At 46.6% G+C, this 116,674-nt stretch overlaps 2 protein-coding genes across 2 annotated transcripts; one reads left to right on the top strand and one right to left on the bottom strand.

Annotated features, from left to right (window-relative positions):
• Positions 1 to 272: 272 nt before the first annotated feature.
• Positions 273 to 97,698, bottom strand: acsf2 (acyl-CoA synthetase family member 2). The gene is made up of 16 exons (XM_055654051.1): positions 97,386 to 97,698; positions 74,223 to 74,421; positions 69,572 to 69,700; positions 69,036 to 69,089; positions 66,962 to 67,080; positions 65,105 to 65,267; positions 62,954 to 63,049; positions 58,592 to 58,740; positions 57,264 to 57,355; positions 56,744 to 56,820; positions 22,970 to 23,077; positions 16,963 to 17,114; positions 13,214 to 13,355; positions 10,044 to 10,154; positions 8,719 to 8,787; positions 273 to 665 (listed from the first exon to the last, which is right to left on the bottom strand). Exons 1-16 carry the CDS (start codon positions 97,487 to 97,489, stop codon positions 606 to 608), a joined length of 1,824 nt encoding a protein of 607 aa, XP_055510026.1. The 5' UTR covers positions 97,490 to 97,698; the 3' UTR covers positions 273 to 605.
• On the top strand, positions 37,031 to 52,923 carry LOC129708362 (chondroadherin-like). The gene is given in 5 exon segments (XM_055654052.1): positions 37,031 to 37,622; positions 37,624 to 37,839; positions 45,092 to 45,255; positions 48,353 to 48,495; positions 49,964 to 52,923. Coding segments are annotated over 4 exon segments (1,074 nt in total). The 5' UTR covers positions 37,031 to 37,067; the 3' UTR covers positions 48,492 to 48,495; positions 49,964 to 52,923.
• Positions 97,699 to 116,674: the final 18,976 nt, after the last annotated feature.

Here is a 116,674-nt window from a genome sequence, read left to right on the forward strand (position 1 = left end):
GACACTTGGTCTAGAAATGGGCCTGGAATCCAGGTGAGTTGAGGCGAGATTCGTGCGGAATGCAGGCGAGGGTCAGTGGTGATGGCAACAGGTCCGTCTGGAAGCAGCTAGGAGGCAGTGTGGACTGGTATCGCCAGCCTGGCCTGGAGGTGATAGTCAGTAAGTCCAGCCAGGAAGTGGCCGGGGAGGGGGTGCGGGTCAGGGTGGCGCTGCGGCCCGCCCTCACGGTAAAGGTTGGTATGTCTGTCCATATTAACCAAAATCTGTTATAATGAGGTCCATAATAACAAGGGTTTATTGTATAATCCAATTGAATGACAACATAGGCATGAGAGAATAAATATCCTCTTACTGTTCCTGAGTTCATGGTTAGGGAATTTTGAGCTCCCCATTCCTCGGTTACAAACCGAATGAGGAGAGTGGAGTTCCCTTGGACATAGATGGAGACCAGGAGCTGTGGGTGTCAGCTCGATCCTGCAGCAAAAGGTCAGGTAAAGCCAGATAAGCCTTTATACGTTCTCTGACAGTTCAGACAGTTCTGTGTTTGGCTCGGTGCCGGGTTAGGAATGAAAGTGGATAATCAATGGCACTTGCCGCGTGGTTTCTTACTGAGGCCGCAGTTTCAGTTCACATTCAACAGTCTCCCTCAGTTGATATTTTGGAACCTGTGGGGGAACATATTAAAAGTATCATCCATGTTATAATGAAGAAAAGCAAATACAAATACAGATTTTCCAACAATTAAGGTCATAAGGAAATAAAGTAGAATTAGGCCATTCGGCCCATCAAGTCTACTCCGCCATTCAATCATGGCTGATCTATCTCTCCCTTCTAACCCCATTCTCCTGCCTTCTCCCAACAACCTCTGACACCTGTACTAATCAAGAATCTATCTATGCCTGCCTTAAAAATATCCACTGACTTTGCCTCTACAGCCTTCTGTGGCAAAGAATTCCACAGATTCTCAACCCTCTGACTAAAGAAATTTCTCCTCATCACCTTCCTAAAAGAACATCCTTTAATTCTGAGGCTATGACCTCTAGTTTTAGATTCTCCTACTAATGGAAACATCCTCTCCACATCCACTCTATCCAAGCCTTTCACTATTCTGTATGTTTCAATGATTCTTCTAAACTCCAGCGAGTACAGGCCCAGTGCTGACAAACGCTCATCATAGGTTAACCTACTCATTCCTGGGATCATTCTTGTAAACTTCCTCCAGACCTTCTCCAGAGCCAGTACGTCCTTCCTCAGATATGATGCCCAAAATTGCTCACAATATTCCAAATGCGGCCTTACCAGCATCTTATTCTGACCAGAATGATAATCTATCTATCTATCTATCTATCTATCTATCTATCTATCTATCTATCTATCTATCTATCTATCTATCTATCTATCTATTCTATCTTTAAAACTGTGTGGCTGCCGCCATCCAGCGTCTGTCCGTCCGGCTTCCGGCCGCCTTTCTTCCTTTGATTCCTTGCAACTCCGAAACCAGATGCAGAATCGCCGAGATCTTTTCCATTTCGGTAGAGATTTCACTTTCCTTTCATAGTATCCACTCCTGATTACATTTCGTCGTGTTTATGTACACATTTTTAATCAAATCCTTCTTCGCCCCCCCAATATTTCAAAAAAAACTGGCTTCTCACCCATAGAAGCAGCCCCAGCCCCAGCCCCAGTCCCAGCCCCAGCCCCAGCCCCAGCCCCAGCCCCAGCCCCAGCCCCTGGTGAACGTTCCATCGTGTGATGTCACAATGCCCAATGCTCATCGACATTGTTGCCATAGAGGGAGTACAGAGAAGGTTCACCAGACTGATTCCTGGGATGTCAGCACTTTCATATGAAGAAAGACTGGATAGACTCGGCTTGTACACGCTAGAATTTAGAAGATTGAGGGTGGATCTTATAGAAACGTGCAAAATTCTTAAGGGGTTGGACAGGCTAGATGCAGGAAGATTGTTCCAGATGTTGGGGAAGTCCAGAACAAGGGGTCACAGTTTAAGGATAAGGGGTAAATCTTTTAGGACCGAGATGAGAAAAACATTTTTCACACAGAGAGTGGTGAATCTCGGGAATTCACTGGCACAGAAGGTAGTTGAGGCCAGTTCATTGGCTATATTTAAGAGGGAGTTAGATGTGGGCCTTGTGACTAAAGCGAAGGCAGGTACAGGATACTGAGTCGGATGATCAGCCATAATCATATTGAATGGTGGTGCAGGCTCGAAGGGCCAAATGGCCTACTCCTGCACTTAATTTCCATGTTTCTATGTTTCCCTCTCCTCACCCCTCTCCCACCCCCCCCTCTCCCCCCCCCCCCCCCTTTCACTCTCTACCCCACCCCCTTCCCCCTACCCCTCTGTCCCTCTTCAATCACTCCCTCTGCCCCTCTCCTCCTCACTCTTCCACCTCTCCCCCCCCTCCCCCTCCACTCTCCCCTCCCCACTCTTTTCCCCTCTCCCCTCCCCATCCCCCCCCCCTCTCAACCCCCTACCCGCTCTCCTTTCCCTCCCAAATCTGTGACCCCACAACCCAACCCACACCCCCCGCTGCCGCCTGCCGTCCGTCCGTCCGGGACCTGCCTTTCTGCCTTTTGATTCGTTTCTTCGTGTGATGTCACAATGCCCAATGCTCACAGATGTCCAATCGGAATGGATTAATTTACAGCAGCCCCAGCCCCAGCCAGATTCCCACCCCGCAACCGTGCTTTGGTGGAACAGACCCAATTGGCCCAGGTGGTTAGTGTGACACCAACCCCCCCCCCCCCCCCTTCCCCCCGCAGCCTGTGTCGAAGCGCGTCATCACGTGTGTGGGAATAGAGAAAGAGGATTGGGGGTGAAAGGGAATGGGGAACAGATGGACTGTCCCCCACCTCCCCACTCCTCCCCCTTCCCTCCCCCTCCCCCTCCCACCCACTATTTCCCCTCCCTCCACTCCCACCCCTCTCTCCCCCCACCCCTCTCTCCACTCTCCCACACTCTCCCTACTCTCTCTCCTACCACATCCCTCCCCCCCCTCCCCCCACACCCTCTCCCCCCTCCCCTCCTCCCCCCCCCTCTCTCCCCAACCGCTTCCCTCTCTCCCCCACCCCCCCCCTTCCCTCCCCCACCCCTTTCCCCCTCCCCACTCTTCCCCCTCTATCCACACTCTTCCCCTCCCCCCTAACCCCCTACCCCCCCAGTCTCCCTCCTTCTCCCCTCCCCCCCCTCCCCCCACCTCTCTCCCCCCCCTCTCCCTCTCGCCTCCTCCTCCCCCACCCCTCTCTCCTCCCCCTCTCCATCTCCCTCTCTCACTCCCCCTCTCCCTCCCATCCCTATCTCCCCCCCACCCCTTTTCTCTACCCCACCCCCCTTCCCTCTCTTCCCCCCCCCCCACTTCCCCCTACCCCTCTGTCCCTCTACCACCATGCACCCTACCACTCCCTCCCCACCTCCACTTCTTCCCCTTACCCCACCGTTCTACCTCTCCGGCCCTCACCCCTCTCTCTCCCCCTTCCTCCCATCTCCGTCCCACCCCTACACTTTCCCCTCTGTCCCTCTTCCACCACCCCTCTCCCACCCCTCTCCCCCCTCTCCCCCTCCCCTCCCTCCCCTCTTCCCTTCCCTCCCCCCTCACTTCCACTCTCTCCTCTCCCTCCCCTCCCTCTCCCTGTCCCTCTCCCTCCCTCTCTATTTCCCCTCTCCCCCCCCCACCCCTCCCTTCCCCACCCTCATCTCCCTCCCCTCCACACACTCCCGTCCTCTCCTCCCTCCCCCACTTCCCTCTCCTCCCCTGATCTCCCTCCTCCAACCCTCTCTCCTCCCTATACCCCTCTCCAACGCCCTCTCCTCACTCCCTCTCCCCCCCCCCCCCTTCCCTCTCCCCATTCTTCCCCCCTCCTTCCACACTCTTCCCCCCCTCTACCCTGTACCCCATCTCCCTCCCTCACTCCTTCCTCCCCCCCCAACACCTCTCTCCCACTACCCTCTCTCCTCCCCTCCCCCACCCCTCTCTCTCCCTCCCCCTCCCCCAACCCTCCCTCCCTCCCCCCTCCCCCACCCCTCTCTCCCCCCTCTCCATCTCCCTCTACATTCCCTCTACTCCCCCTCCTCCTCCTCACCACTACCCCATCCCTTTCTCCCCACCACCCCCTTCCCTCTCTCTCCCCTTTCTCTCTCCATCTCTCCCTCACCCCCCTCTCTCACTTTTTCTCTCCCCCTCCCCCTCCACTTCTCTCCCCTTACCCCCACTTCCTCGCTCCCCCCCTTTCCCCCCCTCCTCTCTCTCTCCCCCCCTTCCCTCTCTCCCCCCCTCCCCTTCCCCTCTGTCCCCTCTTCACCACTCCCCCTGTCCCCTCTTCCACCACTCCCTCGCCCTACCCCTCTTCCCCCTCCCTCCCCTCCCTCCCCCTCCCCACTCTTCCACTTCTCTCCCTCCCTCCCACTCTTTCCCCTCCTCTTCCCCCCCACCAATCTCCCCCTCCCATCCCATTTCTACCCCCGCAACCCTACCACTCTCCCTCTCCCTCCGCCTTCCCCTTCCCTCCCTACTCCCCCCTCCTCCTCCCTCTCTCCCCCTTCCCCCACCCCTCTCCCCTTCCCTCACCCCCTGCCCCTCCCCCCCACCCCTCTCTCCCCCTCCTGCCCCAACCCCCACCCCAATCCCTCTCTCCCCCATCCCCCTTCACTCTCCCCTCCATCTCTCCCCCCTCCCTCCACACTCTTCCCCCTCTCTCCCCTTCCCTTCCCCTTCTCACCCTTCCCCTTCCCACCCTCCCCCTCCCTCCTCCCTCTCTCCCCTTTATATTTAAAAGTCTGTGGCTACCGTCCGCCGTCCGTCCGGCTGCCTTTCTGCCTTTTGATTTGTTCCATCGTGTGATGTCACAATGCCCAATGCTCGCAGATGTCCAATCGGAATGGATCCATTTACATATGCCTTTGCACCAGCGCCAGCCCCAGCCCCTGGTGAACGTTCCATCGTGTGATGTCACAATGCCCATTGCTCAAAGACATTCTTGCCATAGAGGGAGTACAGAGAAGGTTCACCAGACTGATTCCTGGGATGTCAGGACTTTCATATGACTTTCAAGACTGGATAGACTCGGTTTGTACTCGCTAGAATTTAGAAGATTGAGGGGGGATCTTATAGAATCTTATGTTTCTATGTTTCCCTCTCCTAACCCCTCTCCCTCTCCCACCGATCCCTCTTTCCCCCACCCCCCTTCACTCTCTATCCCACCCCCTTCCCTCTCCCCCCCGCCCACTTCCCCCCCCTACCCTCTGTCCCTCTTGCACCACTCCCTCTACCCCTCCCTCCCCACTCCTCCACTTCTCTCCCCCTTCCCCCTCCACTCTCCCCCTCCCCACTCTTTCCCCCTCTCTCCGCCCACCTCTCTCCCTCCTCCCCTCCCTCCACATCTCTCTCCCCCTCTCTCACCCCCTACCCTGCTCTCCTTTCCCTCCCAAATCTGTCCCGTCCCCTCCCTTCTTCTCACCCCCCCTCCCCCCACCTGTGTGTTTGGGGGGTGGTTAATGTGAGTGTGATGCCGCAGCCCCCCCCCCCCACCGCAAATGCCGTTGGGGTAGCAGACCCAACGGGTCTGCACTTGGTCTAATTTCCTATATATTTCAAGGAGGTCACTCATCCCATGGAGTCTCTACTGGCTCTCGTAACAATTCCATTCTCACATACTTCCCAATAACTAATATTCTCACAAGCCCGTTGACCCTCCCCAACTCCCCTTCAACCACCCACACAAGGGGACATTCATAGTAAACACCACACAGACAGCACCCGAGGTCAGCATTGAACCAGGGTTGCCTAAGGTGTGAGACAGCAGCACTACCTACTGCGCCACATGCCAACACTTGACCCACAACCCACATTCTGATGAAGTACCGTGATCTCGCACCTGAGTTACCATGTCCTAACCTCAGCATCTGTCTCACCATATCCCACCATCCTCACCTCCACGATGCACCACGTCCCCATCCCTTCACTCACCATATCTCTAACTGCATTTACCCTTATCCCCATATCCCAATCCCCATTGTATCTTTCACACTCGTACATGAGGTAACAAGGAAAGGGGTTTCCCGCAATCCCCTAGCACCGGGGAATGGAAATCGTATAGGCCCCAGAAGATGGTGGATTGACAGGATGATGGCATGTGGGAGACGAAGCAGATTGGGAGCTGCTGTTGAGAACATTGAGAAGGTTGTGAGGGCTTCTATTGGTGTGGCAGAGAGGGGGAGGTAGACCAGGGATAGGATAGAGGTGGTTGCTGGTGAAGGACAGATGGAGACTGAGAAGGGACCAGGTAGTAGCAGCGATCCACTTGAACTAATCTAGTGCACTGCGTTCAATTTACACCATACACTGGAGAGGCTAAATCTGGATCCAGTGACTATGTGTGGAGCACCTTCATTTGCAGAGTGAACCAGAGTTTCCTGTCAGATCTCACTTTATTTCTCCTTTCCATTCCCAGTCTTGCCACCCTGTTCTAGGCCTCCTACACTGCTTCAACAAAGTGTAATCATGCTGGAAGAACATCATCTCATCTTCCATCCAGGCATGTTGCAGACCTCAAAACTAGACATTAATTTCCACAATTTTGGAAAGTGGCCTCTCCAACTTCCACCAGACACAGGCAGTTTAGGTGAAAGACTATCGACTTGGAATTTTAATAATGTCTCCCACTCTTCGGATGCTACTTGATCTGGGGTGCTGCATATTGGGAAGTCTAACATGGGCAGGATCTACATAGTGAATTGTAGGGCTCTGGGGAGTGTTGTAGAGCAGAGGGATCTAGGACTGCAGGTGCATGGTTCCTCGAAGGCCCCATAGCAGAAGCCTCCACGTCGCGGGGCTGGAAAAGAAGTATCCCGAGATAATTCTGCTACTACCATCATCGATTGCAACAAATTATGGCTCCCACTGATTGTCGTCGGAATATGCGTCCTTTGGAGGACGGACGATGACAGTGATGTCAACATTTGAAACATGGAAGATGGACACGAAAGAAGAAGTTCCTTGAAGGTCGAGTTGTAGATAGATCAGGAGGTCAAAAAGGCTTTTGGCACATTGGCCTTCATCAGTCAGAGTATTGAGTATAGAAGTTGGAAGGTCATGTTGCAGTTGCATAAGACATTGGTGAGGCCGCATTTAGAGTATTGTGTTCAGTTCTGGGCACTATGCTATCGGAAATATATTGTCAAGCTGGAAAGGGTACAGGGAAGATTTACGAGGGTGGTGTCAGGACTAGAGGGTCTGAGCTATAGGGAGAGGTCGAGTAGGCTGGGACTCTATTCCTTGGAGCGCAGGAGGATGAGAGGTGATCTTATAGAGGTGTATAAAATCATGAGAGGAATAGATCGGGTAGACGCACAGTCTCTTGCCCAGAGCAGGTGAATCAAGGACCAGAAGACACAGGTTTAAGGTGAAGGGGAAAATATTTATTAGGAATCTGAGGGGTAACTTTTTCACACAAAAGGTGGTGGGTGTATGGAATAAGCTGCCAGAGGAAGTAGTTGAGGCAGGGACTATCCCAATATTTAAAAAAAACAGTTAGACAGGTACATAGATAGGACAGGTTTGGAGGGATAAAGGAGATTTAAACCTGAGATGAGAAAAACAATTTTCACCCAGAGAGTTGTGAATTTGTGGAATTCTCTGCCACAGAAGGCAGTGGAGGCCAATTCACTGGATGAATTTAAAAGAGAGTTAGATAGAGTTCTTGGGGCTAGCGGAATCAAGGGGAGAAGGCAAACATGGGTTACTGATTGTGGATGATCAGTCATGATCACAATGAATGGCGGTACTGACTCAAAGGGCCAAATGGCCTCCCCCTGCACCTATTTTCTATGTTTCTATGATATGGACCAAACGCGGGCAGGTGGGACCAGTGTAGCTGGGACATGTTTGCCGGCATGGGCATGTTGGGCCGAAGGGCCTGCTTCCACACTGTATCACTCTATGACTCGATGACTCTATGGTGGATATCACAGAATTCACTCTATGGTTCAATGGTGCTTTATTTGTTATGTCAAGCCAGCACTGCCATTCAATATGATCATGGCTGATCTAAATTCAGTACTCGTTCATGCTTTCTCCCCATATGCCTTGATTCCTTTAGCCATGAGTTAAATCTACCCTAACTCTCTTTAAAACATCCAGTGAATTCGCCTCCACTGCCTTCTGCGGCAGAGAATGCCACAAATTCACAACTCTCTGGGTGAAAAAGTTTTTCCTCATCTCAGTCCTAAATGGCCTACCAGTTAATCTTAAATTATGACCCCTGGTTCTGGACTCCGCAACATTGAGAACATTTTTCCTGCAATCTCACACCTTTTGTCTTTTCATCTGTGGCCTATGTCCAAATAACTGAAAAAAAAGATCTAGACCTAGCCTATCTAAAAAGCCCCCTATCTTCCCATCACTCGCTTGGATTTGTCCTGCCACATCTCTCTTCCCACAACCCCGCCCGCCCACCCACCACAATCAGTCTGAGGAAGTGTCCAGAACTGAAACGTCACCTATCCATGTTCTCTGGAGATGCTGCCAGACCCATTGAGTTACTCTGCCACTTTGTATCTTTCTTTGGAAACCAGCGTCTGCAGTTTCTTGTTTCTCAAAATGGATCTCCAACTTGATTACCCTAAGTACATATTATTCCTTAACATTTTCAGCTGTCGGAAACTATTGGTTCTTTTTCAGGATTATTCCTGTTGTGCATACCTTCCCAGAGGCGGTCATGGGGAAATCCTTCATAAACACAATGTATCGTGGGATCTTGAAGTGGGAGATCTGTGAGAGATAAAGAGATTAGACAATTCAAAGACACTGGTTTGAAGTGGGAACCTTGGTGAAATTTCCCTGCAGTGAATGTCAGCCTTTGCCATCTACACACCAGACAAATTCCTCTTGTTCGCTGCTGTCCAGCTGCTCCACAGAATAGGTGTCACAATTTGAAAGTCATGACCTTTATTCAGATACAAACCAATGTCAACCTTTTAGCATCCTAACCACAAGGTTCCTAGATCCTCAAATCCTCTGAAATTGGTGAGACTTTTTAAAGAGATAGCTTCTCCCTTTATAAGGAACAAGGAAGTTCCTTCTGAACTTGAAAGGGTGAATTTCCTGGGTCTCCACAGCCAATGGAATCCCCACTGGGTAGAAAATGTTAGTTGGAAATACTGGAACTTGGGGTTCTCCTGATTCAACTTATATGGCTGGAAAGTCCTGAACAATTGTTTACCAATGCCTTGGCCTCCATGTCTGCAATCAACCACTGGGTGGAGCCACAACGGCTGCCTCGCCAACAGTCAGTCTCATCCTTTTCTTCCTTTGTTGTTGTTTAGTGTTAAATGTATGTTTTAGTGTTATTTAGCTTTGTTTTATGTGGGGGGTTGAGTTGGGGGAAACTTTTTTTAATCTCTCACCTCGATGGAGATTGGCGGGACTGGACTTTTGATGCCTTCCCTCACAGTGGGAAACCATTGTGGGGGGATGTTTTTATGTTTACTGTTAAATTCTTGATGTTGTGTCTTATCTTTATTTGTGTGCTGCAATGGCAAGTCAAAATTCACTACACCAATTGGTGTATGTGATAATAAATGTCCTTTGTATCGTTTGTATCCTTTTGTATCCTTTGTATTGTTTGTATCCTTTGAGATTCAATTTTTTTCCGTATCGTATCTCCGTCCACAGTTGCGGCCTAACATCGAGGAGCTGGCAGCCTCTTGCTGGGGATCGACTTAGGGAGCTCTAACTGTGGGAGCCTATAGGACTTAACATCGTGGAACTGGCGACCTTGGTGCTCCATTGGTATGACTGTATGGTAAATCGAATTCCACTGTACCTTAATTGGTACACGTGACAATAAAATACCTTTGAACCTTTGCATCCTCTCGAGGCTGACAGAAGCATCACTATCTCTGACAATGCACCCTAATAGTCCTCTATATCTATCAGGAATGCACAGTGGTGAAAGATGTAGCAGGGATTTCATCATTAAGATTTTCAACTGCTGTATGAGTATGGGAGTCTGCAAACGTACGTACCTTTCCTTTGCAGAAGGTCTTAAGCTCCTCAGCTGTGCACTCGATTCCATCGTGCACTTTCACACAGGCACAGACCTCCTCACCCATCTTGTCATCATGAACTCCAATCACCTGCCAACAGAAAGCAGAGATAAACTCCATCAATCAGTCGCGGTCTCTGTGGATCTCCAACCAATTTACCAAACTGTCAGATCAAGTGGTTTGCAAAGTGCACGACCCTGTCACACCTTCATAGCTTTCTCCTCAGTGGTCGATCGGCTCAAGAGAATGGCTGTCTTCCATTGTTAGCTTCCAGTAAAGCTTCTATTTACTGCTTTGTCACACCCTTACTGGGCAGGACAAGTAAGGTGCACAGTGATGTTCCCTCTATATAGTGATAACACCACATCTTGGCTGTAGTGTTAGAATGTCACCCCCGATACCAATCCAGTTTATTCCCAGATCAGAGTGAAATTAGTTGGAGATTGTTGGCCTACCTTGTTCATGCTGACTGTAATGCCTATCTATACAAATCCTATTTGCCTGTGGGAGTGTCACATTGCAGCTCAACAAAACATTGGTTAGGCTGAACTTGGAGGTCTTCTCCTGTGCTAATTCTTTGATAAAGCTGCTGAATCATCCCACTGCTCTATTCTTTCCCTATAGGTCTACATTTATAGTACAACACAGGCCTTTGGCCCACAATGTCCGTGTTGAACATGATGCCAAATTAAACTAACTCCATCTATCGCACATGATCCATATCACCCCATTTGCAGCACACCAATGCAAATATAAAGAAAGCACATCAGCGCCTCTACTTCCTGAGAAGATTACAGAGAGTCGGTATGTCAAAGAGGACTCTCTCGAACCTCGACAGGTGCACAGTAGAGAGCATGCTGACTGGTTGCATCGTGGCTTGGTTCGGCAACTTCAGCGTCCAGGAGTGGAAAAGAATGCAGAAAGTTGTGACCACTGCCCAGTCCATCATCGGCTCTGACCTCACCACCATTGAAGGGATCTATCGCAGTCGCTGCCTCAAAAAGGCAACCAATATCATCAAGGACCCACACCATCCTGGCCACGCACTCATCTCTCCGCTACCATCGGGTGAAAGTACAGGAGCCTGAAAACTGGTACATCCAGGTTCAGGAACAGCTTCTTCCCCACAGCCAACCAGGCTATTAAACTCGCCAACAAACAGACTCTGAACTGTAACAGCCTTTTGCACTTTATCTGTTTATTTATGTGCATATTGAATTGAACTGAACTGTTCTGTATTTATGCTTACAATATTCTGTTGTGCTGCAGCAAGCAAGAATTCCATTGTCCTATCTGGGACACATGACAATAAACTCTCTTGACTTGACTCTTCATGTGCCTGTCTAAATGCTACTATTGTGTCTGCTTCCACTATCGCACGTTTCAGGTACCAACCACACTCTGCACATCATCTTTAAACTTCCCTTCTCTCACCGTGGGGCTGCACTCTCTAGTATTTGACATTTCTACCCTTGGAAAAAGTCACTAACTACCTACCCTAATTATGCCCTATAATTTTTATAAATTTCTATCAGGTCTCCCCTCAGCATCCAACACTCCAGAGAAAACAATCTAAGTTTGTCCAACCTCTGCTAATACTCTCTAATCCAGGCAGCATCCTGGTGAACCCCTTCTGCACCCTCTCCAAAGCCTCCACATTCCTCCTGTAATAGGGCTACCAGAACTACACACAATGCTCCAAATACGCTGAATCAAAGTTTTATAAAGTTGCAACATGAGTTCCTGACTCATATACTCAAAGCCCAACCAATGAAGGAAAGCATGCTGTACGCCTTCTTTACTGCACTATTTATTTATGTTGGTGCTTTCAGAGAGCTATTGACGGACCACAAGATCTCTCTCTACATCAATGTTCTTAAGCGTACGCTTACCCCTTTTATTTGACCTCCCAAAGTGTTACACCTCACACTTTTTTGGATTAAACTAAATTTGCCATTTCTCATTGCCACATCTGTAACTGATCTCTGTCTTCCTGTATCCTTTGACAGCCTTCTCTACAATCCTCACCTCCACCAATTCTGCAAACTTACCAATCAGCCCATCTAAATCTACACCTGATTTATATAAAAATCAACAGGGTTCCCAGTACTGATTCCTGTGGAACATCACTGATCACAGATCTCCAGTCAAAATAATACCCCTCCATCACTATCCTCTCTCTTCAAGCTAATTTTAAAGCTAATCTACCAAGTCACCATGGATCCATGTATCTTAATCTTCTGGATCAGCCTTCCATGATGGTTAATAATTTTAATCATCAAGAGTTAATCTAATTTCCTTGGAATGTTACGACTGGTTCTTCAAACCACCAAATCGTAACATGCTGTGTAAAAAGGCTTTGTTTCCTCTCTGGCTCTTTTGCCTTCGATCTGTTTTCTCCAGCTGTTGATATCCTGTGATAGAAAGTAGTTATTCTGTACTAACTATTCTGTACTAACTATAAGAAAATCTATAATTTCTTTGATCTTTTATCAAATGAGAACACTTAAGTTTCACAAATCTCGTCACGTGTTGCCATTCCAGGTACCATTCTTCTAGATCCCCTTTACACCATCTCCGAGATTCAAAACAATTAAATCTTAAATTACTCGAGAACTGGACACAAACGCCAGATGAGACCCTACTCCTGGTAGAAATTTTATAATTGCTTTCCTGCCATTGTATTCCTTACCTCTATAGAGCCCACGTGAACAGAGAAAGCAGCCATCCATGAATTCACCATCGCCTCCAGTGGTTGCTTTCTTTGGCTGTCCTTGATAAGGTTGTTTGATGATCAGGAGCTCAAACGTTCTGTTCCTGAACCTCCATTATGCAAAGTCTGCATTACTTTTCTTTAGTCTGACTGTCATTATAAAGTCTGTATTGACATCAGCATCTGCACTGTTCTCATTCACTTTACCTTTCTCATCAAAGAATTCAATCAAGATAGTTAAACATTAAATGTTTATTAAGTGTATTAAATCCCTGCAGAATGTTATTCATTAATCCATAACTATGTACCTGTACTAGCAGTTGCTTTTCTGATGCCTGTGCAACATCTGGGGGGATACAGAGACCAGCTGTGGAGCAGCTGATGCTGTGCATGCTCCACACAAACACACTTATCAATTGACCTTCCTGAGACTTACATGCACCTCCTGAACTTTGGGATTAGTGTGCAAAAACGTTTCCACCTCCACAGGGTAAATGTTCTCTCCTCCACGGATGACCATGTCTTTAATTCGGCCTACGATCCTACAGTATCCGTACGAGTCAAGTGAGGCAATATCGCTGAAAATGCAGAACCATTGAATTAACATTATATTCATCCAATTCTGACCTGAGGGGCATCAGTAAGTAGAAATGATAGTTAGTTAAAACATAGAACAGTATGTCACGAAAACAGGCCCTTCAGACCACAATGTCTGTGCCATAGTCCTCCATTCCCTATCAACGTTCTGTAGGTTACAAGGGTCAAGATTAGAGTCATAGAATCATGCACTTGGTGACTGTAGGTTGTCCATGCCCTAAGCATACAGGAGGGCAGGGTTCGGTTGGCCATGCATTTTGTGTTGAGTTTGAGATCCTGATCTTCAAACGCCAATTTCAAGACCAGCCAAAGACTACCAGCCACCGGAAGCAATGGTGAATTCATCGTTGACGTCTGCCTTCTCTGTGCAGGTGATCCATATTTTCCAGTGTCTTGTCATGGACCTTTATTATTGCATGTTGATGTGGTACTTTGGGGACTGGTTGGCAGAGGACTTACGCTCTGTCGATGTTAAATATAAGGATAGTCCCCTTTAAAGCTGCAGTTAATGAGTGAACAATGGCCACAAGGAAATCACAAAAAAAGACACAAAGTGCTGGAGTAAATCAGCGGGTCAGGAAGCATCTCCCGAGACCATGAATAGGTCACATTTCAGGTCAGGACCTGACTGACAATCACAGAAGAAGGATTTTGACAAGAGGTGTCACCTATCCATGGTCACCAACGATGCTACCTGACCCACTGTGTTACTCTAGCACTTAGTGGCCTTTTTTGTAAACCAGCATTTGCCATTCCTGGTTTCTGAGGAAATCACTGCCTATTGGTAACTTCAGTCCAATGACAATTCCTCAGACAAGCCTGCATTGTGAATCTTGGACTGATGGACGGTAACTTGGAGCTAATACCATCCATGTGCAATGGCTAAACACCTACCAAAATGGAGAAGGAGGATCGTGGACAGAACCTACCTGGGATTTCCCTGGGTTTAACCCAAAGAGTCTGGGAATATTTGGATATTACTAAGCCTCAGGGAACTTTCTTGTAGTAAGCCCTGGGTTCTTGTCACCTGGGTTCTTGTTAAGAAGGACATTTGACCATCTAATCAGGATCAGCTTTGTGCAAGAACAATACAACTGCACCCTCCCCTCTGCTCACGACCCTCCAAATTCTTTCTCTTCTCAAATCAATTTCTAGCTCTTTTCTGAATCAGGGTTCATTGCAGCTCCTGATGGAGAATTCCCTCTGCCAACCGCTCACTGTAGGAAAACATCAATTTATTTGGCTCTTTTGCTAATCACCATCATTCGGTGTTCCACGGTTCTGACCCCTCCGTAAATATAACATTTTTTGACAATCTGCAATTTATTCTCTTAATGACTCCAAATCTTTTGATCAGTTCCCCATACAGCCTCCCTCTTTTCCAAGGCAAACAGTCCCAACTTCCACTAGTCTGTCCACAGAACTTACATCATGCGCCTTTATTGCTGGATATTGGTGTTGTACAGTGGGGGCAGGTTGGCAGAGAACTGTAACTTTGTGGATGTTAAGTAAAAGGCCCATTCTCTTGAGTGCTTCAGTAAATCACAGGAAATAAATCACTTTCTGTTGGCAATTTCAGTCCAATTAATTAATGTTGGTAAATTTCTTCTGCAGCCTCTCCGATGCCTTTGTAACTCTCCCAAAGGTGACACCTACAACCTAGCACAATACTCCGTGGAAATGCACCATGAAAAGTGGCGTGTTTGGTAGCAGACCAGGGAGTCACTGAAGAAATGGTCCATTTGAAGCGTTGAACATGGAGTGGAAGAAGTGTTTGGTCGTGGAATATTATTGAAACTTCTCTTCCCTTCTTGGTGAATAGGCAAGTGACAAAGAGGCAAATTAAAACCTAAAGTCTCCCACCCTTTCTCCTGGCCTCCTGTTAAGATTCCATTTCACTCTCCCAGTTTTTCCGTCACCATCATATTTCCTCTGATGACAAGACTTTCTATGGACCTATGAGGAGCCTTTCTTCTTATACTGTGTGATTTCCACTCTGCCTGCGCCTGGAGCAAGTGGGTGGAGCAAGAATTCCCCTGGTTTTACTTTCCTTCCCATGACCTCTGTATTCAACAGATTATCCTTTGCAATTTCTGCCAGCTACAACATGTTTCTGACATCCTCCTCTCTTCTCGCAAGATTTCAAAGGGATTGTTTCATCCATGCCCATCTAATCAGCTCTTCCGCCCCTACCAATCGCTCCCTTCTCGTGACACTTTTCCATGCAACTGCAGAAGACACTGCATCTGTACTTTCACACCTTTCTTCCCATCAGGGACCCAAGTAATCGTTCAGAGTAAAGCAGGGATTCACTTGCTCTTTTTACAATTTAAAAAAAAGGATCCATGGGGTCTGAGAAGTGGGTAAAGAGGCGGTGAAGTTTAGAGGGGATCAGCCATGATGTCAAGCAATGGCAGGGCAGGTTCAATAGGCCACTAGGCCAATCCTGCACCCCTTCCTCCACCCCACATACTGTAACTGGGACTGGCTGTAGAGTCATAGAGGCATAGTGATACAGTGTCGAAACAGGGCCTTTGACCCAACTCGCCCACACCAGCCAACAATGTCCCAGCTACACTAGTCCCATTTGCCTGCGCTTGGTCCATATCCTTTCAAACGTGTCCTATCCATGTACCTGTCTAACTGTTTCTTAAACAATGGGATAGTCCCAGCATCAACTACCTCCTCTGGCACCCTGTTCCAGACACCCACCACCCTTTGTGTGAAATGGTTACCCCTCGGATTCCTATTAAATCTTTTCCCCTTCACCTTGAACCTATGTCCTCTGGTCCTCGATTCCCCTACTCTGAGCAAAGGACTCTGGGCATCTACCCGATCTATTTGTCTCATGTTTTTGTATACCTCTATAAGATCTCCCCTCGTCCTCCTTCACTCCATGGATTAGAGACCCAGCCTACTCAACATCTCCCGAAAGCTCACACCCTCTTATCCTGGAAACAGTGATGGAAATAGGGGGGGGGGGGGTACGCAGGGGTACGGAGTTCCCCTACTCTTCAGTTTCCAGTTTCCATCCTCTGCGTGAATTCTCAGCTTTATCCTGCGCTACTTAATCCAAGGGTGAGCGAACGAGCGGACAGACGGACGAAAGCACGATCATAGAGCGGAATAGGTGACATTTCGGGTTGAGACTGATTGGGGATGATCAGCCAAGATCACATTGAATAGCGGTGCTGGCTCGAAGGGCCAAATAGCCTACTCCTGCATCTAATGTCTATTGTCTATTGTCTCTCTGTCCCTATCCATAACTGTAAGTGAGCTATAATTCATAGAACAAAACTCTTTCAAAATGAAGTTCTCCCAATACAAATTCTCCTGCTTATCAAATTCCCGTTGTTTACACTTGGCTGAAATGACATTCATTGGGACAAGATAGCCTATGCCAAGCACTTGGTTCTTGAATACAAGGCAGGACAGAACTGAGGCTGTTTTAGTTCTCAGTGCATGGACAAAGTGTAGCCCAAGACTTAATGCCCAACACTTGTCTGATATCACTATCATTGTAGGTGGATAGTTATATAGTTATCCAGGGAATTTAAACCTATTTTGTGCCAGGCAGAGTACACTCACCCTGTTTTATACCAGCCCTGCGGAGTGATACATTCCTTTGTCTTCTCTGGGTCATTCCAGTATCCCAACATTACATTGTACCCACGGATCCACAGCTCCCCAGCCGTGTTCAAGGGGAGGATTTCCTCAGTTTGAGGATGCACAACTTTAGCCTATAACACAGATTGCAAAGCCTTAATGACAGGACACATGACTCGGTGAGCTGACTCCCTTTAATAAACTAGTGGTCATTAAATGTTTCTTGGAGCAGTTTTTTCTGCATTACTCAAAGCCAGTGCTGCCAATCCTCTGGCAGTGATCCCAGCAAGTGAAGGTTAATAGTAAGATTAAACGAGAACTTACCAGTTCGAAGTTTGATCTGTATTTTATGAGGAGTTACGATGAGGGATTACGTGAAGGACCCGCTCAGTGCGCAGGTGCGGCATACTTCCAAGCAGCGGTGTGGAATCACAGATAGACACAGTTATTTGAAGTAAACATAGTAAAGATAAGGAGACATTAGTTTACTAGTTTGATCTATATAATGAGGGTGGGAGCGGAGGGCACGTAATCCCTCATCGTAACTCCTCATAAAATACAGATCAAACTTCGAACTGGTAAGTTCTCGTTTAATCTTACTATTTTACTTCGGAGTCACGTGAGTGACTACGTGAAGACTTCAAAGGTCTGTGATTTCAAACCGTGTAACAGTTTTTATTTCACTCACTGCCGAAGTTCTTGAGGGAGGAAGTGTTATCATAATTAACCAAAGAATCTGTTTTTTCAAGAAACAGAAAGGTGTTTATTAACAATAACAAAAAAATAAATGCTCCCCCGGGCTTAAATTAAATATTTGCAGTTTGTATTATTCTATCTGCAAACAGGTCAGGCTTCATCAACGGTTTGTTATAAAATGTTCTGAACGTCGATTCCCTCGACCATCCTGCCGTATTGAGGATGTGGCCAATCGGGACGTCCATTCGCTCTGCCGCTGATGTCGATGCTGCCCTAGTGGAATGGGATTTAAAAGTGTTAGTGTCTATTCCGGCAGCTTTCAGCACCTGTTTGAGCCACCGTGAAATGGTTTGGCTCGTTACCCATCCATGAGGTTTTTTGTGGCTGACCCATAAGGCTTTTTCACTCCCTCTGAGATTGTGGGTTGTGTCTAGGTATTGCTGTAGATGGGTCACGACACACAACCTTGGCTCTGGTGGGTAGGCCCGGAATACCACCGGTGGATTGGGCGTTCCTGGCCTGCTTTGTTTTACCAGACCTAGAATGATGAACGTGATCCGGTCTGGGGTGATCACCATGTTATCCAGTCTTAGTTTGTGCAGTGACTGGACCCTTTGAGCGGATACGAGAGCCATAAGCATGAGCGTTTTTAACGTAGATTGCTCAAGGCTGAGGGATCTAGCTGGTGGCCATCCCCTGAGGTATGTTAATACCACACTGATATCCCAAACATGGGTATACCTGGGTTTTGGGGGCTTAATATTATAAATGCCCTTCATGAGTTTTACCACCAGTGGATGGGATCCCATGCTCTGCTGTCCTGCTGGTTTTAGGTAAGCAGACAGGGCGCTTCGTGCTGTATTGACGGCACTGTAACTCATCCTTTCGTCATGGTGTAGATGGGCCAGGAACTCCAGCACGTCGGTGGTTGTAGTAGTTTCATATGTTGTCCCTGTTTCCTGGCAGTATTTTTCCCATTTTTTGATGTAGGTTAAATACTGCTTCCTGGTGGATGTTCGCAGGGATGCCGACATGGTGGTGATGGTTCGTTCGGATAATCCCAGTCCCTGGTAAGGTCTATTTAAAACCTACAACCCAGGAGTTTGATATGTTCATGGCATGGGTGGCTTATGCCGGATACTGGGTGAGTCAACAACCGTGGGTCGCTAAGGAAAACCATAGGTGACTCGACCACCATGTCGTGAAGGACTGGGAACCATGGCTGTGTAGGCCAGTCGGGCACGATCAAAATCCCAGAAGCAGAGTCAATCTGAATTTTTCGAAGTACCCGACTGATGAGGCAGAAGGGAGGGAAAGCATAGAAGAAGAAATTTCCCCAATCCAGCGTGAAGGCATCTACCGCTGCTGCCTCTGGGTCTGGTTCCCAAGCCACATACATAGGTAACTGGTGATTCAGTCTTGATGCAAACAAATCGATATCTGGCGTTCCATATTGCTTAATAATTTTAGCAAAGATTTTAGGGTTTAACATCCATTCGATGTTATCATTAAATTTTCGTGACCTGGTGTCTGCCACTGTATTTAGCTTACCTGGTAGATAGGCAGCTGATAACCAAATATGTCTTTCGACACACCATTGCCAGATTATATTGACCAATTTGTCGCATGATAATGATTTTATGCCCCCCATATGGTTAACATAAGCCACCACCGTAGTATTGTCAATCTGTAACCGCACATGCACGTGCTGCATTTTAGATGCATATGCTTTTAACCCATAATAGGAGGCCAACATTTCTAAATAGTTGATGCCCAGTGTGTGTAGTAAAGATGATTCTGGTTTAGTCCATCTGCCACCTGTGCTGGATATGGAGTTAGTTGCTCCCCAGCCTAGAGCACTGGCATCTGTTTTAATAACTAAAGTAGGGTTGGTGATGATGATAGGGCTGAAACTGTGCCAAACATTCTCTGCCCACCACTGTAGCTCTGATATAGCTTCAGTGGGTAATTTCATGATTCGGTCATAGTGACCCGAATATCGTTGTAGTGCATGTACCTTTGCTCTTTGTAGATTTTGATAGTGCAAAGGTCCGAATTGTGTAGCTGGAATTGCTGCTACAATTATCCCAATTACTCTAGCCACTTGTCGAATTGTTGGTCGTTTGTTGTCATTAAGTTGTTGCATGATTGTGCTAATGCAACCATTTTTTCCCTTGGCAAAGTAACAGTCATATGAATTGAGTTGATAGTGAAGCCCAGGTAATCCATGGTAGTAGATGGCTTCAACTTGGATTTATCTGGATGTAGGACGAACCCCAGTGTTTCAAGGAGCTGTTTTGTAGCTAGTACTGCTGCCACAGCCAATTCCTTCGTTTTTCCTAATATGAGGATATCATCCAGATATGCCATGACTATATGCTTTTGTTTCCTTAATATTCTCATGGCTACTTTTAGTATTTTTGTAAATAGTCTAGGGGCTGAGGTTAGACCATTGGGCAATGCTCTATACTGCCACAGTTGCCCCAACCAGATACATTTTAGGTATCTGCAATGATCCTTGTGTATGGGTATTAGATAGTAAGCATCTTTAATATCAATGCTTGCCATAAAGTATCCTTTGGAGATCAGTTGTCTGGCAGTAACAAACGTCTCCATTTTGAAATGTATATACTCAACAAATTTATTTAGTGATGTTAAGTCAATGATGATGCGACATCCACCATCTTTTTTAGTTTTAGTGAATATATTCGATACAAATTCCAATGGTTCATGTTTGGTCTTTTCGATGATCCCCTTTGCAATAAGCCTCTCCAGTTCAGCTTGTCCCTCCCGCTTTTCTTTCTCGGAGGGAGAAAATACCCTTTGGGGCGCATGCTGAACTGGCGGCAATATCCCCGATTTAAATTCAATTTTGTATCCACTAATACTGTTGAGTATATACTTGTTATTTGTGACAGTACCCCATGCTTTTTTAAACAAGTGTAATCGCCCCCCAGTTAGTAGAGCACCCTTGTTCTGTATATGCTGGCAGGAACCAGACCCACCTACCTCCATGGTTATTGTCGTTTTTTCTGTTTTTTCCTGTAGGCTCTGTTTGCCTGATGTGCTTGCGATGTCGGGGGGCGGCGCATTTTCCATGGGGTCCGCTCTGGGCCCTGATCTAAAAAAGACCTTTGGGGGTAATAATAAGCGGTCCCCGAGCTTTCACCAGTCCTTGGTTGTGGGCGTCGACTGGTGGATGCCGAGGGGTGCTGCCAGCTGGGTGTCGGATGCGATGTCCTGCTCGTTCCCGGGCCTGCCCTCATGAGGCCAAAAGGTTTAGCTGCCTCTTCCATATCCTTCAACCTCTTGTTGAGGTCTTTCCTGAACAGCAGTGCATCTGTTTCTGCTGTAGGGGTTTTGCATAGCCCCGCAAATTTGGGGTTGAGGGCAGGTCTTATATTGTCCCGCCGGAGATTATTAATCTCGTATTGTGTGTTGCACATCAGTGCTAACACATCCTGTTGGCAGGTGTCCATGTCTATGTGTTCCGTGGAACGAGCAAAGGCGGTGATTGCCGATGTCAGGAGCCTCAGGATCCGCTGCAGTTTTAGTTCTTGGTTGCGAATCTGCTGCCCCAGCTGTCTCCAAATTTGATTGTTCACACTTTTCACTTTGAGTGCCTCACAATTGTCTGGTGCTGTATATTCTTCTAAGGCTTCCAGAAGGACTTTCTCTTGTAGGGCTTTGTTGGAGAGGTGGTTTATGCTGGCTGCCATCTTAGGTTCCAGTGATCTTCCTGCGCGTGGGGTTGCTGCGTAACGGCCCACGACACCCAGCAGCTCTTCATGTTCCTGCTCCCCTGGCATACTCCTGCACTCGTCCGCCTGCCCTTGTTGTAGACCAGCCCAGCCCTGGTCACCCGTGCTAGCCTCGAAAATAGAGGGAGCAGAGGGCAGTGCACTAGACACTGTAGAGGAGGCAACTGACCTACCTCCGTGAAAACGCTCTTGCTGCGTTTCTTGGTGGAGCATTTGCTCCAGGAGCTGTTTAATACAGCTCAGGCGGCTGTCTCTCCTCTTTTTAGGTGGAGACATTTCCTCCTCCGACGAGTCGGAGATAACCGGCCGATTTGTCTTTTTGGTTGCTTTCCTCCCTGTCCGTGGTTCTGAAAATAGCGGCACAGGGGTTGGCTCGGCTTCGGGAATTGGGGAGCGCTCAAAGAGCGGTCCTGCCGCCTGTGGCTGCCGCCCTGATATTGAACCCTCCTCTGGTGGAGTCGGGCAGGGGGCAGTTTTCTTCGAGAGTCGCTTTTGTCTTGAACTCATTTTGTTCGCAGTCAACTCTCTTTCTATGTAATTCTGTTCTCCTGTTCAAAATACTCACCTGAAACGGTCCGTGTTTTATACTGCAGCTGGAGAGCCTGACTCCAGCTGCCGCCGCTGTTGCACTGCTGGCGTTAATGCCGCGCCTGCGCACTGAGCGGGTTCTTCACGTAGTCACTCACGTGACTCCGAAATAAAATCATTGTAGCTACATCAGCAAATATGGCCGGGAAAAAAACACAGGGACACTGAACAATGTTTTTCTTTCAGCTTCTTGGAATATTTTCATATATTTATGCGAGTCAGCAATAATCCACTCAGAGCTGTCATGTTTCCATTATCAAGGGAGGCTGGTGTTATATCTGTAACGATTGACGTGTGGGACAACAATGAAATGAGTGTGGTGAAGAGGAGGTCTATGGTAGGACATCATAGAATGAACACCCAGACTGGCAACCAGAGATAATTAAACGAAGATTATATTAGTATTTGGCCCTTTAATGAGAAACAAAACGAAACAGCATTATTGCTAACTGGCTGATATCAACGAAACACAAAAAGGAGGGAACTAATGCAATGATTGCCATAATACATAATCTTAAACACAGCATAGTTAGCAGGGACGACACTAACTGCAGCAACACATCAAAGCTGAGCTCAATACCTGTTCACTGCGGAAGTCAGGCAGGGCCAAGGCAATTAGATTAATGACATGGTCATAGACAGGAACCAGAATGAACAGACTTCTCAAATCAGAGAGAAGCGGAGAGAGAAAATGAATAAGGACACGGAGAGAAAAAGAAAACAGAAGAGAGAATGAGACTGTGATGGAATGAAAAGTAAGAAATGGGTGGATGAGAATTGGAAGGGGAGAGAAAGGGGAAGAAGGACACATGGTGAAAGCAGGTAAGGAGAGAAAAAACCGGCAGGAGATGAAGGAGTGGAGAGGAGGGTTATGTAGCCTGGGAAGCTGAATCAATTCTGCAAATTAATTTTGCCAGCAATTAATTGCACTGCTTCATTCTTACCTCGGTGTGCGGTGATATGTAGCCAACTGTCTCTAATTTCCGTGTTATTTCATCCATTGGGAATCCCTGAAATGCGACAGGACTGTTCTCTGTTGACCCATACGCTCCCTGTTAAAAAGAGAGGACATCTGTCAATCATTACTGTCATACCACAGTAAGCCCAGCACTCCGTGATGAAAGTGTTGGTTGAGGCAGATGATCAGTCCACTGTTACACGTGGTGGTTTCTGAACAAATCCAGCATGTATCCTGTTTAAAAAATCAGGATTAATGTAATAAGGCTAATTACCAACTCGTCATCTCAGAAAAGAGTCAAACAGACATACAGCATGGAAACAGCCCCTTAGAGCTAACTAAGCCATGTTGACCGAGCTGTCTTCCTGGTTGCTGTTTCCTCCCTTTATCCTCCTCCGACATTACACCTTTGCACATATTAATCTCTAACTTTTTTCCCAATTCTGCTCAATCTGATCATTGACTACATTTTTTCTTCAGAGATGCTGCCAGACCTGCTGTGAATTTCCAGCATATCAGTTTTAATATGGGCATTTTACTGTGGGCAAAATGCAGTCCTGTGAGCCAATTCAGATCAGTGAGCATGGGGGTGAAGGGACAGGACCCAGTGTGTGTGAGAACAAGGGCAGAAAGTATCACATTTGCCACGCAGTCTGTGTCATCGGGTGCACAGAGTAAAGCCAGGAATTCCCATCCCTGTGTCTACAGAATGGTTGGACAGGAAACAAATATTAAAAGAGATGACAACTTCAATCCGCTCCGTTGCTGATACCCGACACCACAACTGTCAGCCCAGTGTCTGCAGAAATCCTGGTTGGATCCAAGAAAAACATTCCACTAAACGACTCCCATTTAGTTGGATTGTGTAGAAACCTCGTCCAAACATAAGATTCTAATATACCATTGAATTTTCTTACATAACAGAAAAATATAGATCAAAGGCCAAGTCTCAAATAAACCAACTCATGACACTTTTATTGCAAAGATCCTGGCCCAGTATCACAGTTTGGATAATCCTTGGCCATCTTTTAACTCTGGGTCAGCCATCTCGAATATTCTTTCTCTATCCCCCCTGGTTCAATAGGAAAATAGATCCAGATGCAAAGAATCTGGACTATTCTGTGAAACTGGAGAGCATTGGCAAAACTCAGGTGCATCCATGCCTACCATTTTACAGATTGCTCTTCAGAATGCTCAATGTGTTGAAGAAATTATTCATCCTTCAATAATCAATAGTCATTAGTCAGATTTATTCGTCACATACACAATAAAGTGCAGTGAAATGAATTTGCCAGCAGCGGTACAATACAAAAAGAACACACAATACACAATAAAAATTTAACACAAACATCCACCCCAGGATTCATCACTATGGTGGAAGCACAAAATTCAGTCAGTCCTCCTCCATTTTCCCCCGTGGTTGGGACCACAAACCTCCGCAGTCGCCGCTGCGGGCTGCCAGATGTACAGGCAAGGTAAGTCCCGAATCAGTGCTTCCCTACCGGAGACCACGGCTTCAAGATTATGTAGGCCGCAAACCGGCAGTCGAAGATCTAAGTCCCCGCTGCGCGGTGGTTAGAAGCACCGCAGACCGAGGCTTCACGGTGATGTAGGCCGCGGGCCGGCGGTCAGAGCTCTTCTCCTCCGGGGTCCCCAACGAAGGATCCCAGGCTTTGGAAGCTCCACCACGGCTTCAGGCTGCCGCGGGCCAGCGATCGGAGCACTCCCTTCTGGCGATCCCCGGCAAGGGCTCGCCTGCTCCTCGATGAAAAGTCCATGCTGCGCTCGCTGCTGAAGCTCCGGGCCCGACTCCAGGAAAGGCCGCACCAATCCTTGGTGTTAGGCCGTGAGGGAGGCGACATGGAAAAAGTTGCCTCTCCGTGGAGGAGACGACCGAAAGCGGTTTCCCCCTTACCCCCCCATCTTCTGTTGCTTACTCAGCACCATTCTCCACAGGGCTTTGGAGGTTGGTTTCTCCAATGCTTGGTTGGAGGAACATGTGATAATGGCAGGAGGCAAGTGCACAGTACTGGCAATCAGGGATATTGGCAAAGCTGTAGGGTTCACAAGAAGAAAATTGCCTCTCGCTCCTGATGTAAGAGGTTCAAATCAGACCTGGACTTTATCTCCCATTCTTGAAAGAAAGACTCTCATTTATATATCACCATTTGTGACATAGCCAATGGGGTTATGCTATCAATGGTGGCTTCAGCAGGTAAAGTGCAACCCCACAACTCCACGGACATGGGTTTGATCCTGTCATGTGCTGTCTATTTGAAGTTTGCACATTTTCCATAGACTATGTGGTGCTTCAGCTTCTTCCCACATATCAAAGACACTTCTTCTTCTTGCGTCTGGTGTGCACAGCCTAAAGTTGTAAGACAACTTGTGTTTGATCTTCTGTTTGTGCACGCCAGGTTGATTGCATTTGTTGAAACAGGGTGGACCACGTGAAGGTTGCAATCTCCCACCCCATATCAAAGACACGTGGGTTGGTTAACTGGTCACTGTGAATAACTCTTTTGCCAAGATAACTGAAAAAAAAAATCAAAGAGGAGATGATGGGCATATAAAAGAGAGTAAGCTGCAGGAATACAGGGAAATATGGAGAGGGTAGGTGTATTATTGTCATGTGTAACAGGGTACAGTTACAAGTTTTGTTTTGCATGTAATTCAATCAAATTAGATAATACTACACATAAATACAATGGGACTAGTGGCATTGCTCTAAGGGGAGCTGGATAGAGGGCTGAATGGCCTACTCCTGTGTCATTATAGGGTTAGTATGATGTACTTTTGAAGTATATTACAGGTGAAATGTACTCATTGACTTGTGGGCCTCAAAATCTTATAAACAGGAGGGTGTTTCATTCTTATCATGTAAAAGGTGGATCCAACAATACTGCACCCCCACAGTGGAGCACTGAAAGATCAGGCTGGGTTATGCTCTCAAGCCTCTGGAATAAAGATCAAACACATGACCTTTCCACTACCTTCCACTAAGAGGAAATGGACAAACTCCAAAACATATGGAGGATATACTGCTGCTGCAGTTGCCGGGGATGAATGTAGAGGAAGAACTCAAAGAGGCGAAGAGCAGGTAACCCTCACTCCTTGCCTTGGAGTTTTCCAAAATCATCTTCTGACCCAACGTCTGCTCCTTTAGAAGAAGGGTTATATGCTCACACTTGTTCCAAAGGGAGTGAGCTCTGTGATCAGCAGCCTGAAGGATGGGGACAGCTCAGTGGGGTTCTTGCAGCTGGACATGTTAAGTTTCTGCAAAGCTTTCAATGCCGGTCTGGGTGATCCAAAGACCTCAGACAGCACACGCTTCCGCAATTTCCTGGCCTGTATCTCAGAGGCCTTAGATGTTAACAAGTGGGAGAGTCAGGATCGCTCACAAACCCTGGTACAGGTGATATGGGCTATCTGTTCCATTAGGACAAAGTTCATCAATAATATTCCTCACACAATGGGTTACCAATTCACAATGAGTTGTAGGTGGCTCTATGGGACTGGATGGGCTCAGACCTGCTGGAAAAGTGCCGCGTTATGGTTCCAATGCACAGTTGAAATGTTTTAAGTAACTCATAAAAAGATAGTTTACTAGTGGTGCCCCAATGGTTCTGGGCCTTCCTAAGGTTACTGTCCTTGTAAATGGCTTGGACAATAATGCTAGAAACATGGTAGATATGTTCATAAAGATGACACCAAAATTAGTGAGGTGTTTAGATGCTGGTTGAGTACAATCTATTGCAACAACAGTTGGATCCTGATCAATACTAAAGCTGATGGGGTACAGGCTGGGATTAATAAGGCTACTTTATGGAAACCAAAGGGCACCATTTCATCATTAGATAACAACTAGAGGACCATGGTTAGTGTAAGTTGCATCAGGTGGCCAATGATATTGTGGTCCTGGGGGATAGGGGGTCAAAAAGGTTGACAGACGTCTGTACATTAAAACATGTTCAGCACATCGTACCAGATGCAGAATTTATTATTATAACTCCTACTTCCCCTCATCCCTTATCCTGTCCTTTCTAAAGACTCTGCAGGGTTAAAAGCTATTTCCCAATCTTGGTTGGTTTGCTGTCAAGAATGTTTAATTGTCAATTGCACCAGTATGAGAACTATGAACGTGCAGAGTGGTTCAAGATGGAAAGAAACTGTTCTTGTACCTGGAGATCATCATTCTCAGGCTCCTGTACCTTATTCCCAGTGGTGGCAGTAAGACGAGAGCATGGTCAGGGTGGTGTGGGTCTTTGATGATGTTAGCTGCCTTTTTGATGACTGTTCAATGGCGGGGACTCTTTAATCAAGAGGTAAGTGTAAAAGGGGAATAGTTTGCCAAAAACAAATTATTTTGAAAAAGAATCAAGGAATCTCAATATATAAACTTTTCTGGTTGAAGGAATACGGTCTTGCAGGTGGGAATGAGAGAGATGGTGATACACAATGTTAGTGACTGTGGCAAACTCCAATGAAAGGCCACTTTGTGCGAATCGGAAGGCTGCGCTGAGTCTCTGCTGTGTGCACTGAATAGTGACTGGGTGTAGAAGGGGCTGGAAATTCACTTCCATCTTGCTTTTATTTACTTCCTCTTCCATTCCCACATTCAGCAATGTGGAAAATTTCTGAGAAAATGGTTTGGACAAACAGCAGAATCGGCTTCACTGATGAGGAACATTTGGAATTGAAACAACTCTGTCCCTGAAAGAATTCTCCTGCTCTGCCTGTTCCCATCTCCACACATTAATGAGGCAGAGGAGGTGAATGTTAGGAGCGCTGCTTTAATTAACCTTTGTTGTAATTGTTTGAGGGGACTGTGTGGGGAAAGCCTCACTCTGTAATCTTACTGTGCCTGTCATAAGAGGCCATGGAGTCATAAAGCCATACAGCACAGGTCAGACGGGCCCATCAGCCCAACTCATCCACGTCTACCAAGTTGTCTAACCAAGCTAGTTCCACTTATGAACGCCTGGCCTTTATACCTTTGCCATTCATGTACCTGTCCAAATCTCTTTCAAATGTCATAATTATATGCTTGTTCCATATACCAACCACCCTCTGTGAAAAAAGTCACTCTTCGGGTCCTTTATAAATCTTTCTCTCCCTAAAATCTATGCCCTTTATTTTTACACGCCATTGCTTTGGGGAAATGACAGTGCCTTTTCAACTTATCTACACCTCCTTTTGATTTGATAAACCTATATAATGTCACTCCTCAGCCTTCTACAGTCCAGGGAAAAAAGACCCAGTCTATCCTGCCTCTCCTTGAAACTCAAATCTGGTAAAGTCATTGAGTATAAGGTCTCCAGTGGGAGATTTATTAAGGTTCCAGATGGTAATTACATAGATTTACCTAAAAAATTAAAATGTAATAAACAATGTGAAAGTCAGTACATAGAACACTACGAATTAAACAGATTACACAGGACAGCACTTCCAAAAGACCATTATAAAATGAAAACACCTTCCTCAGAATGTGGATGGATGTCAAGAAGTAAAACATATATGTTGACAGGGTGAAGCCCACAGCTTCATATATCAGCTGCTAGCCCTTGCTTATGTCTCTCTGTGCCTGATGCCCTGATGCCCCCCCCCCCTGTGTTACAGCAGTCCATCATGCTGTTAATGCAGCTCTCTCAGACCAGGACAATGTTTCTCCTTTCATACCTGATTTTCTGCAGGTTTCTTGCCTGTTTATTCAAAGGACTTGTACACATAGAGGAGGAATTATACACCTCAATGGATGTGCTGTCAATATTTACAACGATGGAGTTTCATTGGATGAGTTTCATCCTCGACCTGTATTTTGCAAACTGTGCATCAAGGACTGGGAACATTTTATTCCTGGAATAAGTTTTTTTCTCGTTTAAATGTTGTGATTGGCCATGGATCTTTAGACTGGGATGTGGTTTGAGATATTGAAATTCTATATTTGGATTGGGGGTATTTTTGGATTAATGACATGTTTACACGGGCTCGACCATGATGCTGTATTCAGAGAATGCAGGGGTGTTGATGCCTGACATGAGGAGCTGAGGTCTGGGCTAAACGCAAACAGTCCACTGCATTCAATGAAAGTGAGTGTTTAAATGTATCAGAAGCAACTGCTTTTCCAAGAATCAAGAGCAGGAAGCAGCAGGTATGGTCTCCCTCAGTGCGGCCCACCTTCACTGACTGCAGCTGGCTTCTGTGGATTCCCAGCCTAAGCCTTGGTTCAATGGACAATCCATTCATTTCCTTATAGGACTCCCAATAGAGAATTATTCTGAAAGTAGCGTTGTTACAAAACCTACCATCAGCAGCGCTCCAGATCTGCCACTGCCACTGCCTGTGCGTCTGATTCCGGAGGCTGTGGGGGGGGGGGGTGTTGGGATTAAAATTCAGGTTCGTATTGGTTGTCGGAGAGGTATTTGCTCGGACTTTCAAGTTGATAAAGAAAATTCAATCTGCGTTTCCCATATTTCTTTTTAAAGTTGCCGGTCGATTGCATCACTAGATTGAAGTTAAACGCGACTTCTAATGCCTTCAACATTACGGATCAAAATCAACATCAAGGACTTCCACATCAGGACAAAACAAAAGTTATATCATTTATTTAACATCTTAACCTTGCTTTTTGGTGTGGTTTCATTTTAATCTGATGATTCGATATATGTTATTTAGGCCCCGATATTGGCCGTGTCTTGCCTGCCGATATCGCGGGGCTTATCATGGCAGCGGCCACATTCCGATCTATCACAATCCACTCTCAAGATAACCAAATTCATTATTTTTTTGCACAATCATGTCATAAGAACATCTAACTCATCCATATTTTGTGTTATTGTCTATTTAAAAAATGTGGCTAAAATTATTTTTAGCCTTTTCTTAAGAATGGGATGGATGTTTAGATCTAGTAATTGAATTTAGATTAATTTAATTGATTTCTTGACACCGATGAATATGAATTTTTTGTTGGGTATTTACTATTTGTTTTAACATTACAATAATATTAAATTTCTGATTTTGAGAATATCACATTTTTTAATTTTCAAGGCAGTCTGGGTGTTTATTACTATTTCCGTCACAACGGTCAATTTTGTAATTATCTACAATTAGGTAACTAACTAATTATATGCTTTAATTTCAGGTCATCCAAGCAAGATGTATCATATTTGTTTCAGAATGCTTCAATCTATAATAACTGGAAATTTTATTCAGTTCTCTTATTTTTTAAGAAAGTTATGGGCTTTTATGTCAATTGACTGTCCGCAATCACAGCTTTTGTGTTAAGTTAATGGAAAAGCAATAGGGAACAAGATGCTAATTTACGAGTATGAAAATGACCACAACTTTTTTTAATACGGACGATATGAAAGTGAATTAGGAATCAAATTAAAGTTATTTTTATGCTTTATCTGATGGGATAAATTACAGGCTTGATTTTTAAAATCTCAAAATTTTGTAACATTCCTACTGAATAGTTGGAAATGGCACACGAGTTACTCTCCCAGAGGCTAGAAAGATAGAGCAATATCATGAGCAGAATAAGACTGCAGCCAAACCTGGAATCTTCTTGCAGTGAGTCGAACCTGGCATCGTGTCCAGTCTTCACAAGGGTGCAATGCCACCCACTGCCTCTATGCTGATTTATGTTCATCAACAGAATGGTTGATATGAACTTTCTCTACTGTCACATAAAGACTTTCTGTGACTGCTCTGGGAAACTCAAATTTGTTTTTCACTTTCTTAGACAAGCTGCCGTCCAATGTACACCCTGGTACCACTAAATCATCTGTGCTGTCTGTGGACAGTTGAACTCAAGCCTGACCTCTCATGATAAGACTATGTCTGCAGACTCATCTCTGTTACACCGTCTGACTTAGAGATAGAGAACACATTCATTGTTTGCTGGCTTTAAATCCTGGATCTCTCTAACGACACCACTATGGGACGCAGCTGCACCACACAGACGCACTAAGCTGCCCCTCCACGCAGGGCTGAGGTCAGAGGTGCTGTCTTCTGGAAGAAAACATAGAAAAGTACAGTGCAGGAACAGGCCCTGCGACCCACAATGTTCACACAGAACAAGGTTCCATGTCAACTAAACTACTCTGGTTGCATGTGATCCCTATCCCTCCATATCCATGTGCCTAGTCAAAAGCCACTTCAATATCAGTATTGTATCTGCCCCCACCATCACCCCAAATGCTGGGATCCAGGCACTCACCAAGGAGCTCATTGTAGCCTTCAGGAAGTCCAGAGGCGGCACGCACACCCCCATCCACATTAACAGGACGGAGGTGGAACGTGTTTCTAGCTTCAGGTTCCTGGGAGTCAACATCTCCGATGACCTCTCTTGGACCCACAATACCTCAACTCTGATCAAGAAGGCTCACCAGCGTCTCTTCTTCCTGAGGAAACTGAAGAAGGTCCATCTGTCTCCTCAGATCCTGGTGAACTTCTACCGCTGCACCATCGAGAGCATCCTTACCAACTGCATCACAGTATGGTATGGCAACTGCTCTGTCTCCGACCGGAAGGCATTGCAGAGGGTGGTGAAAATTGCCCAACACATCACCGGTTCCTCGCTCCCCTCCATTGAGTCTGTCCAAAGCAAGTGTTGTCTGCGGAGGGCGCTCAGCATCGCCAAGGACTGCTCTCACCCCAACCATGGACTGTTTACCCTCCTACCATCCGGGAGGCGCTACAGGTCTCTCCGTTGCCGAACCAGCAGGTCGAGGAACAGCTTCTTCCCGGCGGCTGTCACTCTACTAAACAACGTACCTCGGTGACTGCCAATCACCACCACCCCCCGGCCACATTATTATTTATTCAAATCATTTGCTATGTCGCTCTTCCAGGGAGATGCTAAATGCATTTCGTTGTCTCTGTACCGTACACTGACAATGACAATTAAAATTGAATCTGAATCTGAATCTGAATCACCATTCTCTGTGTAAAAAAAGCGTGCCTGTAAGTATCCTTTACATTCTGTCCCTCTTATTTTAAAACCATGCCCTCTAGTCTTTGACATATCCGCCCCAGGTAAACGGTTCTGACTATCTAACCTATGCATGGAGAGTAATTTTATATACTTCTACCAGATCTCCTGTCAGCCTCTGACGCTCCAGTGAAAACAATCCAAGTTTGTCCCACCTCAATTTATAGCTAATAGCCTCTAATCCAGGCAGCAATCTGGTAGATCTTTTCTGCACCCTGCCCAAAGCCTCCACATCCTTCCCCAGGTGGGGTAACCAGAAAGCCATGCATACTCCAAATGACTTCCTGACTCTCATATGCAATGCCCTAACCTGTGAACATAAGCAAACTATCTACTTTCTTTGTCACTCTATTTACCTCTATCAATTTTTGTTGCCACTTTTAGGGAGCTATGGAGTTGGACCGTAAGATTCCCAGAAGCTAAACTGAGTCACCTCTGCTCTTTCCTGTGTAGTGTAGTGTCTTTCCGGTGTAGTGTAGTGTAGTTCCCAGTCAGGAAGCGGCCGTTCCAGGTGGCCCAGCCGCTGAATGGACTCTCCCGACGCCGGGTCAACACCACCCGGTGAGAACGGCCAGGAACATCGGCCTCCGTAGAGGCAATTGCGGTGGCCTCAATAGGCCTGACTTTGGGTGAACTGGGGGTGGGGACTGGACTTTGTGCCTTCCCCCACAGTGGTAACCATTGTGGGCGGATGATTTTTTGTCTCTAAGTGAATCTGTTGGTCTGTGTCCAAGATGGCTGTTGGAAGGGAGAGTGGACACTGGCGCGCTTTAGCTGCCGCTGCTCTCTCTTCACATTGTGTTTTTGATTTTTCTGTTTTTGGACTGAATTTTGTTTTTAATTTGTGTTTCTGTGATGTCTTTTATTTATTTTATTCCGATTATATGTTTTATTATTCTTGTTAATCTCTGTAAGGTGTCCTTGAGATTTCTGAAAGGCGCCCAAAAATAAAATTTATTATTATTATTATTAGTGTTAAATTAAATGGATTGGATTTATGGAAGTGCACAACAATTATTTCCTGTGCAGCTGTTGTGTACAAAGGGCTGCATTGCTTCCCATGCTGCAACATGACACTGCAGACATACAATAATGGTTGTAAATCCCTGAGGGACGCCCTGATGGCAGCAGATATACAACTCTTTCTTAACTCCAGATGCCCAAGAAGGCAGCCCAATAAATCTTGATTCTGAGAATAGGCAATATACAGCAGCTTTGCCAGCCAGGCACATATCCCAAAGAATGAAAAAAAAATATTGCCTTAGGATTGGGAGTGTTAGTGTCATTAGTAGGTCACTCAGGCACCTAGACTTCAATAATCACTTGTTTGTATCTTAACACCAGATTCTCACCTTTGCTCCAAATCCTTTAATACAGTACCTTCTCCAACAATGATCGATCAGTCCCTGTTTAAACCTCCATAAAGCCATTGGTAATGTTTTCCATTATCCATTGTGTGAAACTGGAATTCTAAATGTCTCTCGTCTGGCAGATTGCCCTGATTTTATGATAAAAGGGCCACTAGGGTGCCTGAGGGGCCTCCTTCTGACCCAAACCTTAGGCAATGTTTTTATTCATTCTTGGGATATGTGCCTTGCTGGCAAAGCTGCTGTACAGTATATTGCCCATTCTGGCAATTGAATGAATTACTGTGGTAAATCATCTCAAAGCACTGCACTGCAGTGTGATTTGACACCTGCCTTGGTTCTGTATTCTTTTGGGAGAGGGAAACGTTCCTTACCCCATCAAATCTCTATCTCTTTGAATATTGTGTTCAGTACAACTCAACCAAACACACAGGGAAATATAAACCAAAGTTTGCAATGTTATGTTTTACTCTACTGGACCCAGTATTTTTATAGTAGGTCTGGTTTTCTGTGTCCCTATGGCAATGTTGAGAACTGAATGCAGAGCTCTCAGCAGAGTGTAGCATGCAGGGACAAGGAAGTAACTGGCAGGTTAGCTGGGCACGTGGTAGAAAATGCAGAGGTAGAAATAAATGATTTTGATTAAGAGGAAGGTGAACCGATGGAAGACCAGCTAATGTAGTCTTGGAGAAATGACCTGTTGAAGGAAATTCCAATATAACTATAGGTTGAATCTTACTTGCAAGGAACACTTTGCAGCACAATGCTTTGAGTACCATCCACTGCATGTGCCTAAATCCATGATGTATGCCACTCCCACTAACATAGCCTTTCCATCCACATGCAGCAGCTCAAACAAGGGGGTCACTTCAATCCACACATAATGGAATTTTTTAGATCTCCATCATAAACTCCAGTGGGGATAAATAATCTGCAATATCCATCCACAGAATTGCATTTAAAGGTGAGCTAGGCCACAGGCACATTGATACCTCCCAGCTTGCACTGGACAGTGCACACAGTGCCACACTGATTGGAAGACTTGTTTATATCATGCTACAGCTTTGCCAGGTTCATCCGCAACAGCAACACAAAGGAGATATTCAGGTCAGAAATGGACCTCCCACTGGGGAAACAGACCACAGGGAACGTTTGAGCCTTGCTGCCACTTTTATTCCGCAACTCCTTTTGCTCCAACGTGTTTGCAGACTGAGGTGTTCAGTGTGTGCAGTGTGCGTTCACCATCAGTTGGAGCAACAGCTGAGACTTCAGTGCAAGCATTTTTTGGTGTGAGTGTTGCTGGGGGTGTGAGCTCATGTCAGTGTAATGTGGGCACCAGGGACCTCGTCATCACCTTGATCAGCAACAGAGCAGATTAGAAGGGCAGGTGCCTAGTCCTGATCCCATTCCTTGTCTTCTTATGTTGTGATGCAAACTGATCTCGGCTCCAGACAACAATATCCATTTCCTAACCTGACCAGAGGACAGTATCCTTCTCCATGATTATTCAATCCTCTACAACCACCAATTGGTGAAATTGTATTTAAAATATTGTTGCTCAGACCCCCTCCCCTCAGACTCCCTCGAACTCCCTTCTCAGTCTTCCTTTCTTCCCTAATTTGCATGCTAAAACCTTCACCCTCCTAACCTCATCTTCATTCCATTCCTTTCTTCACGGTTCCTTACTGGCAACATTCGTTCTCCAAAGGTTTCAGGTAACGACGACTCCAAGGAAGCACAGACAGATCTTCTTCCCTTGATATTCCACTGTATTACCATTGTCAAGTCCTCAACTATTAACATAACAGGGATTATTATTGTGCAGAAACTCAGCTGTTCCAACCATATAAATCACTCATAGAATACACTGGATACCTATCCAGGCTACTCCAACGGCAAAACCGACCTGCCATCAAGCGTTCGAGAGTCATAGAGCTTTGCAGCATGGAAGCAGGCCACTCAGTATACCTTGCCCACACCATGCTGGACAAGGTTGGCAACATCCAGGGAAATGGCCCATACTGGGCTTGTTTTTGGCCCATAGCCCTCTAAACCCTTACTATCCATCGATCTGTACAAGCATAATTTCAAAGCCATAATGTAACCACTACTATAGCTTCCTCTGGCAGCCCATTCCAGTCTAGCCACCCCCTAGTCTACCAGAACTTCACCTGTGTGTAAACATCATACAGGTATCTCTGCAATCATTAGCCTCCATGGTCTTCTCACTTTCAACGGATGAGATGTATTATTTTAATATCCCCCCCCCCCCCCCCCCAATTTCTTGTGGCTCCACACAAAGTGGCCATCTTTAAGGGTGGCCATCTTTCCCTGGCCACCCTTTTATTCTTATAACTTGTAGAATCACTTTGTTTCTTTTACCTTGCCCACCCGCTCCTTTTCATATCCTTTTACCCTCCCGATTGCCTTCTTAGGTGTACAACTACACTTGTTATGCTCGTAGAGGGATTTGCTTGATCATAACTGCTTCAATCTGATAGACGCCTCCTCCTGTTTGCTGACGTGAGACCTCGCCCTACTTTAGGACCGTAACGCGTGCACCAGTCCCATCCTCCTCCATAACAGCTTTAAACCATTAGAATTGTGGCAACTGGTGGCAAAGTGGTTCCCACAGTAAAACACTTTACTTCAGTCACTTGCTACGAGGAAGTCCAGTGTGGCGACGGACAAGGGCCGCGGGTGGATGGGGGTGTGATGGGAGCACCGCCACCAATAGGTTCCCCTCACACGCCATCCTGACCTGGAAATGTATGACCCATCTTTCACTGCTTTTGGGTGAACATGTTGGAACTCTCTGCACCACCACCTCCTCCTGGCCATTGAGGAATGGGCATCAAATTGTAACAATGCCCACTTGACAATAATTAACCTCCCGCCATCTGAGAGAGCGAAACAGAAGCGCGCACAAAACGTGGTGAAAGAAATTACGCGCAAATGACGCCCAAGTGGGACAGGTCCTGAATGTGTGATGGACACGACACACGAAGGAACCTTTGAAGAGGATGTTCAGAGTCCGCGCCGTTATGTAATGCGTGAGCTAACGATCCAAAAATGTGTTTTCTTCTGCCCGTGAACGGTGCTCTTTCTTTGGCGTCGCCAACTATTTTCTGGAGTCTGGAGCAGTCCCTCCTCGGCAGACGGATCTGCGCGTTAATCACACTTTCCACAGATGAAATGAATGCGAGAGAGGGGCTCGGCTCCAAGTCGAGCAGCCTCCACCCGCTAGGTCCCACCCGCACGCAGGGTCGGGAAGAATTTCACACATTATTAGAAAAAACAAAGAAACACGCTTCCAGACAAATGCACCTGACAACGGAGGGGGGGGGGGGTGAGAGAGAGAGAGACAGTGAAGGGGTAGAGGGAGGGGAAAGTGGGGGAGGGGAGGGGAAGGGGGGAGGAGGGGGGGGGGGGGAGGAGAGAGAGAGACACAGTGAAGGGGTAGGAGGAGGGGAAGGGGGAGGGAGGGTGGGGGGATAGGAAGGGAATGAGGGGAGGGTGGAGAAGAGGGAGTGGGGGAAGAGGAGGGGTGTGGGGGGCTGTTCGCCGTGTATTGTCTAGGGACACCAAGCGCCCACTCGTCTCCGGTCTCCCAAGTGTTAAAAGGAGGCGTCGTGCGATGTTCCCGCCCCGGCGGCTGCAGGTTATAAGTAAGGCCGGCGTGCGGGCTGCGTGGTCAGCTTACTCTCCACCCTGCCCGCACCATGCAGCCCTTAAGCTGGCTCTGGCTTGTGCCGCTAGTGGCCGCGGCCACGGCCGCCCCTCGCTGCCCGCCCGGCTGCCACTGCCTTGGGGACCTGCTGCACGTCGTGTGCGAGAACAAGGGGCTGCGCAAGGTGCCGCGGGTGAGTAACAAGGTGCGGCTACTGAGCCTGCAGCAGAACAACTTCCCGGTGCTGCCGGCCGGCGGCTTCAGCACCTTGAAGAGCCTGGTGTCCCTTCACATGCAAGGCTGCAGCATCCGAGAGATCCGGGCCGGGGCTTTCCGCCGCCTCAAGAAGCTCGTCTACCTCTACCTGTCCAACAACGAAATCAGCTCCATCCGGCCCGGCGCCTTCCAGGACCTGTCGCAGCTCACCTACCTCTACCTGGACCACAACCGCATCAGCGACCTGTCCAAGGGACTGCTCAGCCCGCTCAACAGCCTCTTCTTGCTGCAACTCAGCCACAACAGGATGGGCCAGATCGGGCCGGGCAGCTTCGCCGGGGCGCGGGAGCTGCGCTGGCTGCATCTCAGCAACAACGGCCTGACCTCCATCGCGCCCGCGGGCGCTGGACGACGTGGAGAACCTGGCCACGCTGCACCTGGACGACAACAAGTTGAGCAGCTACCCGGCGGCGGCGCTCAGCAAGCTGCGGGTTGTGGAGGAGCTCCGGCTCGACTCCAACCCCATCCGCACCGTGCCCGACAACGCTTTCCACTCCTTCGGCAGATACGTCGAGCGCATCTGGCTGACGCACATGCAACTGGAGAAGGTAAGGTGCAGGGCGGCGCGGCGGCGCAAGGCGACGGGCCGGGCCGGGGATAAGGTGGCCTGGGCGACGTGGATGGGACATCCAGGGCACGGGCGAGGAGGGCGGTGGGGGGGCAGACCGGCTCTAGGGTGTCCTGGGGAGGGACGGACCTCCCGGTACACGGTATCGCGGTCGAGAGAATGGGCGCGGGCGCGGGCGACAGGCAGCCTAGTGGCTCGGTGTCGCGGGCGAGCGAGGACTGGCCGCCCGGGGAATGGGCGAGGACTGGCCGCCCCGGGAGTGCGGCGTCCCGGGCTCCGAGCCTGGATGGAGAGAGTGAGATGCGCGCGTTACTGACCGGGCAAGGCGGGCCGGAGAGGCTGGAATCCGGGATGGAGATTCCAGCAGCCGGTTAGAGCAACAGACCTTTGTCTCGGGCGGTGACGGCGGTCTCCCACTATCTCTGTCACCAGCGAGGTGGGACTGTGCTCCTGCCGGCCGGTTGCCGAGCCCGGCTTTCGGTGATGTCAAACTAACTCTGTGGAACTTCAACATGTTAAACCCCCTGAGCACAAGGGATGGGAATCTGGTCAAAGGTGTGGGTTTCACTAAGCCGTCCGGGGCCACACACGGTGCCGGGTTTAGGCTGAGTGAGCAGTGTGTGAGGCTTTGTGTCAAGGCGCTAGTACTGACCACAGAACCCAAACATGGGGAAGGGGGGCGAGGAGAGGAGAGTAATCCCCGGCTCCTCCAGCCACCCTCGCTCCATGCGTGCGAACAGCGAGGCACCTGAGCTGGGACAGCGGGCTGGGAGCTGGTTACCCCGATGACAGGGGAGTTTGTCGCGGGCCGTCTGTCGGCACTGCGAACTGGACCTGGTCCCATAGGGAACCGGATGAACCCCATTGAAATGGGAATACTATATTGAAGATGTATTTTACACAGAACATGACGAGACATTTGACAATCAATGATACGGCAGCAGCGGTGTGACTGTCACTCCAGGGTAGGAACTCGACCTTTCTGCAATGACATCCAGCAGGATGGTCCTTCAAGCCAACCCGAACGGTGAACTGTGTGTGTGTGTGTGTGTGTGTTTCTCCTCATCTCTCACCATGGTTTAAAAATAAACTAAACAGCCAAACATTTCTATGAACCAAGAGAAGGGCCTTTCAGAAGACTGCAGGGATTAAACTCTTTAAACACAAGATACAAGTACACGTCTATGCAGCTTTGGTAGTGTCTACTGGGTTCTTCAACAAATGGGCCATTGACTGCTACGTGCTCCCGAAAGAAAGGCGATATTCAGAGCACGTTTCCATGCAGCGGAGTGTGCGCTACCAGGCACAGTCGTGGGGTTTATTGGAAGTGTTTAGGGGTTTAATACAGTGTGGAAGCTGGACTTGTGTAAATTCTATTTCAGTACTCATTTTCTGGGAACTGGGCGTCACAGGCAGGGCCAGCATTTATTGCCCACCCCTGACTGCCATTAAAAGGCGGCGGCGGGCGCCTTCCTGAACAACTACAGTCCTTTTGATGAAGGAACTTCCAGCCACTCATGATTTCGACCAATGAAGGTCTGATAATGTATTTCCTACAGGATGGTGTGTGACTTGGTGTGGAACCCTACAGGTGGCGGTGTTCCCGTGTGCCCACTCCTCTGCTTCTTGGTTGGGGTAGTGGATCTGAGAGGTGCTGTTGTTGCAACTGGACATAAGTATCGGCAGCCACTGTGCCCAGATGGCGAGGGAATGAACATTTATAGCGGTGGATGGGCTCCTAATCAATTTCGAAGATAGGCACAAAAAGCTGGAGTAACTCAGCGCGACAGGCAGCATCTCTGGAGGGAAGGGATATGTGACGCTTCGGGTCTTGACCATCTTCAGACCGACCGACTCGACCCGAAACATCACCTCTCTCCAGACATGCTGCCTGTCCTGATGAGTTACTCCAGCATTTTGTGTCTATCTTCGGTTTGAAACGGCATCTGCAGTTCTTTCCTACACATTTCGTCTGCTAATCAATTGATCAGTTGATCAAATGAATCAAGTCAAAACCTATTGGGCATTGCTGGAGCTGTACTCATCCAGACAAATAGCGCACATTCCACGACACTCTGGACATGTGCCTTGAAGATGTTATAGTTTAGAGATACAACGCGGAAACGGCCCTTCTGCCCACCGAGTCCGCACCGACTTGCGATCCCCGCACATTAACACTATCCTACACAATTTACAATTATACCAAACCAATTAACCGACGTCTTTGGCGTGTGGGAGGAAACCGAAGATCTCGGAGAAAACCCACGAAGTCACGGGGAGAACGTGCAAACTCCGTACAGACAGCACCCGTGGTCCGGGTCGAACCGATCTGAAAGCGCTGTTAGACAGCAACACTACCGCTGCACCACAAGATGGTGAAAGGTCACGGGATGTCAAAAGGAGAGTCACACACCATGTCCAGCCACCAGCCTGCCCCCGTGGCCTCATTGCTGCAACTGAATGACTGAAGTTGCAGTGAATTTGGTCCCGAGCTGGAAATAAAGTAGGTTGGAGAATTTCCCGTGTGTCTTGTAGATTGTCTAACTGGAAGCGAGAATTGGAAACTCATTGGAAAATTGGAAACTCCTCCCATGATGTCCTGGGACTGGGATGATTGGCCTCCAACAACCACTAGAGTAATTTCTCTTTGATGCCCATTGACTTCAGTTTCACCATGGCTCCCCAATCCCGCACTCAGTCACACACTGTCTTGGTGTTGCATGCAGTCACTCTCACCTCCTCTGGAGTTCGGCTCTTTGGTCGTGTTTGATCTAAGCTGTGATAGGATCTTTGGTGATGAGGTCCCGAGCTGAGCGGTTCAGGTGAAATCCAAACTGGGTGTTGGTGTTGGTGAGCAAGTAATGCTTGATAGCCCTGTTGATGACATTTTGCTAATAATTGAGATGAGATTGATTGGGTGGAAATGAGTAGGATTAGATTGTTTTGTTTTTTTTTGTAACCAGGACATTCTGGGCAGTTTTCCACACTGTCAGGCAGTTTATGTGCTCAATCTGTATTAAAGTGTTTGGCTTGAGGCACTATTCATTACAGAGCACAGATGTTCTGTAGTATATTCACTTTAGCTCAGGACTGGCTTCTGTGAAGGTGGTGATCTCAGGCTGTGATCTCATAATAAATACTGACTTTGCTAGAAACACCGCCTTCTAAACTACTTGGTCATTGCATGACACAATGAAGTTGAGGTTGATGAATAATTCCAATATCCATTTATCTGGACTAACACAATGAATTACCTTATCTTGTGACTGGAAGGCAGGTCCTAGTGGGATTCCACGGCTTCAATCACGGCTCAGTCCTCAGTTACATTCATTATAATTGAATGATTTAGATTTGTGGAAGGGCAAGATAAGGATATTTTACAAAATGGTGTCATTTGCCTGTCAGTGAAAAGGAGTACTTTAGGCTGCAGGAAGATAAAGACAATCTAGTCAGTCAGGTAGAAAAGTAAGAAACAATTTCTCACAGACAGAGTGGGCAGGATAGCTCCACCAACCCCAGCAAGTAGCAGGTTGATGTTTTGTGCTACCTGGTCTCAGCCTGGCTGCTGACTTAGCAATCCTGCCGTGCTATGTGTGACATCTGGTACAGCCTGGGTCGGTGTCAGTAATCTGTGATTCTAATATGACAGAAAAGCCCAAGTGGGAGACGGCATTAGTAGCTCTAAACCTAATCCTGTTGACACATTTGACGAGGGCACCTGTCCAAGCTGCAGCTGCATTTGCCATGGAACCCTTCCCTAAGTGTGAGCCTTGACAGGAATGTGCAGCAGACACCAGGTACAAGTCACTCACACAGTTGATGCACCAGACATACAAGCATCAGCAATCTCACACATACACAGACATACGTCCATCAACAATCTCCCACACACACACACACAATCCCAGTCACCATCACCCCTCACACGCGCATGCGTACACACACATGCACGAATGCACACACACTTATCCGTCAACACACTCGGACACTTATCCACACACACCCACTACCAATACGCACAAACGCCCACACACTCATCCCTCAAATACACACATTCATCAGTATCCACTCACCCACACAGCAGAGCATCAAACATTCACATTGACACCCCTTCACTCAGACACACACACCACAGATACACACAACACCCATTACTTCTGTACTTCTGTACAGATTTTGGGGAGCTGGGAAAGGGCAGCTTAATTCATGGGCTATGTCCCTACAATATGAGAATGAATCTTTGTACTCAATCTATCCCTTGCACTGTCCCTGTTAAAGGGATGAGCTATTGATGCTGGAGGTTTCATTTGAGCAAGGACGCATGCTCACATCTCCTTCAAACGAGCACCAGTGCCTTTAGGAAATTTCCATGTGTGCAGTCATGGAAAAAAACAGGTTAGTGCCCAGATGAGGATCTAGGTCTAGGATAAACAAGTAGCATCTGACTGCTGCCACAGTGCAGTGAAGAGAGAGCTTTCCAGTCTGGGTCCACAATGTCATCAGTGAGGCAGGCGCCAGTCACAGCCAAGACTGAAAACAGTCGGGAAAATTGTTTGCAGATTTCCAGTGCAAGGTTTGCCAACTGAGGGTGAAGACAGAAAACTACTGAGGTCTTTAGATTAACCCTGTGTGTGCTGAACCTTATTCCATCTGTAAGCAGGCCAGATCCACATGGAACATTCTATTCCCACTTGGGGAATAGTTGGTGCAGGTTGTTTGTCCCTGCACAAGGGAACACAGTGAACTTCTCACTTCCCCGGATTATGGTGATGCTCCCTCTGGCTCAGACATCCAGACTTGCTGGGGCGGGTCACCTTCTGTCTTGGTTCGGATCAGCACAGGCCAGATGGGAAATGGCTTTCTGCTCCACACCAGCTCAGCCCTGCAATTCTTCCCTCAGCCTCTCCATGAATGACATCCATCAGTGAAGAAATGTTGGAATCATGGACAATTTAGGTGGTGCAGCACATTATCAGTGCTTGCCAGCTTTTGGGTGGTGATCAGTATTGGTAATCCAGTGGTCACAGCCCACCATGACAGGCAGTGTAACAGAATCATTCAAGTCTAGCCAGCTGGGACAGGGAAGAATGCAAACTACCAGGTTGCTGTTAATATGTAGCTGATTCCTCCAGGGTCACAATATCAAGAACTCACATTGTCTGATCCCACATAACTCTTAGCTTCTCAGCACCCGGAGTACAAGGAAGATCAATTAAAAAGGCCCTACTGGGACCCCACTGGGCCTCTTCCACCTCATGGGTCAGCGTAGCAGCTTAACCTTTTGTGCTCAACTTCCACCCGGTCTGCTGACGAACCTCCAGCCTCTCTCGGGGGATTCCAAACCAAACCACTGCACAATGAGTTTTGTTGCAATAATTTATATGTACACAGTGACCATTTGAAGGCGCTCCATCAGTCTTGCTGGTGTTTCTGTGCCACCTGGTTGTGTGAACAGATAGCAGCTAGCAGTGTTTGTTCATTGGGAGTGCAGAGGTGAGGCAGAGATGATAGGGTTAGAGTTCACTGTGTGGAGGTTCTGCTGATGCCCGATTGATTGGACTGAGGCGAATAAGAGCAAATTGTTCTGTGTTACATGGAATGAAGGATCAGGCTAATTTTAGCTAGGCTGTAGCTGCTGGTAAACACGGCCGGTGGACCAGGAAAGGGGCAGCAGGTTGGGATTTGCTGTTTGTTCCACATTCATCTTGCCAGCAGGGCGCAGGGAGCCTGAGGTTGCCTGTAATCCAGAGAGGATGTTGAATAGTCCAATTCAAATTGAATATCTGAATGAGCTTGTTTGTCCATTTTGCCTGCCTTCCTCTCGCGACAGGCCGGACTTTGTTTGGTAGTTGACCACAGTTTGTTGGCAGAAATCTGCAGCGCCCAGTTTGGAGAATCTGGCGTTGACCCATATCTGATAAAGCTTGTGTGTATGTGCACTGTGACAATCAGACTACAGCTCAGGCAGCCCTGAAAAGGCCTTTGTCAGACCATCATTCACCCTGTCGTTGATTACCAGCCTTCTCCCACCTCTGTAGATATCAGAGATAGACATCTGGAGTGACTCAAAGCAGCATCTCTGGAGAAAAAGGATAGGTGATGTTTTGTGTCGTGATCCTTATTCAGACTGAAACTAGGGGGTGGGGTGAAGAGCTGGAGGCAAGAACAGACCAGGATGAATAAGGGCTGGCAATAATTGTGCTCAGGCAGGGTAGGCCCATTGTTGGTTGGGGAAAGTGAGATCTCAAGAGGGATACAATGTGGTGAACTATGGAACTGGTTAAATGACTTTGCACTTTGTGTCTATCTTTGGTGTAAAGCAACATCTGCAGTTCTTTGTTTCTACACTCTGTACACTGCCTGCCTCCTTTATATTTCTCACTCAGCGACTGTATCTGATAACGTAACACTGTGTTGGACAGGGGGTGAGTGTTGACCACCCCACCACCTCTCTCCACACATTCACTGTTTCTAAATCATTCGTTTCTTGGGGGATCTACATACGTTTTCTCCATTCAAATACTGGGACAACCAAAGCCCATGATTCAGGTTCAGCACTGGCCCTGATCCCAAGCCTCAACTCCACGGCATCTGTCCGTACTGTATCAGGTCGGTTATAATCATAGTAATTACTCTGCTGCCTGTAACCCCGGCCACTCCCACTGCCTGCAACCCTCGTCACTCCGGGTGCCGGTAACTATAGAATCATACAGCACGGATCTGATTCCCATCTACACTAAACCCATTTTTTCTTTACACATTTCCTTTCCAATTACCTGACGGATTTGTATATGTACCTGCGTTACGTGCGACGTGGACCCTCGTGATTCCTGTCACATGGAACCCTCGAATTCCTAATCTCTGGAATCACCTTCACACCCTCCGTTCTCCTCCAGGTGCAGGTTTCTAATGATCACTAGCATTTGATGACTATCTTCAGATGCCCAAACTCTTTTCACCTCTTTCTTTCAACTCCCTTTCTTCATTTCAAACTCTCTTGAAAGGCCTTTGCACCTGTTTCCCCTGAGACAGACAAACATAGAGTTTCTAGGACAATACTTCTGTGATTTTTAATTCTCCCAAAGACACAACCAGAGGATGCTGTCATCAAATGGAGGTCAAAATTAATCTGTGGGCTTTTTTGATTGTAAAGCTATTTGATTCAATGAAGACATTGATTTAAGATTATAGGTAAAGTTGTAGAATTAAAACAGGTCTCATGTTTTGTTTAGTTTTCAGATGGAGCTTTCAATGGCGTCACTGCCCTCTCCGCTCTCCACTTGGATGAAAACAAGTTGCGGTCTCTGCCTCAAAGCCTCACCTTTACCAAAATGAAAAACTTGACCATGTCCAACAACCCGTGGGACTGCACTTGTTCACTGGCTGCTGCCCGAAGGTACATTACTCCTCCCTTAATTCCAACCCTGGTAGTTTACACAATCTAGCCCGGTCCTGTTCTATAGGTTCAGATAAGCAGGCTATCACTGCAGAGCAGGTTAACAACAAGTGTATTCTTAGTCTGATCAATAGCATCACACCCACCGTGCTGTCTTATTGCTCAAGTCTTTGGACTCCCCATTGTCCAAGATTCTCCATGCCATCTGATCCAAGGCTCCTTCCAAATGTTCCTTTGTTTAACTCGTAATTTTCAGAAGCAAGCCAGTCTCAAACTTTATAAATGCCAATGCTATGACAGTAGATGCCACATTACCGCCTATTTACACCGGCATAATTATAGCAAGACATCCCTGCTCTCTGACATGAATCCATAGGCCAACGGGTGACATTAATTCTGAGCCATCAGGTGGTGCACAAGGACACCCAGGTCTCCTTTCCCAGTCTGTCTCCATTCAGATAATGACCTGTCTGTTATTACCCCAAAGGTGGGCGACCTCTCGGTTACTCATATCATATTGCACCTGCCATGCATTTGCCTACTCATTTGACCAGTCTGAATAAACCTGGAGCCTCTGTGACTTAGCGTAGAAACAGGACCTTCAGCCCACCAAGTCCACGCCCACCAGCGATTACCCCATACACTAGCGCTATCCTACACATTAGGGCCTGTGTACAATTTATAGAAGCCAATCAACCTACAAACCTGGAGATAGACACAAAAAGCTGAAGTAACTCAGTGGGACAGGCAGCATCTCTGGATAGGAATGGGTGACATTTCGGGTCGAGACCATACAATAGACAATAGGTGCAGGAGTAGGCCATTCGGCCCTTCGAGCCAGCACCGCCATTCAATGTGATCATGGCTGATCATCCCCAATCAGTACCCCGTTCCTGCCTTCTCCCCATATCCCCTGACTCCGATATTTTTAAGAGCCCTATCTTGCTCTCTCTTGAAAGAATCCAGAGAACCTGCCTCCACCGCCCTCTAAGGCAGAGAATTCCACAGACTCACCACTCTCTGTGAGAAAAAGTGTTTCCTCGTCTCTATTCTAAATGGCTTACTCCTTATTCTTAAACTGTGGCCCCTGGTTCTGGACTCCCCCAATATCGGCAACATGTTTCCAGCCTTTAGCATGTCCAAGCCCTAAACAATCTTATATGTTTCAATGAGATTCCCTCTCATCCTTCTAAACTCCAGAGTGTACAAGCCCAGCTGCTTCATTCTCAGCATATGACGGTCCCGCCATCCCGGGAATTAACCTTGTAAACCTACGCTGCACTCCCTCAATAGCAACAATGTCTTTCCTCAAATTCAGACCCATTCCTTCTCTCCAGAGATGCTGCCTGTCCCGTTGAGTTACTCCAGCTTTTTGTGTCTATCTTCGGTTTAAACCAGTATCTGCAGTTCCTTCCTATAGAAACCTGTACATCTTTGGAGTGTGGGAGGAAACTGGAGCACCTGGAGAAAACCCACGCCATCACAGGGAGAACGTACAAACTCTGTACAGATAGCACCCATAGTCAGGATCGAACTCGGGTCTCTGCCGCTGTAAGGTAGCGACTATACCACTGTGCCGTCCTTCCTCCTCACAGCTACTACTCCCACCCGGTATTGTGACATCCGCCCAGTAATCAATGCCTGCCCCTTGGAAACAAACATCTATTTATTCCAAATATGCATTGTCCACATTGAGAGTGACAGTCAATACTGCACGGAGCACAAGGGCACGGAAATCATGATGAACTTCAATGAAACAAATGTAAATGCAATTGGGACATAGTGCAGTTCTGAGCATCACAGAATGGTTGTGGGAACTCTGGGGAGGGTATGAGAATTATTCCAAGCAGAGGTAATTGACTGGAGCAATTTGAGTTATTTGCCCTGGAACAGAGGAGGAGGCAAAGGGATCAGATAGAGGTATTTAGAACCAGAAACTGTTCCCATTGGGGAAAAAACTTGGCACAAAAAATGAGGATAAAATTGGCAAAAGGTCTGACATTGACCATGGGTGATGTCTGTGTGAAGTTTACATGTTCTCCCTGTAACCATGTGGGTTTTCCCTGGTGCTCCAGTTCCTTCTCACATCCCAAGACATGGGGTCGGTGGGTTAACCAGCTGTTGTAAATTGCCCCTGGTGCAGGTGGGAGATCAGGGAGGGGCATGTGGGGCGGTTGCTGCTACTGTGAAAGGGAAGGCAGGGTAAGTAGATGGGGATTTGATGTCTGATGCGGACACAGGGGGCAGTAAGGCCTGTTACCATGTGGTACTGTGCCACAGGGAATATGGCCTGGAAGGTACTGCTCTGGAGAGGCTTGGGCGTGGGGGCAGATTCAGTTATAGTGGGCAGATGGGCGCAGGGGAAGGATTTGAAAATAAATAATTTATCGGCACATGGGGAGAGGGAAAGTAGTGGATTTAGATGGATTGAACAGATGGGCCAAATGGCCTCCTTCTGTGCTGTGATCTTTCTGTGGTTTGAAATAGTGTACGTTCTCTCTGCAATCATATGGGTTTTCCCCCCAGTGTTTCCAGTGAGTTAATTTGTAATTAGAGGCTAGAGCATTAGGGAGAAAATGGTTGTGTAGCGGTAGAGCTGCTGCCTCACAGCGTCAGGGACATGGGTTCGATCCTGACCTCAGGTGCTTTCTGTGTGGAGTTTGCACGTACTCCCAGAGACTGCGTGGGTTTTCTCCGGGTGCTTCCAGTGAATTAATCTGGTTGTCATTAGGGGTCAGAGCACTGGGGCGAGCTCCCCTTCCCTGCTTTGAAATGGTGCCTTGGGATGTTTCCTATCCATCCAAGGGCGTCAGTGAATGGGCTCTTGTGTAAGTGCAGTCCCTAAGTGCAGTCCCCCTCAGGACTGCGTGGAGCTTGTCACCTGAGCTGATGCTGGGCTTCAACCCTGCTCTTACCAAGTGCTGGACAATGATTTAGGTGCAGACTGTACATCTAGGGCAAAGCCCCTATGAAATGGTGACTTGGGATGTGCCCTCTCCATCCGAGGAGCTCTGAGTGAAGAGGCAGCCCTGCCGCCCTCACCCGTGGAGCTGCGAGGAGTGATCACTCTGTAACTGCTGTTGCCTCCCGTCACCAGATGGATGGACACCAGCAGGAACCACCCTGATGGAACCTGCGCTTCTCCCAGCCAATACCGGGGTCAGGAAATCCAGGAAACCAACGCCTTCCAGGCCTGCAAAGAACGTGCAAAACGCAACCGGATGAAGCCGCTCTGAGCAGGTACGTGGTGGGCGGGCACGGCAGCCCCTCCTGCAGCCACTGGTCTTACAGTGATGCAGGGGTGCTGTAATTTCACCGGGGAAGACAGTTGGAGCTCCTCCATTGGGCAGCACTGGTCTGGGGTCAGAAGGTGATCGATCCTCCTCGTTCCCCCCCACCTACACCCACGGTCATGCGTGTCCCCCCCACCTACACCCACGTGTCATGCGTGTCCCCCCCACCTACACCCACAGTCATGCGTGTGTCCCCCACCTACACCCACAGTCATGCTTGCCCTCCCCACCTACACCCACGTGTCATGCGTGTCCCCCCCACCTACACCCACGGTCATGCTTGCCCTCCCCACCTACACCCACGTGTCATGCTTGTCCCCCCCCCCACCTACACCCACGGTCATGCGTGTCCCCCCCACCTACACCCACGTGTCATGCTTGTCCTCCCCACCTACATGCGTGTCCTCCCCACCTACACCCACGTGTCATGCTTGTCCCCCCCACCTACACCCACAGTCACGTGTGTCCCCCACCTACACCCACGTGTCATGCATGTCCTCCCCACCTACACCCACGTGTCATGCCTGGCCTCCCCACCTACACCCACAGTCATGCTTGTCCCCCCCACCTACACCCACGTGTCATGCTTGGCCTCCCCATCCTCATCCCCATTGACCACCCAGTGCTCGTTCTACTTTTCATTCTTCATCTTCCTTTCTAACCAGATTCCACCATTTGACCCCATTTGTCTTCTCCACTTATATCCTTCAGCCTTGGGTACTATCTCCACCCTTCCTTCCCCCATCTGACAATCAATCCCTCCTCACCTGGATCCAACTATCAGTTGCGAGATCTTGCTCGACCTCTTCCCCTCACCTCTTCCTACCAGCTTGCTCCCCTCTATGCCATTTATGTCAAAAAGAGACTGATGGCATTCCACCATCACAGAAATAGAACCATTGTCTTTGTCGTTTTGTTCCTGCACAGCCCAAAATGGTATTGCTACTGTACCTGCCTCAACTGCTTCATCTGGCAGCTTGTTCCATACACCCACCAACCTTGGTGCGAAAAAATTAAATATTTCCCTTTACTGCAACCTGCCTTGTCACGTTAAACCTATGGCCTCGAGTTCTTGATTCCCCTTCCATTGGAAAATCCTATGCACTCACCCTCTCTATTCCCCTCAAGAATGTATACACCTGTGTGAGATCACCCCTCAGTCTCCTGCGGTCACTCTCTGGTACACACTTATGTCGTCTGACACTTCCTCCGATCCATCAGAAGAGAGGAGCATTTCTAATATAGCCAAATATCAAAGTTAGATTTGAATTGGGGAATTTTAACGATAAACCTGAAATGAATGGATGAGGTGCAGGCTGAGAGTTAAACTAGATCAGAAGAGGGTGGGAGTGGTGAGAATATTGAGTAACCGGTGCCTACATACCCTGGTGTTGTGACTTCTCTCATTTCTCCAGTAGGTAATAGGAATGTCCGTCCTGGAGACTGGCTCCTCCACCAACCACGCCAACTGCTGACTCCTCACAGCCAATTCCCACGCACACAGAAGGAATTTCTCAGTCACCCTCCACGGTAATCGTGAATCAGCTACAAATTCCTCAGACCTTTGAAGAGCATGTAACGATTGCAGCTTCAGCACAGTGAGATCTTCTCACTGTCCATGTGTGTGTCCCTCGATAGTCCCATCGCTTACAAACAGCTATGGAAATCAAGCTGTTCATGGCAATGGGGCAAACGGGCTTCTAGCTAGAAGCATCTTTTTAACGATACACACAGGCTTTTGTCAAAATTATAAATATATATACGTGTATATTTATGTATACATATAGGATATTCCTCAGTCAGTAGCTTCCTCCCCCCACACTCTGTGCCATGCCAGATAATGTTACACCAAACTCCTCCACAGACGTAGTACTTCAGGTAACTAACACTCCCGATTACAGACCTCGCCTGACCAACAGGGCAGTCCCGTCACCTCATAAACTCGTCCACTTACTGCAACCTGCCCATTTCCAATCTCCATCACCAAAGATTCATACTGTCACTCAGTCACAGATTTGTGGAAGAAAATTTTGCCCCAACTACCCTTCTCATTCACCACTTTGTGACTTAAACTTGTGAGCTCTGATAACTTTCCTCCACACTAACGGCTCTCCCTGTTAGAGGAACCAAAGTATTGGTTTTGAAAAGTGTTTATGATATTTGTAAAGGAACAAAATATAATGTGTACGAAATGAAGGTGTTGACTACCCTGCATGAATGCACCATCTAGGTTGCGATATCATATTTACCTTTAAATGGGAGTTATACAGTGAAAGAGCAGAGGGGAGGGAAGAGTTCCAGGGGGCAGAATGTGTGCTACTGGACACATTTTAGGCAGCTCTATTCTCTGTAGAGGTCCTGGATAAATTTAATTTGAATACTTCCGAGACAGCATAAGACAGCGGAATAGTCTCTCATTGAGGAGAGAAAAGATCCAGGGGCTGGAAGGCCAAACACTCCAGTCCTTTGATGATGTGACCCTGAACACTGACCATACAATCCCAACAACACAGCAGGGTCCAACCTAATGAACTAATTTACGGACAAGCTCGCAGGCAGATCACAGGCAGCTAAAGAGATTGGTTTAGGCTCAAATTTCTTTAGAAACACCTGAATGCAGGAAAGGAGTGGCCATGAGCATTGTATAGAACACAACAGATCCATGGCTATAATCCATGGTTTATAACACTGCCATCAAAGCACAGCCTCCAACTTATGCAACATCTTTTTATGAGATAGTTCTAATTTCTCCTCAATGGAATTATTGGCTATGAGGTTTTGGAAGCCTACAGTAAAAAAGCAATTGCCATTGGATTAAACACAGAGGCATTGCATTAAACTTAGCCCAAAATCCAAAGCCAAGGCTCTGCCTCTCTGCTGAGGCATCCCAAGAGGGCATGACTGAGGGAACATTATTGTACTCAAGTTTGCTGCACCTGATATGGGAATACATTGGAGCTTTGCACAGCACAAACCATGGCCTTAAAATATATGCTATAAAAATCAACAGTTTAATCAGGTCTCATTCAATTGTTTAATGGGTCTTCAGACTGAGTTACAATCAATTTTCATTTTGCGTTTTTTTTTTAATGCCCTCTTTCTTTCCAACTTTTTGAGAACCCTCACTTGTCGGGGATCAGGAATTGCCAGGAGCAGTGATGGGAAGCCCAACAAACCGGAGAGCAGTCTAGACATGTCCACACTCTGCTTGACTCCTGTGCATCAGTGAAACACATTATAACAACACAAGATCGGTCCTGGTGTGTGTTGCCCATCGTAACCCTCACCACCCAGTCGCTCACAATGAACAGTGTCAAGTCTTACTTCTCATTTATGCAGATGTTGCTGGCAGCTTCTCTTCTGAATCATTAGGGCCAGTAATGGGTTATAATATAGTGGAGAAAATCACGATGCTGGATGTGATGGAACTGAATGTACCATCTGTAAAGTGTTTGGTGTATCGGTATTTTCTTGGGCTCAAGAGGCACAGACAAGGAAGTGTCTTCATAATGAAATGTTGCACCTGAGGTAGCGGGTGCATTAGAACATCCATCGAACCAGGTCCATTTAGATCACAAATATTACCCTAGCTCAGACAGACAGCTTGTTCCCTGACTGTTTCTCGGTCGTAATGGTGAAATCCCTGCTATAACAGCTGCGTGGGGGTGCATTCACCACAAGGACTGCAGTGATTCAAGATGCCAACCCCACCACCTCCTGATAGATAATGAAATCCATCTTGGCAGTGAGAGACACCCACATCCCAAGATCAACAAATTAGGACAACCCAGCAGCCAAATGAGCATCTGTGAATGCCAAACACGGCCTCCAATATTATTCCAGATAACACTACAAAGTCTACCCTGCAACATATAAACGCATCATATCTGCCCCAGTTCTTTCATGCACAACCTGCCCCCTACCATCTTACCAGGTAGAGTCATCATGGAGGAAGGGCACCCAGGTTCCTGCTAGCCTGATCATCAGCAGCACACAGGAGTCTTTAGCTGTCTCACTACCAGACACCTGGCAACCTGTCCTCTACAATAACACAGCAAGTTGTCAGGTTCCAAATGTAATGTTGTCAAACACAGTTGTTGGCGGAGAGATTATTGCTCCCTGCCGTGTCGGGAGCTGCGAGGGGTTGCTGTAATATTTTATCTTCATGCTGAAGTCACTGTATATAAAATGTTAGTAGAACCTGGTGCAGGCCACTCTTAAAAGGGCGCAAGTGACATTATGGGCTTTAAAATGTCTTGGGAATGACGTCTGCCACCAAGCTGACATTCTCATTTCCAGTAAGTATGAATTGCTGAGCAACTCTTCTGCACTTTACTTGCTATAAGTCTATCAATAAAAACTATTTTTCATATCATTCAAAGAGAACCTTCTGTTATTTATTTGCCAGTTGTTTTCTCACTCCTTTCGGGCCTGAAGATTTGAGTTCTATCAGTACATGTCCCAGTACAGCACTGGGCCTTATCCTTACAGCTTATTGAATTGAGACGCAAGTCTCAGGAGCTCAGTTGACCAGTTTAGAGTTTAGTTCCCTAGAATTTAGCGATACAGCGTGGAAACAGGCCCTTTGGCCCACCAAGTCAGCGCTAACCAGTAATCCCCTTACACTAGCACTATTCTACACACTAGGAACAATTTACAATTTTTCCTAGTCACGTAAATTTAATATATTAAATTTAGGCTCGCTGGTCTCATCATAAAACTGCAATGAAAAAGCAGCAGGGGAGGCAGCGATCACATCTGCCTCACTGAGGGGCGTGTCTTGAGCCCAGTGGAGGAAGAGCGAGCGTCAATTACGTGGGTGGGGGTTGTGGGGGGGGGGGGGAGTGGGGTGGTGGTTGATAGGGGTTGTGGGGGCAGTGGGGTTGTGGGGAGAGTGGGGTGTGGGCAGGGGGGGGGAGGTGTGTGGGCGGGGGGGGGGGGGGGATGGTGTGTGGGGGGTCAGGGATGTGGGGGCGGGGAGAGAGCTCGGAGAAAAGACAGGGGTTGTAGGGGAGTGGAGGGTGTCACTGGGAAGAGGGGCAGGAGCCAGTGAGGGGGATCAGAGGGGAAGGGGCTGGAGCTCACGGTGCGATGGGGACTTACAGCGGGTTCTGGTGACTGGACGTTCTCCTCCGCCGGGATCAGATCCTCTGCATTCTGTTTGGTGACATCGACCGGGCCGGCCCGCTTCTGGTCCCTCCGAAAATTGTTTCTGGCTGGAAACCTTCGCCGGCCATCCTCAGCTCCATAAAGATGCGATGGCACAGGAAGGGGCGGACCGTCCCGGGGAGTGACAGGAGAAAAGACCAATCCACGTGGCGCTGACCGGTAGGGGAGGTGATCGATCTGTGCACGCGTGGTTTTTACGATATTTAAACCTCGCTGACTTTTACAACAGACCATCGATCGGTACGAAACTTGGAGCACTCACAGCACAGGAGAACGATGAGTGAGCTGGAGAAAAATCGTAGCGCTGTCGCGTACCGTTTTTGCGCAAATAGAAAGACCGCACAAACCGGAAGAGCACAAGATCAGAGTTTTAGTTATGTATAGGTAGATAGAGGAAGGACAGGCGGAGACAGACAGGCAGACAGACAAATGAAAGGCACATGGCTAGTGGAACACAAAATGCTGGAGTACATGGATAAGTAACGTTTTGGGTCTGAATCTGACCTGAATAAGTTCCTTGTTTCTACTAAGATGGGTCTATGGGCAGCACAGTAGTGCAACTGGTAGAGTTGTCTCACAGATCCACCGATTGCATTCAACACTGCCCTCTGGTGGTGTCTATGTGGAATTTACACATTCCTTCTTTGACCACATACTATAGAATACAGTAGGTCCGCCATGATGTAGACCTCTTCTTCCGTCACCTCTGGGCCTTTTTCAATGGGAAGGAGTCCTCACCACCCAGTGATGATCCCTTGTCCCATCTCTAATGGACCCCCTCCACTTGGACCCCCCCTAGATGGCCCTCTGCCTTCTTTAGACCTTTTTATTTCCAACTGCCGGGGGGGGGGGACATCAATCGCCTCAAAATTTCCACTCCCCTTATCAACTCTAACCTCTCACCCCCTGAACGTACCCCGACTGGATAATCAAACCCGCTGACAAGGGAGGTGCCATGGTAGTCTGGCGAGCTGACCTCTACGGGACTGAGGCCAGGCGACAACTCTGACACCTCCTCCTACTTATCCTTGGACAATGACCCCACAGACGAGAAACAGGCCTTAATCTCAAGCACCATCACTAACTTCATCACTTCCGGCTCACTGCCCTCTAAAGCCTCGCACGGCCCGATTTTATCTTCTCCCCAAAATCCACAAACAGAACTGTCCTAGCAGACCCGTTATTTCTGCCTGTCCACTAAATTAATTTCAATATACCTTGATTCCATCCTATCCCCCATGGTCCAATTCCTCCCTACTTATGTCCAAGACACCTCATGCTCTTTGGTTCCACAATAACTTCCGTTTTCCAGGCCCCTTCTCCCTCATCTTTATTATGGATGTCCAGTCACTCTACATCTCCATCCCCCACCAGGAGGGTCTTAACGCCCTCCGTTTCTTCCTCGACCGCAGAACCAGCCAATTTCCATCTACCAATACTCTCCTCCGCCCAGCAGAGCTGGCCCTCACCCTCAACAACTTCTCCTTTCACTCCTCCCATTTCCTCCAGATCCAAGGTATAGCTATGGGCACTCGCATGAGCCCTAGCTATGCCTGCCTCTTTGGAGGGTACGTCGAACAATCCCTGTTCCAGGCCCTATCACCAAACTCTACCTCTGCTACATTGATGACTGCATTGGTGCTACCTCCTGCACCCATGCAGAACTCACTGACTTCATCAACTTCACCACCAATTTCCTCCCTGCACTCAAATTCACTTGGATCATCTCTGTCATCTCCCTACCGTTTCTAGACCTCACTGTCTCCATCACAGGAAACAGACCGTTGACCATCTACTACAAACCCACTGACTCCCATAGCTATCTTGACTACACTTCTTCCCATTCTGCTTCCTGTAAAGAATCTATCCCCTATTCCCAATTCCTCCGTCTATGCTGCATTGAGCCCAGGATGAGGTGTTCCATACCAGGATATCAGAGATGTCTTTATTCTTTAGGGAATGGGGTTCCCCTCTTCCATTATAAATGAGGCTCTCACTTGGGTTTCCTCGTTATCCCGCAGCTTTGCTCTTACTCTCCCTCCCGTCATTCATAACATGACAGAGTGCCCCTTGTCCTCACCTACCACTCCATCAGCCGTCGCGTACAGCATATAATCCTCAAACATTTTTGCAATGCGATCCCACTACTGGCCACATCTTCCCATCTCCACCCCTTTCTGCTTTCCGCAGAGACCGTTCTCTCCGAAACGTCCCTTCCCACCCAAACCACCCCCTCCCCAGGTACTTTCCCCATGCAACCGCAGGAAATACAACATCTGTCCCTTTACCTCCCCCCTCGACTACATCCAAGGACGCAAACAGTCTTTCCAGGTGAGGCAAAGATTCATTTGCAACTCCTCCAACCTTATCTACTGTATCCGCTGTTCCAGGTGTGAACTTCTCTACATCGGCGAGACCAAGCACAGGCTCGGTGATCGTTTCGCTCAGTCCGTCGTAAACTACCTGATCTCCCAGTGGCCCAGCACTTCAACTCCCCCTCCCATTCACAATCTGATCTTTCTGTCCTTGGTCTCCTCCATTGTCAGAGTGAGGCCCAGCGCAAATTGGAAGAACAGCACCTCCTATTTCGCTTGGGTAGTTTACATTGACTTCTCTAACTTCAGATAGCCCTTGCTTTCTCTCTCCATCCCATTCCCAGCTCTTCCCTTAGTCTTACTGTCTCCGCCTTCATTCTATCTTTGTCCCGCCCCCTCCCCTGACATCAGACTGGAGAAGGGTCTTGACCCGAAACGTCACCCATACCTTCTCTCTAGGGAGGCTGCCTCACCCGCTGAGTTACTCCAGCATTTTGTGTCTACCTACAATAGATTTCCTTCAGGTGTTGAAGTTTCCTCCCACATGCTAAAATCACGAGGGTTAGTAGGTTAGTCGAACACAAAGTGCTGGAGTAACTCAGTGGGTGAGGTAGCATCTCGGGAAGACATTGTTACATTCACCAGGAAACAATCTTTATAAAACGCCGCAATCGCCTCCAAATCATTAAAGCAATTCAAGCTGGTACTCACTATAGTTTCAGTGATTTTCATCTTCTCCATGATTTGCTGGATCAGTTCGGGGGGGCAGGGAGCACCGCCTACAATTGCTGCAGAGAACATAAAAAGCCAGTGGGAAAATTAACATTGGTCACATCCAGCACAATTAATCAATCCCTCCTCATAGTCCTGTAGGGGTTCGCAGAGAATTGATGGAATGAGTTTGTAACAAAATACTGTCTTTTTGAAAAGGAACAGTTTGTGAACTTACAAGATACAAGATACAAGATACAATTTAATTGTCATTTGGACCCCTTGAGGTCCAAACAAAATGCCGTTTCTTGCACCCAGAGGCACCATTTGGCACCAGATCAGGTAACGTGATGTTTTTTGAGTGGTTTCACAGCTGAAACTTCAGGTTATGACTGAGTTCCTCACCCCTCGAAAGGGCTCAGATCTGCAGGTGGGTTCTTCAGTGAGAATCTCTGAAGGGCATGCAGAACTCCCGGAAGGAGAGGGCTCCAAATATTTTCCTGCACAGGCAAGGCCTTACCTGCTTCCAGTGTCGAGAGATCAAATGTAGAGAAGTCCTTCTGGTTCAGAATGTCAAAGTGCATGGTTGGAGTCCCATACAGTATTGTACATCTGGAAGAGCAGACACAGTATGAGAAATGTCAAAGCCAGATACAACTGGAGGTTTGATAGCCAGCACTGTCATGTTAGGCTGAAGGGCCTGTTTCTGCACTGTATGACAATCATCATTCAATTTCAAGTTCTTCCACAAGCATACTATTGCCCCAACTCTCTCTCCACTTTGTCTCATTATTTTGTTGTTGGATCTCTGATCCAAGCCTCTCGGCTAATTGGTCTCACACACAATCAGATGCTGCCATCATATCAAGGGCAGTAACTCCCATTTCACCTCTGGAGTTCAGTCTTTTGTCCATGTATGGATCAAGGCTGTAAGGAGGTGACTGACGTTGACCAAGCCCCTGTGAGCAGGTTGTTGCTACCAAATGCTGTTGGATTTGTCCTGCTTCTTGTGTACAATTTTCTACCTTGTCGGGCAGATGCCAGTGTTGTAGCTGCATTTAATGAGCTTGGGAAAGGTTATGGTAAGTTCTGGAGCACAAGACTTTGGTACAATTGTCAGAATGCTGTCAGGGTCTATAGCCTTTGCTTATCCAATGCCTTTAGCTATTTTGAGGTATCAAAAGGAATGAAGTTAATGGCTGGTCTGGCATCTATCACGTTGGGGAACCACTAGGGGGAGGAAGAGATGGATCGCCCACTTATGGCTGAAGATTCTTGCAAATATTTCAGCTTTCTCTTCTGCACAAATGTGCTAGGATCACCCATCATTGAGAATGTTCGTGGGGCCTCCTCCTCCAGTGAGTTGTTCAATTGTCCACCATTCGGTGTGGCCGGACTGCAGAGATATCTCAAATGGGAGTTTTTTATTTGGTTGAATTTTACAATGTCTTGTTGAATGGTATGGGAATGTAATGAAAAAAAATGTAATGAAAAATAAGGGGTTTGTTCCACAATAAGTACCATCAAGATCAAATATTTTGACTGTTGACTTCCTTGCTGAATGCGTTGGCAATATGTTCTCCTCCTTTATTCAGGGGTTGGCCTTTACCTCGGATTTGGGTTGTATTTTCACTGAACACCCAAGTATACAGTGAGTGTGCACACACTCACGGAAAGTGAACTCCACGTCAATCATATCCAGATCAATGGATGCTCACAAATTAAATAGCTTCACCAATGGTAACACTCTGTTGTAACCCAGCAATGCTGGCCTCTCAGTACTCCTTACACCAAGCCTCTGTGTACTTTTGCTCACCTCTACATCTCCAGCCGTTGTTGCGTACATACCTTTCATTCTGAATTGCCTCTAAGGCCGCTCTTCCCTCAAAACCTGGAGACGTGAAGCAGGCATGAATTCCATAGACGCACGTCACCAGAGAGGCTCCCACAGATCCAAAGCAATGATGGAGGGGGACTGGGACACAGAGCCGTGCATCCTAAAAGACCAGGAGAGGAACAAACAAGGGAACTTTTTAGTACAGGATTTCCTGCTGAATACCTTCATTTTTAAAGGAGTGACTTGAGTTCTGGGAATTTAGTTCTTTTTTCACAGAACATTTAATTGATGACCAGACTGATCACGCACTGTGTGCGAGGCTGGACAGTGAGTGTACAAGCCCTCATTGACTGTGCTTCCATGAAAGTGATTGGCTACTCACTAGGTCGTGAGTATTCAGACCAATGGATGCTCACATTATATTCTTAGATTCAGAGAGTGAGTCAGTAGGGAAACAGCCCTTTGTCTGTCTGCACCAAGTAAGTATTCTGGGCTAGTCCCACATATCCTCATTTGACCCATAGAACTTCAAATCCTTAGTATCCATGTTTCTGACCAACTGTCTTCTAAAAGCTGTAATTGTGTCTGCTTTGTGTAGGAAGGAACTGCAGATGCTGGTTTAAACTGAAGATACACACACAAAGTTGGAGTAACTCAGCAGGACAGGCAGCATCTCTGGAGAGAAGGAATGGGTGACGTTTCGGGTCCAGACACTTCAGTCTGAAGAAGGGTCATGACCCAAAATGCCACCCATTCCTCTCCAGAGATACTGCCTGTCCTGCTGAGTTACTCCAGCTTTTTGTGTCTATCTTATTAATGTATCTGTTTCTATAGATTCCTCTGGCAGCTTGTTCCAGATATGGATCACCCTCTCAGTGAAAAATGTGTTCCTGAGGTCCCTCTTAAATCTCTCCCCCTCACCTTAAGCCTTAGCCTTAGTTTTAATCATCATCTACTCTGGGAAAAAGGTGATGACCCTCATGATCTTGTATATTTCAATGGGGTCACCACTCAGCCTGCTAGGTTCCAAAGAAAGAAGTCTCAACCGATCCAGCTCCTCCCCCAAGGTCACAAATCCAAGTAAACATCTTGGTGAATCTCTTCTGTAATCTGTGTAATTTATTGACATCCTTTCTGTAGCTGGATTGTGGATGATCAACCATGATCACAATGAATGACGGCGCAGGCTCGAAGGGCCAAATGGCTTCCTCCTGCACCTATTTTCTATGTTTCAATGCATTTACAATAGAGTGCATCAATGCAGCAACACCTGCCAACATGGAGCCATAAAAGGCAATATTCCTATGTAATTCTCCATCACAAACCAATTCAGAACAAAATGAAGCACACTTTATGGACATTACCTTTAAAGCAACCCTTAAGAACTCCCCAGTGCTGTGCTCCAGAGAGAACTCATCAATGCAGTATTCCATTACACACCATAAAAGCAGCCAACCTGCAGATCCATCCATGCAGGAACTGAAGAGATCAACAATGCAGCCCCCTGTGCACCTCTGCTTTCTTTATAGAAACCTCCAGTGTGGATGACGTATGTAAGCAAACAATGATAAATGTAGAGTGCACACCAATGCAGCACCAATGTACAACAATGCTGCACACCTGAAGAACCCAACAATGCAGCATTCTACAATCCACTTCTACGTATTATATCTCCATGACACCCCTACATACAACAATCTACGGAATCGCCAGTGTGTTATTGCTACAGTGCATTAATCATCCCACTAGAATCCACCAATACTATGTCTCTGATGACCCATCAATGCAAGTAACTTTATAGATTCCATCAAACCTGCATAAAATCAACTGATGCAGAATCTCTATAAAGTATTATCTCCATAACTTTACAAGGCAGCGTCTATTAAAGGGCTCGACAATGCAATGGTGGTTACAATGCTTTCATATGACCCAACAAAACAACATTCCTATAGGATCCAGCTACATGGTGTTCCCATCGGACCCAACTACACAACCCCAGATAGTACCACTATAGAACAGACTGCTTCAACAACCCTGCAGAACTCAAGGCGGCAGCCTTACAAAACCCATCACTGTAGCACCTGCACAGAACCTACCAGTTCCCTGGAGAAAACACTGGTTCAACAACAAGAAGAATGCAATGCGACAGGTATAGGCAGCGGAGGACTTTCGGGAACTAAGGAGTAAACTAAAAACGGAGATGACAAGGGCAACAAAGGGGCCAGGAGACAGCTCTGGCGTGTAGCATTAAGGACAATCCCAAAACATTTTATAAATACATAAGGGGGAAAAGGGTGACTAAAGAGAGAGTGGGACCTCTCAGGAATCAAAGCGGTCACCTCAGTGTGGAGCCACAGGAGATGGGCAAGGTCCTCAATGAGTATTTCTCCTCTGTACTGTTACTGAGGAAAAAGACAGCAGGACGGGGAACTTGGGGCAGTCAATGGAAGTGGCTTGAGAGCAGTCACTGTTACCATCGAAGAAGTACTGAAGGCACTGTCGTGTATGAAGGGATACAAATCTCCAGGGCCTGATCAGATATATCCGAGGACATTGCGGGAAACTAGAGAGGAAATTGCGGGAGCCCTGGTTGAAATTTACGAGTCGTCTTAATACAGGAGAGGTGCTGGAAGACTGGAGGGTGGCAAATGTTGTGCGTCTTTTCAAGAAGGGCTGCAGGGAAAACGCTGGGAACTATAGGCCGGTGAGCTTAACATCTGTGTAGTTGTAAAGTTACCAGAGAGTATTCTGAGGGATAGGTGAAGCAGGCATTTGGATGGGCAAGGTTTGATTAGGGATAGTTAACATGGTTTTGTACGTGGGAGGTCGTGTCTCACAAATCTGATTGATTTTTTTTGAAGAAGTGTACAAAAAAGGCGAGAGCTGTAGATGTTATGTACATGGATTTCAGTAAAGCATTCGACAAGTTTACGCCTGGTAGGCTGCTCTGGAAGGATAGATCGCATGGGATCCAAGGAGAGATAGCTGAATGGATAACAAATTGCTCCATGGAAGGAAGCAGAGGGTGATGGTGGAAGGTTGCTTCTCAGACTGGAGGCCTGTGACTAGTGGTGTGCCTCAGGGATCAGTGCTGTGCCCGTTCCTGTTTGTCATCTACATCAATGATTTAGATGAGAACATACAGGGCAAGATTAGCAATTTTGCTGATGATACAAAAGTGAGTGATTTTGCAGATAATGAAGATGGTTGTGAAAGATTGCAGCAGGATCTGGATGGCTGATGGAATACAGTGAAGTGTAAGGTGTTGCATTTTGGGACGTCGAACAAGGGCAGGACCTATACAAGAAATGGTAGACCTCTGGGTAGTGTTGTAGAGCAGAGGGATCTAGGAGTACAGGTGCATGTTTCCGTGAAGGTCGAATTGCAGGTAGATAAGGTGGTCAAAAAGGCTTTTTGTACTTTGGCCATCAGTCAGAGTATTGAGTATAGAAGTTGGGAGGTCATGTTGCAGTTGTATAAGACTTTGGTGAGACCGCATTTAGAATATTGTATTCAGTTCTGGGCTCCATGTTATAGGAAAGATGTTGTCAAACTTGAAAGTGTTCAGAAAAGATTTACGAGGATGTTGCCAGGATTAGAGAGTGTGAGCTATAGGGTGAGGCTTCGGCTGGGTCTCTATTCCACGGAGCACAGGAGGATGAGGGGGATTCTTATAGAGGTGTACAAAATCATGAGAGGGGAATAGGAATTCAAGATTAGGTGTAGGAACAAGCTGCACAAAGTAGGGGGATAATCGAGGACCAGAGGGCATAGGTAGCTGGGGCAAGGTGAAGGGGGCCGAAACATTGGATCATCTAGGAATTCAACTAATTGGGTACATACTGCAGCACCCATTTTCAGCACACAAAGGGCGGCTCAGGATGTATTCAGAAAACACAACTCCAATGCTGCTCAGAGGAGTTATGTATCCACTTGCCCCTAGTGCACCCTCCATTTGGACTGCTTATGGGATGCCCATTGTTTTGGAAGAGACAATTATCTCTTATCAGGACATGGATAGGACAGTAGAATCTGTTTTACAGCTGTTTATGAGTATAAAGATATGTGTGAATTCTCTGTATTGTCAGTCAGAAATAGCGCCGGCATTTGCTTGGGTCTATCACCGTGGTGACAAGTAAAGCTATTGCAGAGATTTTCTGACTCTTTGATTTATTTGAGCATAAACATTCAGGTTATATCTTTAATACTGTTGCTGGTGTAGTTGGGAAAAATATTTCTAACACATATTTCAAAGGAATGTTTATATATATTTTAAAATAATATTTAAAATGTGCGACCCAAAACAGTAAGGATTTCCATAATGAGATATCAGCAGCATGTAAAGATATTGCTGGCAAACCATGTGTACTCACCCGCCAACTGTAGCCGATTCGGTACCCAATGGAACGAGCATTATTGACCAGATTATGGTGGGTGAGAGTAACTCCTTTGGGGCTTCCTGTGGTGCCCTGGAGAAAGCACAAACACGCACAGTAAGCCACAGAGATATTTCTTGATATGGAATCTGTTAATAATCGCTGCCAGCAGTGGACCTTTCCTTTATGTTCACAAGTGTGTGAGTGTTGATCGCACCATACACGTATTGCATGAACAGATCTTGTGTGCACCGTCAGGATCATTGCCCTGTCTGTTTAGATGGTGGACTGAACAGCACCCGATTGAAAGATGGCTGATAGCAAATGAAAAACTTGTTTACTGTACTGGGGATACATGGGTTTACCGAATACTGTCGTCCAACAAAATACTTTTTTAATATATTGTTGCTCACTCAGGATAATGAATCCACATTCAAGTCATGAGACACTGTGCATTCCAAATCCTGAAGGACCCCCAGCGAGGTGGACTGACATTCTGTTTTTGACAGTGCACATTTACACTAGGACCTGGTGCTCCGAACCTCACTGGTTCTTCAAGTCAGTGCAAGGGCAGCCACCGTTAGATGCATGTATCTGTTTGCACAGACACAATCCATTACGCATTGTGTGTGTCAGGTTTTCGAATGTTATGATCTCAGAGGCAACTGACTTAATGCTGATTGACAATAATTGAGATCACTCTGCTACAATTTAATGGCTACTCTTGCTCGGAAAGATGCACAATTTACGTAGTACAGACATCCTGAAAGGTAGAAATATACACAATAAACCTCCAGATTAAGGTGCATTATATTTGAGTGTACAATCAAAATTTGCAGTTGACACTTCTCAAGAGACAGAAGCCCCAGAGATTCCAAATTCCAACATGTTGCACGAGTCATTCACTGAGCAAACATTGATGCGAGGATAATATAACAAGCAACTGCACTTCCAAAAGCTTCAGTCACTTCAATGTCGGCCCCCTAGAAGAGGCGTCCACGTTGCGGGGCTGGAAACTGGAAGTATCCCGAGCTAATTCTGCTATTGCAACAAGTGATGGCTCCCACTGATTGTTGCCGGAAACTTGCGTCCTTTGCAGGACGGACGATGACAGCGATGTTAACATTTGAAACATGGAAGATGGACACGAAAGAAAACTTCAATGTCACAAGTTCCCTTCATAAATCATGTTTTTAAGACCAGCTGAAAAATTCGAATAAACATTTGTTTAAACCATAAAATGCTGGAGGAACACAGCGGGTCAGGCATTATCTGGAAAGTGAATGGACAGATAACGTTTCGGGTCAGGCCTCTTCTTAAGACTCAACACTACAGCCATGTGTCTCTCCTCACCACTTGGCTTCGCTGCCATCTTGCTAGTCTGAGATAGGATCCCAACCTGAAACACCACATGTTCATTCCCTTCACGGTTGCTGCCTGACCCACGGAGATCCTCCAGCACTTTATGTTTTGCTCCAGATTCCAAGATCTGCAGTTTATCCAGTCAAACCTTTGTTTAACATTTGTTCTAATTTCTGAGATGGCCGTAAGAATGTGGCGAATTTTTCAGCAGGCGTGGTCAGCCGTTATCCCTGTGACAGAGTTCTTCGGAAGAGTCTGGTGGTGCCTACTTTCAAGCTACTGTTCCTTCTGCCAGATGGGAGCATGGAGAAGAAAGAAAGACCGAGTGGGACAAGTATTTGATTATGTTGGCTGCTTATCTGAGGCAGCGTGATGTATAGGTGGAGTCAATGGTGGGAAGTTTGGTCTGCATGATGAACTGGGCTCTGTGTGTACAACTCTGTGAAATTTCTTGCGTTCTTGGTCAGAGTTGTTCCCAAATCAACCTGTGAGGCATCGTGACTGTCTTTCTCCAGCGCCTCTGTCTCAGTGCGTGTGAGATGAACAATATTGGTCTTGCACTGAAGCCCATAACCTGGGCATAAATGGAGGAAACTCCCCTGTTAACATCACATTTTCTACTCTTAGAAAACCAAGTTCTTTGATGACCCTCTTTTCTTGCTTTGGCACCAACAAGCTAACAACCCTCTATCCACTCCATTAAAAACATCGCCATTCGCAGTGCATACACCAGTTTCATATAAATTGTTTCGCCCAGTCTAAAGTATGAAACTGAAGCTTGCTTACCGAAGTAAATAGGATATTCACTGGATCGTCAAAGGTCATTTTCTTCTGCACATTTAACAGTTGCTCACGGTGACTGCTGGAAGCTGCCTGATACACCTCCTCAAAGCTGAGTGTCCCTGGGGGCTTGCCTCCGATCATAATTACTGTCTTGAGGTCTGGGAGACTAAACAAGCACAAATCAACTGTCAATGGGAGAGAGGGGTTAGTTAGGGGCTAGAGTTTAAACATGCAAGAACAAAGTTATTTTCTCTGCTTGAATTTAGAAAGAAGTTTTTTTCAATAGCAATGTTTATTTTCGTGCCTACTTAGCAAAGACCCGCAGATTTACTCCACCACTTTATGAGTCTTTTCGCTAATCAATAACTGAAGTTCTTTGTGTTTCCCTTAAGTCATTACTGGCGTTATATTCAATTCACCTTGGGGAAGCAGGCATTATCTCAGAATGACCTGTACACTGGATTGGAGGATATGCAAGTGAATGGCAGCATTACCAGGGAAGAATGATTGGATTGCCGTATGGTGGGAAAGAAAGGCCAGAGGTTGCATCTCTTATGGTTGTGTTGAGGAAGTACAGCAAGATGCAGAGTGGTTCAAGACTTAGGCTTGAATTCTGCAGCTTTAGGTACCTTGCTCTCTCTGTTTATATCCGTTCTGGCCAGTTCTACTCTAGGTCATCCTGTGACATTGGCACAGAAGTACAAGTCCGGTCAGTGTTGTTTTAGTCATAGATTCATGGAGTACGCCGCACAGCTGTACGGAAATACGCCCTTTAACTCACCTTGTTTAAGCTGACCAAGTTGGCATGCTGGGCTCGACCCATTTGCCTGCCTTTGGCCCATATCGTTCAAAACCTTCCCTATCTATATATTTGTCCAAATTATATACAATTCTATCTCTGGCAACTCGTTCCAGATACAGACTAAGAGAGTAGTGAAAAGATTGTTCTTTTAAATCTCTTCCCTCTCATTTTAAGGTTATGCCCTCTAGTTTTAGAATCCACTACCCTCGGTATAAAACCGTAAACGTTCCCTTTTCCCATGCTACTCATGATCTTCTACACTTCAATAAGGTCACCCTTCAGCCTCCAATGCTCCAAAGAAAAAAGTTGTCATCAGTTATCATTCTTGGCCCTACCCCTGCCATTAGAATAGACCACCTACTTCCTGCTGCTGTAGACTCCCTTCAGGTCACTGGGGTCTGGCTGTATAATCTGATGACAACAAATTGCTGATTTCAATGCCAAAGCAGCTTCTGCACTATGGACTGTGGCTGAGTTGAGGGGATCAGTGTGAGATTCCCAATATTCAGGGAAGAAGAAACAGATCAGAAGAGGCTCAAACAGGATCACAGTTTTTAATCCTTCCTGGTGGTGCTAGGAGAGTTCTCACCAGGACAGCAAAGTTCTCCCCAGTCCCGCAAACTCTCACAAACCTGAGACACCTGGTGCAGGAGCCTGTCTTTAGACTTTATAGACTTTAGAGATACAACATGCAAACAGGCCCTTTGGCCCACCAAGTCCACGCCAACCAGCAATCACCATGTACACTCGCACACTAGGGCCAGTTTACAGTTTTACCAAAGCCAATTAACCTACAAACCTGTACGTCTTTGGAGTGTGGGAGGAAACATGAGCACCCGGAGAAAACCCACGCAGTCACAGGGAAAATGTACAAACTCCGTACAGACAGCACCCGTAGTCAGGATCGAACCCGGGTCTCTGGTGCTGTAGGCAGCAACTCTACCATGGCGCCACTGTGCCGACCTTCAGTCAGGAGGGAACTGATCTGGACCTTCTCAAACCGTGATGGTCGGAGACTGTGCCCATCCCAGGCCACCGTGTCCTATGAGCAGTGGTACCTGGTACTCTGGAGATCTCCGGGAGTGGCCTTCTCCAGCTCGGGACAGTTCTGCTTCAGAATGTCGTAGAACCTTTGGGTTTTAAAGGCCATGGGGCAGACCAGTGCCTTACAACCAACCTGTGGAGAGAAATAGACCAACCTGTGAAGAGGTTCAAATCACCAGAGAATTTGCGAGGCTCAATGGGGCATTGGGCAGCAGAGTCGTCGGTACTGCCCACAGGGAAGGGAGATCAGACACAGCAGAACCATCACTGTTCCAGTCTGCAGGGTCCACAGCCATCACTTACTTTTAAGGATAAGGGGGAAATCTTTTAGGACCGAGATGAGAAAAAAATTTTTCACACAGAGAGTGGTGAATCTCTGGAATTCTCTGCCACAGAAGGTAGTTGAGGCCAGTTCATTGGCTATATTTAAGAGGGAGTTAGATGTGGCCCTTGTGGCTAAAGGCATCAGGGGGTATGGAGAGAAGGCAGGTACAGGATACTGAGTTGGATGATCAGCCATGATCATATTGAATGGCGGTGCAGGCTCGAAGGGCCGAATGGCCTACTCCTGCACCTATTTTCTATGTTTCTATGTTTTCTGCACAGGCAGTAAAATGGGCCCCAGTTGTAAATGATAGGCGAGTGTGGGAAGCTTTAGTTCAAAGAGGTCAAGAGTCAAGTCACAAGTGTTTTATTGTCATATGTCCCAGACGGAACAGTGACTTACTTGCAGCCACACAACAGAATATGTAAACATAGTACTGTAAACAATATCATAAATGAGAAAAATAGTTCAACATGTATACATGTATGTATATATTTCCATATATACATTTCTATATGTAAATATATAGACACATCTAGTGTCTATGTCATTCAGAGCTTATTTGGAGGTTGTAGTGTTTCATAGCCTGATGGCTATTGGGAAGAAGCTGTTCCTGAACCAGGAAGTACATGCCTCCACCAGTTTATAGAGAGGATACAGAGCTGGAGAATTTCAGTGACAACGTACAGAAAAGTCATATTGCTGGGGGAGAAGGAGTGAGACTGGTCCAGAAACTTCAACAGGACGTCTCCGCCTGCTGCCAACAGATCCTGTGGCCCTCGGATACGGCTCCTCAGCTGCAAGGGCTTTTTGGTCCGAGCACTCAGTGTAAACAGCTGAGTCAGTGGGGCAGCGAGTCCGGATCAGGAAGGCACTGGGGAGACGGCAAGGATGGAGCAGCAGAGTCGGATGAGGAGATCGCGAGGAGGGACGCAGGCGGTTTACATTTTGGGTTTGTTTTAAACTCTCTCCACATGGGGCAGAATCAGAGGCAGGTCGAGAGCTGCAGATGGTGATGTGCAAGGAATTGCTGGCTCTGCAGCTTTGCCCAGCTGTGTGCAGGGAGAGCAGCTGATAGGAAGTGACATGTTCTCACCTATATGTTGGATGCATGTTTCCTTTAATACAGGCCATTCAGCCATCGATTCAATGCCAGCCCCAAGAGCATTCCCATCAGAACCATTCCCTGATGTATCTCCCTGTAACCTATTCTCGCTCACATGCTCGCTAACTCCCCCTTAATTCTCCCACCATCCCCTACACAAGGGACAATTTACAATCGTAATAAATCTACTCACTGGAACGTAGGAGACAACTGGAGCACCCGGGGGAAACCCATGCAGTCAGAGGGAGAACTTGCAAACTCCACACAGACAAGACCCGAACTGGATCTCTGCAGTCCTGAGGCAGCAGCACGACAGCTGCACCACTGCGCCAACTAGATATCAACACCGATTGTGGAACAGGTTTGTTTCCTAGTCAAGGTTCGCAAGATCCAACAGGCAAGGCAGAGCATCTTGAGCAAAAATCAGTGCTGGACGATGGGCTCAGTGGGCCTGGCAGCATCTGGGGAGGGAAATGGACAGACGGCATTTCATGTCGGGACTCTTTTTCAGACTGCGCTTTGAGTCTGGGTATGCGTTTAGGGTCTCGAGAAGGGCTCCAATCTGAAAGGTTGTCTATCTATTCCCTTCCCAGATGCAGGAGTTTCTCTAAAATTAGAATTTTTAAACAAATGTTTCGTTGATTACAGCCCACCGTACCTTCTTCAGAACAAACTGCAACTCCTGTGCCTGGTACGCTGGATTGATTTGAGCCTGGGAGGAAACACAAAAGAATAGAGTTATGAAAAGCCAGTGTTCACTAGCAATAGCCCTCTCAGCTAGTATTTTATGCTGCTCAGCATTCACATCTTAACCCCCCCACCCCCATTGCAAAATATTTTTAGGCAGCAACAGTTCTTTTGCTAACTGAATTTTCAGCAAAGCTTTAGAATCAGGAGAGATATTTCACGCTCCAAAAGATTCTCACCTCCTCCTCCCTCATCCCCTCCACCCTCACTCGCACCCGCAACCCTTTCCCCCTCTTCCCTCATCCCCTCCTCCCTCACCCCCTCCTCCCGCCCACCTCCCAGCCTCACCCCCCCCTCCTCTGCCCCCCCCCCCCTTCATCCTCACTCCCTCCATCCTCGCCCCCACACTCTTACCTCCTCCTTCCGCTGTGTTCAATCCTTATCCTGCCCATGCCAGCGTTCGGCCATGTGGATCGGGCCAGTGGCCACCACCATCCCTGTGCTTACCATTATGATGCCCGCTTGTGCACACGCCAGCTGAGTCAACAGCCATTCGTAGATGTTTGGCCCCCACATGCCCAGCCGGTCTCCTCTCTCCAGCCCAATGGCGAGTAACCCTGCAGCCATCTGGTCCACCTGCAAAAGCGTGTCGATGTATCAGAACCGATTACTGCTGAGAAACATCGCGGCAGCAGACCCAGCAATTTGTCCCCAGTTCCGTGCTTTACAAAATTTCTGGTCACACTTGTAAAATCTCTTGTAAATCTCGGGCTTATTATCCTTATGCCGTACTGGGACCTGGGAGCTGCAGCCAGTCCCAGGGACGCGAAGGATCTGGGAACTGCAGCCTGTCACGGGGCACGCAGGTGACCTGGGAACCAAAGATCATAGCTCGTGGACAAAAGTGCTGGAGAAACTCAGCGGGTGAGACAGCATTTATGGAGTGATAGAATAGGTGATGTTTTGGGTCAAGACCCTTCTTCAGACTGATGTGGAGGTGGGGGGCCGGAAGAAGAAAGGAAGAGGCAGAGACAGTAGGCTGTGGGAGAGCTGGGAAGGGGAGGGGAAGGAAGGAGAAAGTAAGGACTACCTGAAATTGGAGAAGTCAATGTTCATACCGCTGGGGTGTAAACTGCCCAAGCAAAATATGAGGTGCTGCTCCCCCAATTTGCGGTGGGACTCACTCTGGCCGTGGAGGAGGTCCAGGCCAGAAAGGTCGGATTCGGAATGGGAGGGGAAGTTGAAGTGCTGGGCCACCGGGAGATCAGGTTGGTTAGTGCGAACCGAGCGGAGGTGTTGGGCGAAGCGATTGCCAAGCCTACGCTTGGTCTCACCGATGTAGAGCAGCTGACACCTAGAGCAGCGGATGCAACAGATGAGGTTGGAGGAGGTGCAGGTGAACCCCTGCCTCACCTGGAAAGACTGCTTGGGTCCTTGGATGGAGTCAAGAGGGGAGGTAAAGTGACAAGTGTAGCATTTCCTGCAGTCGCAAGGGAAAGTACCAGGGGAGGGGGTGGTTTAGGAGGGAAGGGACGAATAAAACTTCCACAGTACATAGTTTTTAGTCAGATATTTAGTATGAAAATATTGATCATGGATAGACAATTACACAAAATATAGATCTATTAGATGTTCTTATGACATGATTGTGCAAAAAAAAAAGATTTTGACTATCTTGAGAGTGGATGTTTGTGGATTTTGAACACATGTCTATGCAAAACGGCCCTTGCCTGCTGCAGTGTTATAAACCAACAGAGTAAAATTTATGGGAATTAAACATTCAATTCTGATTTGGCATAGAAATTCATGACAAAGTGAGATTTAAAAATCATGTTATATTGTGAATTCTTGTGTGAATGGGATCAGTTTGTTATTTGGATACTAGAAAAGCAATAGGGAACAAGATGCTAATTTCTGAGTATGAAAATGACCATAACTTTTTTAATACTGAATATATTAAAGTGAATTAGGTATCAAATTAAAGTTCTTTTTATGCTTTATCTGATGGAATAAATTGCAGGCTTGATTTTTAACATCTCAAAATGTTGTAACATCCCTATTTTCTGGTGAATGTACAAGCCTTTCTCATTAGTCTAATTTTATCCATAATCCCTTCAATTACTTGAGTGAATCTCTCTTCATTATTGCTCAGTTCTTATTTATAAAGAATTATCTCTCAGGAAACAGTTGAACATTAGAGACACAATAGTTGCAACAATCTGAATCAGAAAACTGTTGGAGGAACTGAAGGGGACAAGCAGCATTTTTGGAGGCAGAGGCAACATTTCGGGTCGGGATCTGCATGTGGAGAGGGGAGACCCAGTATCGAGAAGTGAGAGAAAGGGTTGAGAAAGGAATTAACAGACGGTAGGTGTAACTATGTGAGGAAACGGATGATGACTTGAGAGACCGGAGACAGGGGGAGTTGAGAGACAGATACTAGCAGAGACAGCAAAGGATGCAGATGAAAGGGGCAAATGGAGCCAGGTGGGGCAGGTGGAGGTGAGGGTGGAGACAGAGTCTGGAAGGTGAGACACAACCGGCTGCAGGTATGGAATGTCATAAGGTAAGGAATGTGATAAATGGAACCAGTGAATATTATTATCCAAACTACCATGGCCAATGTATGTTTTGAACTGGATTATAGATTCTCATTGCTGGTGGCATCTGTAGGAGTTGGTTTCAGAGCTTGAATAGAGCTTCAGCTGGCAGTGTTCTAACAGATCACTCTCCTGATCTGAGTCAGAACATCCTAGAGTCATGCAGCATTGAAGTGGGCCCAACCTGTTCGTGCCGACTAAGCTGCCTAACTGAATGCATCCCATTTGCCTGCATTTGGCCCACATCCCTCTAAACCTTTCCTATCCATGTATCCGCTCAAATGTCTTGTAAATGTTGATATGCTACTTGCCACAAATACTTTCTCTGGCAGCTAGTTCCATGTACCCATCACCATCTGTATGAAAAAAGTTGCCACTCAGTTCCTTTTCAAAAATCTTTCCTATTTTACCTTAAAGCTATGCTCTCTACTATTAGACTTCCCTACCGGTGAAAGACTGGCTATTCACCTTCTCTAAGCCTATGCATGTCTATTTAGTAGGAAAGGGGATGGGGATATGCAGAGTGAATATAAGAGTTACTACAAGTCTAAAAATCAGGAGCTCAAGGGGCGTGATCTCCAGATTACTCCCAATACCACGTGCTAGTGACAGGTCTGCAGGTGCTAGGGAGGGTCTAAACTAGATCGGCAGGGAGACAAGATACAATGCAGTAGTGAGACTGGTGGGAGGCTGGAAGTCGATAAAGAAGACAATAACAACAATTTCAGTACAAGGGATAGGCACGTGCATGGCAAGGAACGGGGAAAGACTGGATTAATTTGCACATATTTCAATGCAAGATGCCCGATACACAATATACACAATACAATTTATTTGTCACTTGAACCTCATAGAAGCTGCAGGTATGGAATGTCATAAGGTAAGGAATCAGATGGAATGTGTGGTTTGAAGAGCAAAAACATAGTTTACAATGCCAAAATTGAAAGGTTGAGGAAAAGCAAGGTGTATGATAGGTGAAGTGCATGAATTCAAGGCGTAAATAAATACTGGGCCCATTGCCACGATGGAAATCTGGCCAAGGGAGGAACCAGACTAGAACATTACGTTCTAGGGTAAAGGTGTGGATAAAAGAGGGAGGGAATTGCTTTACAGATTAAGAAAACATCACGGCAGTAATCTGAGATTACATTACTGATGGTGAGGCTTTATGTGTACATCTGAAAAATAAAAAGGAAATAATCATCTTGTTGGGAGTGCACTACAGGTTCCCAATTATTCAAGGGGAATTAGAGGAACAAATATGGTAGCAAATTGCAAACAGCTGCAAGACTAACTTTCCTAATATAGGCTGGGACTGCCAAAGTGCCAACGGCTCAGATGGAATGTGTGGTTTGAAGAGCAAATATATAGTTTACAATGCCAAAATTGAAAGGTTGAGGAAGGTGTACAGAGTTGCTTATTGGTTGCAGTCTGAGTATTATTATATGCCAATGTACATGTAGCAGCTGATCTTCTCCTTGAAAACTTTGCTTTTTGCTAGAAATTGTAATTTCTGTAACTTCAGTAGAAGGGATAGGCACGAGCATGGAACATGGAAAGACTGGATTAATTTGGACATATTTCAATGCAAGATGCCTGATAAGTGACGTGTATGAATTCAAGGCGTAAACAAATATTGGGCCCATAGCCATGAGGCAAATCTGGCCAAGGGAGGAACCAGACTAGAACATTATGTTCTAGGGTAAAGGCGAAATAGAGGTGGGGATAAACGAAGGATTAAGAAAACATCAGGGCAGTAATCTGAGATTACATTACTGATGGTGAGGCTTTATGTGTACATCTGAGAAATAAAAAGGAAACAATCATCTTGTTGGGAGTGTCAGATTCCCAATTAGTCAAGGGGAATTAGAGGAAAAAATATGGTAGCAAATTGCAAACAACTGCAAGACTGACTTTCTTAATATAGGCTGGGACTGCCAAAGTGCGAACAGCTCAGATGGCGTGATATTTATCAGGCGTGTACAGGAAAGTTTCTCAGTCAATATGTACGTAGAAGAGGAACAGGTCCGTCAACCCACATTGTCCAAGTCAAACATGATGGCAAGTTCAAGTAAATCTCTATCTGCACAGGATCCATATCCCATGCATATCGATGAGGCTTCTAAAAGCCTCTTAAATGCCCCTTTCGGCCTCCACCACAACTCCTGTCAGTGCGTTCCAGTCACCCACAACGCAAAAAAACATTCTCTGCACATCTCCTTTACATTTTACCCCTCACTTTAAAGCTATACATTCTAGTTTTTAACATTTCCACCCTCACAATTTTACATTTACGTATTACTATTCAGAATATTTATTCATAACTGTTTTTCTCGGCTTTAATCATATCTGCTTGTAACATGTGATGTCGTACTTCCCATTCCAAGGCAGGAGCTTTCATGCAAATCACATTGGGCAATAGTCTGAACTGCAATCTGGGCAGACCATGATTTTCCCCAGTGACTCCCTTTACCCCAAGCTTTGCCCCACAGGGGGTTGCAGTTCAAACAGTGTTAAAGAACAATTGGAACAACCGTGAATAAGAAGCCATCTCTCACCTCCTGTTTTAACTGCCCAAATGTTTTCCTGACTCCGTCCCGCAGAAACACCACCGCCTCTTTATCCGGGAATCTATTCACAGTTTCATCAAAACATTGTCCGATAGTTTTGCCAACAAGCGGCATGTTCATGGCACCGTGGACGTAGCTGGTGCTGAGGGTCGGTCTCATTGGGACAACGTCTAAATAATTCACGGTGCTAACGAAAAAAAAGAGAAATAGAAATGCGAATGTACAGACTTAATCTGGTTCTCGGTGCTGATCTCTCAATGAACTCTTACACTAAGATCATATCTATCCTGTCTTCTTCTTCTTGCGTATGGTGTGCACAGCCTAAAGTTGTAGGACAACTTGTTCTATTTAATCTTATTTGGCTGTGCATGCCAGGTTGATTGCATTCGTCCAAACAGGGCGGACTACGTGAAGGTTGCAATCTTCCACCCCATCTATCTTTCGACAAGACATGAAACAGTGGACGTTTTTTCCACACATCTGATAAGCACGTCCATGCAATGATCTGCCAACAACCTCGGCTCCATTAAGAATGTGTCAGAGGATTCTCCCACTGCTCATCGTGAATGACAAACTGGTGATGTTCAACTGTTTCACTTCTGGGCAGGTTACCAGCTGTTCGTTGTGACGTCCCCAATGTCACATTTGACAGCGTTATGCTCTTGTGACCAAGATAACAGAGCATTGTGCATTTTATCATTTTTTTCCGTTTTTTCTGGTTTTGTAAGAGTCAGTTCGATATAAAGTATAAACCACTGCTGGTTCATTAGGTGGGTTGCTAAGCTCACGAAGCTTCTTTTGTTCCAGTGTGCCTGCTTTCAGCAGAGTCACAGATGGGTGTCTGCCATGTGATCATGCCCAGCCTCAGGTGCTGCCATTCCGTGTTTCTACTCACAATGATCTCACTGTTTCCTCTCTCTCACTCTCAAAGATACAGGATAGCTGGTAATTTAACCTATACATAGATATTTATTTCCACAAGAGTTTACATTTTGAAACGTGGCAGCTCCTGAATAGGTTTTCATTCAGAGCCATGAACCCTCTGGTTGTCACTACCCTGAAATGAGGGATCACCAACACTCACAGTGCCATTGGCCACACACTGCACTCTCTAATGTGCTACCAACTATTATTGCACAAGCTACTAAGCCATGCTGGGAACGTTAATTCCCTCTGGAAACAAAATGCAACCACTGAAAACAAAAATATGTTAGCCATGCACTTTTGGAAACAAACAATCTCCGCAACTAATGCTGGGAACATTAGGAAGCAAAATGGAACTGCAGCAAACAAAATATGTTAGTCTTGCACTTTTGGGAAAAAAATAATATTTCAGCACGTAACGGTGAAGCAATCAGGATACAGTTACAAGTAATCACACCATCACAACTTGCCAAAATGCTTATTTTTTAAAGTCCAGTCTTTAACACATCATCAAAATGAACCTACTCTATCCATCTTTGGAATGTGTGGCAATGATTTTTCAGGGTGTTTTTTGAGGTTACCTAAAATTGGAAAAATTCAATGTCAATAAAATGAATCAAAAAAGGCGAGTATTGAATCTTGGGAGTCAATGTGACTGTGGGAATAATTTTAAATGGTAAGAAATCAAAGTCAGACTGGTGTGAATGGGTGCTTGAGGATCTGAAGCGTCAGTTTCCAGACTGTATCCAGGAAAGCATGAAGGTCCACCATTCTATTTGAAAAAAAAAAGCTTGTGCTTACAACTTCTCTTTGCTTTCCATCCTACAACCAGTTTCATACCTTCATTGCCACCGGTGGGTGCCAGAATGTGCCTCCACCTCTTACAAAACATGGGTGTCACATTTACCATTCCCCACACCACTGCTACCACCCCTGCATCAGGAGAGGGGAAGATAATAATAAAGCCGTCTTCATGCTCACTTTCGACAGTATCAACAAATGTATCCTTCTTGGACAGGGTTGCTATAAGCATAGCCAGCCTTTCTACCACTAGTATCTACTATTACACCCCAACACTATCTACTCTTCTTTCTCGAGTTTGGTAGCAATCTCACCAGCCCATTGCATTGCAGAGTACTCGTTTGTCTTGAATTTCTCCTCAAGACACAATCACTGTCTTGGCTTCATCGCGCTTATTGCCTGCTTTTCAAGGATTTTGTGTTTCCTTTTGTATTAACTCTATTTCATAATATCCATTTGCTCTTCTTATTAACTTTTAAGTCAGAAACAAGGGCAGCAGTCAACTGTAGGAGGTACACAAAAATGCTGGAGAAACTCAGCGGGTGCAGCAGCATCTATGGAGCGAAGGAAATGGGTGCGTTTCGGGCCAAAACCCTTCTTCAGACTGATGGGGGCGTGGGGGGGAGAAGGAAGGAAAAAGGGAGGAGGAGGAGCCCGAGGGCGGGGGGCTGGGAGGAGACCGCTCGAGGGTTAAGGAAGTGGAGGAGACAGCAAGGGCTAGCAAAATTGGGAGAATTCAATGTTCCTGCCATCCGGCAACCCAGGCGGAATATGAGGTGCTGTTCCTCCAATTTCCGGTGTTGCTCACTCTGGCAATGGAGGAGACCCAGGACAGAGAGGTCGGATTGGGAATGGGAGGGGGAGTTGAAGTGCTGAGCCACCAGGAGTTCAGGTAGGTTATTGCGGACTGAGCGGAGGTGTTCGGCGAAACGATCGCCCAACCTCCGCTTAGTCTCACCGATGTAAATCAGCTGACATCTAGAGCAGCGGATGCAGTAGATCAATCAATCAATCAATCAACCTTTATTGTCATCTTGCAAGCAACAAGTACAGTGCAAAATGAAAAGACGTTTCCCAGTGAATAGCGGAGCCTCGCACATGAAATTTAAAACACTTCTCACATAATAACACTAAAAAAAACAATCCAGTCCCTGATGGAACAGAATAAATAGTTAAAATCAGGTAAAAAACACAATGTTAAAAACAGTAAACCAATCATAAAAAAATGTCCGGGGCCGCTGATTTGAGTGGCCAGTGCCAGTTATTAAAGTGTCCGTGCCAGCCGCAGAGTCAAGTCAAGTGACTGTGAGTGCAGAGTGACTGTTTAGCAGCCTCACAGCCTGTGGTAGGAAGCTGTTTAGCAGCCTCGTAGTCCGGGCTTTGATGCTTCGATATCTCTTGCCTGATGGCAAGAGATCCAGGTGTGTGTGGAGGGGGTGCAGTTTGTCCTTGGCAATTCTCTGTGCTTCTTCAGACAGCGGCTCTGGAACAGTTTTGTGTACCGAGGGTAGGGAGACGCTAATAATATCTCTCTGCTCCCCTCACTACCCTCTGCAGAGCCTTCCTGTCCGAGCAGTCAACAGGTGCAGTACCACGTATTGATGCAGTACGTGAGTACAGACTCCACCGTGCCCCTGTAGAAAGTCCTGAGGATGTTGGTTTCGGGAGTGAGGCTTCTGTTTGATGGGGGTGTCCTCAGGAGAAGGAAGGAAAAAGGGAGGAGCAGTCGCTGATGGGCCCGTTTGACGGTCCCAGTGGTGTTCCTGGACCAGGTGAGGTTGTCCGTTATCTGCACACCGAGGAACTTTATGCTCTCCACTCTCTCCACTGCAGTGCCACTAATGTTGAGCGGTGTATGCTCTGGCTGCGCCCTCCTGAAGTCGACAACCATCTCCTTAGTTTTTTCGACATTCAATTCCAGGTTATTTTTGCCGCACCAGTCCACCAGTTGTTCTACTTCCTCCCTGTACCTTGTTTCGTCATCTCCACTGATGAGTCCCACCACTGTAGTGTCGTCCGCGAACTTTATGATTTTATTGTCCCTGAATCTGGCAGCACAGTCATGTGTGAGCAGTGTGAACAACAGCGGGCTGAGCACACAGATGAGGTTGGAGGAGATACAGGTGAACCTTTGTCGCATCTGGAACGACTGCTTGTGTCCTTGAATGGAGTCGAGGGGGGAGATGAAGGGACAGGTGTTGCATTTCTTGCGGTTGCAACGGAAAGTGCCCGGGGAGGGGGTGGTACGGGAGGGAAGGGAAGAATTGACAAGGGAGTTGCGGAGGGAACGGTCTTTGCGGAAGGCAGACATGGGGGGAGATGGGAAGATGTGGCGAGTGGTGGGGTCACGTTGGAGGTGGCGGAAATGGCGGAGGATTATTTTTTGTATTTGCCAGCTGGTGGGGTGAAAGGTGAGGACTAGGGGGACTCTGCCCTTGTTGCGAGTGCAGGGATGGGGAGAGAGAGCAGTGTTGCGGGGTATGGATGAGACCCTGGTGCGAGCCTCATCTATGGTGGAGGAGGAGAATCCCCGTTCCCTGAAGAGCAAGGACATTTCCGATGCCCTGGTGTGGAACGTCTCATCCTGGGAACAGATGCGGCGTTGGCGGAGGAATTGGTAGTAGGGGATGGAGTCTTTACAGGGGGCAGAGTGGGAAGACGTGTAGTCCAGATAGCCATGTGAGTCAGTGGGTTTGTAGTGTATGTTGGTGAGAAGTCTGTCCCCAACTGTGGGACTCCTGAAGTTCCATCACCATTTAATAAGGTCATGGCTGGACATGACCTTGACCTTCCGCTCCACTTTCCTACCCGATTCCCAATTTCCTTGGCTCTCTATGGTTCAACAATCTCTGAACTTTGAATATTTAGTGCTTTGGCCTTCAGAGATTTCTTCAGAGGCATCCAGAGATCCACAATCCTCGAAGAGGAATCTCCTCGTTCTCTCTGTCTGTCCCTATATTGCTAGTTTCCGATCCCTGCATAAGGGAAACATCTTCTATCATTTACCCCATCAGGCACCCGTCACTCCCTCTTCTCCCCTTTCCCATCAAGCAAGAGTTATAGAGGTGTAAAAACACTTACCTCCAGATTCAGAGACAATTTCTTCTCAGCTGTTACCAGGCAACTGAACCATCCTACCAACAGCCGGAGAGCAGACCTGAACTACTATCAACCTCAGAATATCTTTGATTGGACTTTACTGGACCATATCATGCACCAAACATTATTCACGTAGTTCCCTTTATCATATATCCGTATCCTGTGGATAGCTCGATTGTGATCATGTTTTGTATTTCCACTGACAGGTTAGCACGCAACAAAAGCTTTTCACTGTACCTCGGTACACGTGACAATAAGCTAAACTAAACTACAAAATCGGATATTCCCGCTACGTTAATTCTACATGATTACCACGAGTTTGATTTGTTTTAAACTCGGGATCACTCGTGGGTGGACTTGCACCGTGAGACAGGGCCATTAGCTACCCTCCAATCCACAGGAACTGATCCTGAATATTTAGAACATTGGAAAATTATCACTAATGCATCCACGATTTCTAGAACCACTTCCTTAAGTACCATGGGATGCAGACCATCAGGCCCTGGGGATTTATCGACCTTCAGTCCCATCAGTCTACCCAACACCATTTCCTGCCTAATGTGGATTTCCTTCAGTTCCTCCATCACCCCAGATCCTCTGGCCACTAGTATATCAGGAAGATTGTTTGTGTCCTCATTAGTGAAGACGGAGCCAAAGTACCTGTTCAACACATCTGCCATTTCCTTGTTTCCCCATAATAAATTCACCTTTTTCAGTCTTCAAGGATCCAACTTTGGTCTTAACTAATTTTTTCCTCTACACATACCTAAAGAAGCTTTTACTATCCTCCTTTATATTCTTGGCTAGCTTACCTTCGTACCTCATCTTTTCTCCCAGTATTGCTTTTTTAGTTATCTTCTGCTCTTTAAACATTACCCAATCCTCTTGCTTCCTGCTCATCTATGTTAATGTTGTACTTCTCTGGGGTTGGACAGGCTAGATGCAGGAAGATTATTCCCGATGTTGGGGAAGTCCAGAACTAGGGGTCACAGTTTAAGGATAAGAGGGAAGTCTTTTAGGACCAAGATGAGAAAATCATTTTTTACACAGAGAGTGGTGAATCTGTGGAATTCTCTGCCACAGAACGTAGTTGAGGCCAGTTCATTGGCTATATTTAAGAGGGAGTTAGATGTGGCCCTTGTGGCTAAAGGGAGAGAAGGCAGGGATGGGATACTGAGTTGGATGATCAGCCATGATCATATCGAATGGTGGTGCAGGCTCGATGGGCCGAATGGCCTACTCCTACACCTATTTTCTATGTTTCTATGTTTCTTCTCTTTTATTTTCATACTGTCCCTGACGTCCCTTGTCAACCACGGATGCCCCTTACTCCCCTTGGAATCTTTCTATATCCTCTTTGGAATGAACTGATCCTGCACCTTCTGTATTATTCCCAGAAATACCTGCCATTGTTGTTTCACTGTCATCCCTGCTAGGGTATCTTTCCAGTCAACTTTGGCCAGCTCCTCCCTCATGGCTCCATAGTCCCCTTTATTGAACTGTAATACTGACACCTCTGATTTACCCATCTACCTCTCCAATTGTAGATTAAACGACCATATTATGGTCGTTACCTCCTAATGGCTCCTTAACCTGAAGTTCCTTTATCAAATCCGGTTCATTACATAACACTAAATCCAGAATTGCCTTCTCCCTGGTAGGCTCCAATACAAGCTGCTCCAAGAATCCATCACGGAAGAACTCCACAAACTCCCTTTCTTGGGATCCGGTACCAACCTGATTTTCCCAGTTTACCTGCATGTTGAAATCTCCCATAACAACCATAGCATTACCTTTACTACATGCTAATTTTAACTCCTGATTCAACTTGCACCCTATATCCAGACTACTGTATGGGGACCTGTAGATAAGTCCCATTCTGGTTTATTTACTAATACAATTCCTTAGTTCTATCCATACTGACTCCACATCTCCTGTTTAAATGTCACTCCTTGCAAGGGACTGAATTTCATTCCTCACCAACAGAGCTACCCCACCCCTTTTCCTGTACTCACTTCCCCTTCAACTCCATCTTTATACTCCCAATTTGTCAATCCCTCCCCCCCACTATTTAGTTTAAACCTACATGTGTAGCCCTAGCAAACCTGCCTGCCAGAACGTTGGTCCCCCTCCAGTTAAGGTGTAACCCGTCCTTTTTGTACAGGTCACCCCTACCCCAGATGAGATCTTGGATTGATACTCTATACTGGACTGAGGGGGAACAGCAAAGTGTGTCAGTCTGTAGCAGCCTGGGGATGGGGGGAGTGGTGGAACCAGGTAAGGGGTGGAGGTGGAGATGGGAAAGGAAACAAGGAAAGGGAGAACACTGGAAGTGAAATTGAAAAATCCACATCTCTATATTGGGTTGTAACATAATGATAACAACAACAACAATAATAATAATCATTTGTTGAGAATAAGGAGTAAGTCATTTAGAACGGAGACGAGAAAACACTTTTTCTCACAGAGAGTGGTGAGTCTGTGGAATTCTCTGCCTCAGAGGGCGGTGGAGGCAGGTTCTCTGGATGCTTTCAAGAGAGAGCTAGATAGGGATCTTAAAAATAGCAGAGTCAGGGGATATGGGGAGAAGGTAGGAACAGGGTACTGATTGGGGATGATCAGCCATGATCACATTGAATGGCGGTGCTGGCTCGAAGGGCCGAATGACCTACTCCTGCACCGATTGTCTATTGTCTATTGTTGCGACACCAGCGGAATATGAAGTTTTTCTTTCAGTTTGTGTTTACCCTCACCAGAGCAATGGAGAAGGCCAAGGACAGACATGTGTCCTTGACAGACAGGTTGGTATGGGGAGTGGGAGGAGTCGCAAATGATGTGCAACTGGCTGGTTTCCCTCCAATTACAACATGCCTTCCAACAAGTAATACACTTTAAATCTCCCCTTGCCTTCTGCATTATTAATCTAAAAAATACAATATGATGTCCAGTGTTTTCCAAGTGATCTCCCACCGAGCTCACTCCACAGCGCCAGATCCAGCAGTCAAACCCCCAGTACGGGGCACCCCGCCAGATAGTGCATCTCAAATGCCTCCATCACCATCAGAACAAAAGCACACTGATCAATGGTCACTGGCTTTCAAGAATTGTACAGTGGCGAGCATACTGACTGGTTGCATCGTGATCACACTCACATTTGGTAACTCGAACATCCAGGAATAAGGGAGGCTGCAGAGAGTGGCTGGTGCACACTGCCTGGCCCACCAGAGGTATTGACTTACCCATGCTGGGTGTGGAATGCATCCTTGACAAGGATGGGGAAATAGTTATTTAAAAATATTTGTTTTACGTACTACAGTGGTGGGTTTTGCTTTGAATTCTTTAGTTTTGTAGATATTATTGTAAATAATTGAATAAATTATTTTTGGTTAAAAAAAAACTATCAAAGGGATTTACAGGAGGCACAGGAGCCTGAGAACCGTGAGCTCTGGGTTCAAGAACAGCTTCTTCCCAGCAACATTCAGGCTATTGGACCATTTTGCACAACCCTAACCACAACCAACTTCAGCAACCATCTACTATGAACTTTGTTTTGGTTGCACTGCACACTTTGGCATTGCACTATTATAGTCTGATTGCCTCGTATTACTGATTATTAATTTATAGAGTTGTTGACAATTGTATATGTATTTGTTGTGTTATCCAGTTAATGGGCATGTAAACCTACACCAAGTAAGAATTCCATTGTTCAATTCCTGGTGCATGTGGCTATTAAACAATCTTGAGTCTTCTGATGCGAATTGAGAATAATGTCATCTGAGGGTCAGCCAATGTTGAATGATGTTGTTGACTATATTGGATTACATACAAGTCTTTAGGTGCCAGAATGTTCTTTATTTGTCTTTATTCGGGAAGATGTGAAGAGAAATATTATACATTATTAAATTCTCTTCAAGCCTAATGCCCTTTGAGACCGATCTTTTGTGGTCCTTCCATTATACCTACTTACAACCAAAAACGACCTTGTTATTCCGCCCTCCTCCTGACGGTCAGAACTAACTTCTCCCTCTCCCAGTGACCGTTTACGAGGATGTTGCTGAGGAGAAGGACAGTAGGACGGAAGAAATTTGTAGCAGTCACTGGAGGTGTCATGAGACATGTCAGTGTTACCGTCGAGGAAGTACTGAAGGTACTGTCATGTTTGAAGGTAGACCAATCTCCGGGGCATGATCAGATATATCCGAGTACATTGCGGGAAACTAGAGAGGAAATTGCGGGAGCTCTGATTGAAATATACAAGTCGTCCTTGAATACAGGAGAGGTGCCAGAGGATTGGAGGGTGGCAAATGTTGTGCCTCGTTTCAAGAAGGGCTGCAGGGAAAATGCTGGGAACTATAGGCCAGTGAGTTTAACATCTGTAGTTGGTAAGTTACTGGAGAGTATTCTGAGTGATAGGATACACAGGCATTTGGATGAGCAAGGGCTGATTAGAGACAGTCAGCATGGTTTTGTACGTGGGAGTTCGTCTCACAAATCTGATTGATTTTTTTGACAACGTGAGCAAAAAGGTTGATGGAGGCAGAGCTGTAGATGTTGTGTACATGGACTTTAGTAAGGCGTTCGACAAGGTGCCGCATGGTAAGCTGCTCTGGAAGGTTCAATCTCATGGGATCCAAGGAGAGATAGCTGAATGGATAGCAAATTGGCTCCATGGAAGGAAGCAGAGGGTGATGGTGGAAGGTTGCTTCTCAGAATGGAGGCCTGAGGTTCGGTGCTGGTCCCGTTACTGTTTGTCATCGAGAACATACAGGGCAAGATTAGCAAGTTTGCTGATTATACAAAAGTTAGTGGTTTTGCAGATAGTGATGAATGATGATGGTTGTGAACAATTGTAGCAGGATCTGGATCGATTGGACAGGTGGGCGGAGGAATGGTTGATGTAATTTAATACATAGAAGTGTGAGATGTTGCATAATGGGACGACGACAAGAGCAGGACCTACACAGTAAATGGTAGGCCACTAGGTAGTGTTGTAGAGCAGAGGGATCTAGGAGTACAAGTGCATGGTTCCATGAAGGTCGAGTTGCAGGTAAGTTAGTTGGTCAAAAAGGCTTTTGGCACTTTGGCCTTCATCAGTCAGAGTATTGAGTATAGAAGTTGGGAGGTCATGTTACAGTTGTATAAGACGTTGATAAGACTGCATTTAGAATATTGTGTTGAGTTCTGGGCACCATGTTATAGAAAGATATTTTCAAGCATGAAAGGGTTCAGAAAAGATTTATGAGGATGTTGCCAGGACTAGAGGGTGTAAGCTATATGGAGAGGTTGAGTAGGCTGGGTCACTATTCCATGGAGCGCAGGAGGATGAGGGGAGATCTTATAGAGGTATACAAAATCATGAGAGAAATAGATCGGGTAGATGCAGTCTTTTACCCATAGGGAAACCGAGGACCAGACGATATAGGTTCAAGGTGAAGGGGAAAAGATTTAATAGGAATCTGAGGGTAACTTTTTCACACAGAGGGTGATGGGTGTATGGTACAAACAGCCAGAGGAGGTAGTTGAGGCTGGAACTATCCCATCGTTTAAGAAACAGTTGGACAGGTAGATAGATAAGCTACAAACCCAAGATAGACACAAATAGCTGGAGTAACTCAGCGGGTCAGACAGCATCTCTGGAGAAAAGGAATAGGTGACGTTTCAGGTGGAGACCCTTCTTCAGACTGAAAGTCAGGGGAAAGGGAAATGAGACTTATGGGAGGAAACTGGAGCACCAGGAGCAAACCCATGCTGTCACAAGGAGAACATGCAAACTCCATACAGACAGCAATAGAGCTCAGGATCGAACCCGGGTCTTTGACACAGTGAGGCAGCAATTCTACCAGTTGTCCTTTGGAAAATATCAGAATATGAAGCTGAGTAGCATAACTCAATTATAACCTTCTTCCAACTATTTTTGAAATGGAGAGTTTGGCCAGCATAATATGAATAAAGATCCACTTCCAGATAAAATGGGAGACTCTCAGACAGTTCAGCCAGAAATACTTGGGGTCCAGGAAGGGGACGTCGGTGAATAAACTATCGTCTGATTGAATCATTGTGCAAGTCAAAGAAGGGTTTGGAAACTTACCACAGAGTTGTAATGGATTGAAGTTACAAGACTAGCTTAGTATGGCTAAAGTCACAACTTAGTATCCCTATTGTCCTCCCAGATGTTTTGGACTGGAGTCACTTACAGACGCGATCAGCTCTTTATAACAATCTACAAATCTTGGTAATTACTACCCCTATTGCTACCCATATACCTCAAATTTTCAAGTTATGTCAGCAAGATTTAAAATCAAATTTCATGCATCCTTGGCATAGTAAAGAATCTGCTGCATGCCTTGTACATGAACTCCCCAACCCCACATCTTATCAAGGAACAACTTGCAAACAAGTCTAACTGAAATCATGTCTGTTTAAACAAATACTTCTCATCTAAAGTCTTTACTTCCTGTTACCAATAGCTCATGCATCAGGAATCTTCATTTCTCAAGATTCCAGGGTTATGGGTTCAGTTTACTAATGACAGCTGGGAAGAAACTGTCCCTGAATGCAGAGGTATACATTTAAAAAATGTTGGTCCTCTTACCCGATGGAAGAGGGGACACGAGGGAGTGACCATGGTGAGACTGGTCCTTGATTATGATGGTGGTATTGCCAATACAGCATGAAGTAGATGGAGAAAATGGAAAGTTTGTTTGCCATCCAATGGAAGTTGGCGTGCCTAATGGTCTGGGCTACATCATTAACATTCTGCAATTTCTTGCAGTCTTGCAGAGAGCAGTTCCCAAGCCATGTTGTGATGCATTCCGATAAAATGCTTTCTATGGCAAATCTGTAGAGGTAGATGAGAGTTGTTTGGGACAGGTTGAACTTCCTAAGCCTTCTAAGGAAGTTGGGCTGTTTAGGGGTGTAGTATCTTTATATTTTATATTCCTGGTGTTTGTAATACCTGAGATACTTAACTATTATCCTTTGTATTAGCTTTGCTCTGCATGTTTGGATTTAGCTTGTCCATGTTTAGATAAACCATTTGTGCTTGCATTGTATGTTTTGTATATATAAATTGGGGGGGGGGGGGGGGGGGAGGGGGCGTTTGGGTCTAGCTCAGCAATTAGTGTAAATCAGTAGTGACAGTTATATGACCTTTGTAACACCCCTAGCTGGGATGACTAAGGGAGATAAGGGAAGCCTAAGATAAGAAAGTAAACGTTGGGTTATTCTCTTGCAACACTTAGCGTAAGTCAGTTGTGACAGTTATATGACCTTTGTAACCCTGTATCAAGCCCTAGCTAAGAGAAATAAGGGCCCAAGAAAGGGGAAGTCATGTGATTAAATAGGAATACTGTGTACAGTTCTGGGGTCCATACTTAAGAAAGGATGTACTAGCCCTGGAGGCAGTGCAGCGAAGGTTTACAAGATTAATTCCTGCAATGAGGGGATTGACATATGAGGAAAGGTTAAGTAGGCTGGAACTCTACTCTTTGGAGTTTAGAAGAATGAGAGGCGATCTCATTGAAACATATAAGATCGTGAGGGGCCTTGATCGGGTGGATGCACCGAGGATGTTCCCAATGATCGGGGAAACTAGAACTAGGGGACATAGTTGCAGAATAAGGGGGGCTCTTTTAAAACTGAGATGAGGAAGAACTTCTTCACCCAGAGGGTGGTTAATTTATGGAATTCACTGCCCCAGGGAGCAGTGGAAGCAGAAACTTTAAATATATTTAAGACTAAAATAGATGGTTTTTTAGCTGCCAAGGGGATAAGGGGCTACGGGGAGAGGGCAGGGATATGGACCTAGGTATGGTTAGTATAGTAAGACCTGAGTGATCTCCTGGACAAGTGTCGATCGCCTGGATTGGGGTCGGAGAGGAATTTCCCGTTTTTTTTTCCCGAATTGGACCTGGGTTTTTATCCGGTTTTTTGCCTCCCCCAGGAGATCACGAGGTTCTTGGGGTGGAGAGGGGTGATAGAGGTATAAAGGGGAGGGTAGTGTCTTGTGTTCTGTGTCTTGTGTCTACTGTTTGTGGTAAGTGTGTCTGTTTAGTGTTCAGCCATGAGCGAATGGCGGTGCGGGCTCGACGGACCTGGTGGTCTACTCTCGCACCTACTTTCTATGTTTCTATGAATTACGGAATGGAAAATAACTGGGAAGGAGGGAAAGTGGTTATCGATAAGGGAATGTCTGCAAGTGATTGGGTGTGGAAATGTACCGGGGGTGGGACATACAGAGTTAAACATGCCATAAGAAGGGGCAGCTCTTTGTCTGCAGTGGGCTCTCAAGTGATTTACTCTTTGAGCTTCTCAGCCTTGATTTGCAAATAAAGATTTGAACTTCTTGAAGAATTCTCTGTGTCACCCGAGTTAATTTTGAGTATATCAGTAATCACGACAAAATCTTTCTTGGCCATTAATTCAATGTAAAGTAAGTTGACTTTGAAGAGGTTCTCCTCTCTCCGACAGCTCTGCCGGACTTTCTCACTGTTCCCAGTGTGATTCCTACAGCTCTCCTGCTCTTCACCCATGCTCCCACCCAGACTCACTACGACAGCCATGTGTCTTCCATCAGCACTTTTCTTTTCCACCATCTGAATCCACATGACTTCCAAATCCATTTTGAGATATCCCAGTTCAGGCCCAGCCAGGATCTCAGAAACAGCTTCTTCCTCTCTGTTATTGGGCTTCTGAACACTCCTCCCATAAGCTTGGGTACTGTTTGGATCACCTCTGCCCCATTGCAGTCTTTGGACTTTAGATCTAGATCTTGTGCATGACACGGAGAACTATATTCCGCTCTATGTATCTTTCCCTTTGCTCTGATAATTGTATTGTATTGGATTTGACTTTGGCCTTAGAATTTGGCTTCATTATGTTTACATATACTATTATCTGCTTTGATTAGATAGCGTGCAAAACTAAGCTTATCACTATACCTCAGTGCATAACAACAATAAACATAATCCTACACCTACACTCCATCCATAATTACTCACCACATTCTAACACCTGCAGTGCCTTAATTTCTCAACAGTTGTTCTGGGAGGCCAGTAACTTCCAGTAAATGAATCTTGTAAAAGGGACTTCCCGGCTTCACATAGAGAAGGTCACCATGGCTACAATGCCACTTTGATCACCTGAGCAAGAGTTGCTCTGTACATTTTTCCTCTATGTAGGTGCATTCCCTATTACTGTTATGTTGGAGTCTTCCAATATCTCATTAGTGAAATTAAAAATAATAAAGCAGATGTTAAAAATCTGAAATAAAAACAGCCTATCTGTTTGTTTGTTTATTTATTTATTTATCAGACAGTACAGTGGTCAACTGGTAGAGCTGCAGCCTCATAGCACCAGAGACTTGGGTTTGATCCTGATCTCAGGTGCTCTCTGTGTAGAGTTTGCATGTTCTCCCTGAGACCCCACAGGTTTCTTCCAGGCACTCCGATTTCCTCCACCTCTCACATCCGAAAGACGGCAGGTCTGCACGAGAATTAGCCCATTACATCTGCCCTAGAGTGCAGGGAGTAGATGAGAAAGTGGGATAACGTAGAAATAGTGTGAATGGGTGATTGATTTTCTGTGTGGACTCAGTGGGCCGAAGGGCCTGCCTCCACGCTGTATCACTAAACCAAACTACAAATATTCAATGTTGGAAAGTCTGCTGGACAGGCAGTATGTGTGGGAAAATGAACAGATATTTCATCAAATCTGAACAATTATGGTGTCTGGCTTTTCTGCTTTATTTTTCTCGTGAAATTCTTTGAGAGGATTAAGGGCCTGTCCCACTTGGGAAATTTATTTGGCGACTACAGGCGACTAGGCTGGTTCCACATGGCCTGTATGCCTGCATGGCCTGTATGGTCGTGAGTTGTCTCCTCGAGTCACCTAACGACAACCTGCCACCTGTGCTATCTGACGACAGATAGCACAATGGGCTAAGAGTTCGGCTGGCGACCGGAGGGTAGCCGGTTCAAATCCCGCTTGGAGTGCATACTGTCGTTGTGTCCTTGGGCAAGACACTTCACCCACCTTTGCCTGTAATGGAATGTTACGGCGGCAGGCGCGGGCACACCGCGACGCCCTGTGTCTCCCTTTCAAGGGAGATGCTAAAAAAAAATGCATTTCGTTGTCTCTGTACTGTACACTGACAATGACAATAAATTGAATCATCATCATCATCTAAAGAGTCGTAACTTTTTTCTTGTTGCCGCTGGATTTTGAAATGTTGAAAACCTTTCGGCGATTGTGGGCTTGACGTAGCTTGTCTTCTCCTGTCGTCAGGATGACACAGGTTGTGACCAGGTGGTGTAGGTTGAAGCCGGATGACGACTTCGATGAATTCCATTGGCTAATACCTACGTCAACCGGTGACAGGTACCGGTGACTGAATTGTCTTCAGTTGGCAAAGGTTGACTTCGGATGTTGCCTGTGTGGACGTAGGTTGTCATAGGTGTGGTCATAGGTGGACGTCCTAATCGGTCGCTGGTTGTCAGTAGCTTGCCTTAGCTTGCCGTCGACTAGGTGGCAGGTTGTCGTAGACTTTGTCGTGGGGGGGGTCCAGTCGCCGTTTTTTCGGCGACCCACTACGACCTATCGCCGGCAGTCGCCCAAAAAAATCGCCTAAGTGGGACAGGCCCTCTAGGAACAGAGGACATGAAGGACATGCATTTTCCAACACTGGGTAAGAACTAAAGCAAAACCAAGGGGGACAGCCTAGGACTATGATGTAATGAATGTACAAACTGGGGAGACTTTGCAATGTTGAAATTAATTGTTGTTGGCACCAGATTTGCGGAAAGGCCATGACCACAATGGAACTGACGAAGAAAATTAGAATATACTGTAGACTTGCTAAATGCAGCACCAGTCTGTGACGAGCCAAAGTACAGTGATAGAAAACAGACCATCTCAAGATCAAGATGAACCTCACATAAGGGTTGGAGTTGATTTTCTAATTGTGTTTTGCACCGACGCCTTGTTTTTTAACTCAGTGTTTTTATTTTACTGCCTTGCAGAATGTATGCATAATTTGATTTTGCATGTGGACTGAGTCTATGTGACTATGCAACTGCTGCAAGCAAGATCTTTCACGGTACCTGTACCTCACCCGTACATGCATATGACAAACCTGACTTGACTTGACTTGAGCAGAAGGGATAGCCGATTCATTTAATTTAGTTTAGTTTAGAGATACAGTGCAGAAACAGGCCCTTCGGCCCACCGAGTCCACACCGACAAGCGATCCCCGCATACTAACACTATCCGACAATTTTACCAAACCCAATTAACCTATAAACCTGTACGCCTTTGGAGTGTGGGAGGAAACCGGAGCGCCTGGAGAAAACCCACGCAGGTCATGGGGAGAACGTACACACTCCATACAGACAGCACCCATAGTCGGGATCGAACCCGGGTCTCTGGCACTGTAAAGCCACCTTGCCCAGGCCACTGCGCCACCCCTCCCCATGTGGGAGAAAAAGGCTGTGTGCTGTTCCATGTGAACCCCCCCAGGCATAAGCAGGCAGGCCACTGCAGTCCAACCTCTGGCACTGTAAAGCCACCTTGCCCAGGCCACTGCACCACCGTTCCTCCCCATGTAATTGCCGGCAGAGAAGGCTGTGTGACGAACTAGTCAGGCAAAATGGACTTAACCAAATGATGCATGAAGAGGGAAAAATAATTAAATCTCAGCAAAAACTTTTGTGTGTGCAGAGGGGCAGGTTGGGGCAATGGAATGTAGAGGAACAATACAGAACACGTCCAGACATAATTCGATAATTGTAGGTTGTGATGAAAGTATAAGGATTACTTACCATCCTACCATAGCGAGAGAGCAGTTCTGAACTGCTATCTACCTTATAGGAGACCATTGGACTATCTTTAATCAAACATTACTGGCTTTATCTAACAATAAATGTTATTCACGTTATTCCTTTATCATATATCTGTACACTGTGAATGGCTCGATTGTAATCATGTATTGTCTTTCTGCTGACAGGTTAGCTTTTCACTGTAGGTCGGTACACGTGACAATAAATAAACTAAACTACCTATAGAATGCTGGAGTTCTCCCGGTCCCTGGGCGGATTTGATGGGAATGTGGAGAAAAAAGATTTCAGGGAAAGTGAGAGGGGGAGTGGGTTTGCCCTGTGAACTGTCCACAGGTGCGCAGTAGGCAGGGATGGGGGGGGAGACCCGGTTCCGCATGGTCTGGAACAGTGTTGGCTGCTTACTTTTACCCACAGTTTTGAAACAAGAAACTGCAGATGCTGGTTTACAAAAAGAGACACAAAGTGCTGGAGTAACTCAGGGGGTCAGGCAGCATCTGTGCAGGAGATGAATGGGTGATGGTTTCGGTTGGTACGCTTCATCAATATGAAGAAAGGTCCCATCCAAAAATGTAAATTATCCTTCAAAATGTGACTTATTCTTCAGGTATGCTGCCTGGCCGGCTGAATTACTCCAGCACATTGCGTCTACTTTTACTGACAGTTCCTTTGATGCAGTCGTACCTTATCATCAGCCTTATCCCCTCTGCCTGAAGGTCACTGCACCTTCATGTAATAAATGAGCTGGCGCGTTCATGAGTTGAAGTCACAGTCTTAATATTTTACTCCTACTAACCATCCCCTGATTGTCTGTCACATAGCACACAGAGTTAATGTCAAGGGTAATCTTTCTGTGAACAGATAGCCTATCTGCAAAGCTGGCTCCCCAGTGAGAGTATATTAATAATAACTTTTCAGACAAACGTGTGTAGGAAACTTGGGTGGAATGTTTCACGAGTGTCCTTTGTGAATGGCAACCTCCCTTATCATTAGGCATATACATGAATCCAGGACCACGCTAATATGACTGCAGTGCTTTGACAGAAGGAATTAGAGATCGCATTGAAACAAGTGTTTCACCACCTCTGCTGAGCAGCTGGAGATGGGTAGTGAATGCTGCACCTGCTACTGAGCCCAGTCTGGTGAGTGAGTTATAGTGTTAAAGCTCAGACAGTGCTGTTGTGATGAGCAGAGGAATGGGGAGAGAGGGCGAGAGAAAGGGAAAGGGAAAGAGAGCAAAAATGTACAGAAGGATTGGTCCAAGGAAAGACAAACATGGCAAAGGTTTTTTAACATTGTCATCTGTTGTTTAAAAGGCTGATGTTCCACATCCCCCCACTTTTTCAGTTTAGCCTTTGTTTTCAGTTCCATTGCCCACTATTTGTTTTATCTTATATCTTCTTATATCTTATATCTTCTTCCAGCTTATATCTTCTTCCAGCAATATAAAGTATTTTAACAGTACCGAACACAACAAAAACTGTGGGCTGAGCTACGTTTATTCAGAAAGATACAAGAGACTGCAGATGCTGGAATCTAGACCAAAACATATGGCCTTCATAACAAGAGGATTTCAGTATAGGAGTAGAGAGGTTATTCTGCAGTTGTATAGGGCTCTGTAATTCTCTCCCACAGAGGGCAGTGGAGGCCGAATCACTGGATGGATTTAAGAGAGTTAGGTAAAGCTCTAGGGGCTGGTGGAATCAAGGGATATGGGGAGAAAGCAGGCATGGGTTATTGATTGGGGATGATCAGCCATGATCACGATGAACGGCGGTGCTGGCTTGAAGGGCCGAATGGCCTCCTCCTGCACCTACTTTCTATGTTTCTATGTAACACAAGTGGAACTCAGTGTGTTTTGTGTACCTCCTGGAATCTTGGCGTTTGAGGGTCCCCTGTATCTGCTGGCATGGTGGGCCAATGGTAGAGTTGCTGCCTTTCAGCGCGGGTTCGTTCCCAGGTGCTGTCTGTATGGAATTTGTATGTTCTCCCCATGACCGTGTGCGTTTTCCCAGGGTGAATTTAGGAATGCCGGTGTGGTTTCACAGGAACCAGTTATGTTACTTTAAGATGTTGTAAGACCTGCTTTTCAACCCCACTTATAATGAAGTCCTAAATTAACACTAATACTTTAATCACTAATTTTACGACGTAGATCATAGAATGGCTACATCTTTAGGAGTCATTCAAATCACCATGACCACACCAACTCTCTCCCAACTTCCTCCCTGTAGCATCACCTCCGCAGTCATAGGAGACTCTCACCAGCAAATTTAGCTAATTTCCCGGTGAAGGCCACAATGCAACCCACTTTTACTATGCTGCAGCCAGCACATGCAGATTCCCCATACACGCTATAAGATATTCTTCCCTTTGTCAGTTTTAATTCTCCTCCATACACCATGGAAACAGGCATTTCAACCCACCCATTATGATGAACATACCTTTCTTTGCAAGCATTTACCACGATAAACCTTCCCGTCCACGTATCTGACAACATGTTAGGTCACCGTGGGGCTCCCTCCACTCCCACCAGCTGTAACTTGCTGTCTGCGGTAGCTTTGTCCACTTCCCGCTCGACTGTTGCCTCCTGATTCTCCCATCACTCTGACCAGTCGGTCTCTCCCCTCCCCCTCCCCCTTCTTCCCCATTGTCGCCGACGTACTCCACCTTTGGACCGCATCCTGTCAATGGCATTGACCCAAATAAAGTGCAGTCCACTGGGACTACAACGTGAGCCGCAACAACAACCGTGTCACGGGACCGTGCGGTGGGTGAACCTTGTGAGTCGGGAGTGGGGTCGGAATCCCTCTGCTCTAAGCAGCTGGGAGAGGGTTTACTGTATTGTCTTTGCAAACATTTAGGAGTGAAGATTGAGAACATTGTTGAAGAGGGATTTTGGAAAGCAGCCTTTTACAAGTGCTCAGTAAAGTATTTTACAAGTGCTCAGTAAAGTAGAGAAGGCGTGACAGGAATTTCAGAGTTCCAGAGGAGAAGAGGAAAATTGAACAGATTGGTGGAAGCAGGGGTTGTCGGGAAATACGAAAAACTTAAACACTAAGCCAGCAGAGATAGAATTAGACACGGTCAAGAAAGGATTTTAATGTTTAGGTGTAAACAAATCACCTGAGGGACACAACCTGAGAGAGCGCCCGTTACTCCAACGCCACCTGTGGCCACTCATGCTATTTCTTTTTTTTTAATTTTATTTTATTTTTTTTATTTTATTTTTATTAGAAGTACGGTACATTACAATCCTACACAACACATATATCTTAATACATTTTTTGTACCGCTTCATTTTTTTGAGCTTTAAGAAAAAGGTAGAAGTAAGGAAAGTAAAGAAAGTGCAAGAGAGTCGTGAAGTGCAAGAGTGTTGGGAAAAGAAAGCCCCTTAGGAAAGAAGTTAGAGAAGGAAGTAAAGTGAGAAAATAGACCCTAGAAAAGAAAGAAAGAGAAAATAGAAACAATCGCTCTATTATAACATTAAACTCCGCAGAAAGGGGACTACCAACCAAGTCTGTTTTTGTTGTTTTACCTCCCGTTACCAGGTCCTGTTACCACTTATTTATATATTTGTTTTTTTTTAAATTACTATTGCATGCTATTTCAACTGAGCTCTCGTAATGTTGTCTGGATTATAGGGGTGGGCGGACCTACACTACAATTTATCACCATCTCCTCACAGTTCACAGCACAACCACATTTTGTGTCACCTGCAAATTTAGAAATTGGAGCTTCTACCCCAAGGTCTAATTCACTGGTAAAGATGAGAAAACCCAATACGAAACCCAAATCTGATGACACGCCTCAGTTTTTCATCAACATACTCTAAACTTGAATAAGTATACAGAATGCCATTTCCCTTTAATACAAACATCCAGATTTGCGGAAACATATTACGCTGTGTTAAGGGCCTGTCCCACTTTCACGACCTCTGCCGAGTTTGCCCCCGACTCATACTCGCAGCATGGTCATCACGAGGTCGTAGGTAGGTCGTAGCAGACCGTGATGCTAGTCGTAGGTACTCGTGGCATCAAGTAGGTCGGGGCATTTTTCTAGCCTGATGACAAATGTCCACGAGTAAAAATGGTCGTGAATTAGGTCGTGAAAGAGGGACAGGCCCTTTATCGTTACGTCAATAATGGATTCTAGCGCGTTCCCTACAGCTGATGGTGGGCTAACTGGCCCATGGCTCCCTGCTTTCTCACTCACTCCTTGTTAGAATTCCCAAGCTACAGTTGCTGTTTTCCAAGCTGTTGGAACTTTCCCAGAATCTGAGGAATTATGGATGGAGGCTACCACTGTTCACGTGATAATGTAGGCTATCTGGTCCAGTGTGGGTTCCCTCAGCTTGCTGTGTACTTTTCCAGTAAGAATTGCTGCATGTTCTTCAGTCCTGCTGGATTTGGTATGCTTTCAATATTTTCCAATATGAATGCCGATAGAAAATACCTGGTTAACAACACTGCGTTTGATATTCCTCAGGAATTCCCCAGCCTCATTTGGTAAAGAACAAACATGTGCTTCTCGTCTTTATATACCAGAGGAAGTTTTTATACATATGTTAGAGACATCTGAACGTGATCATTAATGGCGAGTCTCTCTGCCCTCAGCCACAACGACAGTCATTGCCACTTTAATCAAACTCAAACATTAGTTTAGTTGAGCGAAACAGTATAGAAACGGGCCACCGAGTCCACGCCAACCATCAGTTACCCGTTCACAATAGTTCTGCACATCCCACATTCTCATCCACACTAGGGGCAATGCTTTACAGAAGCCAATTTACCTACAAACACGCTTGTCTTTGGAATGTGGGAGGCAATTGGAACACCCGGAGAAAGGCACGCAGTTATAGGGAGAACATGCAAACTCCACACAGACAGCACCCGAGCTCAAGATCTAACTAAGAGTCTGCCAGCTGCACCCTAAATGTGTACATCTTGTTACAACACTCCACACTGACAAGCAATCCGCAGTCTCTTTTACTTTAACTGCTTTCGTACTTCTCCCCATTTGCTGCTCAGAATCCTTGGCACAGAATTCAGTCTGAAGAAGAGTCTCGACCCGAAACGTCACACATTCCTTCTCTCCAGAAATGCTGCCTGTCCCGCTGAGTTACTCTAGCATTTTGTGTCTATCCTTGCCTCCCACTACATTGCTGCATAACACACGCCTACAGATTCAGGAATAGTTTCTTCCCAACTATTATCAGGCAACTGAACCATCCTATCACCAACTAGAGAACACTCCTGACGTGCCATCTATCTAATTGAAGACCCTCAGACTATCTTTAATTGGACTTTCCTGGACTTTATCTTGCACTAAATGTTATTGCCTTTATCCTGTGTCTGTACACTGTGAAAGACCTGATTGTAAACATTTATGGTCTTTCCCCTGACCGGATTGCATGCAACAAAAGGTTTTTCATTGTACTTTAGTACTCGTAATAATAAACAAAACGAAACTTAATTTAACTAAACACCACCATCCTCAACTGTATGCTCCCCCACTAGAACGCTCCCCTTCATTCAAATTTCTCCAGAAATGGCATTAACATTGAATTCTCCCAATTTTGCTAGCCCTTGCTGTCTCCTCCCCTTCCTTAACCCTCCAGCTGTCTCCTCCCACCCTCCTATCCGCCCGCCCTCGGGCTCCTCCTCCTCCCCTTTTCCTTCCTTCTCCCCCGCCCCCACCCCCACCAGTCTGAAGAAGGGTTTCGGCCCGAAACGTCGCCTATTTCCTTCGCTCCATAGATGCTGCTGCACCCGCTAAGTTTCTCCAGCAATTTTGTGTACCCTCCATTCAAATGTTTACTTTCAAAATTATACACAGCTCCATTAGTTTGGCCGCTGGTCCCAGCCCAGTTAACCTGAGGTAATCACTAATAAGTGCCTCATCCTTCCATGGCACTGGAGCCAGTGCCCATGGACTGAAACCATGTCTCTCTCCCCTGTCTCTTACCTGCCGACGACTCTCTGACAGACATTGAGCTATAATACATGGAGGTTATTCCACTCGGCTCATCCGGAATGGAGAAGTATCACGACTTGAAACACGACTGTCCATCTCCCCCCCCCCCCCGAACCCAACAATGCTGCGAGACCCGGCCAAGTTACTTCAGCACCTTGTGTTTTTGTTGGGGGAAGCTTATCCGTCGTTTCCTTGCAACGAATTTCAAGAGATCGCAGACGCTAGAATCTTCAGTAAAATAATCAAACTGCTGGAGGAACGCAGTGGATCGGGGTCGGACGCGAAACGTCGCCTGTCCATTCCCCCCCACCGATGCTGGCTTGTCCGCTAAATTACTCCAGCACTTTGTGTTTTACTCCAGTTCCCGGCGCTGCAGTTGCCGGTGTCTCCCGTTGCTCCTGCACTTTGTTTTGAGAGTAGTTGTACCTGGAGAACTCCCCGGGAACGGCTGGAACAGTCGGTGCGCGCCCAGAGCGGGGCAGAGCTAGCCACCAGCATTATAAGGCCCCGCTGCTCTCACCTGTTTGACCTGCTGCCGCAGAGAGCCGAGGCGAGTGCCGGCCAGCCACGGGAACCGGGGCGGCGCCGCAGGGCGAAGGTCCGGAGCACGATCGAGAAACCCATCTTCTGAACGCGGAGGTCTGACTGCTCCACTCCGTGGCCGGGACTGCTCCTCTAGTATCTGTGGTGGGGACACTGTAACTGCTGGCCACGCCCAGCGCAGCTCAGGGGGCAAGAGCCCCAAGCTGGCAGAGGGCCGAGCCGGGTCAGCGTTCACGTTGCTCTTTTGGTCGCTCTGTACTCAGTGACTTGATCAGTCCGAGGTCCGGGAAACACTTCCAAACATACGCGGCTGGAGTAAGTCAGTATCAGTATATCTTTATCTTTAAGTGTCCAGCATTTACAACTCAATAGCGAGTAAACTGTTTTTAACCGCCGGGTTTATGCTGGAGTCTGGCATCGAAAAGTCTTTATCTTTGCCCCAACTCTCCCCATCTTTCGCCCCCCGCACGCTTCGTGATGGAAAGGAGTTTATCTGCAGGACAACTCGAACCCTGTTCAACAAGCTAGCAAAACAACTAAAAACGGGCAGTAAGAGCGCATAGGTGGAGATCGACTAAACCATGGCGATGGAACCCGGAGTGTAGGAAGGAACTGCAGATGCTGGTTTACACTGAAGATAGACACAAACTGCTGGGGTGACTCCACGGGTCAGGCAGCATCTCTGGTGAAATGGAATAGGTGACGTTTCGGGTCGAGACACATCTTCAAACGGGTCTCCAGAGATGGCATGCCTGACCCTTTGCGCTACTCGAGCATTTCGTGTCTGTCTTTGATGGAACCCGGAGCGTATTTTTCAACCAGCAACGGCAGAGATACTAAATAATTACAGTAAACTCCAATCATCCAGCACCCTTTTATCAGGAATTCTTGATTGTTTGGCATCTGGCTCACTCATTAACTGGCGTGTGATCTGGGGAATAGGGTGTGCATTCACGGACAAGTCAGCCTGCGGTTGGAGCGAGGGTGCGGACCGCTTGTGCGTTGCCCGCTCTGTGAACTCAGACTAGCGCGTGACACGTGTAACTCATGAAGCTAAAGTGTGCTTGGTTACAGGGTAGTGAATGGTTTCGATTTTACACACAGTTTAAGTCGGAACATAGATAAAAATCACTCGATCCGGTATATATATATATACATATTTCTATCTACAGTTCCTTCCTACACATAGTACTATGTAAAGCACATAATGAACAAGTTCCGTATATATATATATATATATTATTATTTATTATTATTATTATTATTATTATTATTATTATATTATATATATAAAGCTGAAGGAACTCAGCAGGACAGGCTGCATTTCTAGAGAGAATGAATGGGTGACGTTGCACGTCAAGATCCTTCTTCAAATTTCAAGTCAAGTCACTTTTATTTCTGTAGCACAATTAAAAAACGTTAGTACCTCCACCAATGTAAAGCATTTTGGTTTCGTTGACCAAAATGCTTTACATTGGTGGAGGTACTAACGTTATACAACAGTGGTTCATGGATTAAGTACATACATAAATACATACATATAGCCCTCCCTCAGAGGACATCTAGAAAGGCTTGAGAGTAAAGATGAGTTTTAAGTCTCGACTTAAAAGAATCGATGGAGTTCTGATGGGAAGAGGGATGCTGTTCCACAGTCTAGGAGCTGCAACTGCAAAGGCGCGGTCGCCCCTAAGCTCATGCCTAGACCGCGAGATGTTCAGTAACCCCAAGTTGGCCGATCTGAGGGACCTGGAGGTGGTGTGGGGGGTTAGCAGACTTTTGATGTAGGTGGGGACAATCCCATTAAGGGCTTTGTAAACATAAAGAAGGATCTTGAAATTTATTCGGAACCGCACAGGGAGCCAGTGGAGGGAGGCGAGAGTCGGGGTGATGTAGTCCCTTTTTCGGGTGCCCTTCAGGAGTCTCGCTGCGGCGTTTTGGACCAGTTGCAGGCGGGACAGGGAAGATTGGCTGATGTCAGTGTAAAGGGAGTAAAGTAATCGAGGCGGGAGGAGATAAATGTATGGATCTTTTTGAGGTCCTCAAACTGGAGGAATTGTTTTATTTTAGCTATCGTCCGAAGCTGGAAATATCACGCCAAGGTTTTTGATGTGAGGTTTGAATAATGGGGTAAGGCTTCCAAGGCTGCCTGCTATCGTTTTGATTGAGTCCGAGGGGCCGAGAAGGATTACCTCAGACTTACTCTCGTTTAGTTGGAGGAAGTTCTGGGCCATCCAACAGTTTATATCCTCGAGGCAGTGGATAAGGTTACGTAGATTTGATCGGTTGTTGGGCTTCAGGGGGAGATAGAGTTGTGTATCGTCTGCATAGCAATGGAAGGAACTGCCATGCCTTTGAATTACATATATATATTGATTTATTCTCGACTCATTACTGATTAAGTCAAAAGACTTTGAAATTAAAACTACCAGTTTCAACTGATGATGTCACAATGGCTCAGCTTGCAGAGACAAGCCTCAATGAAGATTTCATCCTATATTTGATACTATTCACGATTAAAGCTTTAAAAATGCCAACTTTCACAAGATTTTAACATATTCTGATTCACATTTTTCCCCTCGAGGCAGAGATCACTTTCACTGAACATTTTATGCTTTATTTCTCGACTTATTACTGATTAATTACCTTGAATTTCAACCGACCAGTTTCAAATGATGACGTATTTGAATTTCAAAACGAGCAGCTTCAAATTATGACGTCACAATGGCAGCTTGAATTGATGATGTCACAATGGATAGACTAGCATTGGGAGGGTGAATTGCTATTGTAAAACGCAGGGCATGTGCTGAGGGAGGCAAGGGGAGTGCTGGAAACTTACGTTCTGGAACGGCTTGAGTTGGGTCTGCACTTGGTCTAATATATATATATACCATATATATATATATATACTAGACTATGTGGGACCCGTTTGGTCTCAGCTTCCCCTGGGAGGGCTGGTCCCCCAACATAATATTCCACCTCTCCACCAATTCCAAGATTGCCGGCCGGTGTTGGGGGGGGGAGGGCTTTCTGGAGTGCTAGCATAGGTGTTGTGGGCCAACGGGACTGGTTTCCAGAGGGCTAGTATGGACATAGTGGGCCGAATGGATTCTTGGGTCAGCTAAATCACTCAGGCCTGGCAGCTCAGTAACTCAAGCCTGGCAGGCTGGCAGCTCAGAAACCGCCAGAAATTCTGCCGAAAACAGGTGAGGGACTGTGAGAGAGAAGGGAGAGAGGGTGCACAATCAATTATCAACATTTTCATCTTTTTATACAGTTGCAAAAGGCACACATTTGCAAAAGGCACACGGTTGCAAAAGGCACACATTTCAATAACCACACATGTGTAAAAGGCACAGTTTAAAAACACATAAAGGGCACTCACAGGTCAGTATTCTCAGTGTTCTGTAGATTTCCAGCTCAGACTGAGAGTCGTGACCCTCTCCCTTCCCCATCTTGCAGAGACTGAGCAACGCCCACAGTGGTTGCATTATTTTCTAACATTAATATACAGTGCAAACAGGAAGTGGTCAAGTTTAGACTTTTATATATATATATTGAACTTGTTTAAATAGGTTTTACAGAATACTATGTTTACATATGTGTATAGGAAGGAACAGCAGTTGCTGGTTTAATGAATGAATACGTTTATTGGCCAAGTATTCACATACAAGAAATTTGCCTTGGTGCTCCGCACACAAGTGACAACATAACATACAGTGACAGTTAAGAATGATACATAAAACATTAAACATTAATAATAAAACATTATTGATTAATTATGTGATTTAAATAAAATACCAAAATGCTGGTGTCTTCAACATTCAGAGTCTGAAGAAGGGTCTTGACCTGAAACTTCACCTGAAATCTCTCCAGAGATGCTGCACTCCAGCATATTGTGTCTGTCTCCGATGTTTCCATATCTGTTGTGCTGCTGCAAGTAAGAATTTCATTGTTCCGTTTCGGGACATGTGACAATAAAACACTTGTGACCCTTGAACCATGTCTCACAGTAATATAATGAATGGCTTCAAATGCACAAAAAGACTTATTTCTCAAAAAAAACAGAACTATGAAAAATGGAGAAATGAAACCAATGGTGATTAAGAGGCCACCACTTGAATCTATTAATATATAAAACTCTCGTGCCATCCGACCAACTGCCGTCCGGCGCCCTTCCTGCCTTTCGATTCGTTCCCGCTGTGCGATGTCACAATGCCCGATGCTCGCAGACGTCCAATCGCGATGCCCGACGCTCACAGACGTCCAATCGGAATGGATTCATTTACATGTACGGCTTCCGGCCGCATTTCTTCCTCTGATTCCCTGCAACTCCGAAACCAGACGCAGAATCGCCGACATCTTTTCCATTTCGGTAGAGATTTCACTTTTCTTTCTAAGTATCCGCTCCTCATTACATTTCGTCGTGTTTAAGTACACTTTTTAAATCAAATCCTTCACCCCCCCCCCCCCAATATTTCAAAAATAAACTGGCTTCACACCCATAGAATCAGCACCAGCCCCAGCCCCTGATGAACGTTCCATCGTGTGATGTCACAATGCCCAATGTTCACAGATGTCCAATCGGAATGGAATCATTTACATATGCCTTTGCAGGAGCCCCAGCCCCTGGTGAACGTTCCATCGTGTGATGTCACAATGCCCAATGTTCACATATGTCCAATCGGAACTTAAGAGGGAGTTAGATGTGGCCCTGGTGGCTACAGAGATCAGGGGGTATGGAGAGAAGGCAGGTACAGGATACTGAGTTGGATGATCAGCCATGATCATATTGAATGGTGGTGCAGGCTCAAAGGGCCGAATGGCCTAATCCTGCACCTAATTTCTATGTTTCTATGTTTCCCTCTCCTCACCCCTCTCCCTCTCCAACCCATCCCTCTCTCTCCCCCCCCCCCCCCCTTCCCTCTCTACCCCACCCCCCTTCCCTCTCTCCCCCCCCCCCCTTCGTCCCTACCCCTCTGACCCTCTTTCACCACTCCCCCCTACCCCTCCCTCCCCACTCTTCCACTTCTCTCCCCTTACCCCACCCCTCTTTCTCCCCCAACCCTCTCTGTTCCCCTCCCTTTCCCTCTCTCCCCCACCCTTTCCTCCTACCCCTCTGTTCCTCTTCCACCACTCCCCCCGTCCTCTTCCACCACTTCCCGCTACCCCTCTACCCCTCCCTCCCTCCCCACTCTTCCACATCTCTCCCCCTTCTCTCATTCCCCCTCCCTCTCCTCACCCCTCTCCCTCTCCCCATCCCTCTCTCCCCCCCCCCCTTCCCCCTCTCCCCTGCCCCCTTCCCCTTTCCCTCTGTCTGTCTTCCATCACTCCCCCTACCCCTCTCTCCTCCTCCCTCCCCCTCTCTTTCCACTTCTCTCCCCCCACCCCCTCCACTCCCTCTCCACTCTTTTCCCTCTCTCTCCCCCCCCCCCCTCTCTCCCCCCCTTCCTCTTCCCCTCCCTCCCCATCGCCCCCTCCCCCCCATCTCTCTCCCCCATCCCCCTCTCTCACCCCCCTACCCCCCGCTCTCCTTTCTCTCCCAAATCTGTCCCGTTTCCTCTTCCTCCTCCCCCTCCCTCCCCTCTTCTCACCCCCCCTCCCCCCCCACCTGTGTGTTTGGGGGTGGTTAATGTGAGTGTGATGCCACAGCTGATGCCCCCCCCCCCCCCCCCCCCCCCCCCGAATATTTCAAAAAATACTGGCTTCTCACCCATAGAATCAGCCCCAGCCCCAGCCCCAGCCCCTGGTGAACGTTCCATTGTGTGATGTCACAATGCCCAATGCTCAAAGACATTGTTGCCATAGAGGGAGTACAGAGAAGGTTCACCAGACTGATTCCTGGGATGTCAGGACTTTCATATGAAGAAAGACTGGATAGACTCGGCTTGTACTCGCTAGATTTTAGAAGATTGAGGTGGTATCTTATAGAAACTTACAAAATTCTTAAGGGGTTGGACAGGCTAGATGCAGGAAGATTGTTCCAGATGTTGAGGAAGTCCAGAACAAGGGGTCACAGTTTAAGGATAAGGGGTAAATCTTTTAGGACCGAGATGAGAAAAACATTTTTCACACAGAGAGTGGTGAATCTTTGGAATTCACTGGCACAGAAGGTAGTTGAGGCCAGTTCATTGGCTATATTTAAGAGGGAGTTAGATCTGGCCCTTGTGGCTAAAGGGATCAGGGGGTATGGAGAGAAGGCAGGTACAGGATACTGAGTTGGATGATCAGCCATGATCATATTGAATGGTGGTGCAGGCTCGTAGGGCCGAATTGAAAAAGTTACTTTTATAACTACTAAACCAGGTTCGCTTCTTAATAAACAGGCACCACACAAACTGTTTGGTAGACCAGTTCAAAACTTTACTTAACATCGGCCGATGGAAGGGAGGGAGAACTCCAGTCAAGTGACCAACACTTGACTGTGCTCAGCCACCTTTTCTGAACAACAGAATTACATTGCCTTAAATAAGGTTTTTTTTGTCCCCTTAGCACATTCCACAGACATTAGTCATGGTCAGAGGCACAGGAAAAGATTTCCACAGAATGCATCACATCAAAGGCCTTTTGTTTACATGGTACAAGATATACTAAAAACATTGGCCATTTGCTTTAGGTCATTTTATCTCCAAAGAGATCACCGTAGCTCTTTTCGCTGCTTCCTCTCTGTCACTTAGTCCGTCATAAACATAGACCATTTGTTTACAAAGATGTGACTAGCTATGTCTCTCTTCCTCTCTGTCACTTCCTCACTTGGGAGACAATGTTATAGGATTTATTATCTCACCCACCGCAACCTAAGGCAAGCCTAATTTGACACTAAATATAAGCTGTAAGCTAGCCCAGAAGCCAATTTAATATCTTCTTATATTTTTAACTAAAATTCGGCTTCATCAGAATGGCCTACTCCTGCACTTAATTTCTATGTTTCCCTCTCCTCACCCTACTCCCTCCCACACCCATCCCTCTCTCCCCCACCCCCTTCCCTCTCTACCCCACCCCCTTCCCTCTCTCCCACCGCGTCCTTCCCCCATACCGCTCTGTCCCTCTTCCACCACTCCCCTTACCCCTCCCTCCGTACTCTTCCACTTCTCTGCCCTTACCCCACCCTCTTCCTCCTCCACCCCTCTTTCCTTCCCTTCCCTTCCCCTCTCTCCCCCACCCTTCCCCTACCCCTCTGTTCCTCTTCCACCACTCCCCGTCCCCCTCTTCCACCACTCCTGCTACCCCCCTCCCCCCCCTTCCCTCCCTCCCCCACTCTCCTCTCCCCCTCTCCTCATCCCTCCCCCTCACCCCCCTTCCCTCTCTAACCCACCACCCCCTTCCCTCTCTCCCTCCTCTCTCCCCACGCCTTCCCTCTCTCCCCCTGCCCCCCTCCCCCTCTGTCCCTCTTCCATCACTCCCCCCTACCCCTCTCCTCCTCCCTTCCCACTCTTCTTCTCTCTCCCCCCCCTCCTCTCTCTCCCCACTCCTTCCCCTCTCTCCCCACCCCTCTCCCCCTCCCTCCATCCTCCCCTCCCTCCCTCCCCATACCCCCCTCCCCCACGTCTCTCTCCCCCATCCCTCTCTCACCTCCTACCCGCTCTCCTTTCCCTCCCAAATCTGTCCCGTTTCCTCCTCCTCCTCCTCCTCCTCCTCCTCCTCCTCTCCCCTCCCCCAACCCGTGTGTTTGGGGGGTGGTTAATGTGAGTGTGATGCCGCAGCCCCCCCCCCCCCCCCCCCCCCCCCCCCCCCCATATTTCAAAAAATACTGGCTTCTCACCCACAGAAGCAGCCCCAGCCCCTGGTGAACGTTCCACCGTGTGATGTCACAATTCCCAATGTTCACATATGTCAAATCGGGATGGATCCATTTACATATGCCTTTGCCCCAGCCCCAGCTGAACGTTCCATCCTGTGGTGTCACAATGCCCAATGCTAACATATGTCCAATCTGAATGGATGTAATTTACATATGCCTTTGCACCAGCCGCAGCCCCAGCCAGATTCCCACGCCGCAACCGTGCTTTGGAGGAACAACCCAATAGACTCAGGTGGTTAGTGTGACGCCTCACCTCCCCCCCCCCCCCCCCCCCCCCCGGAACGCGCTTTGGGGAAACAGACCCAACGGGTCTGCACTTGGTCTAGTATCCATCTAAAAGACTAGACCAACGGCAAACCGTTGGGTCTGTTCCCCCAACATGCGGTTGTGGGGGGGGGGGGGGGGGGGGGAGGCGGCATGCAGCATCACACACACTAACTATCCCCCCTCCCCCCTCCCCCCCGCACTCACGCTAATTACCCCCCATTGATATTATATTAATATTATTAATTTGCTCCTTTTACCCCATAACCCCTATCTACTGACGCGTAGCCCCCAACTTGCAGTCACATCTAGAGGGGGGGGGGGGGGGGGGGGGTTAGAGAGTGAGGGCAGAGACAGAGAGCGAGAGAGACACAGAGAGAGGGCAAGGGATGATGGGTGGAGAGGAGGAGAAGAGGGAGGGTGGGTGAGGGGGGGAAGGTGGGGGAGGAGGAGAGGAGAGAGAGAGGGGTGAGAGTGAGGGGGAGAGAGAGGGGGGTGCTGATAGGTGGGTGAAGTGGGGAGCAGGGAGGGGGGAGGGAAGAGGATAGGGGTGTGGGGGGGGAGGGGGTGTAGGGGAGGGGAGAGAGAGGGGGAGGGGGAGGGGAGAGCGAGGGGTGCTGAGAGGGGGGGTGAGGTGAGGGGAGGGGGAGAAGTGGGAAGCAGGGAGGGGGAGGGAGGGTGGAGGGAAGGGGGTAGGGGTGTGTGGAGGGGAGAGGGAGGAGAAGAAAAAGGAGGAGAGAGAGAGAGAGGGGGGGAGAGGAGAGGAGAGGGGGAGAGGAGAAGAGAGGAGAGGGGGGGAGAGGAGAGGGGGGAGAGGAGAGAGGGAGGAGGAGAGGGGGGGAGGAGGTGGTGGGCGGAGAGGAGAGGGAGAGGAGGAGGGGGGGAGAGGAGAGGGGGAGGGAGGGAGGAGAGGGGGAGGGAGAGGAGAGGAGGGGGAGGGGAGAGAGGGGGGGAGGAGGGGGGGAGAGGGGGGGGGACAGGAGAGGAAGGGAGAGGAGAGAATAAGGGGAGGAGAGAGGGGGGAGGGAGAAGGGGGGAGGCGTGAGAGAGACGGGGATCGGGGGGGGGGAGAGAGAGGGGGGCTGCTGAGAGGGGGGGTGAGGTGGGGGAGCAGGGAGGGGGAGGGAGGGTGGAGGGAAGGGGTAGGGGGTGTGGAGGGAAGGGGGTAGGGGGTTTAGGGGAGGGGATGGATGTTTTTATCCCTGGGAGGGGAGGAGGAGAGGGAGCAAAAGAGGGGAGAGAGAGAGAGAGGGGGGGAGAGGAGAGGAGAGGGGGGGGGAGAGGAGAGGGGAGAAGAGAGGAGAGGGGGAGAGGAGAGGGGGGAAGGGGGAGGAGGGATGAGGGGGGGAGAGGAGAGGGGGGGAGAGGAGGGGGGGGGGAGATTAGAGAGGGGGGGGAGAGGAGGGGGGGGGAGAGGAGAGGTGGGAGGAGAGGTAGGGGAGGAGGAGGGGGGGAGGAGAGGAGGGGGGGAGAGGAGAGGCGGAGGGAGGCGAGGGGGGAAGAGGAGGGGGGAGGAGAGGGGAGGGGGAGAGGAGAGGGAGGGGGGGAAGAGGAGAGGGAGGGGGGGAAGAGGAGGAGGGGGGGGAGAGGAGAGAGGGGGAGAGAGGAGAGGAGGGAGGAGAGGAGGAGAAGGAGGACAGAGGGGGGAGAGAGGAGGGGGGGGCGAGGAGAGGGGGGTTGATGGGGAGAGGGGGGAGAGAGAGGAGGGGAGAGAGAGAGAGAAAGGGAGAGAGACTGGGGGAGAGAGAGAGAGAGAGAGGGATAGGGAGAGAGAGAGAGAGGTGGGGAGGGAGAGAGAGAGAGAGAGAGCCTTTTTACTTTAACCCAAACAACCATTTGCAGGCAGTGTTTTTTTCCTCAAACTAACCATATTTTCATTTTCAAAACACATTATGGGTACTCACAGCAGTGGAGACATTTGTTCAGTGTTATTCAGAGCTCTGATTGAGGCACACCACTTGCAGAGACTGATTGAGGCACACCATTTGCAGAGACTGATTGAGGCACACCACCTCCTGGTTTTATAGTCCCCCCCCCTCCCTCTAGCAGGGGCAGCAGAGAGAATGGGGAATTTTGTAAAAACATTTATATATCTATCATTTTTCATCGACGGGAAAAATCCGGCGGTGGGGGGCTCTGAGCGAGGTGGCCAAAAATGACAGCCGTAGGTGGCGGCGTTCTCTCCGAAATCGCAGCACAGAAGGCCAAATGCGGTCAAGAACAGAGATTTAGTAATATAGATAGGAACAGATATGCAGGAAATGGAGGGATGTGGATCACGTACAGCCAAAGGAGATGAGTTGCACTTGGCATCATGTTTGGCACATTCATTGTGGTTGAAGGGCCTGGTCATTACGAGTCGCCTGCACTCTTTGGTCTTAAAATAAGTGGGTGCAGAGATAGCAAGTAGGTTGTAACGTACCAAATTCCCTGGATTCTGGAGAGATCCCAAAAGGGATGAGGAAGACATAAAGCACCATCAATTGTATATGAAGGTTAACTGATAGAGCATGATATTGGCAGACCGCGTATAATATGGGAAAATGTGAAGATATCCCCATTCGGAAGCAAATAGAACAAAAATGTTAAAATATAAAAAGATTCATGGCTCTTTGAACCTGAAGCCCAAATAAATTGCATGTAGGAAGGCTAATGGAATGCTGTCCTTTATTGGAAAAGGTATGGAGTATAAAGGTTGGGAAGTTTGAATGCAACTTTATCGGATGCTGTTGAGATCACACTGGAAGTATGGTACCGTGTACAGCTTCACCATATTAAAGGATATGTTTGCAGTTTAGGCTGTGCAGCAAAATTCATTAGGGTCGGTTCTGAGGTGAAGATGTTTACATCTGGAGAAGGTTTGAGCAGGTTGACCTGTTCTCATAGGTGAATAATAGATGAATGAAAGGCGACCACACTGTAATATACGATTCTGAGGACAATTGATAACGTTGAAGCTGAGAGGATGTTTCAAAGGTATTTTATTGTCATGTGTACAAATTAAGGTACCGTGGTATTTGTATTACAATACAGCCATACTAAAAAACATCAACCAGCCACACAACTACATAAAAGTTAACATAAACATCCACCACAGCGGATTCCCCACATTCCTCACTGTGATGGAAGACAATAAAGTCTAATCTTCTTCCCTCATGTCTCCTCTAGTTTAGGGATCTGGCTTGAGGATACAGTTTCAGAACAATGACTCGCATGTCAGACAGAGATGAAGAGGAAGGTACACAAAAATGCTGGAGAAACTCAGCGGGTGCAGCAGCATCTATGGAGCGAAGGAAATAGGCAACGTTTCGGGCCAAAACCCTCTTCAGAGTACCTTCGATTTTCCAGCATCTGCAGTTCCTTCTTGAACACAGAGATGAAGAGGAATTTCTTTTTTCAGAGAGTTGTGAATTGGTTACACAAAATTGCCGTATCTAATTGGTGGCCTGCTGATCCGTCTGGCACGTGTGTGGTACAAATCCGCGTCTCCACCTTTCACCGGTGAAGTGACTGGGGAGGGGACAGGGGATGTGACCGGGGATGCACCGGATAACCGCTGGGTAGAGGTGGTGAATTAGGCGAGCTGGGTGCTGAACGCCATGGAGAGGCCACGGGGGACACAGTCTCCGGTAGTGGAGCAGCCGGCCCGGTAGTGCGAGGATATACAAAATGCAAGACCTCTGGATACGGAGTCGCAGGACGCGGCTCCTTCACAGGAAGGAGATGATGATGGTTGCGTCTGTAAATGGCCCCGTCCATGCTAACCAGGTAGGAGTGCGGTCTTTGGCAAGGTTGTGGATGTGACCCAGACGGCCATAGCCCTTGTTGGTCTGGAGGTGACCAACCTGTCCACTGGAGAGAGGTTTAAGTGGCTTACTGAACTTGTCGAAATAAACGTTTTTGTGCATTGCGCTTGAATTGTAGTTGTTTCTGGATTGCGGGCGGAGAACGGACCTTTGGCTGCAGAAGCTGCTGGGGTACAGGCAGGGCAGCACGGGTTTGACGAGACATCAGTCGTTGGGCTGGGGAACCCAGTATGGGATCCCTGGCAATGTTCCTTAAATTGAGCAGGTCTAGGTAGACGTCAGATTTAGCAAGCTAGTTGTTTTGCGCTTCGGATTGCCCATTCGGCGAGTCCGTTGGACTGCGGAAATTCAGGGCGGCTGGTGATATGTCGAAAGTCCCATCGTTGTGCAAAGTTTTTGAAAAGCTGGCTGGTGATCTGACTGCCGTTGTCGGATAGAAGGCGTGCAGGGAAAACGTGCACGGAGAAATGGCATTGCAACTTCTGGATAACTGCTTCAGATGTGATGGTTTGGAGTAGATCAACGTCAAACCAGCCCGAATAAAGGGCCTGTCCCACGAGCACCTAACGTGGTCGCTTGAGCCGTACGGCCTCGGGGGGCCGGTCCCACTTCGATCGCTGGAGCCATATGGAGTTGTCCGGAGCTGGATCTGACATCGCGCGGGGCTCCGAAAAACTGATCATGTTCAAAAATTCCGCGCGGCAACGGCCTGCCGGCCCGCAGCCGTCTTGACGCCGTTACAAAACTTACCTTCAGCGGCGCTAAAGGTTCTGTCACTGTTCTGCCAGTTCTGCCACTGGCCGTGTGCTCGACTTTGGTGCCTTTGGGGGGTCGGGATTAAAATGCCGTTTTCTTCTGCTTATCGGACGCCGCTTTCCTCAGGCTGCTAAGCTGCTGAAGAACAATCGATCGGACTTCCGTCCCCGATTTTTTAATTTATTTAATCGCGAGACAATTGAATAATTACATTAAAATAAAATGCGACTTCTGACGCCCTCAATGCCTACAACGTGACGGATCGTATGAGGGTGACAAAACATTATGTAAGTCATATATTTTACATATAAACTTGCTTCTCAGGATGGCTTTAATCTAATTTTCCTTTGCGAAAATGTGATTTGGGCCCCAGAAGAACTGGCAGTGTTTTTATTGCCGATATGGGGTTCACATTCACCACTAATGCAATGTTCCAATCGATCGCTTTCCAGAAAAACCCACTCGCAAGATGATTTTAATGCTCTTTTTTTTGGACAATCATGTCATGAGCATCTAAATCGTCTATATTTTGTGTTATTGTCTACCCATAGTCAATATTTTTATACTAAAATATCAGTTTAGGTCCCATGTATTGTGCAAAAAAATAATAATTTTAATTATATTGAGTGGATGTTTCTAGATTAATTTATGGGAATTAAACATTAAATTCCTTCCATCTGGCATATGAATTCATGACAGTGAGATTTAAAAATCATGTTATATTGTGAATTCTTGTGTGAATGGGATTAGTTTGTTATTTGGATACTTAGGCTATTTAAAAAATATATCCTTTTCTTAAGAAATGGAATCTACAGGACATTCTTAATGGGAAAGTAGTGGGCAGAAAGGCATGCCATGTGTGGTTTGAATAGCAAAAACTTGTAGTTTACAATGCCAAAATTGAAAAGTTCAGGAAAAACAAGGTGTACAGAGTTGCTTATTGGTTACAATCTGACGAGTATGATGATGCTACTGATTATGATATGCCAATGTACCAGCTAGCAACTGATCTTCTCCATAAAGACTTGGTCCATTGCTAGAAATTGTAATTTATTTACCTACCTGTTACAGATTTACAGCATATAATACAATAATATTAAAGTTCTGATCTTGAGAATACAACATTTTTGAATTTTCAAGGCAGTCTGGGTGTTTATTACTATTTCCGTCACAACGGTCAATTTTGTAATTAACTACAATTAGGTAATTAACTAATTATATGCTTTAATTTCAGTTCATCCAAGTAAGATGTTTTATATTTGTTTCAGAATGCTTCAATCTATAATAACTGAATATTTCATTCAGTTCTCTTGATTTTTAAGAACGTTATGGGCTTTTGACTGTTATCGATCACAGCTTTTGTGTTAAGTCAATGGAAAAGCAATAGGGAACAAGATGCTAATTTCCAAGTATGTAAATGGTCATAACTTTTTTAATACTGAATATATGAAAGTGAATTAGATGTCAAATTAAACTTCTTTTTATGCTTTATAGAAACATAGAAATTAGGTGCAGGAGTAGGCCATTCGGCCCTTCGAGCCTGCACCGCCATTCAATATGATCATGGCTGATCATCCAACTCAGTATCCTGTACCTGCCTTCTCTCCCATACCCCCTGATCCATACAAGGGTCACATCTAACTCTCTCTTAAATATAGCCAATGAACTGGCCTCAACTACCTTCTGTGGCAGAGAATTCCAGAGATTCATCACTCTCTGTGTGAAGATTTTTTTTCTCATCTCGGTCCTAAAAGATTTCCCCCTTATCCTTAAACTGTGACCCCTTGTTCTGGAATTTATCTGATGGGATAAATTGCAGACTTGATTTTTTAAATCTCAAAATTTTGTAACATTGCTATTTATTGAAGTGAGAATGGGCTTAATGAGACTTCCGGTGGCGAGGCGAGCAGATGGCTGCTTAATCTCGAGCTCCTGATAGCAAGTTTAAAACTAGCCTCCCTTAATTTACTAATTGCCACATCATTCGCAGTTTTCTGTATTGGAATGAGTGGGGGAGCGACAACTAGAAGTCAAAAGAAACGTGACGGACAGGAAATAAATAATTCACCGGAGATGGACAAAGCTCAAAGATCAAACGATGACTCGGCAGAAACCGTACGCTGAATGCTCCACAATATCAGTCAGGAAATACATGACTTCAGGGCTGAATATAAAGTGGACTTACATAAACTTAAAGAAGGACTCAAAGAAGACATGAAAGCCGAACTCAATGATCTGAAGCAAGAAATTTACCATAAACTTTCTGCTAACTCCAAACAAATCTACGCCCACAAAACTAGACTAAACAAAGCAGAGGCATGAATTGAAGATTCTGAGACAATTAGCATGGCTATCAAAAATGTGCTGTTCAAATCTATGAAAAAACAGAAAGTCATGCAAGAACAACGGACTGATTTGGAAGGACGGTCTAGACGAAATAACATTCGGATCTATGGCGTACCCGAAGAAAAAGAAGGCAAATCCATGTCTGAATTTGTGGAGCAACTTTTGAAAACTGAACTCGCAATAACAATAGACACCAACGTACGGATCCAGCGCGCGCACAGAGCTTTGGCTCGTAAATCTGAACGTGACGCACCACCTCGGTCCATAGTGGTAAATTTCCTGGAGTTTAATACCAAAGAAATGGTATTGAAAAAGGCTTGGGGAAAGAAGATAATGAATGACGGGCGACATCTATCATTTGATCATGACTATGCAATGGAGGTTGTCCAGAAACGCAAGTCATATAAGGGAATAAAGAGGGCCCTAAAGGAGAGAGGTGTCCACTTCCAGACCCTGCTGGACAAGATGCGCATTCACTGGGACTCAGGAACATGTACATATCATAGTGCACAAGGCACTGAGGAGGAGAGGCTACTCCATGGAGACACCAGATTACAGCGCTGAGGAGCCTGCAGACCCAGAGATGGAGCGTCTTCTCCAGTCTGTGACATGGCAGAGAGTTGGAAAGAGGAGCGAAGATGGGAGTGAGACAGCAGGAGAGCTTCTACAGGAGGCTGAGCAGACCTGACTATGGGTGAATAGGGGATGAGACTGGACCTAGCTGCCTTCCCTCACAGTGGGAACCATTGTGGGGGGATGATTTTATGTTTTTATGTTTATTGTCATATTCTTTAATGTTGTGTCTTATCTTCATTCGTGTGCTGCAATGTTATCAAGTTATCTGGAGATTTATGAATGCAATACAAGATTAGGTAAATTAAATGTCACGTAATTCTATTAAATTGGTGTCACTCAATGTAAATGGGATGAATAATCCAGTTAAAATTAGCAAGTTCCTGGCTAAACTGAAAAAAGAAAAGGCTCAGGTACTATCTTTACAAGAAGCCCACCTGCCTCAACAAGAACATGAGAAATTAAAACATTTTGGCTTTAGAAATGCATTTTATAGTTCCTATAAAACTAGCCAAAAGAGGGGAGTGGCTATCCTTATCACAAATGCAATCCAATTTGAATGCCATAAAGAAGTCAGGGACAAAGAGGGAAGGTGTGTATTAGTTAAAGGAAAGCTGGAAAACAAAGTAGTGACACTGACCAATGTACATGCGCCTCTTGAGAGTACCAATTTTTTTTTCAAAACTCTGTTTGACATTATTGCTTTAGAGACTGTAGGTATTTTGATATGTGGAAGGGACTTCAATGTGGTCATGAATCATAATTTGGATAGAACAAGCCTAATAAAAACCCAAGATGCATCTGACCAAGTTTATTAACACATCAGTGCAGGAAATGGGCCTAATCGATGTTTGGAGAGAACTGATGAAGCCGAGTTTTAGTTAAAAATATAAGAAGATATTAAATTGGTTTCTGGGCTAGCTTACAGCTTATATTTAGTGTCAAATTAGGCTTTCCTCAGGTTGCGGGGTGTGTGAGATAACATTGTCTCCCAAGTGAAGGAGCTAGGGAGATATCTTTGAAGTAGAGATCAAATGACCAATGTTTATGTTTAGCAGGCAATAAAGGAAGAGAGAAATAAACAGTTGCATCTTTGTAAACAAGTGACCTATGTTTATGAGGGACCAAATGACAGAGGAAGCAGCGAAAAGAGCTAGGGGTGGTCTATTTGGAGATAAGGCAAATGGACAATGTTTTTAGTATATCTTGTACCATGTAAAAAAAAAGGTTTGATGTGATGTATTCTGTGGAAACCTTTTCCAGTACTTCTGACCATGACTAATGTCTGTGGAATGTGATAAGGGGACAAAAAACCTATTTAAAGCAATGTAATTCTGTTGTTCAGGGAAGGTGACTGAGCACAGTCAAGTGTCTGGGTTGGTCACTTGACTGTAGTTCTCCCTCCCTTCCATCGGCCGATGTTAAGTAAAGTTTTGAACTGGTCTACCAAACCGTTTGTGTGGTGTCTGTTTATTAAGAAGCGAACCTGGTTTAAAGTTAAGATAAGTAGCTTTTTCATTGGCGTAGTTATGCAGGCCTCGCTGGGACCACATCAACGGCTGACTGTGCAAGAGGTTGCGGAGGTTGCCGGGATTGGAAGGGAGATAACTGAGCTCTATCGGTCCCCTTGTAAGACCGGCTCCCTAGAAACTCCCGGTCACATCTGTGATCCTTCATCAGAAATTGAATTGGTTCCCTGCCGAGGTTCTTAGCAACAGACAACGGTAAAGACCAGTTGGGGTTTTGTGGGGTTTTTTTTTTTTAAAGAAGGGATTGTGTATGTATTTTTAAGACGGAATTGTGTATGTATTTTTAAGAAAGGGATTATGTATATTGTTAAGAAGGACGTGAGTGGTTCCTCTTTCTGTCTATCTCTCTTTGTTTTCTCTTTTTCTCTCTCTACTAAGGGCTCATCGGCCTCGTTGAGACATCCGTGATTTGTCGGGTTGAGATACGGGGGTTGAGGTGTGCGTCTGGCTTATTGAGACATCCGAAGCTTTGTCGGATTGAGAAATAAGTGGCGTTGTATATTAAAGAATTCGGAAGTCTGCTAGGTTGAGAAATGGGGGTCCCGGTTCGCGGGTCTGCTTCGTTGAGACACCTGGGGCTTATTTTAAGAGTTAAGACGTCTGCCAGGTTGAGAAACGGGGGTCTTGGTTAGCAAGTCGGCTTCGTTGAGACACTTGGGTCGTATATTAAAGAGTTAAAAAAGGTCAGCCAAATTGAGAAACTGGGGTCTCGAGTAGCGAGTCGGCCTGGTTGATATATTTGGAACAATTCGGAATTAAAAAGTCAGCCAAGTTGAGAAACTGGGGTCTCATTTAGTGAGTCGGCCTGGTTGATATATTTGGATCGATTCGGAAATTAAGAAGTCTGTTTTTCTCTCTCTCTCTTCTATCTATCTATGGGGAATGCTCTGGAAACCAGTCCTATATATGTGTTATTTGAATCCTAAGTATAATAAGAAATTTAGAATGTTAAGTTACAAGTTGACCAAACGGTTAGGGGATGATGCTTGACCAGTAGGGGGAACATGGTATGTTGAGACAATTAAATAAGCAGAGGTGTTGATATGGGAAAGGAAGACAGGAACCCACTAGAAAGCCAATTTAAAATAGACTTTAATTTACAGCAATTGAACACTAAATTCCTTCCATTTGGCCTATAAATTGATGTAAATGAGATTTAAAAATCATGTTTTATTGTGAATTATTTGTGAATATTATTTGGACACTTAGGCAATTTAAAAATGTTAATCATTTATTAAGAAATGGATAGATGTTTAGATCTAGTAATTGAAGTTTGAAATTAGCTACAATTGGGTAACTAACTAATTATATGTTTTAATTTCAGGTCATCCAAGTAAGATTATTTTATATTTGTTTCAGAATGGTTCAATCTATGATAACTGAAAATTTCATTCAGTTCTCTTAATTTTTAAGAAGGTTATGGGCTTTTGACGGTCCATGATCACAGTTTTTTTGTTATGTCCATAGAAAATCAATAGGGAACAAGATGCTAATTTCCGAGTATGAAAATGGCCATAATTTTTTTGTTATTACTTGAGATATGAAAGTGAATTAGGTGTCAAATTAAACTTATTGTTATGCTTTATCTGATGGGATAAATTGCAGATTTGATTTTTTTTAAATCTCACAGTTTGGTAACATTGCTAGATAGAGTTAAGAAACTAGGATAGCACTAGGAAAGGATGGAAATTATTGCAACTAGAATGCCAGTGGGCAGAGGAACACGAGAATAGAATTAAAAGACAGACAGGAGGTGAGAAACAGGTGATGGTTCGTAAAAAATAAACCCAGTACTGGTAAATCCTCTGAGGAGAGACTTCATGTCTGGCACGACTACCCCTATTTGGTAATGAAGATGAGGAGGAGTTAGATCATCTTGGGAGATGTCTACCAGTAGCAATGGCATCTTTACCTGGGACAGTTCCATCAGTAACATCCCTATAACTTGAAGTTCTGACCTTACAAAGCTCCCCAGGATTGGGAGCACGGGAATGCCTTTCTGTGCGTAATTTGTTTAAGGCAATGATGCTACCAGAACAGCTGGTCATTATTAAATGTACTGCACACACTGGTGCTGGGGACCCTATAGCAAAAGGCAATGGGTTGCTGATAGTGTATCCAAACAGTGCAGCCTGTACGTCCTAGCGTAGTGACAGCAGCTAAACAGATGCTAGCAAATAGAACGGTCCTGCCA

Source organism: Leucoraja erinacea, chromosome 23 (genome assembly GCF_028641065.1).
Source record: "Leucoraja erinacea ecotype New England chromosome 23, Leri_hhj_1, whole genome shotgun sequence".
NCBI lineage: Eukaryota > Metazoa > Chordata > Chondrichthyes > Rajiformes > Rajidae > Leucoraja > Leucoraja erinaceus.

Coding starts and splice junctions, on each gene's coding strand:
- acsf2 (XM_055654051.1), bottom strand. CDS start 97,489: ATGGGTTTCTCGATCGTGCTCCGGACCTTCGCCCTGCGGCGCCGCCCC. Junction 56,821..57,263: donor TCTCTCGACACTGGAAGCAG/GTAAGGCCTTGC, acceptor TGTTCTCTGCAG/CAATTGTAGGCGGTGCTCCC. Junction 23,078..56,743: donor TGAAAATCACTGAAACTATA/GTGAGTACCAGC, acceptor TCTTTTTAACAG/GGAGCGTATGGGTCAACAGA.